At 42.6% G+C, this 134,767-nt stretch overlaps 5 protein-coding genes across 6 annotated transcripts; 3 read left to right on the top strand and 2 right to left on the bottom strand.

The window, feature by feature from the left end:
• Positions 1-2,331: 2,331 nt before the first annotated feature.
• On the bottom strand, positions 2,332-10,805 carry LOC142955969 (uncharacterized). The gene is made up of 2 exons (XM_076097236.1): positions 9,036-10,805; positions 2,332-4,849 (listed from the first exon to the last, which is right to left on the bottom strand). The coding sequence occupies exons 1-2, from the start codon at positions 10,701-10,703 to the stop codon at positions 3,065-3,067; spliced, it is 3,453 nt and encodes a 1,150-aa protein (XP_075953351.1). The 5' UTR covers positions 10,704-10,805; the 3' UTR covers positions 2,332-3,064.
• A 3,277-nt stretch (positions 10,806-14,082) lies between these two features.
• LOC142956687 (tripartite motif-containing protein 16-like) lies at positions 14,083-16,928 on the bottom strand. The gene has a single exon (XM_076098403.1). The coding sequence runs from the start codon at positions 16,496-16,498 to the stop codon at positions 14,816-14,818; it is 1,683 nt and encodes a 560-aa protein (XP_075954518.1). The 5' UTR covers positions 16,499-16,928; the 3' UTR covers positions 14,083-14,815.
• An 11,254-nt stretch (positions 16,929-28,182) lies between these two features.
• Positions 28,183-32,916, top strand: pold3 (polymerase (DNA-directed), delta 3, accessory subunit). Of its 2 annotated transcripts, none has more exons than XM_076098346.1 (12): positions 28,183-28,317; positions 28,785-28,840; positions 29,319-29,418; positions 29,513-29,552; positions 29,712-29,844; positions 30,028-30,283; positions 30,392-30,464; positions 30,764-30,920; positions 31,136-31,239; positions 31,577-31,662; positions 31,748-31,826; positions 32,465-32,916. In XM_076098346.1, the coding sequence occupies exons 1-12, from the start codon at positions 28,261-28,263 to the stop codon at positions 32,668-32,670; spliced, it is 1,347 nt and encodes a 448-aa protein (XP_075954461.1). In that variant the 5' UTR covers positions 28,183-28,260; the 3' UTR covers positions 32,671-32,916. The 2 variants fall into 2 exon arrangements, with proteins under 2 accessions (XP_075954461.1, XP_075954460.1); XM_076098345.1 differs by having other exon boundaries at positions 31,745-31,826.
• Positions 32,917-35,748: 2,832 nt separating this feature from the next.
• On the top strand, positions 35,749-51,889 carry LOC142956213 (kinesin-1 heavy chain). Its single transcript, XM_076097662.1, has 26 exons — positions 35,749-36,092; positions 39,781-39,868; positions 39,944-40,017; positions 40,118-40,222; positions 40,817-40,865; positions 41,153-41,208; positions 41,297-41,384; positions 41,474-41,598; positions 41,729-41,833; positions 43,177-43,322; positions 43,488-43,636; positions 43,880-44,070; positions 44,195-44,263; positions 45,544-45,750; positions 46,225-46,368; positions 46,458-46,646; positions 46,765-46,882; positions 47,175-47,230; positions 47,368-47,477; positions 47,712-47,813; positions 47,966-48,026; positions 48,231-48,302; positions 48,433-48,537; positions 48,685-48,901; positions 49,014-49,182; positions 49,285-51,889. Exons 1-26 carry the CDS (start codon positions 35,967-35,969, stop codon positions 49,286-49,288), a joined length of 2,925 nt encoding a protein of 974 aa, XP_075953777.1. The 5' UTR covers positions 35,749-35,966; the 3' UTR covers positions 49,289-51,889.
• Positions 51,890-52,951: 1,062 nt separating this feature from the next.
• Positions 52,952-95,457, top strand: LOC142956746 (rho GTPase-activating protein 12-like). Its single transcript, XM_076098481.1, has 18 exons — positions 52,952-53,734; positions 58,273-59,039; positions 84,330-84,599; positions 85,760-85,966; positions 86,357-86,437; positions 86,827-86,955; positions 87,657-87,731; positions 88,392-88,453; positions 88,650-88,731; positions 89,878-89,979; positions 90,164-90,262; positions 90,831-90,933; positions 91,221-91,340; positions 91,954-92,052; positions 92,226-92,303; positions 92,519-92,653; positions 93,134-93,239; positions 93,978-95,457. Exons 2-18 carry the CDS (start codon positions 58,338-58,340, stop codon positions 94,150-94,152), a joined length of 2,625 nt encoding a protein of 874 aa, XP_075954596.1. The 5' UTR covers positions 52,952-53,734; positions 58,273-58,337; the 3' UTR covers positions 94,153-95,457.
• Positions 95,458-134,767: the final 39,310 nt, after the last annotated feature.

Genomic DNA, 134,767 nt, shown 5'->3' with positions numbered 1-134,767 from the left:
TGCTCGTCCTCTCGCCTGTGTGCACGACACGTCTCATAACGCGCAGCTAGGGGGGCCAAATCGTTTTGGCCCAAAAGAGGCGGGTCTATGAAGCAGTTTAGCCAATTGCTGATTAAAGATATAAATGAGTGACATACAATTTAGCCAATCAGCGCCCTCAAATAGATTCAGCGTGGGGCCAAAACGATTTGGCCCCCCTAGCTGCGCGTTCTCGTCAGGAGAAGTCTCTACAGGCGAGCGCAGCGCCAGCGCTGCTCCTCCAAGACCCGTTTGAGAGGAGAACTTTGGCGGAGATTCTGCAGCCAAACAGCTGATATCAGATCAGCCTGACCTCACAATCAGACAGCAGACTAGCGGGAAAGGGAAGCAGTACATGCGAAGCTTCTGTACTAGCTGAACACCAGACAGGTTTGGCTAGCTGGATGACGTCATGCTAATAACTTATTTAGCTTTTTAAAACAACGGGGACAGATCCAGCACGGACAGTTAGGGAGTGAGGGATGAGGAGGTAAGGAAACATGAGAACACCAGGACACACATGGAGAACTCTGTCAAGCTACATATCAGGCAAAGTGAACATCTTTTCTTCTACATAGTTCTCCTCAGTCTCATCCGCATAACTTGGCCATGGAGGCATCAACATGTAATTGAGATGGTAAATTAACAGTGAAAACTCATCATAGCTTAATTTAACATCAGTATTCATAATTACACTTCATGTTTACTTCTCCTGATCTTTACCTTCTATAACAAGGTCCATAGGGGCATCTCAATAAATACACATGTTATATTATATAAGTGTTATTTACTGCTTTTTTTCGTGTTGGAATAAATGTTAAATATTTAACTGCAAAGTAGTAATGCGTGTTTGATACTTTAAATTTTTTGCATTAAATCATTCTGGGATGTTTGCTGAAATTGATAGGATGGCCCTACCTAGAAAACTTTCCACCAGCCGCCACTGTTTACTACAAAACTAAGCTAGCTGTTGTAACGTTAGCTGTTGTAACGTTAGCTGTTGTAACGTTAGCTAAAGTAGTATTTTTTCTATCAAACACTGTTTTAAAGTGTAAAGAAAACTCTATTTTAGAACAAATACAACACACATATGGTTATAAAAATCCCCGCCTTCAGAATTTGAATTTCTAGCAGTCTGCCCATGCGCAGACAGGAAAGCGTGTGGAAATTAAATTGTACATATGTTTTTCTCATTACTTTTACCTGAATGGAATTAACTCATTTTAAACGAGCGCAGTACATTTTAAGATTAATTTAAAAAGATACGTAGGATTCAATTACACATTAAAATCAATGAAATAAACTGGATTAAGGGGTGCCGAATCATTTTTTTCAGTGTAGAAAGTTGTTGAACACTTTTGGTGAAGCAAACTTTGAAACTTGCCAACGATGTTGATTTAGATGTTTTATTGAAAACAAACAGAATATGACTCTTCAAGCTCAGTTTCATCAATCAGGACTCAAAGGAAACCTGTGGATGAGACCTGTGGCTAATTCACTTATTCACTAAAGAGTTTCAGCAAATGTGATTTTTTGACATTGAGAGATGTTTTTTTAATTGGAACCATTTTGTAAATTGGTTTGATTAACAGAGTCAAATACTAAATATTCATAAAGCATATTGTTTGTTTTTTAAAGCAACAATTTTGAAGCACAGACGATTATGTCAAACCTTTTTTTTCAGAATCCACACTGCTGGTAATACAGGAAGTTCCACTCCTGCATTTTATTGTAAACCAACTTTACCAAATTCTTTGAGAAACATGGAGGGACAGAAAGAGGGAGGTAGTTGTTGAATGGACTTCACATTTACCCACAGGTGCTACTTTCTGCTCATTTGGTAATATTCCAGTTTCTAGAGATTTGGTAAATACTGTAGAGGTAAATGTCCTGATTATAAAGGAACTCATGTTGACAATCAGACATAACCTGAGCTCATCATGAGCAGCTGCTGAATCTCTCCTCCTTTCCTTAGATGTCCATGTCTCTTCTGTCTCACTGGCTCTTTGTCTTGCAGGATGCGGGTCCCAAGCTTCATGAGCAAAAGGCCCCGTGTGGTTCCTGCTATCAAAGCTCACCTTCACATGGAGTCGCTCTCTTCCTTTGCTGGTGCGACTGTTTTGTTTTGTTTTGACACATAACATGCTCGAATAATTGATTATGTCGAAATAAGTCGTAAAAAGTGATGAACATGAACTCTGTACTTTGTGGTGTTTCAGGAGGAAAACTGACTCAGTTATTCTCTCATATTAGTTTCACATTTTCTCCATCAGCTTTGTATGAAACCCTGTAAATAAGACAAGAAGAAAATACTTTGTTCATTCTTGAATCAAGAAATACTTTATTCATCATGTAAACTTTCAGTTTGTTCACATCCCATCAGTAAAGTCTGTTCAATGACTCTTGTTCAATGATTTCATCAACACATTCACTTCATCCTCATCATCTATTTGTTTGACCAGAATCTCAGTTATGTAAAGAGAATAATGAATGATTTACTTATTGATTATGATGATAATAATTAGTTATATAATACATCATAGTACCTCTTTTGTACAACGATTAATAAAACAACAAGAACAACATTTAATCTGATATAGAAAATAAACATAATTTCATTAAAGAAATCTTTACAAAGAGTGCTGAGAACTAAATCTCTTTGATAAAAGAAGCTCTGGTGATTTCTCTCTTTAAGAGCCATGCAGTGGAAGAGAAACAACAACTAACAAATACATCAATACTAATATTTATCAAACATTTAAACCTCAGAGCAGTTTACATTTTCATGAAGAGAAATATCAGTTCAGGTCAACAAAGATCATCATGAGCAGTGATAGCCTCCATGGCTAAACAGACACAGAAAGGAGCTCCACCTAAAGACACTCAAACATTTACACAACAATAATGAGAAGATGTCAAAGCACCGCCCACCATGTTTGATTGACAGGTGAAGAAACATCAGCAATTAAGCGACAATGATGGAGACAAAATGAGTTTCAGGATTAAGACACAAAAATTAATTTGCTGTTCCTTAAATCACTTCTGACTATTTTAGTTTACAGAACTCAGCAGTGTGTCCATCAGAATAAATCGCAAGTCCAGCATAGAGAGGCTGAGTGAATGTGGTCTGGACTCTGTGGAGGAGAGTCATGGTTTCAGAGACGCTGTAGAAAGACAGAATACCTGCTCTGTGATCCAGGTACACTCCTACTCTGGAGGACTGAGGACCAGAGACGGGAGTTTGGATTTTGTTGTAGAAAAATGTAAAACTGTTTTTGTTACAATCTAACGCCCAAGATTTGTCATTCCATCCAAACACACATTCATTCCAGCTCTCTGTTCTGCTGATATTCTTGTATGCGACTGCTACAAAAACTCCTGCTCCTCTCCACTCCACCTCCCAGTAACAACGTCCAGTCAGACTCTCTCTACTCAGGACCTGAAAACATGAAGTGAATCTGTCTGGGTGACTAGAATAAGACTGTTGTTCTCTCATTAATGTTGCTTTTCTGTTCCCCTCAGATAATAACAGCTGTGTCTGTGCTGTGTTTGGATCCAGTGTGATGTCACTTGAATATCTTAAGAACTCAGCTCTGGTCTTGGGCTCTGCTTGTGGATGTGACAGTAAAACGTCCACTTCAGTCACTGCCAGTGAGACGTTTGTCCACTTCTCTCTCAGAACGTCCTGTAGTTTATCTCTGACTTCTGACACAGCCGCCGTCACGTCCTCAAAGTAGCTCAGAGGACGGATATCGATGCCGGACGAGTCTGTAGGTTCTCTGAGTGGTGACAGTGAGGGGTAGTTGTGTAGAAACTGGTTGTGATCCTCTGTGTGTGAGAGCAGCTTCAGCTCAGCGTCTTTCCTCTTCAGCTCAGAGATCTCCTGCTCCAGCTTCTCCTGAAGCTCTTTGACTCGACTCACTTCACTTTTCTGCTGGGATCTGACCTGCTGCTTCACATCGGAGCTTCTTTTCTCCATGAGACGGATCAGCTCAGTGAAGATCTTCTCGCTGTCCTTCACCGCTTCGTCGGCAGAGCGATTGACGGCCTCCACCTCCTGTTGAAGCAGCTTCACGTCTTTCTCTCTGTCCTGGATTCTCTGCTGGATGTTTAGTCGACTCACCTCCAGCTCTCTCTGCCTCTCAGTCCTTTCTGCTGCAGCTGAGACTGTGTCGTGGCCTTTGTGTTCATCCACAGAGCAGAGGTAACAGATACACTGCTGATCAGTACGGCAGAACATCTTCATCACCTCATCGTGACGAGAGCAGATGTTCTCCTGGAGCTTCTTGGAGGGGTCCACCAGCTTGTGTTTTGTTAATGGAGTCGCGTCATAATGAGGCTGGAGGTGTTTCTCACAATAAGAGGCCAGACAGACGAGACAGGACTTGAAGGCTTTCAGTTTCCTCCCAGTGCAGACATCACAGGACACATCTTCAGGTCCAGCATAGCAGTGGTCAGCAGGAGCAGCTTGGAGTCCAGTCTTCTTCAGCTCCTCCACTAAAACTGCTAACATGGTGTTTTTCAGCAGGAGAGGCCTCGGTGTGAAGGTCTGCCTACACTGAGGGCAGCTGTGGAGTTTCTTCACATCCTCTTCATCCCAGAAGCTTTTAATACAGTTCATGCAGTAGCTGTGTCCACAGGGAGTAGTCACCGGATCCTTCAGTAGATCCAGACAGATGGAACAAGAGAAGGTTTCCCGATCCAGCTGAACTCCTTTCTGCGCCATTTCACCTCTCAGTAACAACGACTGTCTGAGTTTCACTTCACTAGAAGCGACTCTGCTTTGACTTCTGATCTGAACAACATGTGTTTGTTCAGTGAATGGAGGCTGTCAGCTCTATCGCTTCACCACCATGTTGGTTACACCCATCTTTAAAACTGTAGATCTGAAGGGGAGGGAACAAGGAGATATGTGGACAGAGTGGAGCCGGCTGTGTTTGAGAGCAGGAGGAAGAAGGAGGGGTTATCAAGCTGTGCTTCATTCCAGGAAGAGGAGCAGCGCTGTGAATGTGAACTTTGTTTCCTCATTTACAAACAGAGCCTCGGTTAAAACCTGCTCCACGTTTGAAAACATTTCATTTCTTTAGTTGTTAAATATTTCTTGTCTCCTCAGAGGAAGAGTTATAGACAAACATGAAGCCATCAAAAGACTAATTCTGTTCAGTTTTATTTCACTGCTTAAAAACAGCTGGCTGACAAAAGAGTTATCAAATTAAACTAATATGAAACATTTAAATTGACGTATAATACCTTTCTCTCATATTTAATGATCAACTTTTAAACATTTGTCTCAAAAGCAGTGGCGGGCTGTGCATTTTATACCTGGGCCTTCACTGCTGTCCTGCAGCTGAAATACCACCTTATAACCTCATGATGACGCCACAGCTATACGGTTATTATTCGTTTCTAGGGCTGTAACTATATACGTATTCGTATTAAACCGTTCGGTACGAGGCTTACAAACCGAACAATACGTTTGAATAATACTCGTGCATTTGGAAAATGCAGAAGCTTAAATTGTAGGAAATATAATGTGTTCTGCGCTCATGTAGGAGACAACGGTCTGTGTGACCTCTGAACCGGAACAAAAACAACGACAACAAAAAACAGCTCCGCAAGTGTTCTGGGAGGCTACGCTAACTAGCTTAACGGGAAAACAACAGCAGCAACACGCATTCTGCTACACACTGAAGGGCACGGGCCATTCAGATATTAGATGTAAAAAAAACAAACGCAGTTGATTTACCAAATGCTGTAAAGACAAACTCCATGCTCCTTTCTTTGTTGACAAAGAGTTTCATCCCAGTTAAATCCCAACTCACAAATCCGTTTCTCCTCCTTATTCAGCCATTGATTTAAAAAAAAAACAAAGCTAGGTAAAACATAATAATAATCTACACCAAGCAAAATGCAAAAAATGTCATAATTTCTTCCATATCTTTCAATTTGAACTCTTACTACTCCGACTAAGCCTCTGCTTAGGTTTCGTTTTCCAATAGTCACGTGCTCGCCCACTGACCAATCACAGCACACGCTACACCTCACTGCAGCGCTGCACCTGGAAACTGAGCTGTGTGTTAATGCTGACGTAGTTGTAGGCCAGCTAGCAGGCTCTGGCACGTCAAAGAATACGCCCAACATGTCAAACTAAAGATCTGATTGGTTGAAGACGATGACAATCAACAATATCGTCCCCATTCACTTGAACTGCAAAGGGATTCACTTGTGAGTCTGCAGGCCTCTGGCCTCTGTTCTTACCTGGAGACACAGGGCTGAAATCTGATTGGATAAAAGCTCTACTAAAAACAAGCTGCACTGGAAGCAGAGCAACTGAGGAAGACAGTAGCTGTGCAATGAGAAAATAAGATAATGGAAAAAATATTTTTATAAATTAAAATACATGTAGTGTATTGAAGAAAAAATATTAAATGATAAAATAGCTGTAACTTTGTGATTCTGTTTAGGCCAGCAGAGAAGGCATTGCAGGCCCTGACGGCCCACCACTGATATATAACGTTAACGTTACCGGCAGCTTGCTGCTGCAATATAACGTTAACGTTACCATGTCAGGGCTGCAACAGTAACATTAACCCCTTGCTGTCTGAGAGCATCTTCAACACCATTTACTAACGTGATTTCAGTTAGCTTTGTCTAGTTTTGTCTAATTCTACCATACTGAAAAGATTTAAAAACATACTTGCAACCAGTCAGGAATATACAGTTGGCAATCAGCATGGCCAGTCTACAACTTATTAAATAGTCCATTAACATTTGCATGCATGTTTGTGAAGTCCACAAGCTACTAAAACAGTCTAAAAGCTACTAAAATTGAATTTACCTAGCATTACACTTGAGAGCAAAATCATGTTAGCTTAATGTTAACATACATATCACCTTCACATTATGTTACTACACAACTAAGCTAGCTGTTGTAACGTTAGCTGTTGTGACGTTAGCTAAAGTAGTATTTTTTCTATCAAACACTGTTTTAAAGTGTAAAGAAAACTCTGTTTTAGAACAAATACAACACACATATGGTTATAAAAATCCCCGCCTCCAGAATTTGAATTTCTAGCAGTCTGCCCATGCGCAGACAGGAAAGCGTGTGGAAATTAAATTGTACATATTTCTTTCTCATTACTTTTACCTGAATGGAATTAACTCATTTTAAACGAGCGCAGTACATTTTAAGATTAATTTAAAAAGATACGTAGGATTCAATTACACATTAAAATCAATGAAATAAACTAGATTAACACATGTAACATTTACAGGGGTGCCAAATCATTTTTTTCAGTGTAGAAAGTTGTTGAACACTTTTGGTGAAGCAAACTTTGAAACTTGCCAACGATGTTGATTTAGATGTTTTATTGAAAACAAACAGAATATGACTCTTCAAGCTCAGTTTCATCAATCAGGACTCAAAGGAAACCTGTGGATGAGACCTGTGGCTAATTCACTTATTCACTAAAGAGTTTCAGCAAATGTGATTTTTTGACATTGAGAGATGTTTTTTTAATTGGAACCATTTTGTAAATTGGTTTGATTAACAGAGTCAAATACTAAATATTCATAAAGCATATTGTTTGTTTTTTAAAGCAACAATTTTGAAGCACAGACGATTATGTCAAACCTTTTTTTTCAGAATCCACACTGCTGGTAATACAGGAAGTTCCACTCCTGCATTTTATTGTAAACCAACTTTACCAAATTCTTTGAGAAACATGGAGGGACAGAAAGAGGGAGGTAGTTGTTGAATGGACTTCACATTTACCCACAGGTGCTACTTTCTGCTCATTTGGTAATATTCCAGTTTCTAGAGATTTGGTAAATACTGTAGAGGTAAATGTCCTGATTATAAAGGAACTCATGTTGACAATCAGACATAACCTGAGCTCATCATGAGCAGCTGCTGAATCTCTCCTCCTTTCCTTAGATGTCCATGTCTCTTCTGTCTCACTGGCTCTTTGTCTTGCAGGATGCGGGTCCCAAGCTTCATGAGCAAAAGGCCCCGTGTGGTTCCTGCTATCAAAGCTCACCTTCACATGGAGTCGCTCTCTTCCTTTGCTGGTGCGACTGTTTTGTTTTGTTTTCACACATAACATGCTCGAATAATTGATTATGTCGAAATAAGTCATAAAAAGTGATAAACATGAACTCTGTACTTTGCGGTGTTTCAGGAGGAAAACTGACTCAGTTATTCTCTCATATTAGTTTCACATTTTCTCCATCAGCTTTGTATGAAACCCTGTAAATAAGACAAGAAGAAAAGACTTTGTTCATTCTTGAATCAAGAAATACTTTATTCATCATGTAAACCTTCAGTTTGTTCACATCCCATCAGTAAAGTCTGTTCAATGACTCTTGTTCAATGATTTCATGAACACATTCACTTCATCCTCATAATCTATTTGTTTGACCAGAATCTCAGTTATGTAAAGAGAATAATGAATGATTTACTTATTGATTATGATTATAATAATTAGTTATATAATACATCATAGTACCTCTTTTGTACAACAATTAATAAAACAAGAACAACATTTAATCTGTTATAGAAAATAAACATAATTTCACTCAAAGAAATCTTTACAAAGAGTGCTGAGAACTAAATCTCTTTGATAAAAGAAGCTCTGGTGATTTCTCTCTTTAAGAGCCATGCAGTGGAAGAGAAACAACAACTAACAAATACATCAATACTAATATTTATCAAACATTTAAACCTCAGAGCAGTTTACATTTTCATGAAGAGAAATATCAGTTCAGGTCAACAAAGATCATCATGAGCAGTGATAGCCTCCATGACTAAACAGACACAGGAAGGAGCTCCACCTAAAGACACTCAAACATTTACACAACAATAATGAGAAGATGTCAAAGCACCGCCCACCATGTTTGATTGACAGCTGAAGAAAAATCAGCAATTAAGCGACAATGATGGAGACAAAATGAGTTTCAGGATTAAGACACAAAAATGAATTTGCTGTTCATTAAATCACTTCTGTCTATTTTAGTTTACAGAACTCAGCAGTGTCTCCATACATATTATAAAACCTGAGTCCAGCATAGAGAGGCTGAGTGAATGTGGTCTGGACTCTGTGGAGGAGAGTCATGGTTTCAGAGACGCTGTAGAAAGACAGAATACCTGCTCTGTGATCCAGGTACACTCCTACTCTGGAGGACTGAGGACCAGAGACGGGAGTTTGGATAAAGTTGTACCAAAATGTAAAACTGTTTTTGTCACAATGTAACACCCAAGATTTGTCATTGTATCCAAACACACATTCAATAGAGCTCCCTGTTCTGATGATATTCTTGTATGCGACTGCTACATGAACTCTTCCTCTCCTCTCCACCTCCCAGTAACAACGTCCAGTCAGACTCTCTCTACTCAGGACCTGACACCATGTAGTGAATCTGTCTGGGTGACTAGAATAAGACTGTTGTTCACTCATTAATGTTGCTTTTCTGTTCCCCTCAGATAATAACAGATCTGTGTTTGCTGTGTTTGGATCCAGTGTGATGTCACGTGAATATCTTAAGAACTCAGCTCTGGTCTTGGGCTCTGCTCGTGAAGGTGACAGTAAAACGTCCACTTCAGTCACTGCCAGTGAGACGTTTGTCCACTTCTCTCTCAGAACGTCCTGTAGTTTATCTCTGACTTCTGACACAGCCGCCGTCACGTCCTCAAAGTAGCTCAGAGGACGGATATCGATGCCGGACGAGTCTGTAGGTTCTCTGAGTGGTGACAGTGAGGGGTAGTTGTGTAGAAACTGGTTGTGATCCTCTGTGTGTGAGAGCAGCTTCAGCTCAGCGTCTTTCCTCTTCAGCTCAGAGATCTCCTGCTCCAGCTTCTCCTGAAGCTCTTTGACTCGACTCACTTCACTTTTCTGCTGGGATCTGACCTGCTGCTTCACATCGGAGCTTCTTTTCTCCATGAGACGGATCAGCTCGGTGAAGATCTTCTCGCTGTCCTTCACCGCTTCGTCGGCAGAGCGATTGACGGCCTCCACCTCCTGTTGAAGCAGCTTCACGTCTTTCTCTCTGTCCTGGATTCTCTGCTGGATGTTTAGTCGACTCACCTCCAGCTCTCTCTGCCTCTCAGTCCTTTCTGCTGCAGCTGAGACTGTGTCGTGGCCTTTGTGTTCATCCATTAAGCAGAGGTAACAGATACACTGCTGATCAGTACGGCAGAACATCTTCATCACCTCATCGTGACGAGAGCAGATGTTCTCCTGGAGCTTCTTGGAGGGGTCCACCAGCTTGTGTTTCTCAAAGGCAGGGAATTCATAATGAGGCTGGAGGTGTTTCTCACAATAAGAGATCACACATTGCAGACAGGACTTGATGGCTTTCCGTTTCCTCCCAGTGCAGACATCACAGGACACATCTTCAGGTCCAGCATAGCAGTGATCAGCAGGAGCAGCTTGGAGTCCAGTCTTCTTCAGCTCCTCCAGAACAAATGCTAACATGGTGTTTTTCAGCAGGACAGGCCTCGGTGTGAAGGTCTGCCTACACTGAGGGCAGCTGTGGAGTTTCTTCACATCCTCTTCATCCCAGTGTCTTTCAATACAGTTCATGCAGTAGCTGTGTCCACAGGGAGTAGTCACCGGATCCTTCAGTAGATCCAGACAGATGGAACAAGAGAAGGTTTCCCGATCCAGCTGAACTCCTTTCTGTGCCATTTCACCTCTCAGTAACAACGACTGTCTGAGTTTCACTTCACTAGAAGCGACTCTGCTTTGACTTCTGATCTGAACAACATGTGTTTGTTCAGTGAATGGAGGCTGTCAGCTCCATCGCTTCACCACCATGTTGGTTACACCCATCTTTAAAACTGTAGATCTGAAGGGGAGGGAACAAGGAGATATGTGGACAGAGTGGAGCCGGCTGTGTTTGAGAGCAGGAGGAAGAAGGAGGGGTTATCAAGCTGTTTCAAACAGAGCCTCGGTTAAAACCTGCTCCACGTTTGAAAACATTTCATTTCTTTAGTTGTTAAATATTTCTTGTCTCCTCAGAGGAAGAGTTATAGACAAACATGAAGCCATCAAAAGACTAATTCTGTTCAGTTTTCTTTCACTGCTTAAAAACAGCTGGCTGACAAAAGAGTTATCAAATTAAACTAATATGAAACATTTAAATTGACGTATAATACCTTTCTCTCATATTTAATGATCAACTTTTAAACATTTGTCTCAAAAGCAGTGGCGGGCTGTGCATTTTATACCTGGGCCTTCACTGCTGTCCTGCAGCTGAAATGCCACCTTATAACCTCATGATGACGCCACAGCTATACGGTTATTATTCGTTTCTAGGGCTGTAACTATATACGTATTCGTATTAAACCGTTCGGTACGAGGCTTACAAACCGAACAATACGTTTGAATAATACTAGTGCATTTGGAAAATGCAGAAGCTTAAATTGTAGGAAATATAATGTGTTCTGCGCTCATGTAGGAGACAACGGTCTGTGTGACCTCTGAACCGGAACAAAAACAACGACAACAAAAAACAGCTCCGCAAGTGTTCTGGGAGGCTACGCTAACTAGCTTAACGGGAAAACAACAGCAGCAACACGCATTCTGCTACACACTGAAGGGCACGGGCCATTCAGATATTAGATGTAAAAAAACAAACGCAGTTGACTTACCAAATGCTGTAAAGACAAACTCCATGCTCCTTTCTTTATTGACAAAGAATATTATATCTGCGCAAAATATATGCTTTTCCTGCTCGTCCTCTCGCCTGTGTGCACGACACGTCTCATAACGCGCAGCTAGGGGGGCCAAATCGTTTTGGCCCAAAAGAGGCGGGTCTATGAAGCAGTTTAGCCAATTGCTGATTAAAGATATAAATGAGTGACATACAATTTAGCCAATCAGCGCCCTCAAATAGATTCAGCGTGGGGCCAAAACGATTTGGCCCCCCTAGCTGCGCGTTCTCGTCAGGAGAAGTCTCTACAGGCGAGCGCAGCGCCAGCGCTGCTCCTCCAAGACCCGTTTGAGAGGAGAACTTTGGCGGAGATTCTGCAGCCAAACAGCTGATATCAGATCAGCCTGACCTCACAATCAGACAGCAGACTAGCGGGAAAGGGAAGCAGTACATGCGAAGCTTCTGTACTAGCTGAACACCAGACAGGTTTGGCTAGCTGGATGACGTCATGCTAATAACTTATTTAGCTTTTTAAAACAACGGGGACAGATCCAGCACGGACAGTTAGGGAGTGAGGGATGAGGAGGTAAGGGAACATGAGAACACCAGGACACACATGGAGAACTCTGTCAAGCTACATATCAGGCAAAGTGAACATCTTTTCTTCTACATAGTTCTCCTCAGTCTCATCCGCATAACTTGGTCATGGAGGCATCAACATGTAATTGAGATGGTAAATTAACAGTGAAAACTCATCATAGCTTAATTTAACATCAGTATTCATAATTACACTTCATGTTTACTTCTCCTGATCTTTACCTTCTATAACAAGGTCCATAGGGGCATCTCAATAAATACACATGTTATATTATATAAGTGTTATTTACTGCTTTTTTTCGTGTTGGAATAAATGTTAAATATTTAACTGCAAAGTAGTAATGCGTGTTTGATACTTTAAATTTTTTGCATTAAATCATTCTGGGATGTTTGCTGAAATTGATAGGATGGCCCTACCTAGAAAACTTTCCACCAGCCGCCACTGTTTACTACAAAACTAAGCTAGCTGTTGTAACGTTAGCTGTTGTAACGTTAGCTGTTGTAACGTTAGCTAAAGTAGTATTTTTTCTATCAAACACTGTTTTAAAGTGTAAAGAAAACTCTATTTTAGAACAAATACAACACACATATGGTTATAAAAATCCCCGCCTTCAGAATTTGAATTTCTAGCAGTCTGCCCATGCGCAGACAGGAAAGCGTGTGGAAATTAAATTGTACATATGTTTTTCTCATTACTTTTACCTGAATGGAATTAACTCATTTTAAACGAGCGCAGTACATTTTAAGATTAATTAAAAAAGATACGTAGGATTCAATTACACATTGAAATCAATGAAATAAACTGGATTAAGGGGTGCCGAATCATTTTTTTGAGTGTAGAAAGTTGTTGAACACTTTTGGTGAAGCAAACTTTGAAACTTGCCAACGATGTTGATTTAGATGTTTTATTGAAAACAAACAGAATATGACTCTTCAAACTCAGAGTTTCATCAATCAGGACTCAAAGGAAACCTGTGGATGAGACCTGTGGCTAATTCACTTATTCACTAAAGAGTTTCAGCAAATGTGATTTTTTGACATTGAGAGAAGTTATTTTTAATTGGAACCATTTTGTAAATTGGTTTGATTAACAGAGTCAAATAGGAAATATTCATAAAGCATATTGCTTGTTTATTAAAGGAATCATTTTGAAGCACTGACAATTATGTCAAACCTTTTTTTTCAGAATCCACACTGCTTGTAATACAGGAAGTTCCACTCCTGCATTTTATTGTAAACCAACTTTACCAAATTCTTTGAGAAACATGGAGGGACAGAAAGAGGGAGGTAGTTGTTGAATGGACTTCACATTTACCCACAGGTGCTACTTTCTGCTCATTTGGTAATATTCCAGTTTCTAGAGATTTGGTAAATACTGTAGAGGTAAATGTCCTGATTATAAAGGAACTCATGTTGACAATCAGACATAACCTGAGCTCATCATGAGCAGCTGCTGAATCTCTCCTCCTTTCCTTAGATGTCCATGTCTCTTCTGTCTCACTGGCTCTTTGTCTTGCAGGATGCGGGTCCCAAGCTTCATGAGCAAAAGGCCCCGTGTGGTTCCTGCTATCAAAGCTCACCTTCACATGGAGTCGCTCTCTTCCTTTGCTGGTGCGACTGTTTTGTTTTGTTTTGACACATAACATGCTCGAATAATTGATTATGTCGAAATAAGTCGTAAAAAGTGATGAACATGAACTCTGTACTTTGTGGTGTTTCAGGAGGAAAACTGACTCAGTTATTCTCTCATATTAGTTTCACATTTTCTCCATCAGCTTTGTATGAAACCCTGTAAATAAGACAAGAAGAAAAGACTTTGTTCATTCTTGAATCAAGAAATACTTTATTCATCATGTAAACCTTCAGTTTGTTCACATCCCATCAGTAAAGTCTGTTCAATGACTCTTGTTCAATGATTTCATGAACACATTCACTTCATCCTCATAATCTATTTGTTTGACCAGAATCTCAGTTATGTAAAGAGAATAATGAATGATTTACTTATTGATTATGATTATAATAATTAGTTATATAATACATCATAGTACCTCTTTTGTACAACGATTAAGAAAACAACAAGAACAACATTTAATCTGTTATAGAAAATAAACATAATTTCATTAAAGAAATCTTTACAAAGAGTGCTGAGAACTAAATCTCTTTGATAAAAGAAGCTCTGGTGATTTCTCTCTTTAAGAGCCATGCAGTGGAAGAGAAACAACAACTAACAAATACATCAATACTAATATTTATCAAACATTTAAACCTCAGAGCAGTTTACATTTTCATGAAGAGAAATATCAGTTCAGGTCAACAAAGATCATCATGAGCAGTGATAGCCTCCATGGCTAAACAGACACAGAAAGGAGCTCCACCTAAAGACACTCAAACATTTACACAACAATAATGAGAAGATGTCAAAGCACCGCCCACAATGTTTGATTGACAGCTGAAGAACAATCAGCAATTAAGCGACAATGATGGAGACAAAATGAGTTTCAGGATTAAGACACAAAAATTAATTTTCTGTTCCTTAAATCACTTCTGACTATTTTAGTTTACAGAACTCAGCAGTGTCTCCATAAGCTTGATACAACCAAAGTCCAGCATAGAGAGGCTGAGTGAATGTGGTCTGGACTCTGTGGAGGAGAGTCATGGTTTCAGAGACGCTGTAGAAAGACAGAATACCTGCTCTGTGATCCAGGTACACTCCTACTCTGGAGGACTGAGGACCAGAGACGCCAGTTTGGATTTTGTTGTACAAAAATGTAAAACTGTTTTTGTTACAACGTAACGCCCAAGATTTGTTATTGTACCCAAACACACATTCATTCAAGCTCCCTGTTCTGATGATATTCTTGTATGAAACTGCTACATAAACTCCTCCTCCTCTCCACTCCACCTCCCAGTAACAACGTCCAGTCAGACTCTCTCTACTCAGGACCTGTTGACATGTAGTGAATCTGTCTGGGTGACTAGAATAAGACTGTTGTTCTCTCATTAATGTTGCTTTTCTGTTCCCCTCAGATAATAACAGATATGTGTGTGCTGTGTTTGGATCCAGTGTGATTTCACTTGAATATCTTAAGAATCCAGCTCTGGTCTTGGGCTCTGCTTGTGAAGGTGACAGTAAAACGTCCACTTCAGTCACTGCCAGTGAGACGTTTGTCCACTTCTCTCTCAGAACGTCCTGTAGTTTATCTCTGACTTCTGACACAGCCGCCGTCACGTCCTCAAAGTAGCTCAGAGGACGGATATCGATGCCGGACGAGTCTGTAGGTTCTCTGAGTGGTGACAGTGAGGGGTAGTTGTGTAGAAACTGGTTGTGATCCTCTGTGTGTGAGAGCAGCTTCAGCTCAGCGTCTTTCCTCTTCAGCTCAGAGATCTCCTGCTCCAGCTTCTCCTGAAGCTCTTTGACTCGACTCACTTCACTTTTCTGCTGGGATCTGACCTGCTGCTTCACATCGGAGCTTCTTTTCTCCATGAGACGGATCAGCTCGGTGAAGATCTTCTCGCTGTCCTTCACCGCTTCGTCGGCAGAGCGATTGACGGCCTTCACCTCCTGTTGAAGCAGCTTCACGTCTTTCTCTCTGTCCTGGATTCTCTGCTGGATGTTTAGTCGACTCACCTCCAGCTCTCTCTGCCTCTCAGTCCTTTCTGCTGCAGCTGAGACTGTGTCGTGGCCTTTGTGTTCATCCACAGAGCAGAGGTAACAGATACACTGCTGATCAGTACGGCAGAACATCTTCATCACCTCATCGTGACGAGAGCAGATGTTCTCCTGGAGCTTCTTGGAGGGGTCCACCAGCTTGTGTTTCTTTAATGGAGCTACATCATAATGAGGCTGGAGGTGTTTCTCACAATAAGAGGCCAGACAGACGAGACAGGACTTGATGGCTTTCCGTTTCCTCCCAGTGCAGACATCACAGGACACATCTTCAGGTCCAGCATAGCAGTGATCAGCAGGAGCAGCTTGGAGTCCAGTCTTCTTCAGCTCCTCCAGAACAAATGCTAACATGGTGTTTTTCAGCAGGACAGGCCTCGGTGTGAAGGTCTGCCTACACTGAGGGCAGCTGTGGAGTTTCTTCACATCCTCCTTATCCCAGTGTGTTTTAATACAGTTCATGCAGTAGCTGTGTCCACAGGAAGTAGTCACCGGATCCTTCAGTAGATCCAGACAGATGGAACAAGAGAAGGTTTCCCGATCCAGCTGAACTCCTTTCTGCGCCATTTCACCTCTCAGTAACAACGACTGTCTGAGTTTCACTTCACTAGAAGCGACTCTGCTTTGACTTCTGATCTGAACAACATGTGTTTGTTCAGTGAATGGAGGCTGTCAGCTCTATCGCTTCACCACCATGTTGGTTACACCCATCTTTAAAACTGTAGATCTGAAGGGGAGGGAACAAGGAGATATGTGGACAGAGTGGAGCCGGCTGTGTTTGAGAGCAGGAGGAAGAAGGAGGGGTTATCAAGCTGTGCTTCATTCCAGGAAGAGGAGCAGCGCTGTGAATGTGAACTTTGTTTCCTCGTTTACAAACAGAGCCTCGGTTAAAACCTGCTCCACGTTTGAAAACATTTCATTTCTTTAGTTGTTAAATATTTCTTGTCTCCTCAGAGGAAGAGTTATAGACAAACATGAAGCCATCAAAAGACTAATTCTGTTCAGTTTTCTTTCACTGCTTAAAAACAGCTGACTGACAAAAGAGTTATCAAATTAAACTAATATGAAACATTTAAATTGCTGTATAATACCTTTCTCTCATATTTAATGATCAACTTTGAAACATTTGTCTCAAAACACTCATATTTTTAAGTCTGTATTCTTGTGAAGAGAGTGAATGTGGCAACACGTAATGAGAGGCAACTCCTCAGGCTACAGGTTCTAATGTCTGAGTATGTGTGTGAGTCAGGAGAGGGACGGACAGATGGTGTGATAGTGGATTAAGGCAGAGGGTTGGAAAGCATCAATTCAATCTGACATTGTGTCTCTAACTGAACAGAAAGAAGCCGAGGAAAAACAAAAACAACCAACACAAGAAATACATGAAAAATAATAAAATAAAATACAAATGTGTAGTACCGGTTTTTTTCAAGACACCTTTCTGAGATTAAAAATAAGAAGACATGACATCTACACCTTCAATTTGTTTGATTAAGATTTCAGTCTGCACATCGTCACAGCACACGTAGTACATGTACAATGATTAGTTCTTACGTCTAGTGGATTTAATTTCACCACTACTGGTACATTTTTACTTAAACATACTTTATTTAGAACAGGTAGTCTCATTGAGACACGGGGTCTCATTCTCAAGACAGACCTGGTTATGATAGACCACAACATACACTTCATGCCTCGAATGACAACAAAAAGAAAGTACGTACGTGTACCTGAACCCCAGTGAGCTCAACACTCGCTTTACTCGCTTTACCTGCAGCGTCGACTCACAGCCGGCTCCAGTCCTCTTCCCACGTCGCCAACGGTGCATTCAGCTGAACCAAAATAGAAAGAGTGTCACATCATTCATTGACCATCACATTGTTGGCAAAAAAGCTTCCGATAACATGCAAACAATAATGCGTTTGTATCAAATAGTTAAAAACTGCGACCATTATCCAGGAGAAAGCGTTTCCCTCAGAACGTAACTGAGAGTGCAGTTTAAATATAATTTCGTAGGAGACAGGGTTGGACAGGTTCGTTTTCGGTAAATTGACTTTTGGCAAATAATCAATTAGTCTAATGACAACCTCCTCTCACCTCCTTTTCCTCCTTCTCAAGTGCCCTGCAGCATCGCACCCAACCGCATGTTTTACTGAGGAAAGAATAGCCTCTCCATATAGGCATGATGATATTGCTGAAGAAGAACCTGTGGAAGGTAGATAAAGAGGAATAAATAACACAGTGAACTTTCTTTTTATCTCACTTTAAAATAAATTAGAGAGAAACATTGAGAACACTGAAGGTGAAGAGGTTAATGGAGATTTTCCTCTTACTTTGAACTGCTTTCCTGGAGGCAGAGCTACCAAGGACATTTAGGACTGTGTGGCTCTGTGACACACACACACACACACACACACACACAATGGAGATTCAGACTATGAATCAGAGGTCAGTGGATTTCACGGTGAAATAGGTTCACTTAGCAAAGACGGGGAAGTGGAGCTATGCTGAGCATTAAATTACCATTTATTAAGCAGTGAATTGAAACCATGAATTTAAAAGACTGGTTTCAAAACTCTCAGTTTAGTCACGGTCAATTTAGTCTTTATTAATCCATTCACAAAATAAATATTCAAATGGGCAAATTGGATTGAAGTTCTGTAATATCCAATTCCTTTAGGAAGGTAATCTGAAGCACTGAAGAGTCGAACCAGCCTGGCTTTACTGCAGAGGTGTTATGCTATTCTTTCATGACGTCCAATCAAAGTATTAGATTTTATAGATATTATTATTATTATCATCACACATCAAGGATCAATTGTTGAAACTTCAAACTGCTACTAGGAATTTTCATTTTGTGTTGATTTTGGCGGTCCCTGTGGACGACAGCAGAAGCGTTTCCCAGCACCAGATTCCCTCATTTCACAGCAGCAGTCCCACGCTGGAGTCTGAAATGGAGTTTCTGGTGAACCTGCGGATCTAAAATCATTTTGTCTGACTTTGCGGGTAATCAGACGGACGGATTGAAACAGCCTATTGTACCAACATCTCTTCATAATATAAATCAGGCTACAAGTAACGGAGAAACCTGGAAGGAAGAATATTTAATTTTAGAGCAGCAGAATAAAAAAATATTTTGAATCAAATTCTTAAAATGAAAAAAACATTGTAAAAATGTAATTCTATAAATAGCCTGTAACATTGAAATGTAAAGTTGACCCGCTTCTCAACTGTTAGATGCACAACATGAAACAAACTTCCTCAGCTAGACTTGAAGGGCCGTTATTGTCGCTACATAATACTGAAGAGTTTGAAAATCAAATAAACACGGATGCCTTATATTGTCTGTAGTCCTTCAATACGAACTACAACTCATTTAATGCAAATTCTGTAAATGCACACAACTTTACACTTGTGTAAACTGCTCATTCAGTCGTTATCAGTAAAACAGCAATCTCGAGTTGTCGGGTGGTCTGAACGTGTGAATTCATAATGCTGTGAACATAAGAGCTCCACACAGACGGAGCAGAGGACGAGGCAGAGTGATGCCGAGTGTGGCTCGGTGCTTTGTCCCAGCAGCATGGAGCCGTCGTGGCCACACTGGGCTTTGTGCAGGCAGATCTAAGAGTCAGATTCTCCCTTCTTCATTTGATGAGGCTTCTGGTTGAGTGGGCCGCGTGTGGACATGCAGCTCACTGTGGGGAGAGAAATCATCATGCAGGTTCTGTAGCAGCAGTCAGCAGAGGAGCCTGTCGGCCTGTAAGTGTGTGTTTTAGTGATTAAAGAGAGTATGATTACCATGCAGGACTGGTAGAAAGAGTCAGAGCAGAGGGAAAGTGTGTGTGTGTGTGTGTGTGGTTGTGTGTGTGTGTGTGTGTGTGTGTGTGTGTGGTTGTGTGAGGAAACAGACACATGGCTTGAAAAGTGTGTGTGTATGTGTGTCTACTGTCCACCATTATGGTTATATGTGTTGTTATAAGTCGCTCTCGTCACTCTGAGGACTGTTTACACTCAGCCAGCTTTATTAAATGTTGAGATCAACTTCAAGGAAAAAATAAACTATTAGCTTCCATGAAGAAATGATGTTAATAAGGACTTTGTGTGACTCTGTGAAGCTTGAGAACGAACCTTCATGGTTGGAGGCACGAGAAGCAATGACATGAGGAGAATATCTGAAAGAGCCTCTGAAGCACCAAAACCAATCATCGGTCATTTCACACAAATATGAAAATCTAATCAAGTGTGCTTAAGGGTTTTTCAAAGGTAATTTTTCTTCTTTCATTTAAAATCACCAACAACTGATGAGGTAATAGTAAGAACTAGTTTCTAATGCAGTTTTCTATATGCAGAACAGTAATGTGGAGTTGTATAAGAACACACCAATGGCCCTGACTGACTGCAGTGTTGCCCTTTTTTTTACTCGTACACTCTGCCGATCAATAAAACAGATTTGCTGTTAGAGAAGTACTCAATGGCGCACTTCATTTGATACCCTTCATGTGAATGGAAGCTGTGTGTGTGTGTGTGTGTGTGTGTCCCACTGACTAGCTAATCGATGCCGCACCGCACACAGCTCGTACAGAGGTTAACTTTGACAACGCCCTCCCCCAACCCACGATGGTGGGACTGCGTTGTCGCAGAAGCTACAGTTCCTCCCCACATCGACCATTGTCAGCGCTGTTAACACCGTTAGCTGCTAGCTGCCCGCTCACGCATCTCTGTGTCCAGAGCAGGCAGGCAATCCCGGCTCTATGGGTTGCAGTTGCCGCAGTAGTGGGCCAATCACACCTCACATTTAATTGAAGAGCACTTGCAGTGATTGGCTGAAAAGCAAAACCATACAAATACCGAAACCCAGCCCTAATGAAGCATAATAACTGTGCAAAGCACTTGGATCACAGGTGATATTGGTTCTATTTGATTTTCAGCGTCTGCTATCCAGAGTTACTTTTATTGGATGGCAACAGTTTCCTTATCTTTCTCAAGGACATGTTAGCAGTCTGGATACAGAAAGGCAGCAAGGGTGGAAACCGTGACTTGTTTTATGGCACAGCCATTGTAACCACTTACTCAACCTGTCACCCTTTCACTGTCTTGCGTATTGTTTTAAGCACACGGCCATGATTTCGGCTGCACATACACTATTCTCTATTGTAGAATAACAAAAGCCCGGTGGCTAGATTCCAGCTCCCATTGTCCTGATGGAGTGGACATCGGCTCAGCCTGTGTTTATCATTCCCCGTGCAGCCAGTGACTGAGCAGATATTAGTTTGTTCTTATCAACAAGAGCCACAAAGGGCTGAGGGTGAAGTGGAGCAGATGCTGAGGGGGGGGACCGGCTCCTTGGTGAGGCAGCCAATGATCGTCCCCGCTGAAGGAGTGTGACACTGGGCCTGGGGCGACGCCGTGAGAGCCTCTCTGTGGAGGACCAACAGCAGCAGCAACAGCTACCGTGTGATTTGAATTTAACATAAGATTCTTCTCATCACGTAAAGCTCGTGGACACAGAGTCTCTGACGTCAAACTCTGATTGTAATTCAAAAGTGGAACGGAAGCAGTCGGGTGATTGGAAAAACGAGGCTGATGGTGGAAAGGTCACTGGATTGAGTGGGAAAGATCAGTGTGGCCGACATGAATGACATGAATCCCTCCACAGACACAAAGACTCCAGCTACTGAAACTATTGAAATTATTTCAACTTTTTTTCAAATGTATTATTGATCAGGTAAAGCCATTACATCATGGAAGGGTGAGATTGGATCCCAATGGAAACACAATTAGCTCCATCACTTTCCAAGCAAATGGTTGATGTTATGAAATGGACATTGGTTTGAATGCAAAGGGCCAGGACCTTAGAAACAACTCTCTTTACTTTGTATTTGTTTTATGTGCGTTCCTCATCATCTGCTTTCTTACAGAAGTGTGCCCTTTGATGTACAGATTTATCTACCAAGACTTAACTTGTACTGAACTCAGGAGAGTTGAGCTTCAGAGTGAGAGGTTTATTTAAGGCTACGTTCACCGAGTTCACTGCATGCAGATAGCTTTTTGTTTCATGTGCCCAGATTTTGAGGTATCCGCTTCCAAGGTTTCTGCTTCCTCGCCGCCGACAACAACAGCAGCACCCTGTCAGCACACCCATTGTCGTTGGAACTACTTTCCACAAAGGAAATAGTCCCTATAGTTGTCTGAAATGTTGTGAGTGAGTACCACGAACAAAATTCATCTATATTTCAAAACCTCAATGAATCAAACCAAAACTATCTGCACCACACAGAAAATATGCTTTTGTGATTTGGGGCGAACCACTTAAAGTGAATTGTTTGTTTCCAAAGAGGAATGTTTTTAAGGCTGCTTCCTCCAAAGATGACTGTTGCAGTTCACAGCCTTCTGTCGCTCCGCAGTAGCGTGCTGAGATAATGTATTCAAAATGGTTTGAGGATCAATTTTCGACGCTCCCACAGTGACGGTACAGCTCCTCCTGCAGCGAAGACAATTGCAATTCAGATCGAACGCTGTCTAATGACAACAATCGCCTCAGCTGGTGTTTGTGAGGAAAACATCTCATCTGTCTTCGTCTCAGGAACCCTGCTTCAGCCTGAGCTGCTGAACCAGAGGCTGCACTGCATGCGGTTTGTTGGCTGTTTCCGTATGGATCTGTCTGATCTCTACATGTTATTTCACACACGTCTGCCTCCCCGAGTGCTGTCATGGGAGGTGTGACTGCTGTCGAACAGTTACAAAAAGTCAGCAGCTCTGGGTTTAAGCAGATAACTTCCCCGCAGAGATTTTGCCTTTTGGAGATTTGAAATCATAAAACCAATCACAATTCTCTGTTGAGGGAATCCTGAAACCTGCTGGAGAACAAAAGCCTCTGAAAAGTCTTTGCAGGCCGCAGGAGAGAAATCGAATACATTCTTATGCATTCCTCTAAGAGCAGATATCTTTCCTGTGGATGCGATGCACCGGAGCAGTCAAATGCGTTATCAGATTTCAGAGAACAGCAGGTGGGAAAGTCAAAATGTTGCCAGTTTCTTCCACACAGAATACATTTCCACAGCAGAATAAACGAAAGCCTTTTTACCTCTGCCAAACGCTTTGCATTCGCCTTCTTACTCCATGATATCGCTCATAAAAGAATCCATCTGCAAGGTTTAACCCAAACCAGCCATCAAAGATCTCCTCAGATTAATATCTAAGAGGAATACTGCTGCCTTTGTGAGCAGAATGTGTGGTTTTATTATGGAAGTAAATGTTGTTTGATGTTTGTCTGCAGCTTTTTTTGTGTTTGACTGCAATGAGCTCTTGATCTTAGATTGGTGGGTTGAATCTCACAGGCCAGATAATCATGCTGTGAGTTCAAACACACACAGAAGTCTAACATTTCCCCCAGTGAGCTTCAGTGTGTGTGTGTGTGTGTGTGTGATTGATTGATGGATTGTGTTTCCAGCTCTGGAGAGCACAGCAGAAGCTCTCTATCAGTAGAATATGTTGCTATCAGAGGGCTGTGGTGCTGACTCATTTCCTCTCTGCTTCACTGTGCTAACAACACCTGAAGCTGTAGTACGTCCATTGCAATAGAACAACATCAAACATATACAGCCTTAAACATGAAATCAAGGAGAATTGAACAAAGTCGTACCACAAAACAATCGTAAACTGCTTTTCAGATCAGACTTGATGCAATCATGTGGGGCTGCTGCCAAGCAATGTTTTCATTATTAATTCATCTTTTGATTATTTAATCTATAAATGACTTAAGCCTTTGAGCAACTTTCCTTCTGATCTTGCACCCACACTACACTCGTTTGAATGCAACCTCAAGATATTTTAATTCAGTTTCATACTTTAAATCATTTTTATTTTTATGCTGTTTTTATGCGTTTGTTTCTGTTTTTAATACCCTGCTCTTCTCTTTATTGTCCTTCTGTTAATGTGTGCCTCACTTTTATTGTGTGAAGCACTTTGAACTCCATTTGTAGTAAATGCAACAGTTGTTTTGGCATTTTGCTTGGGGAATGCTTGCTGATTCAATAAAACAGTATCTGACAGTATCAAAGTCCAGATATCGGGTGATTCAAGAGTTTTTCTACATGTCATGATAATAATAATAAACTTTCATATCTGTAACGTGAAAACTTGATCTGTTCCTGCTGTGGCCACTAAAGTGTCTGAATATATCCATGTGTGGAACCGCTGACTCATCAACACACAAACAGACTGGTTGGTCAGACAGTGATTTGTTAACAGTGCACAGAAATGCTCAACACACAATGCTAAGAATGACGTTCTTCACAGATGGCAGACACTTACAGAGCAAAAGGAACACTAAAGGTACCAAAAACAGTCTCTTTGTTTCCTCAGAAGTAGTGGTGAGCACTACTCTGGAGGGAATGTGGCATCTCTTCTAAGTGCAGGGTTGAGTTACAGTCAAGGTTTACTTTCCCCCCGTTAGTCAGACCAGAGAGGCACTGTAGCTAACCAGAGGGCCGTTGAGCTGCTCAGATTACACTCTGTGTGATATTAGTGGTGTCGGGGTGAGATAGCAGTTCACTGGATCTTCTTACAGTAAATCAGATCTCCTTATTGAATTCCATGACAACACTGAACTTCAACTTACATTCATTCCTGAATGTATTTCAAACTTTTACTGGACAGATTTATTACGTGTTATGTATGTTACTATCTTCACGCTGATCTTGTACTGACCTACAATGAGCTGAGAAAACAGAGGTGACAAAGTCAAGTCTGACTGCTATACAAGAGAACACAGGAAGAAAGACAACGAAGATCACACTGGTGTTGTTCCTTCTTCCTAACCAACTCTGATCCATCTGAGGGTTTTAGTTTTCCTCTTCGTGGTAAGACAATGATTCCCGTCACCATTCGGGGAATGTTTTTCCCGTCTCTGCTGCACGTCGCTGCCCTTCTGTTTGACATTTCTATTAGAAGTTGGCAGGCCGATCAGCTTCTCAGCAGCTTCTCAGTGAAGTGAAGAATCAGAGCTGCTTCTCTCTAAATATTAGATCAGATCATCTGAGAGCAAAAACAGGGAGGACACACCTGAATTAATCATCACATATGCAGCGTGTGAGTATGAACTTTGGAAATAAGTAGCCACAGTGTCTTACCTGCTGAAATATTAATAATATTGAGCCTCTACATGTGTTGAGATTTGTTTTGGACTGAGGCGGCTCAGGACTGACGGCAGTTAACAGGCTTCATTACAGACTTTTACCTTCTATTGTTTGTGCTTTATCTTTTGTTTGCTTGCAGATTTAATTAATATTGTACACTCTTAGAAATGAAGATTCTGACTAGAATCGTAAAAGGTTCTTCGGCTTGTCCTCATCGGAGAACTCTTTTTGGTTCTTGGTAGAACCTTTTTTAAAAGGTTCCACCCACAACCCTTTCACAGGGTTGTACCTGGAACCCTACATAAAGGGCCATTCCTAGAACCATCTGTGAAAGGTTCCACCTATGAGAAGTTCCAATAAACATGAGAGGTTACAGAGAATCCTGCTATGGTGTAATGGTTCCACCCAGAACCCTCTCTAGAGGTTCTATCCAGAAGCTCTCCACCTACTTACGGTGCTAACAAGGACCCACCCAGAGGGTTCTATCGAGAACCCTTTCATATTCCAAGGGTTTCATCTCGAACCTGCACAGGGTGTTCTACCAAGAACCCTCTTGCTTTCAACAATCCTTGAAGAACTCTTTTTTCCAAAAAGGGTTCTTTGGATGAAAAGGGTCCTTGGAACCCTGAGTCTTAAGAACAACCCTTGAAAATCCCTTTTTCCAAAAAAGGGTTCTTCAAAAGCAAATGGTTCTGTAGAACCTCAGCCCTTCAGGAAGAACCCGTTTGGAACCCTTGTTTGTAAGAGTGGGGTAAATCTACCGCTGAGCCATCAATGCTAAGGACAGACCTTTTCATTCTGCTTTGATTTAACACAGGTCGTATTATTGCTTTGGCCAGGAATGGCCTGCAGACCCCCCACATGGAAGGTGTGGACTTCACTGAGCGATCAATGATATGTTGCGATTGAAAGGGCAGTTGTTATTGTTCTCGCCTGATATGATTTAGGTTGAAAAGGTTACTGCATTTTCCAGGAATCAAACCTTGGCCTCCTGCATGGAAGCCGAGGTATACTGAAACACTGCTATTGTTATTACAATAACGGGTGGAGTTAATGGGGGCCCCTGGAGACCTGTAACCATTATTATTTTGGATAATAATGGATCATCACAATAAACCCCATTCTGACCTTCACAGCATCATTTGTTTGTCTTTTAGGTTGTCAGACATTCTGGTTTGTCACAGACAATCGCGTACACCATCAATATTTATGCCCCCGCTCATCCTCTTATTCATATCTCTAAACTCGGCTGAAGAATATTCATCCCAATAAGTGATGTACGAGCAGTTTCACGAGTCTAATTTCCCGTCATAATGAGCTTCACCTGCAGACAAATGATGGCAGTGGAGCTGGGAGGAAGTAGCCCTCATGTTGACCAGTGATTTGTTTTGAAAAACTTACAATTGATGATGAGATCGCCGAAGGTTTCATATATCAACATTGTCCTCTCTGAATATTTCTGTCACAGCAGCTCATTAAAATTCTAAACTCATATTTACTGTGTTGTGAGGCAATAATAACTGTTATTGCTTCCCCGCTGCCTGCAGAGCTGGAGCCTCTTTTTTCTTTATTTTATAACAAACTTCTGCTGCTGCGGCACCACGTATTCCTATTCCCTGCCCAGTTGGTTCCTCTATTCAAAACTAATTAAAAGCAGTGGTTGTTACTCATAAATCTCTTCATGATCTTTCAACCAGCATCATCAGCTATTTGTTTTCCTCAAAAGAGCCAGTTTGCATTTGAAATGCATTACAATTCAGATACCACACATATCAAGCTTTAAATACCATTTCTTGGGTCTTCTTTAGTAAGGTAAAGTAAATGTTGTACCACCCAACTGAAAGTCGTGGGACATGATTTGAGTATTTTTGGAGAAGTTAATTGCTTTTATAAGGAAGCCGACAGAAGTAATGAAAGGGAGTGAGGAGAGGGAGAGATTGGGAATGACATGATGATTCCAACTGGGGACTTTGTGATTGATGGTCACACTGAAACTCTTTGGAACTTCAAATATTTGATAAATCAACTGGCTGAAAGCATTGGACAGAAATACTGGAGGAAAATATATCCTATTAGATATGAAGCTATGAAAGATTTACAAATGTACAAGTCTTTGAATGAGCAGGCCTGTTGAATGAGGACAGTTGTGGACTTGACACTTGATTTTGTTCACAGTTTCTGTTCAATCACTGCTTCTTTCATCTCCTGTTCCAAACCATCAGCTGCTGTCTTGTGAATGACAAACAGCAAATATTTGGGGCAAATGTGACATGCGGAGCTGTGGCTTCACAACATTGCAGGCTGAGAAGAAAACCAAAGGGTGTACGTGGGTGAGAAAGCTGAGATGTCACAGGAAAAACACAGGAAACGTTCCTTACACCTCGGGGAAATAGGTGTTTTCATCAAATCAAGAAAAGAGCAGTCTGTTAAATAACAAAATAATATGTTTTTTATCCACAGAAAACACCATTTCTTGCTTTGCTGGCATTTTTTAAAAACAACATACAGTATAACTCATTGACTAAAAATTGTCATGCAGGTAATGTGATGAAAAGTGCCCAGAGATTTACTCAAGTGCAGTGAGTGAACGAGAGCATTTACTGAAGTGAGAACCTCTTTTATATTCATTATTTTTCTTGTATTCACATTGATGGGTCTTCAGTTTGAGTAAAATGTTATACAAGCAGGTTTCTTTTTACCCGCAGTAACATTTTATCAGCTTTTCTGCAATATTTATCTGCAAGAGAGTAAAAGGCACAATATTTACACAAGAAAAAGTAGAAATTCTGCCAAGATAGTCAAGTAAAAGTCCTTAATAGTATACCTAACTAAGCAAATTAGCAAAAGGGATGATTATTCTCGCCTGTATTTGTCTTATTGTCAACAACTCCAACAAATGGGTTATGAATATATAATGAATTAAAAAAGGTTCTGTAACTTTGTTAAACAGGTGGGTGATGTAGTTTTTTTATCAAACATCACTCAAACAGAAGTAATTAGTGGCAACAAGAGATAATATGTCCGTCACCAGTTCATTATCAGTGTGTGGCCCGTGTCGGCCTGTAGAGGGCGCCCTGCAGCCTCTCATCCCACCGGAAGGAAGAAAAGGCACATGTGACATTTAACAGGAAGTAAATAAACTGCCTTCCCGCGCAGTTGAATCGGCGCAACAAGACGTCCGCATTCATCAAAATGGACGAGCTTTATTTGGATAACATCGACGAATATGTCAACGACCAAGACAAGATAGTGAGTGCACTCTCGATGTGTGATCAGTTCTCGTTTGTTGTCTTTATTCCGGGTGAGATACGTTAACCCCGGTGAGATGAGCCGTTAAACTACCTGTTTACGGTTTGCTTCCTTTTGGCTGCTGTATTTATTTCTCATGGCTGACAACTGTCTGCTGGCTTGGTTTGGGTTCGTGGTTAATTCGGCGTATGAATGATTGAAACGGTTGATTCAACGTTACGTCAACCTGGTTTCAGCTCGTGCGGTTGTGTTTTTGAAATGATCGCAATAAACTCAGATTTAGCGCCACGTTTAACGGTCATTCTGACAAATTAAAAGCTAATTAGCTGCCATAGTTTGTTTGGCAGTTGTGAATAAACTATGATAGCTAGCAAAGTCATTGTTGTTTTGTTTTTCTTCTCCCAGATGATTCACGTGGTATTTAAAAATGTAAACACCGATGTTTTCATGTGTTTTCTGTCCAACAGGTGACTTATAAATGGCTGAGTCTCACTCTGGGAGTCCATGTCAACACAGCCAAACAGTGAGTGTTACTCCTCTTATAACTATGCATTAATGGTGATTCTGATCGATAAACATCCATTTGTGTATCAGCTAACTGGAACCACAATCACTGCATCACCCTCTAACTAGTTCATTTATCTGGGCTTCATGTTTTATTCACAGTAATGTTCTTAGTAAAGATACACAACAGTGAGGACTTATTTCCTGTAAAACCCTTTTTTACAAAGTATTTAACAAACCAGGGCAACCTTCTTCAGCGCTTCAGTTGAGCTTAGAAAAGATCTTCTTTGTTTCCTCTATGTTTTAGTCTAACATTATCAAGAAAATAAATAGTAAAAGATAAAGTAAACACGGCTAGAATGGATCAGTTACTCAGTGATTACATACTGTTACAGATTGAGATGCATCTTGGTCAATATTAAAGAACAAGGCCGTGCTTCTACATCCATTAGTCAGAGTTACTGGATAAAACAATGAACACGTGTGTCTTGTGTCAGAATGCTCTTCCATTATTTGGATCACAAGAGGAAGGAAAGCTCAGCTCAGCTCCACGCCACGTATCTCGTGTCGGGCAAGTTCGTGGACAACGGCCAGACGGTGAGAAATACACTAAATGAAGAAGACTTGTTCTGGCTTGATTTGCATATTTCTCTGCATGATTTTGTGTTGCTGATGTTGTGCTTGCTTTTAGAGTCACAAGGTGTCAGTTATCAAAGAGGACCAGTTGGAAGGTTGGTGAACATGTTTCCCAGTATTGTGCAGAATGTTTGGGCTGCAAACTAACACTATTTTTGGAAATTGCTTCAGTGTTTATTTAAGGTTTATTTAAGGTGATATCTGTTGTAGCAGAGGCAGAGCTATCTGACCTCTGGTGTTTTTGTCTTTTGCAGATTTCAAATCCAAGATGAGCTTGATCGTCAGTGTCCATGTCTACAGTGTGCAGAAAGCTTTGCTGAAGGACAGCGGTCCTCTCTACAGCGTCGACTATGACGCTGTGAAAGACAACCTGAAGAACTGCAGCAGGTATGATGCTCTTATCTTTGTGTGCGATGATTTGATGACAACAGTTCCCAAAAATATAGTCAAAATGTTCAGATATGCCCACGAACCTAGCTCAGGGAACTAGAGGGCGAGAATAATCTGTTGAATTGTAGAACTGTCATTCTTCAGGAAAGTGTCGAGTCGATCCGTCTTCTCTGTTTGCAGGTACAGTGCGATCCGCTGTGCCAGTGCAGTGCCCATGTCTCCTGTGGAGCTGGAGCAGACGAGAGAGATCCAGCGAGCTCCGACACCAGAGCCTGAAAACAGAAAACCTGGCGTGAATGGAGAGGCCAGTCGGGCTTCTAAGCCTTCCACCAAGCCGCAGAAAGGCATCATGGGAATGTTTGCCAATAAGTCTGCTCCTAAGAACCAGGATAGCGGCAAAGACATTAAGGCGGAGCAGAAGGAGGAGGAGCCTGTGGTACGGCTTTGTAGTCTTTTGTGTGATTACCTGCTATTTATAAAGTAATAAACTACGGTATCGGAGTAAACGCTGTAGCTTTTCTTTACGACTGTTTGGTATTTTTAGGTCGATGCCCCCAAAAGTAAACCAGACGCAAAAGCCAATCCTATGATGAACTTCTTCGGGAGTCAAGCAGCAAGTGAGTAATATTGTCTTGTGAAAGACTTTAGATTCTGGTTGCAAAACACATGAAGATATAAATGAATGCTCCTGTTTTGATTTGGTGATTGAAGCGGGATAATGCCCTTCGAGGTGTCCGTTATCAGGAATTTATAAACATGTACAAGAACCGTACAAGGTGCTATGGACACATCATTGGGCATTATCTCTTACCTACACCCCAAGATGAGCCCCATTCCTTTATATATTTGTGTATGTGTAGTTCTGCTGTTCTCCGTTTAATCACGTTTCTACATAAACACTCCTGACTTTCTCTAGAGAAAGCAGAAAAAACTGTGACGCAGGAGGAAGCAGCTCAGTCATCAACCTCAGCAGAGCAACGACGTCAGACTTCAAAGCCTGAAGAAAATCGTGCTGCTGCTGTTGCTGCTGTTGCTGTGGAGCTGCCTAAAGACTCCAAGAAAGACTCCAGGAGGTGTGTGTTTCATTATAACACTTATGTGGGGAGAAAATGACATCATTCAAACTAAATTAATGATTTTTACTCAAAACTTTAGATAGAAACACAGACGAGAACAAGATTCTTCTTGAGTTTTAAAAGCTTTTGAATTGAAAGGCTGTGCATTGAGTGATGATGGACTTAAATAAAGCTATAAATGTATTTAAACAAACGTCTTTCTCTTGTTGAAGCAAAACCAAGCGACTCGTGGATTCTGACAGCGAAGAGGAGAAAATGGACAAGAAAAAGAGACGGAGGATTAAGAAGCCTGAACCAGACAGCAGCGATGAAGACGGTGAGTTGTTTACTAAACTGTTTTTTAAAGTCATTTTCTATTTTTAAATCTTGAAAGAGAAGAACTTAAGTTGAAAGGCCTAAAAAGAACATCGTAAATGACTTTGATAGTTGGTCACAAGGAAGGAATACGTAACTGTTTTTTGTTAGTTCACATTTAATGTAGTTGTACTGTCTTTCATAAAGTTATATACTGTTATAAGAATATCCCTGGTTAAAGTTTGGAGAATTACGGCCTAGTTTATCTTTATTGTAAAGCCAGAATCCTGATAAAGGGTGAGTTTCAGAAGCCCTTTAAAGAGTAATGCTAGAAGAATAATACTTGTTCACGTCTTCAGTCATTCCAGATTCTCCTCAGCAGATGGAAACGAGAGAACCGTCACCAAGTCCTAAGAAGAAGGTCCAGTCTGTTTCTCATTCACATGTAAGGGATTCAACCTGGTGATCAGACATAGATGAAATGTTCTTTATGTATTTAACACTGAATAACGTTTTTATTTCTTCAGCAGGGGAACTCTGAAATGAAGACGAGGAAGAGGAGACGGGTCCTGAAATCTCGGACGTTTTTAGATGATGAAGGATGCATCGGTATGAAATGCTGTCAGAGGATGAGTTTTTAATCATCAGTCTTGTGAATATTTACTGAATGCAATTCATTTTCCAAACCAGTAAAACAATGTGTCGTAATACTGACACTTATTCTATGACCGATGTGTCCTCAGAAAAATGATACTAAGCCTTCTAATATTAAGGTTTTGTTGACATTGTGTAAGAAAGACGTTTATGAAATGTTGTGCTGCAACTAATGATTCTCCATCAACTAACAATTCTTTATTATCATTTAATCTGCCAAATGTTTTCTTGAGTAATCTGCTGTAAAACATAAGGAAAGTTGTGACCAAAACCCAAAGACATTCAGTTTATTATTATTATTATTATTATGGAGGACTTAAAAAACAGCAAATATTTATTTTATTTTTTGCATAAAAATCTCAACTATTTCTCAATTATCAAAAGAGTCAATTAATTGAGAAAAAATGAAGTTTTTTTGTCAGCTCCATGTTCCATAATCCTAGTTTCCCTCTGATCTAGTTTTTACTTGTATATACATGAGAATTGACAAACTACTTTAATATAATGGAGTTTAATACACCACCACTTAATATGGTCCTATTTACACACAAGTCAAGACCATAATCCCTCTGGTTCATCTTCTTTCCCCTCAGTGACCGAGAAAGGCTACGAGAGTGAATCGTACTCTGAAGCAGAAGACGACGTCCATGCCGCTAAACAAGCTCCAAAAGATCCCGTCCCCGCTAAACTACCGTCGAGTACCAAACAGGACGAGAAGAGAAGTCAGAAGAAAACGTCTGCAAATGCAAATAAAGGAACTAAACAAGCGTCCATCATGGGATTCTTCCAGAAGAAGTGATGGAGGACAGCGTCAGGCCCTTTTTTTGTTGGGACAGGGGAACAAAAAGCACTGCTGCAGACTTTCTGTGAAGATCTTTTGGTAAAAGTCAAAGCTGAAACACTCCACATGGACGATCGAGGACTGCAAATCCTCAAAAGGACTTCAACTACATGGACATGTCCAAATCAGGATGATAACTATTTTACTTTTCACCTTCCTGTTACCAGATGTCCCACTCAATAAACTATGAATACTGAAACAAAACGTGTGTTTTTTCTCTCAAAATATACACAAAGAAATGTTTAAAATGATACACGTAGGAGGTCGACAGGATCCAATTAGCTGTTACAAAAATGATGTTGCATTTTAGTTTTAGTTTTGTTGCATAACAGGTGCAACTAAATAGCATCTAAAATCAGTGAATATTTGCACTTAATACTAACTCCAATGAAATTTGTCTAAACTTTGACAAAGTAAGATATTTCAGGTGTGTAAATATGCATTAACCTAGACCAGTGTAATCTCATCCAACACTGTTCAGCAGCATGTAAAAAAATTAGTAAAATGTTTAATCTCTTAAACTTCAGTGCCGATCTGATCCTCTCAACAATCGTAAGAGCTAAGGATGTAATAAAACACAAGATTTAATTATTTAAAATAAAACAAACTTCAAATCATGCTCAGAGAGTTTGGCATCTTTGCTGGATAAATGGGTTAAATGATCAATATTTGTTATATTTTTTTATTGGCCACCTACTCTGAAGCCTCCTGTAGCCAGGCTCTCCACAGTAACCTCAAATACTTCAATAATTAGCCGGATCAATGTTAAAGTACATCAACGGTTCAAAACAGTTGTTGACCCCCAATGGGCAATGTCGATTAATGTAATGTTATTCCCCAAACACGTCTATGCCTGCAGTCTAACAAACTCATCACAATGAAAGTAAAGCTTGCCGCTGCATTAACCATGACATGGACAGCTGTTAACTAATAGGCTTAGTTGGACGCTGAGCCCTTTGGTACACAGTTAGGGTGGGGTGGAGGGTTTCCGATAAATATGTAACTCAGTATTATAAAGTAACACCTGAGCCTGCTTTCTCTTTCAAAAGTACCAGAATGTGTAAAGAAAAGCAGCTCATATTACTGAATAACTCCCGTTTATTCTTCCTCTGTCGTCGATGATGAACAGTACATTGTGGTCCGTGGGGACTTGTTGCTCGGGGACAGCCAGACTACCCTGTAGGCTCACACAGAAGCACCACACCCTTTCGCTGCAGTAGAAGGCCAGTAGAACTGGTATTTGGATGAGCTAAGGACTCCATCATGAAAAAGGATATCCCTCACTGTTTCAGGGAGCGGCCAGAAAATGTGTTTGTGGCTTTTGCCCCATTATGGCATCTGTTGAGTGAGGTCAGACATCATGCATTTTTATTTAGGAGGAGGCCTCACAGCTGCAGCGCCCTCTCTTAAAGACAGCTGAGTCACAGGCTACAGGAATATCCTCTTTTGGGTTTAACAATAGCACCAGTGTTCATACTCCCCTTGCATTTTCCTTAAAGCAGCTTTCATGAAACGTGTCTTCCACCCTGTGTGACATCATAGTCCGTGTAAGTGGTTCATTGAAGCTTTATCACACTTATGTGAACTTATGTGAAACATTCAAATGTAAGAGGCAGTTTTTTTATGGCTGCATTTAAAATGGAAAATCTTGTTTCATTTCACACACATTCCCTATAATACAGTGTAACATATATAGTAATCTGGAAAACCCAGGGATCTTGAGTAGAACTTAGTTTTATGGGTTAGTCTGTATAGCTTGTCCACAGATTATGCCTCATGTGTTGATGGACTTCCAAAAGGGTCTATGAGGTTTTACAGTTTAAAAATTGCATTTTGCAAGATTACAAGGTGTCTTTTATTGTCATTGTACAACACAGGGTTTTGAAACAAAATACAGTTTGCAGTCCCATTTTGCTGCATGAGAAAAACATACAAAGCAAAACTATATTAGAGTGGAGGGTGGGTGTGGCTAGGGTGGGTATTGTCCAATAATATTCTTTGAGCTCTTTGCAGGCACCTCTTGTCACCAATATCACTGATGCTCTGTAAAAAATGGGTACCGATATGTTCTGGGCAGTTTTAATCACCCACTGTAGAGCCGTCCTGTCCTAGGCCGAGCACATGTAAGTTTGTAATTTTTCCAGTTAGGATTCTTTCTATTGCTCCTCTGTAAAAGTTTGGCATAAGAATTTTGCCATCTTAAGTTTCCTGAAGATCTGGTTTTGAGCTTTTTTTTACCAGGAGAAAGGATGACTACTACCGGTTGTTTGGGATGTTAATTCTCAGGAACTTAAAACTGTTCACTTGCTCCACCTCAACTCCGTTGATGTAGGCAGGTCTAAAATCAACAATCAGCTCCTTGGTTTTACTAACGTTAAACAGTAAGTCAATCTCGGAGCACCACTCTGCAAGATTGTTGATTTCCTCTCTGTATGAAGTCTCATTAGTGACATCTGCAAACTTCACAACAGAGTTCTCCTCATGTTTTAGGTAGCAGTCGTGAGTGTACAGCGTGAACATGAGGGTGCTGAGCACACAGCCCTGTGGGGCTCCGGTGTTCAACACGAGAGTGAAGGAGGTTTGGCTGCCAATCCAAATTGCCTGGAGTCTGTTTGTGAGGAAGACAAATAACCAGTTGTAGAGTGTGATACGGTCAGAGTGCTAAGTTTGACAATCAGTTTCATGGGGGGAGATTGTGTTGAATGCACAGATGAAATTTAAAAAAAACATTCTGATGTAGGTGTTTTTATTTTCACATTTTCCACATTTCTTTCTTAAATTAAACCACCTTTTTCTATTATATTTTACTCTCATTGTTAGTCGTTTTGGACAAAAATATACCCCTGGTTCTTTTGTTATTGCTCTATTTGTATACAATCCCCTGTATACTGAATCTTTATGTCCTCTTGTCATGTATATATATATTATGAATAAAATCTTTTTACAAACATCATTAAGTCATTTTTTTATTTATTTTTTACAACAGCCGGACAGCGCGAGGAAGGGGAGCGCCGAGGTGACGTCATTGTGATCCACATCCACAGCAGTAGGAGCTGATCCACACCGGTACATCATGGCTTCCTAACAGGCAACGGGAAGTGACCGAGAGGAGGAAAAACAAGGATTTCTTGTTGAATGAGCGACAGATTATCGCCCTTTCCCCAAGAACCACCCTAGATCCCTATAGGGATCCAGGATACACTTAAATTTTTGTATTGGTGAATTATTTCCATTCGTATAAACCGTGTGGAAAGATGGCCGACCCGGCGGAGTGCACCATCAAAGTGATGTGTCGCTTTAGGCCCCTGAACAGCTCCGAGGTGGTCCGAGGCGACAGATACATTCCCAAGTTTCAAGGGGAGGAGGACGTTATTATCGCGGTGAGTCATTTTATGTTTAACTATACATAGTTGACAGAGACTTCTAGAAACAGTTCAGCCATTTTTTATTGTCTTGCAAGCTACGGTAGTTAGCTCATTTAGCTTGTTAGCTAACTTTAGCTATAGAGCTGACCTGTTAACCGCTGCGTTATGGCGCCACCAAAACAGTCAGTTACATTACACTTATGACTTATTTGGTGCCCCAGATAAATGGATAGTCGGCAGCAGAACTTAAATAAACATTTCAACATGCCAGTCGACTTGGTGCTCACGTAAAATGTAACTTTTCTGTGACATTTCACGCGAGCTGTCAGTCAACAAAAGCCACAAACAGACATGTTTAAAATGTCGTGAGCGTTATATCCTGCTACATGCTGCACGCTATCTACACACCGCACTACTAGTCACGACATTAATTGATAAGCAGCCCGTGCATCTGTAACGATTAAAGCTATTATTGATGTAGGGTTCAGCATAAAGCGTGTAACGTTAAGCCTGCTTTGATTTAAGCTAGTCGTGGCTAACACTAGGCCAGCTGGTAGGTGACAGATTAGCCGGCCTTGTGCTAGCTGGCTAGTTTTAATGCTGTTGCTTAATTAAAGCTAACATTAGCTAGCTGACCAGCTGATACCACAACACAACCCATTTGGTAGACCAAGTTAAAATCACCTTTTAGACAATGACAACGTCATAATAGTGTCATTGGCAGTGGAATTGTTGAATTCTAATCAGTCGAGTGGTATTATTTTTCTGTTGGACTTCATTGACTGGACACTTAAGAGTTAATAGACTAACCAGTTCAACTACATATTCAAGTAAATCCTTAATCTGTTTTCTTTACATGAGGACGTTCAGGTTTGGGATCAAACCAGAGGTTTAATTAGTGGTACAGATCAAGCTCTTGATGGTAGGAAATGCCCCTTTCTAATGCAGTGTTGCCTCCATTTTACTGATTCAACAAAGAATCAGTAAATCAGACGTCAATTTGCAAATGATGTGCACTTGATGCTTTGTCATCATAGGCCCATATACAGTCGCTTATGTCTTGACAAGACGCTGTTTACTTAACACAACCTGGCTCATGCCACATGCCTCTACACACTATAGCTGTATGGCAGCATGCAAAATGTCTTATGATTTTTGCCTTATGACTGTAGTAATTAGGGAGCATAACAGCATAAATGCCAGGCTGACATCTCAAGTTTGTACATGCTGATCATGCAAAAGCCAATGCTGTATCATTTTAAAAAAATAATTGTGGTTAAACATTAGTTTTTGTGACATTATCTTTTTTCTTTGTGGACTTTGTATCTTCACTCACCCAAGCTTTAAAAGAGTTTTACTAGGCAATTGAAACTGATCTTGAATAGCATTCACAACGTAGCAGGTTTCGGCTGAGTGGACATGAATCACTTCCTCTTTGTATTTAAACTACTAATTTAGGTGGCGAGTACAACAAGACTATTCATTTTCTGTCATGCAAAACGGAGGAGGATGTTGTCGCTGTGTGGTGACTTCTCGAATAGTTTTGCTGACACTATTTTGAGGTCTTTAACTAATGGCGAGTGTACTGCCTGTGCCCCTCAGGCACGATGTGGCCCAGCCCAGTTCAGAGTGCCAGTCATAGTGTCAAAATACCAGTGCACATTGTGAAGGATGCAAGTGTTGCAGGCTAGAGCTTTGTAGGCTCTGCTGGTGCATCTACGCTGAGAAGTACAATACTAACAGTGCCCATAAGCAGCATCACAGGCCTCCTGGGTAATCCCTCCCTGTGTTTTCTCTCCTGGTAACCAGCTGTTTGACCAATTGGAGAAGGCAGTTGGCCAGACACTGGGCAATCGCTCCGGGTGGGGAGGGCAATTATTATGGTGATGTACTTTGTTTTGCAGACGCTCTTATCCAGGACGACTGACTCACTTAGCTCACATTTGTATCCGTTTTCCAAACAATTGAGGGCGTGGACCCTGTTTTAGGGCTGAAGTCTCAACAGCAGTGCTGAGTGCAGAGACGTCCAACAAGCAGCTTCACCATGGCAGGCTTTGGTGATGGTGCATGCAGATATGCTTGGAGATATTCCCTACACCAGAGATTTTGTTCTCCTAGAGCAGTACGCCCTTACTCAGCTGTGCCTTTTGCCGGAAAGGGAGGGAGACAAAGTTACCAAATGAGGTGGTATAGGTGTCGTGAGCAGCTTGATTTGCCAGCGTAGTGCGAGTGTGCAGCAGGTGAATTATTTATACTTCCCTGTCAGTTTTGCACATAATATATCAGGTCAGTTTTGCTACGTACGTCTCCCCCAATGACACAACGCAGATACTTTTAGTGTAATGGTAGATTTGCGTGAGACATAATAGGAAAAAAAAGGATTAGAGAGATAAGTAAAAGTGCTCCTAATGCATTAAAACAAGTACATAACAGATGTGCATTGCAACAGCAATTGACACCTGTTCCTTTCCTGCCAGCTGTGTACCAGGAAGCAAGGAAGGAGGAAGCAAGGTTGCCAAAAAATCCCAACTTGATAAAACATGGAATATTGACTTACTTTGCATAACGGCACACAAATCCAATTCGATTTCATGCACTGTACAATATGAATAACCTTGGACTGTGTGTCACGGTCTCTCCTGAATGTATAGCCTGGACAAGTATCCTAACAAAGCCATCAGGAAGCAGAGACGTAGCACTTATTAATACTTTAATAATGCTTTTCACTGTAATTACACTCTCGGCAAGTAATCCCATCAGGCTGAGTTATCAATGTCTTAAGGTGCTGCTGCTCTGCGTCGCACCGAGCTGTAATTTGGATGTGACCGTCTGTCAGGCGGGTTTATGAGCCAAGAGTGCAAATTGAGGACGTCTCAGCTGTAGTAGTCTGAAAGGTGCCTGTAGCTTCTAATGCTAGGCAGGGACATATTTGTGGTGTCAACTTGAGTTATGAATGTGTTTACATGTCTTGAACAAGGTGACACCGGCTGCGTGTCAACATTGTCAGCCTTCTACTGCACTTAAAGGTGTTAACACTGAATCAATATCTAATCTTGCAATCCGGGCTGTCACATGTGAAGGGGGCTGTCTTGCTCTTAAACTCTTAATGCAATACAGCTAGATACCTCAGGCTGGAGACGAGATGAGTCCACTGGGACTTCAAACCTCTAAAGACGGCGTGGCATCTCGGTTGAACCTCCGGATTGCTTGTAGCATCACTTTTTTATTAGCCTGCGGTTGCCCCATTAAATCCAGCTATTGATCGCTGTCTCACTGGAGTTGTGCTTTGACGTTTTGACTCACCCATAAGAAAATCACAAATGGCTGCACTTGTGCTTGTGTGAAGTCTCTTTAGCCAGTGGTGAAAGCTCAGACTCTAGTGCAGTTCATCAAGATTGTTGTAGCGGAGTTGAAATGGGACGGGAGAAGTTGTTTTCAGGACAGCTAACTTTCAGAGGTGAACTAAAATGCAGTCATCAGAGGATAAATTAGTGTGAGAGCGTCCTGGTGGCCAGACTGACCATCTAACGCAACACCCACTGCGTGCGTCTGGCATGGGATCTTTGATGCATGTCACCCATCCTATTAAGCTGAATTTCCTGTCGCCTCTCTATTGTCAATATCAAAAAAAGGCAGACATGTCTGATTTGAATGACACGATAATGCTTTTTGTTTATTCACTCACTTTTCCTCTTCGTTTTAGGGCAAACCGTACATGTACGACAGAGTGTTTCAGTCAAACACAACACAGGAACAAGTGTACAACGCCTGCGCCCAGAGGATCGTAAAAGGTGAGGTCTCTCTTTTGATTTAATCAGTACGCTACACTTATTATTCAGTCTTTTTTAACAAAAACCGTCTTGTAGATGTTCTGGATGGATACAATGGGACAATTTTTGCATACGGGCAGACGTCATCTGGCAAAACACACACCATGGAGGTAAGGATGACTTCTAAGAACTTGTGTGCATCTTGTTTTTGAATAAAAAGTTTCGCTTCACACCGTTAACGTTTATATTTGTTTGCTCTCTTGTTTGCAGGGGAATCTCCATGACACAGATGCAATGGGCATCATCCCCAGGATAGTTCAAGATATCTTCAACTACATCTATTCCATGGATGAAAACTTGGAGTTTCATATCAAAGTGAGTAGTTGGAAGAGGCCAGCTGTTGAGCTGTCCCACACCCAATTAAGAAGCAGAGTGCTGCACTGGTTAAAGCGACACTGCCCTCTAAATAGAGAGAATTCCAGGTTCAGACAGTGTGTTTAAAGTCTGATATTTATGTCTGACTTCCACTATTTCAAACTGGGTGCAAGCAACACGTTACACACTTCTTGTTTTGCAGTTTGCTATTACTCAGCTTTTATTTTAGAGACGATATAAGTGATGTGTAACATGTCATGTATTTCCTGGCTGACTCGTCACTGTGTTTGTTGAACTCTACTCATGCACTACAACGCATGGTGATACGTACGTGTTGTGTAGGGAAGAAGGAACATTTAAAATGGTGAGACGTTAACTTGATTTATTAATTATATCTTCAGAATATATCTAACTCGTGTTAACTGTGAAAATATCAGACCTGAGCTGCTTCAACATGAGAAACATGTTTATGAACTGTATGTTACTCTGCTGCTGTTTTATCATCAAGACAGCCCGCTGTGTGTGTGTTTTTAATTCACTGGTCTGATCTCGCAGGTGGATTGCCCAATAATGAGGTTCTTTCTCTGTTCACAGGTTTCATATTTTGAAATTTACTTAGACAAGATCCGGGATCTTTTGGACGGTAAGTGGCTCTCATCTGGCCAGAACCAGCTGCTAAAAGCCTGAACATAATGGAGGGGGATGTTACCTGTCTACACACCGACTTTGTTGTTAATGTGTATATTCTATATGTATATGTCACTTATTTCAAGGTGTATAAACCTGCTGAGTGGAAGTTTTCTAGTTCGTACACTGTAAATCAGCCAATTGGGAAACATTTTAGAAGTAATGAGATGAAATTAAAAGCATAAACCGAATATATATACTGTACATGTCTATATAAAAGTTTATATTTCCTCTCCTCTCCAGTGTCGAAGACCAATCTGTCCGTGCATGAAGACAAAAACAGAGTACCATATGTCAAGGTGAGACTTCCTGTCACACGTCAAATATCCAGTAAAACCTGTTTGTGACGGTCAACAGCCGAGCCTCATGTTGTGCTTCTCTTTGCAGGGCTGCACTGAGAGGTTTGTCTGCAGCCCAGATGAGGTCATGGATACAATCGATGAAGGCAAATCGAACAGACATGTAGCCGTTACAAGTAAGATGCCGTCGTGTAGTCACAAAGTCCATTGACTGTAGCTTGAGGCTGATGCGTTTCTGACCACGCGGGTGTCCTTTCTCCTTCAGACATGAACGAGCACAGCTCCAGGAGTCACAGTATCTTCCTGATAAACGTCAAACAGGAGAACACTCAGACGGAGCAGAAGCTCAGCGGAAAACTCTACCTGGTGGATCTGGCTGGCAGTGAAAAGGTACAGAGAACCAGCTGTCATACATGTAGATACCTTACACTGTGCACATTGGATGACTCATTGGCCTGGGTTCAGATTAGTGTCCCTGACTTCAACACCTTGCTGAGGTTTTTGTCTTTGTGACTTTCAGGTCAGTAAAACGGGAGCAGAGGGAGCTTTGCTGGATGAAGCCAAGAACATCAACAAGTCTCTGTCGTCTTTGGGAAACGTCATCTCTGCTCTGGCTGAAGGAACGGTCGGTACCTCCTCTCCAACTCTCTTTGGTGTTTGTTCTCAAGTCTCACATTAAACCTGTTGAATGTACAGCGGTGGTGTCGGTCTTTTAATTTGCACTCTATTCAGTGTTTCCAAAGGAGCGGTGTACACCAAAGCATTTTTCCCAGAGTATTTTTTAAATGATTTGCATTGGGAGCGGCATGTATGAAAGCTGTGCTGCAAAATGCCAGCAGCATTACTGTGGACTCACCGGTGCCCTCGTGTCTGCTGCACTGGACCAAACGCATCGTTTAGGATAATAAAGTTGACTTGAATCTGAACAACTCGATGAAACTCGGCGAGATGCTTCCTGGCACATCAAATGTCATCAGCCACATAGACCGGGAGGTTCGTCCTCTCTCCCTACGTGTTCATCCAGAGTTACTTCCTTGTGCCGGCATTTTTACCTCTGCAGATATTCCATATCATAGGGAAAGTGCTCTCAAGCGCTCCCAGAAGAGAGCCTGCTGTTTTCAGGGAAAAAATGCTTTAATGGATAACTGAGGTTTATGTCTTGTCAGTAAAGCTTTAATCTTTACTTCAGATCATAATGAGACTAAATTAGTTTGTAGCTTTTTCAGCGCAACACATATTAGATCTGTTCGAGCCTCAGGTGATGATTTGTTTCCCCCCCAAATGTTTTATGGTATTATGAAATTACAGACTTCACCGTCGATGTAACAGACAGAAGGGGAATGTGCTGTTTACCAGCTGCACAGCCCAGAGCTCAGTGTTTTTATTGGTCATCTTCCTGTGAAAGTGCTGTTTCCAGTCATCTACAGGCTCTTTGTGTCGCAGGAATAACTTCAGCGGATAACAACTTTCCTCCGAGCGATGTTTTTCTTTCCCTGCGTCACAGTGATTTCACACTTTTCACTTTAATCAACAATTGGTTTGTTCTTGGGCCCCTTCGCTCTGTAAACAACCTGGGGGGGGGGCCTCAGATGTATAAGTGATGGTCTGAAAACAAATGAGCTCTTGTGCAGAGATGTCTCACTCCTGACTCATTGTGGAGTCTAAAGAGTTATTGCAGACTGCTTCAGCTCAGCTCTTTGTATCACTACTAATAAAGTATCAAGTTAGCATTTAGCTGCCATCTAGTAACTGAAGCCATCGCATCCTGTTGGTTCTGTGCGTTGTTTTACATCATTCACATTAACTCGAGGGTGTGTTTCTCCCCGTGTCCTGATGCTAAAACAGACTATTAATCCACTTTTTAAAGCTGATATTTAGAAGGAAAACAAACTCCCATGAGGGTTTCCCTCCCGTGATGAGTTTGCATAGATTAAATGTTCCTGCGTTTGTTTTGTTTGCGTGTCCCAGGCCTACATCCCCTACAGAGACAGCAAGATGACCCGTATCCTGCAGGACTCGCTGGGTGGTAACTGTCGAACCACCATTGTCATCTGCTGCTCGCCTTCCTCCTACAATGAGTCCGAAACCAAATCCACCCTCATGTTCGGACAAAGGTTGGTAGGCCACTGCTGTCAGCTATGGGCAGCCATACATGTTTTAATAATCATTATCACCGTGTGTTCACGCCTGGTTGCGTGTACATTTAGGTATCTTTTTATTTTAAGGAAGACTGTTCTTATTGGAGTCCTTTCAGTTGAATGAAACCTGTTTGTTTTCAGAGCAAAGACCATCAAGAACACTGTCACGGTGAACGTGGAGCTGACGGCAGAGCAGTGGAAGCAAAAATATGAGCGGGAGAAGGTGAAGAACACAACTCTGAGGAGCACCGTCACCTGGCTGGAGAACGAGCTCAACCGCTGGAGGAACGGTGAGGAACTAGACTGCGTCTTATTCCATTGTTGCATGATTGATTCCTATAGCAAACATCAGTACTCTTCTTTGTGTCGGGGGCAATGCATTAACACAGAGGAGTGATCATCGGGGATCATTTTCTGGTTCTGGTCTACGGTGCATCAAGGACAACTTACTTTAATACTTGTTTATTTGATGGTACAAATAAAGCTCCTTACACACTCATACTTAACACGTGTGTGTGTGCGCGGTACCTCAGGAGAAAGTGTGCCAGTGGACGAGCAGTTTGACAAGGAGAAGGCCCACGCCGAGGTGCAGGCCCTGGACAACATCATCAACGAGAAGCAGGCCTCCACGCCCAACGTGCCGCCGGGTGTTCGCCTCACCGACGTGGAGAAGGACAAGTGTGAGGCTGAGGTGGCCAAACTTTACAAACAGCTGGATGATAAGGTGAGCGAGAGGACGGGAGGTTTGTAACAGAGCTGTGGGTTTTGTAGATTTGGTGCATTATCCAGTGATGCTTGTGGTGCCTGGTGTGAATGTTAATGTCGCTTTGTGTTTCTGCACTTTACAGGACGAGGAAATCAACCAGCAGAGCCAGCTGGCTGAGAAGCTGAAGCAACAGATGCTGGACCAGGATGAGGTGAGTACCGGATGTTCTGCAGGTGTCGAGTGAACTCTTAGGGCCCCGTGTAAACATCATAGTGTAATTAGGTCGTGTCGAACTCCACTTTTGCTTGTTAAGCAGCACTTGGTGCAAAGTAAGGCAGAAGGTTTGTTTTGTGCGCAGCGTGAATTAAACAAATCAGCGTCTCTCTTTCCCTTTTAACTGCGAGCTGCACCTCGACCTGTTGCATTGCTATTTAAATGGCAGATTCGTCACTTTGGAGAAGCAAACATTTAATCTTTGAAAGGCTAAACGCCAACAAAATTGGGTTGAAGCAGAATAGTCTGTTTGATTAAAAACATGTTGTGAATTTTGAAACTTTTTTCAATACAATTTGACTTTAAGACTTAACAACGCTCCTAAGTTATTAGAAACGTTTGGATCACACTAGTTGGAAACACACAGCCACCACTGCAATCTAATTATACAGATGGTGTAATACTAATGATACTAGTGTAGCCTCAACATCTGGGTTCAAACAGAATGAATACGCGGAAGGAAAAAACATCCTGCACGGCATTCAAATTTAGAATTCAAATGTCAAAATTATGAATAAAGCTTCCAATTGCTCACTACAGCCCTAGAATAGTCTTCTATTGATGAGTTTCATATTGTGTTTACTGATAAGGAGGGCACTTCATTTACTACTTGTCTCTGTCTATTGACTGTTGGTGCTGAATGAATGTAGCGGTGGCTTATTGTAAAGGAAGAGAAGGGATCAGGTGTTATTAATTAATCGTATTATAAGGAGGAGCGCTGAGGCTGCATTGCAGGTTGAGCAACACAGAATGCCTCAGACAAAAGAGCCGTACTTCGTTTCACACGGTCGTCATCTGCTGACTCTGTATTTACCTAAGGAGGAGAGAGAGCGCGTGTGTGTGTGTGTGTGTGTGTGTGTGTGTGTGTGTGTGTGTGTGTGTGTGTGTGTGTGTGTGTGTGTGTGTGTGTGTGTGAGTGTGAGAGAGAGTGTGAACCCACCTATGTCAGCGCATCTTACTATTTCAATAATGACCCCTTTGAATAGCAGGAAATACTATTACATTTGCTTCTTGCACAGCGTGGGAGCTGGGCACTGTGCGCCACTCATATACTGTTTAGAATGTGGCCGGAGCCTCCTTGAAAATGCAAACAAAAGTAATTAAGGAGGAAAGCTTGTGTGTTTTGTTAACCGATCAAAAATCAAACTGAACATTGTAATGAATACTGAATAAGCCCTCATGTGTTTTAAAGCAAACACTTCTCTCCTCTGCTCGCAGCTTCTAACGTCCTCCCGCCGCGATCACGAGAACCTCCAGGCGGAGCTGAACCGCCTGCAGGCGGAGAACGAGGCCTCCAAAGACGAGGTGAAGGAGGTGCTGCAGGCTCTGGAGGAGCTCGCCGTCAACTACGACCAGAAGAGCCAGGAGGTGGAGGACAAGACCAAGGAGTTTGAGACCATCAGCGAGGAGCTCTGCCAGAAATCGGTGAGTCGGATAGCTGCAGGCCCAAAGTCACCGTGGTGCCTTCATTTAGTTTAATACGCCTTTTAGTTCTCCTTCAATTTGGTTATATTAATATACAACAGACAGAGACTCTACACTATGATTAAACATGTACACAGACACACACACACACTTGTTGCTGCCACAGCTTCTTTCTCTCAACTTTAAGGACTTGGTTGCTGACTTCAATCCATTAAATGTAGAACACGTTAGACTCATACATCATGCCCACTTATGTGGCCGTTCTATTGATTGTAACTAACTGATTGCAAGCTGCTTTATTATCACAAGCTGTACGATTCTGCAGTTTGTCTTGTATAGACTATATTGAGTCATATGTTTTACTGAAATCAGTAAACGTCCTTCACACTAATCACATAATTCTCATATGTGAAAAACAATAGAAGAACACACCGAGTCAAAGAATGATCTCTCTCGCTCTCTCCCCCCCCGCAGTCCATCCTGTCGTCTCTGGACTCTGAGCTCCAGAAGCTGAAGGAGATGTCCAACCACCAGAAGAAGAGAGTGACCGAGATGATGTCCTCGCTGCTCAAAGACCTCGCTGAGATCGGCATCGCCGTGGGCAGCAATGACATCAAGGTACCGGTGTGCCTTGTGCGTCGTGGTGTTTTTAAAAATCTTCTTCCATGTGGTTGTGTCTCTTCAACTTTCTTCTTCTGCCGTTCCAGCAACACGAGGGCAGTGGCCTGATAGATGAGGAGTTCACGGTGGCCCGCCTCTACATCAGCAAGATGAAGTCAGAGGTGAAGACCATGGCGAAGCGCTGCAAGCAGCTGGAGGGAACCCAGTCGGAGAGCAACAAGAAGATGGACGAGAACGAGAAGGAGCTGGCTACCTGCCAGCTGCGCATCTCCCAGGTACATAGAAACAAACCGCAAACAACGTGTGTGTGTGTGTGTGTGTGTGTGAGAGAGTGAGTGATATCCTCATTAAGCTCATGTGCATAAACATCTGTATCGTTTCCTCCGTCTCCAGCATGAGGCTAAAATCAAGTCGCTGACTGAGTACCTGCAGAACGTGGAGCAGAAGAAGAGGCAGCTGGAGGAGAACGTGGACTCTCTCAACGAGGAGCTAGTCAAGCTCAGCGCTCAGGGTGTGTTGGTGTTCACGGAGAGAGCAAGAGATAAAGCACGGACTCTCACTTCAAGTCCACTTAAATGCTGTTGGAGGCAATTAATCCTAACGGGAGCTTTAAATAGCCTCTTTAACCTAAACATACTGGCTAGGGTTGGATTTCAGAAACTGGTTCTGAAGCGGAAACAATAAGCGAAATAAGAATTATTTTTAAGCGGAAACAAAACCCAGCTAATGTTAAGTGTTTAGTGGATACTAACATCCCTGTATTCCTGACTCATGATAATGAATCCTGTGTTCATGTTTTACAGAGAAAGTCCATGCGATGGAGAAAGAGAGTGAGATGCAGACGGCCAATGAAGTCAAGGTACGTTCCTCGGCCCCATAAAACAGTAAACACGAGTGAACACCACGGTTCTGCAGGAAGGAGAACTGTGGGTTTAACGTAAATACTTCACGGCTTGTGGTGGTTTGAAACTGTGTTTCTGTATTCTGCGTGTTCAGGAAGCGGTGGACAAGCAGATCCACTCCCACCGTGATGCTCATCAGAAGCAGATCAGCAGCCTGAGAGACGAGCTGGACAACAAGGAGAAGCTCATCACTGAGCTGCAGGAGTAAGGCGTCCGTTTCTAAAGAAAGAGATGAAAGCACAGCGACAGGGGTTACTGTTCAAGCACAGAGACCAAACTACGTTTAATATCATCAGGAAAACCCTGTTTCAGACATGTAGAGCTAGCTAACGATAGTAGTGAGGTGTTTTTACGGTAAAATAAAGCTCGCTGTTCACGCAGATGTACAGATTGAGTCAGTAGGTTCATATGAACACGGTGCTCTGTCGTCTCTTCCAGTCTGAACCAGAAGATCATGCTGGAGCAGGAGAGGCTCAGAGTGGAGCACGAGAAACTCAAATCCACCGACCAGGAGAAGAGCCGCAAGCTGCACGAGCTCACGTACGACACACACACACACACACACACACACACAGCTGTGCACTCAATATGTTTCAGTTTAAGGACACGTGCAACACATGTGCATCCCTTCATCAGCAGCATTGTGGCGAGTGTCTTTCTTCAGGTGTTTACTGTTGTTGTTGATCGTTCAGGGTGATGCAGGACAGACGGGAGCAGGCCAGGCAGGACCTGAAGGGTCTGGAGGAGACAGTGGTGAGTTCATCGCAACCAACTCATGATTTAAAAGCACTTCTTGTGAGTCTTTGTCGTAGTTTGATGTAGTCGTTGAGGTGTCGTACTGACGCGTAGGAACAGATCTTTACATCTTCTGTTGCTGTGAGTGTGTTTGATATACCTGCAGTGTTCTTTCAGTCGGTTCCAATCATCTCAATCGATCTGTTTTGTCTTTCATTCAAGGCCAAGGAGCTGCAGACTCTGCACAATTTGAGGAAGCTCTTTGTCCAGGACTTGGCTACCAGAGTGAAAAAGGTGAACCTAACTTTTTTTTTTTTTTTTTAAAGTGCATATTGATAACAAAATGACAGAGTAGTTCTGCCACAAACGGCACTAATGTGCATATTATCGAAGTTGTAATGCTCGTGTTTTATTGGCCGTGCAGAGCGCTGAGATGGACTCTGACGACACAGGCGGCAGCGCAGCACAGAAACAGAAAATCTCCTTTCTTGAGAACAATCTTGAGCAGCTCACCAAGGTTCACAAACAGGTAGGAAGTTAATAACCACACCCAGAAACAAGATGGAGTAACGCTGTCCTTGTCCTGTTCTTTCTCTGCCTTTTACTTCACTTTGTTCGACCATCTTCTCCTCTCCATCACAATCTTTGATTTAACTCGATGCACATTTCCCCACAGCTGGTACGTGATAACGCAGACCTGCGCTGTGAGCTTCCTAAACTGGAGAAACGTCTTCGTGCTACGGCTGAGCGGGTCAAGGCCCTTGAGTCTGCTCTGAAGGAGGCCAAGGAGAACGCAGCACGCGACCGCAAGCGCTACCAGCAGGAGGTGGACCGCATCAAGGAGGCCGTCAGGGCCAAGAACATGGCCAGGAGGGGACATTCGGCCCAGATCGGTAAGACGGGGATGAGAAGCACCTTCTAGTCTGTGCAGAATACACAGAATATACAATTTAACATGATCTGAAACGGCCAACCCTCAATCTCCTCTTCCTCCTCTTCCCCCAGCCAAGCCTATCCGGCCCGGGCAGCAGCCAGTGGCGTCTCCCACCCACCCCAACATCAACCGCAGCGGGGGAGGCTTCTACCAGAACAGCCAGACGGTGTCCATCAGGGGGGGGAGCGTCAGCAGCAGCAGCGGCGGCGGCGGCAGCAGCATCAGCAAACCCGACAAGAAGTAAGAACACGGCATGTTGGGACACGTGCTGCGAGCGGTTGTATTTGCAGAAACGTGTCCGACGTCCACTAACGACCTCCTTCTCTTTCTGAATGTCTTCAGCTGAAGAGCGGTGGGACAGAAGGACGACACCACTGAAGAAGCCAATATCACCCCCCCGCCCAGCCCGACAACACGTCATTCCATAACAGCGAACAGGCTCCTCGTCGCTGCTTTGGAGCCACGAAGGAGTTTCTGAATTATAAATATATATATATAAATATTCCTGGCCTGTACAGCTCCAGCCCCCCCCCCCACACACACACACCGCCACCCACTCCCCCCACTTCTCATCATGACTTATCTCTTTTTCTCGTACTGGATATATTAATATTAATAATAAAAAAAAAAAGGACAACACATTTAATTTACAAAAGGCGAGATAGGATTCGTATCCACCGAACCAAACGCAGTCGTGAGCGAGCGGAACCAGCCAACACCTTTTAAATGTGGTCGCTCCGGTTTCCTTTTTGTCTTTGCACATTCTGTCGTCATCCGTCGAGCACTTCTTTACTGTGCCATGCTGAATATAAGCGTAGCAAGATCCGACAAATGCAAGATAAAAACAAACACAAGAATAGGAGACCCGACCACCTTCGCCCTGTCGGCTAACCTCTGTACGTTTCATCGTTGCTATTATTGGTTAACAACACTTTCCTCTCAAAAGATTTTACAAAACAACTGTGTGGTTTTGAATGGACTAGATGGCGTCGAGCACTACTGTTCTGTCCGCTCTTGTACAGATGTAAAATTGGCACTACTGCACACGGTTCCCCAAAGAGAGAGAGAGAGAGAGCTGTAAGGAAACGGCAGGGGGAGGATGAAAAGATATAAAACCCACAACGTGCGACGGTGTACTGTAGATGTATTTAACTAAATACCCGTGGAGGAGAATTGTTTTTATCATTAAGTTAAAATAAAACCTTTACTCGTTATTGGTGACTTCATGAGGAAGATGTTAAAGAATGTAGGAAGGAGGATGATCCGGTGAACACGACACACTTCCACCTGTTAGCATAGCCTATGCCACGTAGCTAAATGTACTGTTTTTACTTCTCTCAGTGGTTCATGACGCTGTGTTGACGGGCGCTGTTTATACCTCTCTGCACATAGTCTGCAGGCATATAGACTGAGGTAGCTCACTCGATGCTCGTCCTGTCACTCATCCCCAAAAACTGTCAGTTTCCTCTCGTATCAGGATTTCTGTTCACGGGTGCCTCGCCCCCGTTATCTCTTCTGTCTTCGCTCCTCCCACCTGTGTGTGTTGTTTCTAATAGATTTAGGACCTTTAACTGTACGAGCCCCCTTTTTGGTTGTGAGTTAGCAGAAAGTGTTCTGCTGGGTTTTATTGTATTGTTTATCTCTTTCATTGTTCCAGAGCTGGTGTAGATGCTTGTTTGAGGGGGGGGGGGGGGGGGGGGATCAGTCGTTGGGTCGGACCTTTGCTGCTGATCAGCCAGTCAGAGCAGGGTCTAAAATTGCACAATAATCTCCTGTCATCATCTGGAGGAGGGTTTCTCATTTATTTAGTGTTTTATTGTCTTTGTCGTGTTTTTAATTCCCACCACAGCGTGTTGTTTTTTAACCCCGTGAAGCCCCTCAGCATCGGCAAAGAGCTCGATGTGATTGTAACCCCCGGCGTGACGACACTAACATCTTGTGCAATACACTGTAAAAACTACACTGTATACCAGTGGACTGGCGGGTGTGATCAGGGTGTGCTTGCAGCCACGTAGATTCAAAAGTCCGACCCCCCCCCCCCCCCCCTTCCCTTCCCTTGTTAGCGTCTGATCCGCTTACTTTTGGCCCTCAGTGTGTTTTCTCAGCGAGGACTTCTTTCATTGACGTTTCTAAAAAGCTGAAACAGGACTTCATCTGGACCGTATTCTAACGGAGCGACTCCTGTAACACAGTGAGCTCCCAGTAGAGGAGACGGTCGCATTAGGAGATAAAGACGAAAGCTTTTTAGGAACACACGTTAAAGAAACTATCAAACGACTACAGTTTTGGCTTAGATCAGTGGAACAAATCTAGCTTTATAAAAGGGGGGGGGGGGGGGTAGGAAGGATTTTAGCTTTGTCTCCTAAGATGTCACACTAAAGTCGGGTTTCACAGCACTTCTTCTCAACACCTGCACTCAGAGAAACACTCCACATGTGGCGGTCTTTGACTGGAGAACACAGAAGCTCCTGTAAATGGGTCCGTTAATAATTTAAAGTGGTAATAATGACTTTCTACAAGCTGCATCTATGACAGGACAGTGTTTGGTGTCTATTGAGATGGTTTACTCCCTCTGTGTAATCTTCAAGGTTAGTTAAGACTTTGCAGCATGGACCTCAAAAATGTTCATCCTTTGACCTTCCACCCAAAACTGGATGTGAATTCAACCAAACGGCAAAGAATAGTTGAGGCGTTAACCTAAATTGCATTAATTCTAAATTTGAAAACGAAGTGTAGCCACTTTTTTATTACTGTGTAATAGTTGGTCATTTATTTTAGAGGACAGCTTTGAGGATCCATCGGTGGACGAAGGTTCTGGATCATTCCTGGAGAACTGGGGCACAAACGGCTCTGATAAGGACGGAGATGGGAGGCTCATGAGATCACAGTTTTTGGATTGATTGCATGATGTAAATGTATGTGTGATTAAATAATTATGAGAAAAGTACTGAGTCTCTGTTTCTGTTTGTGGAAGGCTCGGTTAATGTTGACGTGGTGTCACGCTGACTAATGGGTTTCATGAAATCTGACAGTTGATTTTGAAGAAAGGTGAATATATGTAGTGTGTTGTTCAAGCTTTCTAAATCCAACTAAATTTGCTATAATGACTTTGTGATAACTTATTTTATTTAAGCTCAACCTCAGCTTGTATAATAAGTCTAAAATAACTTGTCGACTAATTACTGTATTCAGACACACACACAAATGTCTCTATTGAAACTCATTAAAACCACATATTTGATCCCACTGCCGTTAAAACATGAAATAAAGCTTTCAATCTAGAACACCTGCCTTCAAAAATGTAATTTTAAATATTCCATGTTTGCCTCATGGTGTTAATACATGTGATGTCCACTAGGGGCATAGCTGCTGTATTATGGAGCACTGCAGTGTTTAAATCAATGTTGCTAATCAGAATCAGAATCAGAACCGTTTATTGCCATGTATGTTGAATCATTAACATCCCAGACTGGGAAAAAATTAAAGTATGTAGAAAATAATCTTTTTATAAACGACAGGGGAAACGCACTGACGTTTAAAGGGTTAAAAATCTCAAACTAAATATTTTGGTAGTTATGATCAAGAATGAAGCAGGTTAAATTGACTGGTTATTTATCTTGGTGAAAGTGGAAAATAATATTAATATATAATTCTATTTCTAATTTTACTCCCTCATTTGATAATTATTATTTCTTACTTATTACTTATTTTTGGACAGAACCAGGATAACTGTATTCCGTATTTCTGCTAAGCTAAATTATCCGGCCGATGGCGCGTAGCTTCATATTTAGTGTGCAGACAGATGATTACGAAAAAGTATTTCGTAAAACAAAAATATTTAATATTTAAGTGATGGCGTTTACAGTCTATCACATTTGAGACAAACTGTGACGCAAACATTTTGTAAGTTATATTTATTTAAATAGTTTCGGTGTACAACCACCAGGTGGCGCTGATTCTCTTGTTTGCGTCCCGTAACACTAAAGAGTACAAATTAAACAGGACGTCTCATTCTGCATATATTCTCAGTCCGAATATGGAGACGAGTTTGATGAATTAATGAAAATGCTAATTTTATCGATAGTGTACAAACAGACAAACGGTCATTTTAATTTATTTTTTTTCTTAAAATATTGGGAGAGAGAAAGAGAGGGAGAACACAGAAAGAGAGAGAGCGAGGGAGAGAAAGAGAGAGACAGAAAGAGAGAGATAAAGAGAGGGAGAGAGAAAGAGAGAGATAAAGAAAGAGAGAGAGTGAGAGAGAGAGAGAGAGGGAGAGAAAGAGAGAGAGAGACAGCAAGAGAGGGAGAGAGAAAGAGAGAAAGCGGGAGAGAGCAAGAGAGCGAGAGAGAAAGACAGAAAGAGACAGAAAGAGAGGAATAGGGAGAGAGAGAGACAGACAGAAAGAGAGGGAGAGAGAGAACGAAAGAGAGAGAGAGAGAGAGAGAGAACGAGAGAAAGAGAGAGAGAGACGTCTCTTATCTGGGATTGAGCCGTTGTGAGTATCTGTGAATCAGATTGTCTCCTGGAAAACATATCAGAGTGATACGTCTTTTCTAAATACACGATCTTTACTTAAAGGTAGTTGCCAAAGTTGTTGAGTCCACGGGAGCGAGCACCGCTGTGGATTACACCGGGAAGAGACAGGAGACACGGGAGCGAGCACTATCTGACCAACCTGACAAGTAGTTTTCACACGGTGGTCGGTCCACCGGAGAAGTTTACGGGATTCTAACCCTCAACTCGGGATCTTTTGGAGTGTGTTTGTTTGTGTCCCGCGCCAGTAGAGGAGGTACGTTAAGGTGCGGACGTTGTGTTTGGGACACCGAGGAATGTTTTAGCAGGAAAGCTAATTAGCTAGCTAACGTTAGCGTCCAGATTAGCTCCTGTAAATCAAATTAAGACTACAGAACGTGAGTATAACTAACTGCTAAGACTTTTAAATGAGTACTGAGAGTGAACACAAGTACTTCTATCGCAAATTAAGTTTAGAGGAATGCTGTACAAATACCAGGAACTGTAAAATCCCTGTAGGAATACTACCAAATACTAACGGTTTATATCCTCTAGGGAGTTTGTCTAGTACCATAAAGTTACCCTCATGCAGCTAGATAACATACATGCTACTGTATGTTTGGTGGTTGTTCAGTAACGCCACACCTGTCAAGGTGTGCAGCACGAGGCACATGTGACAGGTCATTTCACCTTCTTTTGGAATGTGTTCAATAACAACACGTGCGTGGGAAATATCTTAATATCAGAGATTAAGTTTTAAGATAAAATGAATCTTGTGTTTTTGTAAATTAAAGTGTAAATCACAGTGGCGCTGGTTGGTATTAATTTAAGTCACATATCAGGACATTTGATTGGGTAATTTGAGGATTTATCTGCTTTTTGTTGTTGTGAATTAAATATATTAATAAGCAACAGGAAGATGACACCATGTGCTTTGGAAAACTGTGATGGGCAAAATCAAAATATTGTCATTTGCATCTCTAAATGAATCTAGATTATCAAAATCACAATGAATGTATTCTCTATTAAATAGTCTGTGATGCAACCTGTTTGTTTACAGGGAGGCGATGTCATGTTCAGTAAGATTTGTGTCTACCTGCTCAGGTGACCTACCTGGCTCTAAACACCTCTATTGTCTTTGTTCACGACGCCCACACTCAGTGAGCTGCAGCTGTGGTTTGTTGAAGTGTGACAGATTGTGCTCGCTGACCTCGGGGAGAGTCGTCTCTAACTGGGACAGCCTGTGCCGGATCCGGGCTTATTTTGGGTGAACGTGGATCTATATTTGGTTTAGACTTGGTGTGAAGGTCACTGTGCACTTCTTGACGGGCGCTGCTCATTACAAACTGTGACTCCAGATGACGCAGAATCACAGGAAACACTTTCTCTCTCTTAAACTGATGGGTTTGTGTTCGACGTCTGTCTCTAAAATGTGTGAGATGAAGCAGGTTTTTGCTGCTTAAAGGCAGCATGTCTTTACATAAACAAGTTTTTTTTAACTGATTAGCTGTTGATGTTATTGAATCCTAGCTTTGTTTCTGAACCGTTGACCTTTTTGGCTGTTCTGTATTCGACACCGTGTGAACGTTTAACACGAGCTGACTGAGCCTGATTGCACTCATCTGTAAATAACTCCCTGATGTGAGAGGAACCTGCTCTCTGATGAGAATGCCTCCCTCAGAGTAACCACTGAAACACAAAGCGTCTCTGACTCGGCTGACTCGAGTCACACAGCAGTGACTCCGCTGCCTCGCTGTTTTCGGTGGAAACATTTCCTGCGTTTTACGTTGGAAAAACTCTTTCCAGGGTACCGCTTTCTGTTCTGCTGAGGCGGGACAAAAGAAACAGGAGGGTACGTTTCCTACATGTGCTGACAACGGCAGATTTTTCCACCTCCATGACAGTTGAAATGGTCCCACACACACACACATTTCTTCTTCTACCTTCCCGACTCTTCAGCCTCGTCGCTCTGGATGATTTAATCCTGCTGTAAGGCTCATTACCATCACATTGAATTAAGGTGCTTCCTCTGAATTTCTGCTGATTGGACTCTAAAGAAGATTTGTGCTTTTCACTAAATAGCCACGGCTGATGCTGGAGCTTAATCTAGACAGACCTCCAGGCACTGATCCTTCTAAATACCTTTCAATATGAGGAAGAGGAGCCACCACAAAGTCTTCATCACTACGTGTGTGGTACGGGAGCATTGTTGTTTACATATGAGCTGTAACGTCATGGAAAAATGCCGTAAAAAGTTCTAAAATCTTCAATTTAATTGTTGTTTTTTTAGGTATTATACGTTGCGAGAGTTGAGTTAGACTTTTTGAATCATCAGCTGTCAGACTGGTTTGTGATTTCCCTTAAAAACGCTGGCAGGATATTGACGAGGAGTAAAGAACCAGAGGAAATGTGGCACAAAGAAGACCGGGAATGAACTTTGGTCTCATCTGCTGCAGAGACTTAGTCCCAAAAGTTCCCATTCTCTTTAGTGACGAGCAGTACTTCTAGAACAGAGCCTCTGAAGGTCTTTGCTGTTGAGTAGGTGGACACGGTCCGGCCCACTGTTTGCTCTTAGTTATTACTCCCACAATGTGTCAGGATCGACCAAAGTGACTCTGAGGAAAACCACAGACTTCTTATATGAAGCGTGACAGATTGTGTAATAGAGCATTCAGCACAGAAAACATCTCATAACTCTATTATTAGTTATTCTTTTGTAAATAAAGCAGCCACAGCTCCTCAACCTCTGAGCACATGTCTTCAACACAAGGATGAGTTTCCTCCAGCCAGCTGAATGATCACATCACAGGTCAATGATGAAGCTGCCAGTTGTTGTCATGATATGCCAGACATCCCCCAGTCTGATGCTTCACTAGTCCTTCTCTGTGTGTTGATACCGTGAGCTGTGAATTGGCGTCGGTGTTCATTTGGCTAATGGACGTTGTGTACGGCCAATAGATTTGTGCCGGTAATCCGTGATGCTATTATCCCTGCGGTGACAGTAATCCAGGCGCTGTGACCACACCTAATCACAGATCTTTATGAAGCTACAGCTAGTGACGATGTGCTTGTTAATCACTGTTACACTCATCCCTCTCTTGCAGCAGTGTATCTTCTAGTCAGGCCATAAAAGTGAGTATCACTGTTACACAATGTTTAACCATGACTAGTTACTTCAGTTATTTCTGCTCTCGTCCAAAACCTGAATTAGTTATCGTGGCAGAGATACACGAAACAGAGAAACACAGACGAGATACAAATCTTTGAACTCTGAAGCGTGTTAGAGCGTGGAATGTTTGTGGAACATCTCTTTCTATGAAAATAGCCCACGCATAGAGGTATAGCCTGAGGCTGTGCATGCCCCTCGGGGTATTTATTATTAAACTCAGGTTTGCCCCTGAAGTTCACCACCGCTGAGACTTTATCTTTTTAAACTAACGTTTGGCTCCAATACGTTCTCCTTGTTGTCACCGTCGGTTGAGTTATGAGCATTTTTTATAACTTTTAGAGATATAAACACTTCAAAGCTCAGTTTGCTCAAGGTGTGCTGGAGCCCCACCTCGTGTTGTAAGTGTGTGTGTGTGTGTGTGTGTGTGTGTGTGTGTGTGTGTGTGTGTGTGTGTGTGTGTGTGTGTGTGTGTGTGTGTGTGTGTGTGTGTGTGTGTGTGTGTGTGTGTGTGTGTGTGTGTGTGTGTGTGTGTGTGTGTGTGTGTGTGTGTGTGTGTGTGTGTGTGTGTGTACATATATGACAGGAAACTGTGTGATTTGACTAGTCCGTCTGCTCAGAAGGCCTCAGTGGCTGCTGGACTCTCTGTCATGATCAGAGTTCGACAGAATAACGGATCCTTTGAGTGGTGGAAGACCATGTGAGTCACATTACTGTCTCTGCTCCTCATGTCTGACTCCAAGAGGATTAAAGCTCCTCACTTTGTATTTTAATCATTCGCTCTGATAAGTTCATTAGACTTTAAGAGGCTTTAAGTCATCTTTCTCTGATTTATGAATACATTACCTCTGGTTGATAAACCTTAAAGATTGTTATTTCACTTTTTGTACTATTTTTACTTTGTTAAATTCTTTCTGTGAGGTTTCATCACAACTTGAACACATTTCCACTTCGTGTCTTTGTCCTTAAGTTTGAGTTTCCTTTAGGTGACACTAATCTCCTCGACTGTAGATGATCACTAACACTGCTGATGTTTACTTCCTCGTTACTGATTATAAACTAACTGCTGCTGTCGGTGCTAGAGACTCATTCAGAAGTAAAGCAAGTTTAATAAATGGGAATTAAACTTAATGTTCAGCCTGTCAACATCGATGTACAATAAACTTTCATTCCTCTCAGCATTCAGACATACTTGCTCTGTCTCTGAAGTACCTTCCAGGATATATATTGGATGTTTCAGGTACCAAATATTCAAGGAATGGAGTCCATATATAATATATAATATACCAATTTTACCTCTAGATCAGTTTTTAAGATATTCAACCAGTTAAAGGTCTTAACATATGCCAATGTAGGACTGTTGGTGGCTTATTTCAGATCTGTTTTAGCAGAATATTTTAAGACATTCAGCATTTTTTATCTTTCAAGGGAACAAATGTATATAGCATATAATTGGGGAAATGTGGGAGAGAAGGAGGTTAATGACGCGTAATAAATGGCCTTTAAGGACTTTGTGGTATATGGTTACCCTCTGTTACACCCAAGAAACACTTTTAAGGCCCCGAGTATTGATTAAATCATGACTGGGACATAAAATGTCAAATCTAAATGTATTGGATTCTTACTTTGGTTCTTTGTTTTCCCTCCAGCTCTGCTCACCATGCTAATAATCTTCCTCTTGCGGTGAGCTGCCTGGTGGACAGTCGGAGGCATCATGGCGGAGCTGCCTATCGCCCCGGGCGAGGTCTACATCGAGGTGGAGTACGACTACGAATACAAGGCCAAGGACCGCGACATCACCATCCACCAGGGGGAGTGCTACATGCTGGTCAAGAAGACCAACGAGGACTGGTGGCAGGTGAGGAAGGAGGAAGGGACTAAAGCGTTCTACGTACCTGCTCAGTACGTCCGCGAAGTGCGCAAAGCCCTCATGCCGCCTCCGAAACCTCTCCAGCATCCTCCCGCAGCCACTGGCAGCTCGCCTCCTCACAGTGGGGGTGGTGCACTCTGGGTAAAGCCCACAAGCCTGGATCTGGGACTCCACGGCCCGTCCACGGAGAACCTCCACAGACACGAGTCCAGCAATCGGCGCTCACCCTCCGCACAAACCGCCTCCTCGGGCCATTTCAGTCCGCCCAGTCAGCGCCGGGACAGCAGCCACCAGTACCCCCCCAGCAGTCCCACCGACCACGACCGAGCTCTGGCGGACGTCCTCTTCCACGCCGGAGCCCTCCAACCCCCTCAGAGAAGAAGGTCCGGCACTCTCCCCAACACCCGAGCTCGATCCCCAGACCTGGAGCGAGCCCCGCTGGACGTGGACAACGCCCACCACTCTGACTCTGCAGGGGAAGACAGACGCACCAACGACTCTGAGTCGGGAGACGAGCTGAGCAGCAGCTCCACTGAACATCCCCAGGTAAGAACGCAGTCAAAGAAGTGTTTGTGCAAGAACTGGGCCATATGGAAAATATCAAATATCACAATATCCATATTGTTGGGACCATTGGCGCGCTCACAAGATATTAACGCAATATTTCTGATAGATAATCATCAGTAATGGGGATACACATAGAAACAGTCTGGTATGTTCAGAAAATATCATCCTGTTACTGTGATGCAGCTTTTAAAACCAGGAAATATTTACGAGATCTAAGACGATATCTAGTCTCATATCACGATGTCTATATAATATTAATATATTTCCCAGCCCTAGTTTGTGGTGTTGAATGATTAAATACATGTGAAGCTCTGCATTCATTTTGGATCCAGGATGTCTGCTGGTTTAGTTTTAACACAACAAACATGAGAGGAAGTCGTCTATCAATGCCAACTTCAGACCATTGTTAATAATTGTAAACCGCTGTTTTATGATTGTACTGTACTTTAAACAAACAATGATGACGTTTTTAAAATGACGCCCCCTTTCACGCTGTGGTGTTTATTCCCAGTTTACCAGATGAGGTGTAATGAACCTGTACTAACGGTGATCGTTACCTTCGGCCTGTTCCTATTAGAGCTACAGATGTCTGTACAAGCGTTTGCTTCAGTTGTGTTGGTGTAAGACGCTGAACGTGGTTTTGTGCAGTTGGCTAAAAACTGTTTGACGTGTTTAGCTGTTCTGACCTCTTGACCTGTTGATCCGTCAGTCCGGGCCTAAAGCTACTGAGGTTCAGACGCGTGCAGCCTCAGTGAGACGAGGCAGCTGATTGGTTGTGAGCCCGGTCAGTCGGTGGTGTTTGTTCCTGAAATCGTTCGCTCAGTCTGCTGCTGAACAAAAGCCAGAGAGAGAGAATAGAAACTGGGTCTGTGTGGTGCTGCCACTGGGTGTAGACCTCCTCTTTCTGTGTGTAGAAAGGAGTGGATTGCACATTAATATAATAGTGCTTTTTACAGTTTGTGCAACATTGACCTGAATCATCAGGCACAGCTATTGCTTTGCAGAGCTAAGTGCCTTACTTGATTGTTGAGTTGGACAGATTTATAGCTGCTTTTGCACAAGTTTTTCAGAGTATTTTTTACTCCTTTTTCTGTTGTTCAACCTTGTTAGGCAGCCTGAACCCTGCCTGCTGTAGTCCACTATGAAAGAGGCAGTGTGCAGCTCATTCTTATCCATTATCCTTTTATTAAAGTGCTGTGACTGCAGTTTAACAATAATATATGAGATTAGGCAAAGTCACACCTTTCTCTAGCACCATTCATACAATTTACTAAACATTCCCACGCTGTTTTAGCATAAAATACACAATATTAGACCCACAAATTCTTGGAAAATGGACTTCTGGTCAAAGTATTAAGTAATAAACATATTGCATTGAGTCTTCCACAGTGCTGTCAAACTGAAAATGTAGGTTCACTTGTCATTGACTAAAGATATTTAGCTTAACTTCCAGTAAATGACTCTTGAGCCTCTCCTGTATGTGGTTAATTTGTCACAGTTTTGTTCCCACCAACACTCTCTGTACTCTCTGAAGGACTGATTTCAGAGCGATACATCACACAATGACGTAAACCGCTGACTCGGTATGAATTGTTGTTAAAGGTTACCAAAAAAAGTGAGTGTATACAAGTTCAAAGTGTGTATGTGAAAGCAGCTCAAGTTCACAATGGAGTTCCTTCCTTCCTTCCCTCGGCCGCTGGGTGCCATTTAAATGGCAGGAGAAGAAGGTCAAAGTAGTCCAGCTTGTTTTGGTAATCTAAAAACAACCCAGCTTTGTCCCAAAGTAAACACTTTGTCTTTTATTTATTTTCTCATTCTGTGAGTCATTTGATCGGCAAGTGCAAATATTACAACAAATACAAAAATCTCTTTTCTGTTTTTTCATCTTTCTCCGTCAGACACTTTTAGACACTGTTCTCTATCAATGTCATGGCAGTGTCATCAGTGCTAATGTCTTATGCTGTGTTGATTTACAGCTAGATTGCGGGTCTTTTACGTATAAATGAACGTCTGTTGCCACCAGGGAAAGCTCTTTGTGTATCTCAGTGTACCGGCGCCTGTGGAGTCGTAGTGTCTGTGGAAACATTCCTGCGCCGAGAACACCAGCAGAATGACGATTACTCTCAGAATGAAAGGTTTATTAACTCCACAACAACGCTGTTACATGAGCAGTACAGGAAGTATCGTCAACCAACCTATAGCTGCTTATTCAAGCTCTCTGATTGGCTACATGGTGATTGAAGGATGTTTGATCAGGTGTCCACATTGACCTGAAAAGCTCAGGTGAGTCATGAGTGGTGATGTGAAGGTGTCCCAGTTTCAGTGGTTTGCTTGTTTGTTTTTCCTCCGTCCTCGCAGCATGCTGCTGGTGACAACAGCTCAGTGAGTCACTTCCTAAAATATGCCAAACCCCACCCCTGTCCTCTCTGCTCCTATGTCTCTCCTTCACTGCAACGTGATATCTTCAAGGGAATAGGAAGTAAGAGGGATAAGCAAGAGAGAGATGACATTAAGGATGGGTATCGTTTATCGACACTAGTACTCTTATCAATGCTGCTTACCGGTTCTTTATCGATGCTCTTATGGGTTCTTTTTGATTAGAGATCTCTACTGAACATAAAACCAAAGCAGCGGTAGTGTAAATGCAGAAAGTAGAGCTGTGAGTCTTGTTCCTTATTGCCAGCTCATCCGGCTCCCTGTGATGAACCTCTTGCTTTCAGGGAGTAATGAGCGTGACGGTCTGGAGAGCAGCTTTGCCAGGCTCTTATCTCTCTCTATCTCTATCTCTATCTCTATCTCTATCTCTATTTCTATCTATTATATTATATGCCACACTGTTCCTGACATCGGGGCCCACTTTGTCACTACTTTAGTGGCTCTAGTCATCTATCATCATCTATCCTCTGTCATCATCCAGGTGTTATTCTTTGGCACTTTTCTTTTCTTTCCGGCGGTTAGATTGTGGGGGATGTGATTACATCATCCATTTTTCAGCATCGCAGACAGCTGAGTTCGAGAATGTTAAATGTCCTGTTTTGTTGCCAACATATTACCAATGTGCCAAAATGCATTCATCCAAATATTTCAGACACTGCTGATTTGATTTTGATGATATCTGATTAAGCAGACAGACTTTTATTGAGTTATTTTCACTGCATTTATTTCACCTCAAACTAGCCCGGGTTGCACTAAAATTTTAAATTGTGAACTTTCAGGTCAGTGAGGATTATCTCACTGGGGCAAAGTAGGCTTCAATCCGTGTGAATCTTTTACATTGAGTTGGAACTAGCATGTTATCAGCTAGCTCGCCATTGGCTCGCTAGCTTCAGTAGTTGACCAGCTCGTCTTGTGAGTAGGCCGTATTTCAGAAAGACACGTGGAGGAACTTTAGGTTTCTTGTGTTTCTTTTTACTTTACTTACTTTGACGCGACGGCAACCTTTTCAGGAGAGATAATTGAAAGTTTTATTGCAAAGTAGCTTCAGGAAGTGTCGAGTTGGGGTCTTTATTGGATGCTAGAAGTTGGTTTAAATTTGCATTTAGGCATTTCTAGCAGATCAGTATTCAAGGGCATTTCATTCCTTTTTTGGGGGGGGTACCACTCCTTGCATCCAAAGCAGAGGGCTCATAGTTTAGCTATAAAGTAATAAAAGAAACTGTAGAGGCGTGTTTGCGCAATCACAACATTATTATTGAGTTTCTTCTGAGCCCAACAGCCATTGATCCTCAGTTAGAAGATGTTGGCGTTACCAGCTGAGAGATCACTCGATGCTTTCGTGCGTACATCTCGTCTTGAAGCCGCCGGCCGCGATGGATTGGACGTCGCATCCGGCGAAGCAGACGCTTCCCTCCAGCCGATGAATATAAAGGCTGTCAAGGTCTCAGTGTGTTTTAATTTGCTGCTTCACTGCACCGCCTCATCCGCTCTGCTTTTTTCATCTCTCCTCTTCCTCCAGGATCAAAGCAATCCAACAGCACAACCCTGAACATGCTAAATACACTGTGCTCTGTATGTAGGAAGCTCGCATGTTTAGTTTTGGACTTTCTTTTCCTCCTGTCACGTGATAACACGTCTTCATGTTTGGTGTTCTAGCTGTTAAAGTGGATGAGGAGACATTTAAGATATCTGGAGCTATTAAATAATGACAGCTGGAGTAATTAACTCTGTAAGTGGGTAATAATGACAAGCCTCATATTCTGTGTCGTGTTACAGACTTAATTGTCTTCATGAAAGATGTTATGATTCCTTATTTGTCATGAACGCCCACTTGACTGACTTTAACAGCAGTGGGTTATTGTTAAATGTTCATGCATGAACAAAACTTGACAATATAAGTTTGGCTTTACAAGATTAAATGACAAAACAGGTGATGCACCAGAATACATTTAACCTTTCAGGATTAACAAAAACGTTGAGCTTTTGGTACCTTGACTGTCCATATTAGTGTCCTAGATGAGCCCTAGTTTACCCACAACTCCCTTCATTATTAACCTTAGACTGTAATGTTGCAGCCTCTGCAAGTTAACTTGAACCTCTGCCTGTCGGGTTAAAGTCTTTAATTTAGAAACTCGTGTTAAAGCCCTCAAAAAGTCTGCCATCCAAAAATGGGGATCATTTGGCGTCACTGTTTTTTGTGAGGAAGCACTTCCTAATTTCTTTGATCACCTGGTGTTTGGCAGGAAGTTCAAGTTGGCAACTTTTTACGCTGTCACACCTTTTGTGTGCGTTAGTGTACGTCCATAGCGCATACAATAAGTCATCTATTAGTTTAGTCAATCATTACACACACACACACACACACAGTCTGAGGGATCTGTTAACGGAAGCCCGCCGACCATCTGCACTTCTGTTTCTTCCTTATTAAAAAAGGCTTATTATAGGACATGTTGTCGGAGAGAATCTGAGCTCACTGCAGGTTATTTAGATAATAAATCATCCTCTCTTTCAGGGGGGCCCCACATGTTTTCATGCTGAGGCCCCCCAGATGGAAACAATACAAACAATTGGCCACAATTAGGAAAGAATCTGTTTGGTTACAGATAAAGCTTGCACTTTAGCCTCGTAGTCGCCAACTGAAAAGCTTCCGTGCTGCAACTAAATACCTCTGATGCTCGCTGTTGACAGAAGGGGAGCAACTTAAACAAGCAATCCACACTTTCTCCCCACAAGTCGTGTGTTTGTATTCGTTCTTTTCTCGTCTTATCTCGCTCCGGCATGTTTCCTGACAGATTGTTTGTGGATTACAACCAGCGACCTTCTGTCACAAAGCCACTTCTCTCACATCTGGGTCACCGTTGAGCCGACCAGATGACCGACGACATGCTGCACAGAGTTTTTCTTGATGAATAGATTATTGTTTGGTTCATGACGTGTCAGAAAAGAGTGGAAAATGTTTCCCAGAGCCTATAGGGTGACATCTTCAATCGTCATGTTGTTGGTGGAAGGACAGGCCAAAGAAAGCACATTTGTTATTTTAGAGGGAAAAGTAGATTTGCAGTAGATTGATCCGTTTCATCAGCTCTAATATTTGGGCTGTCTTTAATACATTAGTGTGGATAAATTATTAAATACATTTGAGCCTCAAGAGGACTTCACAGATGTCTCCTTTCAGGAACATCACCACGAGCAAACAGCCGTTACTTTGGGAATAAGATGGAACGTCTCAGTGGAGTGTTGAGAATGTTTTGTGTGCTCATTACCAACGTTGTGAAGCAGCCCAGAGGAGTTTATAGCTATGTTCTACAACACACACACACACACACACACACACACACACACACACACACACACACACACACACACACACACAGCTTCAGGCGGGCTGGCAGCTGACCTGCTCCTTTGCAGTGTGTTTGGTGCTTGTGTAACAGAACAGTGATGAGGCCAGGTTTAAAAACCTGACTGTATATCTCTCTCTGTATCTCTTTCTGTCTCACTCTCGCTGACAATCTCTCTCTCTCTCTTTCTCTCTCTTTATTTTCTTGAAATTCAGTTGAGAAACTATTTATGGATCAAATTAAAGGGTGTTTATTTATCTGTTTTTGGCTAATCCAGGGAGATGAAACACCTGCATAACTACAGTGATTACCTCATCATGCTGTAAATCTGATATTACCTTTAAGCCATTCTGTTGTGTGAGATAGTTTGCTATAAATTATGTAGTAAGATCTCTTAACAACGACATTACTGTCTCCTGGCAGCCCTTGTACATGATGTATTGTAACATCCAAACAACATCACAGATTTATACCGTCTAGGCATCAACAGATACAACACCGATTGTGATACAGAGAACCAATCCAACATCAGTGCTCTTTGTTTTACAAAAACTCTGCATACCTCATTATGTGGAAGTAATATCATTTGTATGAACGATATCATGCTGTCAGATTGTCACAATATGACAGCTGTTTGATATACATGAAGAACCCAGAAGTTTGACTTGTGAACAGGATTGTGGGAGTTTCATCCTTCACACTAAAGCAGGACGAAAGACTTTTTATCAGATTAAGGAGATCCAGAACTGAAGGCTCTGCTTGTAGATATTGATTTGTGCCACATTATAATAGATCCATACCTTCCAGAGGTTCAGGACTGATGATGAACCACAACTGTCAGAAGTATAATACATATCCTGCGTAGTGATGATAGAGGATCATCCAGTGTAGAGCGTGAGTCTGTCATGTATGACTTCTTTGATTAGAGAAACAGAAGAGATGTGTGTGTGTGTGTGTGTGTGGGCAGTGTTCCTCACTTTATAGAGCTTTTCTTAATCCCTTTGGGAGCTTCAATTGGATATCTGTGTGTGTGTGTGATTTCAGCTGGGGCATTGTGTGTGGTGGCATGGTGGAGCAGATCATGTATCGAGCATCACTGAGCCCCCTCTCTCTCGCTCTCTCTCTCTGTCTCTCGCTCTGTTTATGTAAGAACCTGTGAGTGAATAAGAGTCAGTGTGTGTGTGTGTGTGTCGGACCTCAGAGTGACATTATCTGGCTTGCCACAGTGACATGTCCGTCAGAGAGAGAGTTTGCGAGTAGTCGGAGGCTGCTGTGTTTTGTCTGCGTCGTCAGTGTCCTCGTCAGTGTCCTCGTCAGCACCGCTGCAGAGGCGACTCAGCCACAGGACAGGACAGTATGTACCCAGATGAGAATGAGACGGTAAGACGCCTTCTTTATCCCTGTACGTGTACTGCTCAAGAATACTGAAACGGTCAACTTCAGATGCCTACATCTCGATATGCTACGTGCACATTTTTTGCCAAGTCGGCACATCCCTCTGAATATTGAATTCTATCAGAGTAACGCGCTGCACAGTGACTAACGCTCATCATAGAGCTTTCAGGGTTTGTCGGATTCACACGAGCCAGCTGGCATTTTTCAGCATTTACTGTGTTCGTCTCACTCTTGAGAGAATCATCTATAAATGAAGTGCTGCTGGTTTTCACATTTCTACTGTCATGCTACTGCGCTCATGTTTTGATCCCTAAAGTTATACACACGCTCTGGATTATGTGACTTTTTCATTCTCAGCTTTGTGTTTCTGTCATCTCTTCCATTGATGTTCACAACATTGTGTTTATTCCCCTTCTGATCAATAACACTGATTATTTGAGCCACAGCTGCTCTCATAGCCAGAAGGGAGCAGATGAGGAGGGCCGTCGTACTCTCTGAGACGTTTGAACTGATGATGACATGCAACAGGATAGCTAAGAGGATGCTAAGCACTTGCCATGCTTCATTACATAAGCGCCAGCTACGTAACATTTGTTTGGACAGCTGGCTGCTGTGACGAGCTCGGGGCAGCGGCGATGACGATGATGATGGGTGAGAGGAAGAGGAGGAGGCAGACGGGACAGAATATTCGGTGGTGTTTATTAGGATATTGTGGCATGGGTTAGAAAGACTGATATTTGACATATCGAGTGCACCGAACAGAATATATTTCACAGAACAGTGCTTTGCCTTTTCAGAATCATTGTTAACTGAATGTAAACTTTACTCTGTAGTGTCTTAACATGTGACTTTACTTGAGGCATCGATCCATAAAGTGCTCAATTTAAAGGTAAAGGTCCTTATTTTTAAACACCTTTTGTAGATTTTGTTTGTAATCTTGCATGACGTTGTATTCAAACGGACATAAACCGTTTTTTATAAAACAAGGAAAGCATATATTGCCTCTTATAAGATTATGTTTTTCTGTAAACATGACCCTGTTTTTAATATGTGAAGATGAAGATATAGCTTGTGTCTTCTTCTCAAACGCCGTGTGTGTCTGAGCAGCCTCTAAATGACAGAGGGCAGTTTGCAGCGTATAATCCCTCGGTCCAATACAAATAAAGGTTTGCTCGTGTGTACTCTGCTCTGGCCGATGACAGCGTGCGCTATCATTTCTCACTTTCAAAGCACCGTCTTTGTGTGCACTTTGCCCGCCGGTGAAGTTCACCGTCACAGATTATTAACTTGGCCACGTGGTCACAAGATGTCTTATGTTTAGCCGAGTTCAGGTGTGAATATAATGCATTATAGAAGAAGAAACATGGCGATAAGAAGGGAAGAATCACAAGAACTTGCAGCCGTCTCAGATTGTATTCTGGGAAAGTCCAGGAACTTCAAAGTTTCCAAAACACATATGAAACTGGCCCATTACTGGTTCAGACTGTGCCAGAGCTTCAGGTCCTCAAAGAAAAGACTCAGCCGTTTAAATGCTAAAGCTGAAACTAAAGGTTCTCGTGCGTTCGCTGTTGTTGCTACAAGATTCAGCAAATTCCCTCTGGAAATGAACAATATTCAGTTTAGATTTGATTTGAGTAGTCTGTAAGTGTATAGTTAATTATTGTCATTTTTAAAGCCAAAATACCAGAACTGTTGTGGTTCCATCTTGTCTGTTTTATTTTGTAAAGTCACACTTGTTGACATATTGTAGGCTGATGATTAGGATGGAGATAAACATCAGTTCACACCTGTTTGTTTGTTATTGGAGGAAAATAAATGGCGTCCGTTGTTTTGCCATGGAAAATAGAAATGTATTCTTCACAGACACAATACATTTACATGCATTGTAGTGTCTATAAGGCTTCGTGCTGCCTCAAAGTAACTTCTGCTGTTATTTATTTTCGATGTACCTCCACGACCTGCAGGAAGTTAACAGAGTAAAGATGATTTCAAGGGTGTGTCATGTACCCGCAGATACATGACGCACCCGCAGATAGACCTCGGCAGCACCCAGCTAAACGCAACTGGCGTCGCCATCTTTCTTTTTAGGATCGGTCGCTGTTCATATGCTTTAAAAGAAAAACAACGTACAGAAAGGCTTGTTGGGTAGTCGGGCAGCACCTCCTTTCTCCTCAGAGCTGAATGTGTGTTTCTTATGAATGTCTCTAGTTACAGGTCTCAGATCAGCGGGTAACGGATTCAAGAAAACCTTTCAACGTACATGTTGCTCAATAATATCGCCCGGGCTGGTTCTTAGAGTGTAGATGAGGAAACCAGTGTGTATGTGGTAATGTGAACTGGTTGAGGATCAATGACGGGATGATCTCAGCTTGAGCTTTGTTCTACTTCTGCTGTGTGTGAGATGTACTGTGTGGGCTTGTAAAGGCTTCTCTCTCTGTTTTTATTGTTGTGAATGTATGATATACATCATGACATATTTTATGTCTACAGTCCTGCTCACTGAGTGGAGCTCGGCGTTAACACTCATGTTTAGTAATGTGAAAGTGACACGCCTCTAGTGGAAGTACAACATACACGATACAACGCATTTCTCAAAGAAATGTCTCATTATTTATGTTTTTAGAGACATCTTTTAGACAAAAACAACAAAACAGTGTATCGTTTCTACAAGCACACGATTCTCCATGTCAACAAGAAAGCGCAGCGTTGTAACGTCTTTGTGGTCCTCTGTAAATCTAGAGTTTCACACTAAAAGTTAGTTCTTCCATCTTTGTTAATTGACAGAGAGAATAAAGGAAGTGTGAGGAATGAGCTGCAGACATGTCTAAGCATTGGATGACGAGTTCAGGCTGTCGGGGACTGTTTGGATAACGGTTCCCACTAAACTAGAGATTCTTAGATGTGGGAACCGGGTTGCCGGTAAAAGATCCTCACAAAACTTACACAATAATCTGCTTCACTGTAGATAACATTCATATTTAGATGTCTCTATACTAAACCTAAATGAAACAAGTTCGTCATAAACTCACTCTACTGGTTGAAACAAACTGGTCTCGTCTGAGGCTTTTCTCTGTTTCTTCATACCTCACGGCCTCCTTATTTGGAGTTCAATCATAAACTATCTCCGACATGTTTAGGCCGGTAGTAGAAGCGTTTGCTGAGATCTTCGCTCCTCGGCGTAGCTTCCAGCGTGGCGTAGTAGCCGATTGGTTGAACCTTTGACTACGAGTTCAAACAGAGCTCTCCGGCTTTTGTGTTTATTTGTGTTATTGTCGTGAAACAGCTGTGCAGCCACGAAGGTCTGCCTCTGTGTGAAACTCAGTGTCTGAAACGCTGCGATTTTGAATTGTTCTGATTCAACAAAGATTACAGCATCAGTCGACGGACCTGCAGAGTCATGCTGGGAAATTAGCTGCACCCTGTCAGCTCTGCTTGGTCTCCTGCAGGATAAAAGCTCCTTAACTTCCTGTTTGGACTGTTCCCCTGGGATAATTCCATTTCACATTAGATTAGTAGATTATTCTAGGAGCCTGCTGGTTCCTCTTCTTTCCTCCTCCTGCCTCATTTAAAACACCTAATGTTAACATTCCACATTACATGTGTGATGTTGTGCTTCGTGCAGTTAGCAGAAAGCGATCCCCCTTTGTCTGGTGGAACTGGTTTGACTTGAGCAGGTTTTTGTACCTCGGTCAGGTTTTCTGTCTGAGAAGCCAGAGACATGATGCTCACTTTTGTTCATTAGCATTCAAGACCAGAAGTACAGGTTCAGCTCCAGTGAACGGCTGATATCCTGTATAGAGAAACGTTTTTTTTTTTCTCCTATGACAGTTGGATTTCAGTCTGCCTTCTGTTCACTGTGTTCACTGTGTTCACTGTGTTCTGGTAACTTGTAATTATTTAAGTGCAAGCTGAATCTGATCCGTCTCCTTGCTGCTGTGCGTCTCACTGTAATAGAGTAAATGTATCAGTGACGTGTTGAGGATGAGCCTTTAAATCTTACAAATATGGAAACATCTGCAGCTGTGGCTTTGTGTTTTATCAGCGTTTGTGGTTCATCCTGACTCAGAGCATGTGGCTTCTTTTATTTGCCCCCCCCCCCCACAGTAAAGAAGGAAAAACTCCCAAAATCAACTTTCAAACACAAAAACTGACATCAAGAGACTATCGGCTTACAATTTGAGTCTGTAGTTTTGGCCACCATATACCTAGCCGTATAAAATTATATTTGCTGAAATTCTGCTGTTTGACGTCGCTTTGTTGTTCCCCTTCAGCCTTGTTCTTCTTCTTCACTTATCTGATTGTTTTTGCTATTTGTCTCACTGGACGCTTGTTGTGGAGAGCACTGGATCTCTGTCACAGTTCAACTTCAGCGAGTGTCACCAAATGTTAACATCTGTGGTTCCAGAGATGAATGAACCTCTGCTGGAGCTGCATCACCCACATCTGGATTGATTCACAGACTTTGGTAGTTTTGAGTCTCCTTCACTAATGCCATATTTGTTACTGCTCCATCACTTACACCTGAGAGCTCCCGAGGGCTTCGTGGGCAGATTCTCCCCGTTTCTGGTTCAGGTTGGAACACGTCTGTCTGGTGCAGTGTTTCCTCGGAGCTCCCTGTTGAATTGTTGTCACTGCTGCATCATTTCCCTGCTATCTGTCTGCTTCCCTGCGTGCCTATCACAGCGACCTTGCATGTGTAGTGAAAAGCCCGTTGATGGAAAACTGCCAGAAGTCATTTTGAAGACGAGCAGCTGACGACGCATGAATTCTCCCGCTTTTTGTACCTCGTCGTCCCTGTGCTCCTCAGATTTGTGCTTTCTTTTAGTGTTTGTCACAATAGCTGCTCAGAACTACCTCCTACAGATGGGACAAGGTGCTTGACCACCATGACGGGCTTCTTATTCTCATGCCAACCTCCGTATCCTGCAAATGATCTTGTCTGAATATGAACTATTGAAAGGTTTACGGACTCTCTGCAGAGTTTTTAGATATCTACCCCATCGAGTTACCAGCTTAGAGGCAAGATTTATAAAACCATGCATGCTGCATAATGTTGCATTTGGAATATGTCGTATAGCTTTTTGATAACAAACCAACATAAAGAAATGTTATGTTTATATTGAGTATTACTCACCCAAACACCTTGAGGTTTAACGAGCACGTTGAATGCTTTTCCTTCCCCATAAAACATGTTTTAAGTATTTTAAATCCAGCTTTGTTTAAATCATGTCTTTGTTTTTTGCTGAGGCATTGCTCAGTTATTTGGCGCCTTGCAGCAGCATTTACATTATTGCTGTTCTATGCATTACGGACTGAGACATTACCTCATCACCACAGGTATGATAAATATATAAGGTGGTTATAGTGGGACATGAGGTAGCTGATGGTTTAATAGTGTTTTAGGGTGGATGACCCCCTTAAATATCAAACTTTAGAGCCGGTTAAATAGTACTTAAATCCTCATCTGACGTGATAAAACTGAGTCTTATAGCAGGACTGTGCGTGTCAGTTTTGCACACTAGCTTCTCAACCTGAGCCCATGAAGTGTTTTTAAAAGGAGGAGTCGTGACATGCTACAGGCAGGATGAAGGATCATCCTTAGCCGGGGGGATCAGTCTTCCTCATACCTGCCCTCTTTACTCTCCTCCTCCTCCTCCTCCTCCATAAAGAGGTGTGCTGTCGAGGCATGTGGACACGTGGCCTCCTCTCTGGATCTGGAGGAGGTGAAACATTCTCTCTCTCTCTCTCTCTCTCTTCACCACATTCTTCAAGGTGTGCAGAGACGAGTCGATACTTGATTCCCAGGTGAACAAAAAGAGCTGTGAAAGATTTTGAGGAAAAGATGCACAAAAAAAGGAAGAAAGTGAACAATGGGGGGGAATAAAAAGGCACAGAAGTATCTGCCTGCTGTGGTTCCTCCAGCTCTCTGGTTACCTACAGGGACGGAAAGAGATGCAGATTTTCTCCACATTAAAACAACAATGACACTAAATAGTTTTCATTATGTCTAGTGTTCCTCAGTTGGAGGGCTCTTCTGTATCTTTGCACTGATTGTCTCTCGTCGTATGTTATTTCCTCCTCATTACTCACCGACAATTACTTTGCACCGTTGTTGACATTGTGTTAAGACTATAAGACTAGTGGGAATATTTGGGCACATTGTCAAGCTTAATTACACTCCCAGCCTTTTCTAATTGCTCTGTCATTTTGTCGTTTGCATGCTGCTGCTCACCTTCCCCGCGTCGCAATTATTGTCCTCTTCACTCGCTGTGTAACAGTTTGTTTAACTGGCGGTCTGAAACTGAAAACGGCTTGTCGTCTTCTCCTGCTGTGTGTTTATAAATCTGTTGAACAGCAGAAAGATCACTGTGACCTCACAAAACACCAAGAATTCATCTGCTAATTTAGACCATTTCACACGAATGTCTAACAGGATGGCATGATGAAGTGATGGTATTTCAGACAGACATGGTGCTGAACTGCTACTTGACGGGCTGGTGGAGGCAAACAACTGTGAATCTAGTTTTAATCATGTTTTAATGGATTCAAACCAAGTCTGTGAGTGAGAAACAAGAAGCGTTTAACCCAGAAGGCCATCAGCGTTGGTGCTATTCAGACACATAATCATCTCGCAGTGGTCCCTTGATTTTCTGGGTTCTGCTGTGTTTGGTGCCGTCAGTAAAAAAGGCCTCTTGTGTCATTTCTCAGGCGTGACTCACTGTTTTCCATCGCCCACTCATGTACGACGTCCACTGCTACGTCTACGCGTGACGTTATCTTTCCATTATTTGTACCACCATATAAAGCTTGTGTCGGGTCACATTCTGTGTCATGGTGTCGGGGCTTTGACTGTCTATCACACACTTCTATTCACAGAATAATAGAAGAAAAAGTAAAAGGCTGAAGGTATGAAGAGCTCAGGTGAGACTGGAAGATTGCTGCTGCTTCACTTAGCAGAATGGATGTTGTTTGTAGAGTTTTGATTGGATGTTTGTCACTATTTTGTATGTACAGCCCCTTTCTACAGTATACATTATTACATAATAGCTCAGCATTTAAATAACCTGTATAACCCACAGTATGTGTGAATAATAGGGGAGTGAGGTCTTGTTACTATTTGAAGAAGACCAGTCCCAGAAACAGTGTTGATACATTTGGGTTTAAACACTTACCTCCTGTTATCGTGGTCGGTTTCACTGATCTGAGCTCAGTGTACTGGATGTGTTGAGTCACTGTCTGCTGGGTTCATGAGCATATAGCCTCATTCAATGTCCATGAATGGACACCCGGCACAGTCGACCCGACGGCCTTTAAAGGACCCGCGTCTGTGTTTGAAGGAATAATACTCAGTTCTGTTCTTAACCCATTCAGTGTCGTCCAGCTGCTCCACACTGAAGCTGTGTGTGTGGTAGTGACATCTGACGGGAAGAGAAGGGTTCAGCTCAATACTCGGTACACTGTTCGGTGGTTTGTCACAGTCGGTGGTGAGTTGTTTCCTGTTGAATGGAAGGATTGCTCTCAGTACATTTGATTATTTTTGTTCTGGACATTAATCTGATTCATTCATTTCAGTGTGCAGTTTGATGAACTCAGCAAGGATGCCATTGACATACATTGGTGTTTATAGACTTTAAACAGTTTTGGTAGAAGAAGACTCAACTAGATGAAGTAATCAAAAGACCTCAAGTGATGGAAAACGTGATAAAAATATTTTATTTGTTTTTTTTTCTTGTATCGGTTTGAGGAAGGTTCTCCTCGCTGCACACAGATCTGATGTTTTCAGGTCGTTATCTCTTTGAGTGACAACTAATTAACATGATACACATACTTCACTTTGTAACACATAGATTGCACCAATGTCACTAGAATTAAGATGTTGGAATCACAAATGAATTGAATATGTCCGTATAAAATCAGCTGAATATTATCTGACTGTTACTTGAGATGAACAGTGTGCTGTATGGAAGAGAAACGCTACGGTTCTAGTTTTAACAATATAAATCAGGCTGTTGTCAGCAGACTCCAGGCTGTTTGTTCCAGCTCGTGTTCCCGAATGTGCTGCTGGATGGGAAGTGGACTACGTGTGTGTGTGTGCCCTGTCTGCCACAGAGGGATTACAACACACACACACACACACACACACGCACACACACATATATGCAGCCATCTGCCTCACCACTTTCAAATCAAGTCACAGGTTTGGTTCATCAAATTAGGCCCACAAGGGTTAAACGATGTCTGACAGGAAGTGAATGCGTTCGGCTTAAAGCTCAGATGTGAGCTTCAGACTGCAGAGCTTCATAGTTCAGTGGGTGATGTACTGAGATCCAGAGAAGATCTCTCTCTCCCTCCCTCCCTCCCTCACCGTCTCCTCTGCCCTTTAACCCACATTATTCCATCTCCTCTTCATTGGGAAATGTTTGGCATGATGTGGTGTTCTGATGAAATTCACTGCTGCTGACGATGAGGAGTCTTCAGGAGGATGTTGCTACTGATTCAAGGCATTAACGGAGTAGCAGGAGTTCATATCTTCATGCTCCTCAGCTCAGGAGCTGGATTGAGATACGAGGCGTCAGGATGTGAACCTCCATCAGCAGTGATTCAGATACCGTCTGAAAGCCTGTTGTGATGTTGTACTCTAGTTCTGAAAGATGGAACCCAAACAACAGCAGATCGGCTCATCTCAGCCGAGTCTCGAAAAAACCTTACCTTTCTAATTTAGATTATTCTGTTGTTTTAACTTGCACAGAAGGACTTTGATCTCTCATTTTGGGCCTTTTGAGAACTTTTTCTTTCATCAATTTCATTTTTGAAGATGCACTTTCTACCTAGCAACAGAGCTCAATGTTAGATAGAAACATTGAATCCTCCACTGAGCTCGGATTGGAGCGTAAAAGCTACACACAGCACGCCTCTTTTCTAAGTCACATCCGTCTCATTGCATTATGTGTCCTGAGCAGTGATCACACCTGTCCCAATGCTACCCTCTTATATAATCTCTCACACACACACACACACACACACACACACACACACACACGCCGGCTGTCCTCAGTGGACCCCCCGCACTAGAATTAGCGTCATTAGCTGCGACCAGTCAGGTAGATGGAGTTAGAGGATTAATCATTGGGTGGAGGCTGTCAGCTGCTCTGTGTCGAGCTGGTTCTGCTGTGTGGCCTCGGGCAAAACCCCGCACATAGCTGATCGTAAAGTCAACTCTGAAAATGTTGCACGGACATTTTTTTAGACTATTTAAAAAAAGAAAAAAAGAAAGTGTATCGCGATGGAAAAAGCTTCAAGCCTCGGGGGAATATGTCAGCGAGCAACACTGAACCCCTTCCCACTCACTTGTTTTAACTTTCTATGGTTTTAAAATGTCAGCGAGGCGTTTGGAAAGTAAGAGTCATTCTGTAAAATGTGATTCTCTGTTTTTAAACAAACGGTGATTGTGACTTCAAGCGTCGTGTCTCAGCCTTCAGGGAAAACCCCCGAGTCCCCTGTGGAGAGAGCAGAGCAGCGTCAGACAGCTGGGTCTCCACACACACACACACACACACACACACATGCTCACACACTTTATTCAATAAGCAACACATCTGGAAACGTTCATCTGCTCCTACACTTGGGCAGTGCCAACACTATTCACCTATGTGTCACTTTTACTCGTGCACTTTTGTACATTTAGTCATGCAATCCAGTCGACTGTGTCCAGTCCCTACTGAAGGTGTGACGTATTGCTTTGAAATCATGGAGATGGACAAGATGTTGTTATTTAGTTTTGGATGTTTTTTGTTCCATTATTAAGGACCAACTTTAGCCCCCCATACCCCCCTCATTCATTTGAATGAATTCCAACCACAGACTGTATATAAGAAGTGGACGCAGTCGTCGGTTTGTGGACTGCCGCTTTGAAGCCTCAAGTTTGTCATTTTTGCCGTCGCCATCTTGTTTTTTTTGCACCCAATGAACGAAGGTGACTATATTTGGACTGTGGAGGAGTGACGCTGTATACGTCTCTGGTAGAGACCTGTCAATCACTGTGTAGCCCCGCCCCTAAAGCATCCCCTGCTTTATGGTCTATTTGACTCTAAATAGACCATAATTTCATAATTTTAGTCATTTTCTCATTGACTTCTATACAACCAGAGGAGTCGCCCCCTGCTGGACAGTAGAGAGAATGCACGTTTTAGGACACTTCCCCATTGCCTGCACTTTTCATAACCGGAGGCTCCCGCCTGGTTCCGAAGCAGAGGGCTCCGACTAAAAAGTTCAACTCTTGTCAAAGTGCCAATGCAACATCATCTGGCAACGTGCGACGTTGGCCAACGCCCATAGATCAGAGTACTTTGTAACATGAACGCCACATTCTTTAATAATTAACCTCCCTGTTGCAATGAAAGATGAAATAATTGTGTGTGCACTATGACGAACCCTCCGCACACGCCTAAAACACACAGAACTCAGTGGATTCATGAGGCAATGTGGTCGGTCAATTGTTTGACAATAAGTCTCAATGACCCATCAGCAAATCTTTAATATACAGTACATACCCTTACATAATGAACTGTATTCATGTACTAAACTAAACCCATGACCCAAACTTTTACACTTCACTGTGTTGAATTCAGAGGTTGAGTTATGATAACCACGCGTCGTGTAGCATAGATGGTCTTTCCCTTTAGGAACGTCTTCGTGCAGCGCCCTTCCTTCCTTCATCACTTTCTGAGTTCCTTCCTCTCCCTCCTGCTGTCTCTTACATTTGACCCATTTGCAAAGCGTGTAGAGACACGAGTGGATCAGAGAGACTCGGAACAAGACCAGGATTCCTCTGTGGACCCTCGTCTCTGACAGACTGCACTCAGGCGGGATTATGTAAAAGAGGGCACCGTACAGCCCTTCTCTCTGCCCTGTAACTGTGTAGACCCTCAAAGAACAACTAAACTGTAATATACTACAAATAGATACAAGTTATCTATGCGGTGGTGGTGTTTATAGGATGTAGGTCGCTCTTAACACAATGGAATTGAAGCTTATGGAGACTTTCCTGAATCAGAATTGAATTGAATTGAATGTGGAGATCAGCACCAATATCCAGCCTATCCAGCCCTAGTCCGAACCCTCAATCAGTTGTATCTGATACTAGTTCACTCCCTATTCAAAATAACAACATAATATGTATACATAACATCGTAGTGTGGAGTTTGCATGTTCTCCTTGTGTCAGCGTAGGTTTCTCCGCCTTCTTCCCACAGTAAAGACTTGCAGGTTAGGTGAACTGTTGACTCTAATTAAAAAATGCCCAAATCTAGGTTAATGTACAATGTTACAGATATTATGTTAAACTCAAACACCTGAACCTCTTCTTTTGTTCTTTTATACAATACTTTACTCCTTTCTTGCCTGATTCCAAAGCGTTTTTTTATATTAGAAGTAATGTGTAAACGAATGACTGCCGTCCTGTAACAGACACATGGGAGTGTGACGCATGTTGGTCCTTTTTTTTTTAGCCCTAAATATGTCCGTCGCTACCGGCCAAGTGTCCCGTGGTCACTGCTTCCTGCCTCTGAGCTCTAACTCGCCTCAGGAGATTCGCCGTGTTCCTCCTGCAGCGCACCGTCTCCCCTCTTTGCTCCCGTTGAATGTAATTGCTCTGGAGTGGTATAATTGCCTTTGGGTGGTGCCAGCGTTTCGAGGCCTTTTTGTGTTGACTTGCCGTGTGTTTGTCTGCGGTTTTCTTTTTTTCTTTCTGCCCTATTATTATTTATTGTGAGATTACCTCAGACTGGACGAGACACCGGGGTCTCTTGAGGATGGCATGTTTGAACTTTTTGTGCTCCTGGTTAATTGTTTGCATGCTTTCCTCCTCTTTCTTACATCAGTGCTTCCTACACCATGGGTATGAATAAGACTTACTGACCTGAAGTTAGAAAATACATGTCGAGAGACTTCACAAATAGCATTCAAACAGCTTTTTGAATTATATCTGTGATGCAATTTTACCCGGAAAGACAGCCTGGCCATTTTCCTTGCACACAAGTGTTCTCTCATAAAACTCTTTCTTCCTGTTTCTCTCTCCTGACTGGTTTCACTGGTCGTTTGTCCCACATTAAATCATTTAAATGTAGCACCCAGCGCTATTATACCAGGAACTACTTCCTCCCAAACGGATATCTGATATGGGAATGAAATTACACTGATTTACACAAAGAAATGAGCTTTAATCAGCTCAGATAGAAGGAACTCTTAATCAAATTCATTTATCATGACTTTGAAAGCATGTTTGTTGTAGCATGAGTCTCATATAGACTCATGAGTCTGTGGTAAATATTGGTGTTTCTTTTTTTGTCCACCATGCTAAAAGTAGCTCTGCAAAGCTGCCAGAATTATGAACTCTTTCCTTGGCAGTCTTGTGTCTTATGGGAATGTGGTCCAGATCCTAAATTAATTAAGGGAAAAAGGCCGCTATAGTGGGGGAAATATTAAGAAACATTTTCTGCAGATGTTATGGAAATATATGCCAAACATGTTAATCACTTTTCACCTGTGAAACGCGAACCTGAATGGAGGCGGAAGTAGACACGAGGTAGGTGTTCTCTTTGCGTGTTCTTGTGGAAACGTTTGTACATGTGTGGACTTGCACATTTTTAGTACATCAGTCGCACAAAGTTGGCATCAAAGTGTGCGTTTTGTGTTTGCGTGGCTCAGCTCCCTGCAGGTATGCAGCAGAGCAGGTTCCTCTGTGTCAAACAGTAAAGGGGAGGAGAGAGGAGGTGAACATGAGGAGCTCCTCCTCCTCTTCCTCAGTCACTGGCCAATCCCTTTTTAAGATTTCACAAACTTAGTGTTCAGCCTGCCACCTAAAGGACACTGATGCCTACACTGCTGGTGATCTGCTGCCGTCTCTCTGATGTTTCTAGAACACAGAGAAGCTTTTTAAAGATATATATTTTTGGGGATTCTGAGTGATTCCATTAGTTTGGTATCAGCTGAAGACGTCTGTACACCTTGAACAACGTTGCCTGTGGAATAAATACACAACTGAAGTTCTTAATGTTATCATATAGTTATTTAGAAGTTATGATGTTCCCCATTGTACATCCAACTCATCAGCCTTTAGTGGTGAACATGATAATACTAAAAGATGTATTCACTCTTTCCAGGCTTAATAACAACTACGACACATAGCTGCTCCAGATAAAGAGCTTTGCTGCTTTAATCATTGCAATTTTGAGTAACTTTTTTTGTTTTAAAGCTGGGCAAGGTAGCTTCTTAACATTTGAGCATATTCTAATTCAATGGTCTGAGAGAGAACTCGACTTCTCCGTCTCTCCTGAGCTGTTTTCAGACTTTAGGAAATGTAGCCCGTGACGGGAGACTTTGGCCAATCACAAGTCATTTCAGAGAGGGGGCGCTATTCTATCCTATGCAGATGCATGTGCATGTCCCTTTTTATAGATGATGAAATCCTGCTTCAACGTCGAGAAATCCTGCAGAAAAAGTTGCTAATTCAGCATTGGCAATAACTGCCGACATTGCAAAGTAACCAAAAAATGGAAGACGGGCTTATCAAAAACACAGTTTCGTCTGTAGTTTCAGTCACCACAGCTTTCCTCTGCTTTCAGAAAGCAACCCAGCAGTTCTACTTTGTGAATCAGGACAACAGCGTTGCATTAAAATGAGCGTTCAGAATCTCACACCAGACTCGTCTAAATATAAACTATGTGATGCTAAAGCATCTGCAGCCATTTGCATCTCATATTAGCTGTGATGCAGTCGGTGCCCGAAGCTGCAGTCTCCTCTCTCTCTGCGTGTCTCTGACGTGGTTTTTATCTCCGGCTGGAGAAACACTGGACCAGTTGGTTATTATTCTGCTGCAGAGCTGCAGGCGGCACAGATAAGACTCTGCAGGTCCATCTATCTGGAGCCGGCAGCTTCGCTCTCCGCTCATTAACTGCTGCTCCGGCTTCAGACGGGACATTAGCAGCGCGCTGAGCCGCAATCACAAATGTTGATTTGCTGCTGCAGTTCAGACCCGCTGCTCCTCATTGCTGACTGCTGTAGGTGTTGTGGTTGAGATTGACTGGTCAGTACTGTAATCAATGCAATTCTAGTTTTTCCACAACTTAATCAAATTGTCGACTCCGCACAATGCCAGAAAACCGTGAGAGATGCCTCGGACAATTCCCCAAAGTGATTTATTTTAAATGAGTTGTTCGGCTCGTAATAGTGGAACCAGAGAATGTATAACCTCTTTGCTTGATAAATGACGTATAAAATGTACCAATACTATAGGTTTACGTGCCAGCCATCAGTTTTAATCATTTGAACAGTCGTGAATGAAGCAATCCAGCAAATTCAAAATGCTTTGTCGTCAAAAAGCCTCACCATGGTTGTTTAGTTTATTTAACTTTGAGCAGTGAACAGATTTAAAATGCTGAATGTGTCGATGAAGAGTAATCTAAAGCTTTCACTCAACGTTAACAGCCCACGCGACATCATTTTAAGCTCAGTGACGTGTCTCTTTACATTTTATTACCTCATATTTTCTAATTCCGTTGCTCGTCTTTGACAATGCTGCTTACGTATGTTCATCGGACCAATGTAACCCACACAGAGAGAGACTTTTACTTCTGAAAGCCCAGATGATGCTCCGCTCTAGTGTACACAACACCACTTGCACACCTCGAGTACTCTGAAAGAGAGCAGCTCCGCCTCGCCGTTAGAGGTCAACCTCTTAATGTCTGCGGTTCAGTGCTTGTAGAGCTCAGTATTGATCAGCTAGTCGACCCGTTCACGCCAGATGTCCAGCACCAGCTGCTCAGCAACACACCGCCGCTGTAATGGAGTCAAGGAGACACCCGGAGCATTTTTAATGAGCCGACGTGGCGGTGCAGCCTCCGGTTACTTAATGAGTGCTGTTATTTGACGATTGCTGCTGCCACTGGAAGACCGAGCTGCAGTTTTAGTGTTTGTGCTCCGGCTCTACATGGCCTTCAGACTGAGAGGTTTTCACAACCGTGTGGCCTGTAAAACCAGTTCAAAACCAATTATATCAACATTTCCCCAGTCTGACATTACGGCTCTGTCTTGATATTGCTGTTAAGTTGCCATTTGAGGATGTAAGACGTTTGTTCGACTGCAGAAAGAACATAATATTGAGGTGCACCCAGCTGTATCTCCACTTTAAATCGCTCTTAAACCTGACACTTATTCCATCAGGTGCTTTATAATCTAGAACATTTAAAAACAAGTTAAATAGGTATAATATATTCCTCTGCAGCGCTCCACTACACAGCTGAAGAGGAGGGGGACTCATCGTAAACATCATTGTGTAAAGTTTATTGAGCTTCACACCACTTGAGTGAAGTTTATTTTCAGAAGAGCTTTGGGAGGAGAATGTGGTTTTGTGGGATGCTACATAACTGCTGGCTCTTGTTTTTAACGGTCCTTTGGCCACCAGGACTTCCCCTTCGACTGATCGATGCACTTAATCACATGTTGGCTCAGGATTACACAGGAAGACCACAGAGCAGTGCCACCAGTCAGCACCACAGTCAGAATCTGACGCCGGGACGATGGCAGCGATCCGGTTCAGGAGAAGCTTTTGTCGAGCATTCTCAATACACAAAGAGGACGATGTGTTTACTAGTTGTTCACCGCCAGAGGTAGTATTTTATATATTTTCATATATTGAGCACAACTTAACGATACATATCGTGATACAGGGGCTATGATTCAATGTATTGTGATTTTTTTTTTTTTTGTTGTTTTACGAAATCTATCATAGTATAAACACTCTGCTATATGCATGAAATCTGAGTAGAAAACGGTTACTTTTTTTATGCAACCAGAACAGTGGGATCTGCATTTGCATTTATCACGGCCCCCGTATCATCCATCCATGACCAGCAGGGGGCGACTCCTCTGGTTGTATAGAAGTCTATGAGAACATGACTCTACTTCTCTCTTGATTTATTACCTCAGTAAACATTGTAAACATGAGTTTATGGTCTCAATCTCTAGTTTCAAGTCTTTTTCAATACAGCATGATGCTCATTTAGTATATTATGGTCCATTTAGAGTCAAACAGACCATAAAGCAGGGGATGCTTTAGGGCGGGGCTTACTGTGATTGACAGGTCGTTGCTGCTAGCAGTCCAAATCTGGTAACTTCCGTTCATTGTTTGCGAAAAAGACTTGGCGACGGCCTTAATCCAAAATGGCAACGGCGAAATTGTCGAACTCGAGGCTTCATAACAGCAGTCCCCAAACCAATGGGTGACGTCACGATGACTACGTCCATTTCTTATATACAGTTATTATCTTTGCATGTAAACTATGAATTCAAAATCTTTTCACAAAACATATCGCGATACTGAAGTGTATCAAGATTTTCTTTCAGCCCTAAGAGCAGTCTTTTATTCTGAAAGTCTAGTGCTTTGCTTAATGGCTCAACAGTAGAACTTGCTTCCTAAGTCTTTTCAGGTCGAAGAAACTGAGCCTGATTATGTATAAAGCGTATAATATAAGCACTCTCCGCCTTTACTTTGTCGTGCTGCGATACTGTTGTGAACAGCACGCGTCTTAGTCTTCATCAAGTCCATTGAACAGTCGATCCTCTCGGGTTCCTCCAGCTGTTTGCTGGGCTCCTGAATATTTCATCCCTATTGATCCGTGTGCAATAAACACATCACGGAGCCGGTGTTGGGAGGCCTCGGGGCACCGCCATTATTTATGGCTCTCTCTCTGCCCCGCTGCTCTGCAGTAATGCCGGCATGAAAGAATCATGACAAGCAGCCCGTTGACTGGATCAGTCTCGCGTGTGATCAGCAGCACGCTGGCTGCACTACAGCGGCGGAAATGTTGGAGTTCAACTCGATACAGGAGCTCACTTTTAAATCCATGCTGCTGTAATTCAAAACCATCGTCCACCATCTGTCTTTGTTAAGATACAGTATTTAAAATAAGAACTGGTCTCCCTGTCAAAGTCACAGCTACAGTGCACGCTCCAATCTTACCAGGAATAGCATAAAAACATTTTGGGGTGTTTCTAATCCTGTCTGCAGAGACTCATCAGCGACATGTAGTTAAATAACAAGTAGTTATCATTTGCTATCATTCTATTCTACTAATTGACTGAAAGTAAATTTGTAACTGTTGATTCTTTTTCAGGCTAAATTACCAAAACATTTGATGGTTACATCCTCTTAAATATGATGATGTGCTGCTTTGTCTTGTCTACTATTATAGGAAACAATTTGAAGACATCAGAAAATTGTGATTAGCTCTTGTGATTAATTGAATAAATGATCAATTATTCGGCAAATAATTTATCAATGAAAATAATCATTTCTTACAGACCTTCCTGTGGTTGGTGTCCAGAGAGCTGTGTGGATTATTTTCTCTATTCATGTATGAACTCTGTTTTGAGTTGATGTTCATGATGACCAGCAGGTATCGCTACCATTTCAATACCACAGAATACTGGTAATACAGCCAGGCCTTTTCCAAATCAACACACAAATTAGAGGATACAGATTTAACCACATAGCGATATATTTGTACTAAAAAACAGCTTATTGTTCGTAGCTGGACAGAAAGCACCAATGTGTCGTGATAGTCAGTTTCACTTCCTTATTTCTACCTGAATCTGGTCACTGCCACTGTCAGTTATACAACAACACTTCCTCCTCCTCCCCCCCCCCCCTTCATTCAAAGCTCTGCTCCTCTGCGGTCAACACTGGCCATGTCAGCTTTAACTACAGATCGTTTTTTTTTGATATTTCAGTCACTTCCTCTCGGCTCCGATGCCACTCGGGAAACAATGTAGGCCTAAAGATGAAGTGATTGACTTCTTGTGGAGCTCAGTAGGAACCCGGCATTAACAGTGCGGGGGTGAGGTGATTGATGTGTGCTCAGGTGCTGTTTTTAAAGTGTTTCTGGATGAAACAGTTCGCCAGCTTGCCTGTGCAGCTGTTGATTTGCACTCTGAAAGCTGTGAATTTCTCTGTCGAGGAACTTTTCCCTGATTATGTAACTGACTTAAATGCACTCACAGATGACTCACACCTCTCTCTGTGTTTCTTCTCTCCCCATCAGACGGTATCTTCCTCGGGCCACGGCCGCTCCGAGTCGCCCGTCTACACCAACCTCCAGGAGCTGAAGATCACCCAGACCAACCTGCCCCCTTCCCCCTCCGGCTCCTGCCTCCACGTGATGGGCGACTGGGAGACCTACAAGGACCAGAACGGTCGGCACTTCTACTACAACCGGTCCACCCAGGAGAGGACCTGGAAGCCGCCGCGAGCCAAGGACTCCAGCACCGGCAGCTCCAGAGGAGAGCGCCAAAGCATAGGAGAGAGCTCCGAGGTACGGATCGAGTACAGAGGGTTCCATGAAACGCACACACGCACACACACATGTGGGCGTTACACATTACTCTTATCTATCTGTATGAGGAACTTCAAGAGTCTACACTGGTAACTGAGTAATACTTACAATCAAAGCAAGACAACGGCTCTTTATTAACACGTGGCTGCCTGGATTGTCAGCAAGCTTCTCATTAGTCAAATCTGACTTTACATGAGGCGACACATGTAAAGTCGTGCGGGGGGGTTCTCCATGTTTGCGTGACTGCAAACACAGATGCAATCAGTGCGTTGAGAAATGTGGAGAGAAGAGTTTGTGAATCTCCTTCACACGTGAACACCCGGTGAATCACCACAGGAAGCAGGTGTGACTCTGAGTCAAACGTAAACAGCGGCTCTGAACAGCTTCTCTGACAAAGCTTAATTATTAAACTTAATTAATTAAAACTCGACTCTCAAGTCAAACTTAATTCTTAGATTTAGTTGATGCAGAATCATAACTTCCACCGTAAAGTATTAAACTAAACCAGTGACGGATGAAGGACGGACAAAATGAGCTGACTTTGCAAAGATGTTGTCACTCTAAACTCGATCTGCTTCTCACAAGCGTAGAATTACAGTAACTTACACTCAGAATATTAAATATTAAATGGATAACAAATGCAGCGTGTCAGTACTTTCTTGTGATTAACAACGCTGTACATGCAGTCAGGGGGAGGCATCTGCAAACTTATTCTTTCAGCACTGACAAAAGATCAAACATCTCAGAGAAAAGGAAAGTTCTGTCTTTGAGAAACAAAACACATGCAGCTTTTTTTTTGCATGGTGGAAATGACGACTTTTGAGGAACAGGGAATAATGTGTTTTGTGATCAACGCTCATAATAGATGAGTCATTTGGGAGTCATCTCTGAACATGAAATGTCTGTACCACACTGCCCCCTACAGGAGACAGGCAGTCACTGTTACTTAATCATTCTGTGTCAGGCTGCAGCAGCCAGCTCCAGACTTTCTCCCAAATCAAGCATGGACATGAGTGGTTTCTGTTGGGTCTCCTGGTTCTCTGTTGAAGATGGTGGTTTGGTGTTTCTCCTCTGAGACTCTGTGGTGAAAGATATCCCTATCTCTCTTTCTCTCCTCTCTCCTCTCTCACCGACGGTAGACCACTCCTCTCTCGCTCTCGCCGTCTTTCTTTCCCTTCCTCTCGCTCTCCATCGGCCGCCTCCAGCCTCTGTCGTCGGAGGACACCTGCTTCAGTACCTACTCTAGCCAGTCAGACAGTCAGTATGGGTCGCCGCCGCGCGGCTGGTCGGAGGAGATGGACGAGCACGGCCACACGCTGTACGTCAGCGACCATACCAACGAGAAGGTACCGGCTGACCTGCTGTCTCTCCACTGTGGTGCTTTCTGGGAATGCATGTGGGAGCGGCTCTTTGGGTTGATTTCACGGTTAAATTCCTCCTAAAGGGCACAACTCAAATGTTTCCTCCACGCAGATGAAGCACGAGAATGAATACAACCTCATTATCATGAAAGACTTTTAATCACTCATGCAGATAAGAAAACTTTAGATTTATTGTACAGATATAAAGAAAAGTGAGGACTTACAGGACTTAAACTCACCACAGCATTGTGATCTATTTGCAACATTTTAACGTTAAAGTCTGTCTGTTGGTCAGTAGTTGTGATGTTCTTGCTCATATATTTGGGTGATGTGAGGACTCGCACTAACGCGTGTTGTCCGTGTGTTCGCCTCCAGTGGTTAAAACACGTGGATGAGCAGGGCAGACCGTATTACTACAGCGCAGATGGTTCCAGGTCAGAATGGGAGCTGCCGAAGGTAAGACTCCGTAGCAATCCGTCCAATCCATCAAACTATCAAAATAACAGGTGTGATAATGTGTTGGGACTTTAGTAAAATGATTGTTTGCATTATCGAGTCACTTTTTTAGTATACACAATTTGAAGATTCAGGTCCACTACAAGTTACTTTCTCTGTCCAACAATCAGTCCAAAACCAAAAAGAGACAACGGAGAATGCTGTGAATCTTTATTGCAGCTCCTCTTTGTGACTTACAACATCATGGTAGCTTTCTGCAGAATCAGGCACACGCATTCCATTAGAAGGACTTGTTATTGTAGTTCCAAAAGTCCTCTGTGTTTACATTTGTAGGAGGTAGAATTAAAAGTACATCTATGCAGAATGACTCCCTGTCTCCTCCCATCCAGTACAACCACTCCCCCCCCCAGCTGTCTAGAGACGCTCTGAAGAGCTACAGTCTGGACAGGAAACACGTCGATCCCATCGTCCTCACCAAGTGGAGACACAGCGCCTTCATCCAAGACGCCAACGACAAGGTCTGACACGCAAATCATCTGCAAACACACTTTTTGCCAAAAAGTTAGTTGGATAACTCGTTTCTTAAACACCTGCCAGTTGCGTTATGTGTATGGCCTGTACAGAACGAGTGTGTTCCAGATGGAGCTGGTGTGAGATGTGTTCACTGTTTATCACACGAGTCCACAGTTTCAGTTGTAGACTGGTTTTGCTTCGCAGCGGCTGTCAAAAACCAGGCGTTTCCGCGCGGGCTCGGCCCGCCGACACCCGTACAAACACCAAGTCAGTGGCCCGTCGGACCGACCAATCAGCGGCTTGTCCCTTAATCCGAGCAGACAAATCAACTCGCATGATAACAATCACGCAGCCGGAGAGATAATCACATCCCCGTCTTCATGATTACGTCAGTCTGTTCATTTCAATCACAAACTTGATGAGGCTTTTAACCACAATGATACACAAATGAAGTAGTTTGTAGTAGCAGCATGAGCACTGTGATAAATACCTGCCTCCACATCTAATTAATAATCCATCTGCACCTCCCGGACATCACACAGGTACTCGACACACTTTTTCCAGTTGTAATCTCACTGCTAATTGCCATCGCACTCCTTGAACTGTCTGTGTGCTCTTAACCTCTCATCATCTTCTCATTAACCTTCTGCTGTTAGTGACGGTGTGTGTTTGTTTTTGTTTTCCTCCATCCCTGTCTCCTCACTAGGACGCTCCTCTGGGCCCCAAGCCCTCCTCCCCCGACTCAGACTCCTGCCCTTCATCTCCCAAGCCCCCCGACTCTGTTAGTACTCACCCCTTCGCCTCCCCCCCCCCACCCACCAGGCTCCGTCCTGCAGGGGGGTTAACTTGGGCCCTGGTTGTCGGCAGCTCATTGCAGGGTTTCTACACAGGCACAGAAGATGTGGAAATCAATAGAGAGAAGAGGACTGTGTCCCAGTTTACGATTACCTTTGTCATCTCACATCACACAAAAATAACAGTTACAGTCAGAGAATACATTTTAGCTTGAGCCTGTGTAGAATCCATGTTAATAAGCAGAACTGAACTTGGACAAATTGTTCCTGGGTGCGTTGATCGTCTGTGTTTCCCCAAAGATCGACCTGTGTGTTTATAATCTGAAACAAAAGATCTGCTCAAGGCTTATCTTTTTCTAATTTGATTTAATCTGATGTCTCTGAGCACTTTCCAGAGTTTCGTCGCTTGTCTTTCTTCAGTGGAAATAATGGTTTTCCTTCCAGCTGAAGGCTGCGATTGTTCTGGTGGAGGGCTGTTGTTTTTGTGGTGGTGGTGGTGTTTTTTTCCGACGGAGTGACACACTTATTGTTTACCGATATTTACTTTTTGACAGCACCTTTCTCTCCCGTCATCCTGCTGTGGTTCTGAATCAGTGATGGATGTGTATGTCACCCTTTCTTCAGTGTGTCCTTTTGTTTCTCTCCAGCCGTCTGAAAAGTGCGGCGTTCTGAACGTGACAAAGATCACCGAGCACGGCAAGAAAGTACGGTGAGTGGCACGGACTCAGAATCGACCGACGTTGACATTATTCTGACGTCTGCAGAGTTACTTTTAAAGGTTTCCTGCGAAGGTTTGATGACCTTTAGTAACGCTACAGAGCCAATTTATGATTGGATTCTTGTTTTGTCACGTTCTCAAGGTTACCTTCAGTATTTTTACAGTGTTCGTGAACCATCTGTTGCAGGAAGAACTGGACGTCTTCCTGGACCGTGCTGCAAGGGTCCACGCTGCTATTCGCCAAAGGCCAAGGAGGCGGGACTAGCTGGGTGAGTGACAGGAAGCTTGTACTTTTCTTATATCATCACAGAAAGACACTAGTTCACTACTTCACTGTTCATTCACATGACGAGATGTGCAGTTGTGCCTTTTTCCAGATGCAGGGTTCACTTTCGATGCCCCCTTTTGATTTGATAGTAAAAGTTTATTTCGAGGTTTGTCAGGTCACCAGGTGGGCGTTGGGGTTGAATTAAATCTCCGAGATGTTTCCTTTTCCTTCTCTCTCCATACCTCCATGCCCCATCCTCCCTTCCATGCAGCCATACTACCTCAGTGAGTCCTTCCCTGCGTTTCTGCTCTCACTGTTGAGTAACTGGAGGCCGTCCGCTAAGAAACGCCCGGCCGTCTCCTACGGCTGCTCCGGGCTCGACAGAGCCTCCTCTGTATGTGCTTCCTCCTTCCTCCTGTGTGCTTCTGTCTCCTCTTCCTCTGCATGCCACCTCCCTCCTGTCTGTCATGACCCCGACCCCTTCTGCGTGTTATGAGTCACCGGCATCGGGGAAAAGATTAGAGACGATAATACTGCGTCAGTAATTGTTCTACTCTGACTGAAAGTAGACGTATTTATTTTAGACTATTAGACAAGATGAAGTTCATGGGTCACTAGATTTAATCAGAGAGTTGTTTTCTTTGAAATGTAGAAGTTAAAGAGTTCATGGAGGTTTTTGTTGGTGCGTCGTGCTTTCTGATTACACGGGAAGGATTAGCTTCAGTGTGTAGGTTGATGGCGCAAAACTCAACGGACTCCTTTGCCTTTGAAACTGAAGTTCCTGCAAAGTTTTCTCTGCAGTTAATTAGCTCTCTAGATGAAGAAATGCTGATCAAGTTTTGTGTCGTTTATCTTAATCTTGAGAATTTAAATCCGACATGTAAACCCATCAAATGACTCAACAAGTCTTCTAGTACGTTATGGAAAGTCCTGAAAGTAACTGTCATATATCATATAACTATCATATCACTCTAACGGAGCTAAAGAGCTCTCCTGGAAGGTGTAGCTCCAGTTGAAGGTGAATCCAAACTTTGAATCTTAATCTCTACGTGTTGTTCATTATCAAAGCAGCATATTTTCTCTCCTCTAAACCATCTGCTGCTTTGGTTGAACAGTCGAGGCTGATCCGTCTCCTCTCTCTGTCCAGTTCGGAGGCGTTCAGTCCAAACCAGAGTTCACTGTGGACCTGAGGGGCGGCTCGGTGGAATGGGCTTCCAAGGACAAATCCAGCAAGAAGCACGTTATAGAGGTGAGCAGATCTCCTCCAGATCGTTCTTGTTTTTAATCTGTATTCGTGTTTTTTGTATAATTAAAGAAATGTCTGAAATATAAATGAACTAACAGATCTACAGAGAACACAGGAGAAAATAAACAATAAATCAGGACATAGCTGATGATCGGAATCAATAATTGATTATCTCTCCGGGTTGCAGGTGAAGACTCGTCAGGGCACGGAGCTGCTGATCCAGTCGGATAACGACGGCTTGGTCAACGACTGGTACCGGACGCTGCAGGACACCATCAGCACCCATGTGAGGACCAGATGGGACATACAGTATACATACTGTATATTATCTATCATTAGTTATTACACGATAACGATTGTAATAAAAACAGGGGAGATTGTGCCAGGTTGTTCAGAGGAGAAACAGAGTGGACTTTGTCACAGCTGACATAACGTCCGCATGTTTACTTTGTAATGATAAAATAAAATACACATTTAAAAACGGAAGTTTTTTTAACTCTGCTGCATCTCCAGCTGAACACCAGCTGCTCATTTTAAACAATTAAACTGAGAAGATCAACAGAAGTGTGATGAATACTGTACAGATATTTATGCATCAATTGTATATTTGGTTGTTTTCCTAGTTGTTGTTATTAAAACACTTGTCAAAAAAAAAAAGCCACTTAACTAACTATGGAACAGAAATATAATTTGAACAACTGAATAAAACTTGAGAATAGTTTGAAAGTTAGTCATTTGTTTTCAGGTTAACTCGCTTGTCAACAGAGCAAGTGTGTAGTTGTACAGTCCTGAGAGTCTAAAGGTGCAGCAGGTAGAGGTTTACTACCTGTATCTGATCTCTGTGTGTGTCTTAGGCCTGGGAGTCTGACGAGGCCATTGAAGAGGACATGCCGGAGTCACCTGGTGCTGAGAAAAACGACAAGGAGAAAGAGCAGAGAGACTCAAAGAAAGGCCGAGGTCTGTGAGCCGTTTCATGGTGTTGAGCAGATGTTTGAACACATGCCACGTTTGCTGTATTTAAATCATCAAAAGTCAAAGATTGCCAAGTATGACGGCAGAGTGAATGAACAGGGTACACACGTAATTACACAAGAGTGAAAATGAAAGCGTAGAGCGTCCCTCATGCCCTATAAAACCACCGCGTATCAGTTTCATTCCCTCAAAACATCGAGCGGCCATCATGGCGATCCGTGTGTTGAGACGAGTGGTGGACAACACTGTGCTGTCCCATCTGTCCTCTGCAGCCATGAAGACCTCCACCAGCATGGACGCCACCGACAACAAGAAGACCAGACACAAGCTGAAGAAGTTCCTGACCCGCCGCCCCACCCTGCAGTCCGTCAGAGACAAGGGATACATCAAAGGTACGGAGAAGCGCAAACTTGTGACAAGACTCATTATTCACTATGATAACAGGCAGCAAACACTTTGATTTATTCTTTGAGGAAATCAATAAATGTCAAGTTCATTTTACCAGAAAATAGAAAGCAGTGTTTTAGGTCGGTGCATTTGTGGTTTAAGCTGCTGGCGTTCTCTGCTGTAGCAGAAACAAACTTTGCATATTTTCATTTATATTTGCACATTTTCTGTCATCTGTGGTTTGTATATATCAACAGTGTCTTGACATTTATCGTGCGCTAAACATACCAAAGAGTACGAGCCGTGTGTTCTAACCTTAATTATGTCCTATTTTGATTTAATTCATACTCCAACGAGCCAGTTTGCCCACAGCAATAAGAAGAAGTGAATGTTTTATAGTTCTATAATAATTAACCAGACATGTCATAATGTAGAGATGTTCCATGACGATTCTTGGCCTTAAAGAGCCCACAGAAAGAAAACCGTCCTTTGTTTTACATCTAATAGAAAGTATCACGTGTCAGGGAGGGTCAATAACACACGGACAGTATTGCAACAAAACAAAGAGCTTCATTGGACTGTTTTTACGACGGTGCTTCTGTCTCTCCGTGTCTTCAGACCAGGTGTTCGGCTGCAGTCTGTCCAGCTTGTGTCACAGGGAGAGCGACACGGTGCCGATCTTTGTGAAGATGTGCATCGACCACGTGGAGAGCAGCGGTGGGTTCAGTAGGACAGTACCGTGTGTCGCGGTAGAAGGAAGTGATTCTGGGTCGTTGAAATGTAACCTGCAGTAAAAGAAGGGTGGGGTTTACTGCTGCTCATGAGAACACAGGTAGTGGCACATAGAATGTGGACAGTGACGAATGTTTTCCTCCCATGATCCCTTGCAGGTCTGTGTATAGACGGGCTGTACAGAGTTAGTGGGAACCTGGCCATCATACAGAAACTACGCTTTGTTGTCAACCACGGTAAGTTGCTGCTCTCTGGAACAACGTATATTAAAGGTTGGAATGTCTTTTGAGAGGATCTTTTCTATCGCTCTTTTAACCTCCTCCCAAAAAAGGTTTAACTTTACTACATTGCATAACACAAAGTAGTGTCTCCTTTACCTCAGTGCCTTTTGTGCATATTCTGGGATATTGCCATTATATCTACGGGTTTGTGTGTGTGTGTGTGTGTCCAGATGAGACGGTGAACCTGACGGATGAGAAATGGGAGGACATCCATGTGACCACGGGAGCTTTAAAGATGTACTTCAGAGAGCTGCCGGAGCCTCTCTTCACCTACGCTCTCTTCCATGACTTTATCAGCGCCATCAGTACGAGTTACACACAGCTGCACCGCACTCTGTCACACGTTAACTCTCACTCTGGAGTTAGTGCACTAGTCGTGTTGTCGGCCTCTTTAATTTACTGCTGCAAAACCCTAAAAACCATCATTTTAACAACATTCTTCTCAGCTCAATAAGCATTGTTTTTCCTTTTGGAGACTTTTTTTTCATATTGCAGGTTGACTTGTAGAATGTTAAACTGAATGCACGGAGACGTTCAACAGTGAAACGTTTGATTTTAGCTTTTATACCGTTTTATTATCCAAAGAATTAAAAATACTGTGCTTGAAAACCTCATTAGACCCTCTTAGAAAACCACTAAATGAGTGATTTAGTAGCAGTAACTTACATAGACCACTAGCATCACAGACACTTCATCCAACATCGCATCAGTGAAACAACAGAAGCAACTGTTTGATGAATGCAGGTTGTTCCGTCACACTTTGATAAATGTTTCCTGTTCTGCAGAGATTTCAGACTACAGGCAGCGAGTTCAGTCCATCAAGGATCTGGTCCGACAGCTTCCCAAACCCAACCACGACACCATGCAGGCGCTCTTCAAACACCTCAGGAAGTAAGAAACGCTCTTTATCGATTCATCTTTCCCCTCAGAGCGCAACGCTTTAATGCAGAAATTACAATAAATAGGCACCATTCTCACAAGAAACATGAACACGGTGTTTATCACACTGACACCAGATTATTTTAATTGTTCATTAATCTGTTATTTTCTGTTCATTTCTGATGCCAGATCCATTAATTGGCTCCTCATTTGACACCGACAGAGATTAAAATGCAGTTTATTTAGAGAAGCAGACGTCGTGTAAATGATCACTTCACACATTTTAGTGATGATTAACCAGGGAACTAAATGACAGCCTGTCAGGGGCCAAACACTGATTATTATTATTATTAACTTCAGCACATGAATTTAAGGGGCATCAACCAGACCAGCAAGCAGTGGTGGGAAGTAACCGAGTACATTTACTCAAGTACTGTACTTGGGTACTATTCTGAGGTACTTTACTTGAGTACTTCTATTTCCATTTTCTGTTACTTTTACTCCACTACAAGTCAGAGAGAATCCTTTAGTTCCTTTGAATATTCTGATTATTAATACAAAATATAAAACAAACAAATCATGATAAGATAATACAAGACAAAGACTGTATTGATCCTTTCAAATTAGCTCCAACTTGAAACATGAAAACATTCATGCATCAATCATTAAAATTCAATAATACGAAATTCTGCATAATTAGTACTTTGTAAATATTCGACGCTGTGTCTTAACTGTCCGTCGCTCCTCCAGGGTGATCGAACACGGCGATGAAAACCGCATGAACACCCAGAGCGTGGCCATCGTGTTCGGCCCCACGCTGCTGCGGCCCGAAACGGAGACCTGGAACATCGCGGTCCACATGGTCTACCAGAACCAGATAGTGGAGCTAATACTGCTGGAGTACGAGAACTTTTTCGGCAGGTAGAAAGAGACGCCGGGAGATGAGCCTCTTGGTTTTTTTTTCCTCTCTCTCTTGCTCTCTTTCTCTCTACCAACGCAGAGCCCGGATTGGCTCGGCCTGGCTCGGCTCGGTCCAGCTTCTCTTCATCTCAAACCAACCTGCGACCACTGGCTCCTCCAATCGTACAACCTCCGGACCAATGCCACGCCAATACGTCACGAAAACCAAACCATAGCTGTAACTAACTAGCGACCCAAAAAAAAAAAAAAAGGTTTAGACTCTTTGCACTTTCCAGTGTCTCATTTTCTGTCCTGCAGCTACATTTGTGCCACTTTACTGCAAAAGGGTGACGTCCTCCTGTCGTGACACTGGATTCCTAAAAGTAGTGAACAAGCCTCTACTACTGCTGCTGCTGCACGGACCGACTGAGACCAAAGCAGAAGGATGGAGGAGCCTCTTATTACAGAGGAGGCCTCACTAGTGGAGGTTGGAGAATGTACTGTACTGTATTACCTGATCCATGTATCATCACTCTTGTATGAACCACACTGGGGAACCAAAAGAGGAAACTAAACTGCTGTGCTTGGCTTTAGACGTTTAGACACTAAGAGAAGAAACAGGAAAAGGAGAAGAAGGGATGATATGGAGGTCCTTTTTTTATTGTTAGGATTAATATGAACATTTTCTGCCATTGCCGGACTGCTCTTCCTTTCACAATGTCTTTATTTAAAAGTATTTTGTTTCCTTCTGCCTCTTTCCATCGCTCTGGATTTTCCTCTCCTTCCTTTTCTTCCTGTAATCCTGAACACACTGGACCCTCTGAACACATAAGAGGTTATCACTCTGTAATATATCTGCAGGCCACCTGCTCTATTTAGCTTTAAGAACAAATCTTCAAGCAGCCAGAAGTTAAAGAATATAAATAAAACAAAGGTACTCGGCGGTGTCTTTCCTGGACTCTTGGATATTAAACGTGAAGGCGTACGGCCTTTTGAACACGACTCCGTTGATAAATGTGTACAGTGTTTTATGTGTGCATGAGGATGAGGGTGGGGCGGACGGATGAATGGAAATCAATGTCAGTATATTGTACAAATAGTAAATATAAGTATGTATGCCTGGAATGTTGAAAATATGACACGAGGGAGAAATCACTATTTTGTGATCATTGTGTGACCAACAGATGTGAGGGATGAAGTGATGAACTGGGGATGTGGAGGTTTACCTGCGCGTCGCGTAAACGGAAGTTGTTGAATGTAAATCTTGAGAGTAACTGTTGGCTTTAACGAACTGGAATAAAGAGCTCTAATAAGAGGTTTTTCCAAAGGAGATATTCTTTGTTTTTTTATATTTGTTCATACATTTCGACTTGTGCTACAGTAAGTAGTTATTTCAGTGTGAAGGTCGAGGAGGGGACACTGCCGGAATTTGAGGTTTGATCATCTGATTCTACACTAAAGCCAATAAAAACAAATAAAAAAGGTTCAAGTCAAAACATACAAATGAAATCAAACATTTGAGGCAATAAGCTAAGATTTTATGTCAATATTGGTCAGAACTTAGTGCCTAAAGTAAATCTCTTTATTTTTCCATCGCCATTGATATAGAAAGACAAAATTGAATGCATTTGTTTTAGTACCTCATAACTGACGTACTAGATTATAATCTGCACTTGTAAATGAAGTTGATATAGTTTTTAACAATGTCCACTAACAGATTTCTGCATTTTCCAATTTCAAACATGTGGAAACATATTTTTTGTTACAAAGATGTACTGTCATTTTTTGGTTTTAAGCTTTCTGGTCATTTTTAGTTTGCAATGCTGCTGAGTTTTATTGCATGTTACTAAGCACGTTTATTTTTTCCAGCCCATATATCAAACCTTAAGGTGAAGTAAGTGTTAGCCAAATGGTAAGAGGCACAAAATAAAGATGACATGCACCAAACTATTAATTTTGTTTACTCGAATAAATAAAATGCGATATTCTCCACAGAAGATGGTAAACGCAGCCCTACATTGATGATGAAACTATAACGTTACAAATCAAAAGCTGAAGAGAGACGAGACAAATGAGACATTCAGATTGTTTTGTGTTTTTAAATGTCTAAATAATGACTGAAGTAAGTGATTCAATTAGACTTGCAACACTAGGCCTACTCTTCTGTGACAGTCTTAACCTGCATGGCACTAAAATACATATCAGAGAGCAAACTGTTAGTTTGTAAAGCTATTTTTAAAAACCGATTCAATTACAGAACACTTTTCAAGGGCCAATTCCAATCAAAAATCACAGCAAAAATCACATGCAGATGCTCAAAAAGGCGGTGCGATCGATTACGATGAGATCTCTGACGTCTGGTCCGGGTTAAACCTTGATAATGGATTCTTTTATCAGAGGTTTTCTGGTGCAAGAAGGGGAATGCAAAGCGTTCAACAGGGGGAAAAGGTTTTCTTTCACTCTGCCGTGAACATATCTTCTATTTTAAGAGAAGTTACCAACATTGTCACATTCCGACCTGCTGGTTTCTGGCTCGTGATTTAACATCTGATCGCTCCGGTGCGTCACATCCACGGAAAAATAGATATCTGCCCTTCAAGAAATGCACATCAGATCTATTAGTTATTTCAGTGTTTGCTCTCCAGCAGGCTTTAAGATTGTCTCAACGTGCCGATACGTTTTAACAAAGCAGACCCTCGAAAGAAAATTAGCCCCGAGGGGACGTTATCTGCTAAAATTCAAAGCTGCTGACTTCTTCAAGTGTGCGGTACAATCGGGGGGAAGCACACACGTGTGAAATAACATGTAGAGATCAGACGGATGCATGCGGCTCAGATACTGCGATGCTGCTGATGTGCCGTGCTGTGCCGGCTCCTACAGATGTCAAGTTCAAAAACCCCAGAAAGCTTTTCATGTCAGGAACCCTGCTTCACACTATCAACATTTTATACGATGCTTCAGAAACACCGGCTGAAAAGATGTTTCTTGTTGGATGCAACTTTATAGGCAGCAGGACGTATCATCAAGCTGCTCTTTTTCTGCAGTCTCTCAGCATGCTATCCACTCGGGGTAAAAAAACAAGTCGTTCTCATGATCATAACAGTGATTGTTGTTGGCACCCCCCTCTGATCTCGGTTACATATTCGTCGTTTGTTCACACTGAATGCCTAATCAGTGAGAAAACCGACAAACAACCAGAGAAACACAGGCACAGAGTTTGAAATTAGGGATCAGACAAAACTCCCAGCCCGTCCTGGTTCGTTAAAATGTCTAATAGATACAAAATAACAAAGCAGGCAATACAAGGAGGCAATTTGTGTAAAAGTGACCACATTTACATAGCTTTGAATTGGAGTCCAATTATGTCCAAATTCCATCATGTGTGGAGTCTCTAGATGAATACAATTGCAAATCAGGTCACAGTTTATTATGTACTTATGTCTAGTGGTATCCAGTCATTCCTTCATAGTTTTGGTGTAATTTGTTCACATTTTGAGAACAATGCTGTGGCCGTTAATGGGATTCGTTTTTGGACTGAGATCTGTGGATAATCTTGAGCTCAGTGGATCAGCCTGCATTCTGCAGCTTCTTCTTGTTGTGGATCTTTTATAAAACGTTGTGCACAAAGTGTTGACGCTGTCCAAGGTGCTGATCCTGGGACCCCCGATTGTCTAGAGACACTGACCATCAGCATGCGTTATAAAGAGGTGAAATGTGCCTCAAAGAAGACATCTGATATATTGTTTTCACATTGTCTCCTAATATGATCGGACGTAGCGGCCCCAAACCTAGTGTATGTTTTTATACTATTACAAATGATTGAAATGAGCTTAATCGTAGTGACCCACATAATGATACATAATTATAATCACCTGACACTGTGGGTACTCAGACCAGGATACAACACAAAAGGTGCGGCCGCTTAAAAACTCCTTTTGGCAAAGTGTGTTGAGAGTATTTAAACTTTTTTGCTCGTCTAAAACCTGCTAGAAAAACACGACGCACCATTGTGCCATGAACAATGACTTTGCAGGCAGCTCGTTTCCAGCGACGTGTCTCGGTGTGATCTGGGCGTTTGGGAGGGTTTTGCAGACGTTCCTCTCCACATCAACGCTATCCAGCTCTTCTTGGGGGGGGGGGGGGGGGACCCCCCGAGACCTCCCCAGGCTAGACGAGATATAAAACTCCTCCAGTGTTTTCTGGGTCTACCCCGGGGCCTCCCTCTTCACCACAACCGGTACAATGCCACACCAAACCGCCTGTCCACAATTAAGCGTTACCCTCACTCAGGAACTCCCCTGCTTGGGGCAGTGACTCACTCCTAACCCAGAGGGTGCAAGCCACCATTTATATATATATTGATTTTTAGCAAACCAAAGATAACTGCTGTTATGTCATGGGTCTGCATGGTCTCACAACATTGCACCCTCAATTATCCAGAAAAACATTTTTTGCTGAGCTTGCATGCTCTTTTTTAGGACTGTCCTACTTTAAATTGCTCCCGTTACACCTGATGGATGAGCTCAGGACGAGCACTGTTCCTCTGGTCGTCACGTTCTAATGACTTTAACCTGAAGAAAGTCGCTTTCAAAATAAACTTAATCCAGTTAAGAAATATATATATATATATAATATGCTATATTGATTTTCTACACGTTAGTCAAACTATGACAGGTTACCAAACATGCATTGTTGGACACTGGGGCTGGGCTGTAGGAGTGGACATCTAATGTTGTTGTTAATGAGTCTGCAAAGTATTACGATTTAAGATTACTTTATTGTAATCAATTAAAAAAATCATATAAATGCCCATCAAGAGATGCCAAAGCAGACATTGTTATGTTGCTTGTGTCCCAAACACAGGATATTAAATGTACAATTACTTCAAACAGAGAAAGAAATCAATGCTGCAGCTTCATAATGTTGCAGCTCGTGTTTAGAGTCTTAAATGGAAAAAGTTGATGGTTCAGACTTCAGGCACCGATGAGGGAACTTTATGCAGCCGGTCTTGACCTTGCAGTCTGAATTATAATTAACTTAAATTTGAAAGTTAATATCGATGCTCTGTGAACTCTGTACAGAACGAGGAGATCCCTCCTGTCGAAATTAAAATGACACGCTGGCTGTCGCTGCCGCAGTCGGTCCTCCACAGAGAGGTTGTCGCGGCGTCGCCCCCGGGCCCCTGTCAAGGCTCCGACAATCGTTAGCTGCCTCTCCAAGGAGCCAGTCCCCCCCCCCCCCTCAGCATTCGCTCCACTTCACCCTCAGCCCTTTGTGGCTCCTGCTGATAAGGCCGAGCTGATATCCGCCCAGTCGCTGGCTGCATGGGGAATGATAAACACAGGCTGAGCCGCTGTCCACTCCACCACGACAAAGGGAACCGCAGTCTAACTCCAGAAATGCAATTTGATTTAATCTGTAACACAACTCAAAATGCTTTTTGAAGTTATGTTTTTTTCTGAATTCATATGACACTGTAATTAACAGCGCTTATCGTACATATTTGTTCATATGCATCATTAATGAGGTTACGTTTCCTGTTTGAATAATAAACATTGTAACTTGAGGTGATTATAAACTGTGGCAGCAGCCATGTTGTTTTATTTAGAACATTGGTTACGTACTTCGGGCATAATTTGAATGTTTGGAATGAACACCCCTAAGAAGGGTTAGGGCCACTTGCCCTTTAATAAAGTGTGTGTGATTCTTATTATTGATATGAATTATTATAAATAACATGTAGTTTCTTGTTGTACAACTACTCTTGACTTAAACCAAGAGTGTCAAACAAAACCCATTTTACCAAACCTCAAGTTTGTTTCATTTAATGGCTCTGTGTTTTCTTAACAAGATGGCCGACTGTCTGTTACATTAATCAATATTCGTTTTCCACATTAATTTAGGGTTTCATTAAACAACCGAGTGACAACATGGCCTCAGAGGATGAGGAGACGTGAGGAGCGTCAACAATGGTGGACAGTGACAGGTCAACACACACACACACACACACACGGCCTTTTATCTCTTGTTTGAGTGTTTAAGTGTGTGTGTGTGTGTGTGTGTGTGTGTGTGTGTGTGTGTGTGTGTGTGTGTGTGTGTGTGTGTGTGTGTGTGTGTGTGTGTGTGAGACCACCTCTTAGGAGCTGCCTTCCCATCTACACACATGTAAATCCAGACCTCCTCTGCGTCTCTTCTCACCGGCTCTGCATGGCAATCACATCCTCCTCCGTCATTGGAACACAAACACGGTCACTTAAGAGGCTGACGGGGTTCCCGTCTGCCTCCTGCCTGCAGCTCTGCATGATGATGGGGTTTTCTCGCAGTCATTTCATGTGACCAACACCGGGCGCACCTCTCTGCTCTTAACCCAGACTCGACGCTCGCAGCCGGGTGGGCGGAGTGTGTCGACATGCACTTCCCTTTGCTTCGAGGCTCCGGTGAATTCTAACCAGATTGAGAGAGAGAGACAGACTTTGCATGCAGCGCATCTCTTCTCTAGCTTTGGTAAATTGAGCTTCACTTCAGGAGTGTTTTTAAGTTCAGTCAGGAAGATATCATCAAAAGATGTTTGCTCACAGATGATCATGGGTATAAATACTGAAAGGGATCGCTGTGGTGTAGATGGCCGAGAACGGTACGAAACTATCAGATTGTAGGTTAGTTTGGTGAGTGGATGCATTATGAGAACTGGTTGACATCTCAGACGGAGAAAGTTTGACAAATATCAAACTTTTACAGTTTTAAATTTTACAGTTTAATAGATCTCTCCTCTTTAAGTCTATGGGGGAAATGCAACAAGCTCTCTCAGTACATCCATGCTTTGGAGTTCTGGGGTCACGTTTGGTCAACTTTTTCTATCCAAAAGCTCTTATTCATGTCATCTTTCCCAGGTGTGTTCTGTAGTCATATGTCTGGAAGATATGTGTTTCAAGTCATTCATCACTGATTCAACTTTGGCAAAATTTGACATTTGGATTGGACCGTTGAACCAAACCTGGAGGAAGCGATCAAGTTAACTCTGAGTGAGAATATTTCCCTCCCAGATTATTTTTGGACACTGGCTCTAGTTGCCTAAACATAACTATGCTATTACTCAATTGTCATTTTAACAGTCTAGTGTGTTTTTCTGGACAAACGAGTCCCTTTGCTGTTGAAGCATGAGGACATGTTTACTGTGTGAAATCCACTGATTGAGTAGCTGGAGCTGAACTGCGTTTGCTTTTGTCTCCACGTGGCTTTGAGCTTCAATGGTTCCTGCAGGCTGTGAGAGAGATCTCTATTAAGATTGACCTGAATGACGAGCGCTCCAGCTAGCTAGAAACACATCTGTGTAAGTCAGCCACTACAGCTAACCAGCAGGATAACATCAGCCAGCTCGCTCTCTCAGAACGCTGCAGAACTATTTCAAAAAAAATAAAAATCACAGACAGGACTGTGGAGTCGCTTCTTATCTGTCCGAATGAGCTAAAAACTCATACTGTCAGAACTATATTTCGCTAAATATCGCGATACTTTGCTGTACCCAGAATCTACGGTACCTGAGATGTTATCCCCAATACTGGTCGCCGTGCACTCCAATACATCACAGCCTCACAGAGAGCAGAGCGTCTGTATAGGACCGGAAACTGGATTTTTAAAAATACCCTGGTCCACCGTACTACCGCCCAATCCTAACCACGAGATTCAAAACTATGTGATCATGATGATATGAAACATGCCTGCATGCTCTGTCTGTATCAATCCCACCTCCACAAGCTCTATATGTGTGTGTGTGTGTGTGTGTGTGTGTGTGTGTGCGTGTGTGTGTGTGCTCCGTTGTGTCGTGCCGAGTAGAAAGCGGAGAGTCTTCATTGTTTCACAAATTAGCAAAAATAATTGATGAGAAAACACAGTAAGAACAGCATTCATTGCTCAGACAGGAGACATTCTCATTAGACGGGCTGCTCCGCAAGACACCGCTTTGAATATTAACAGCCTGCTGCACACTGCGTGGGGCTAAATTGCAAACGAAGCCTAATTCTCCTTTACAATAATGTTCTACATGTTAACAGTGGGGGAGGCAGACTCATTACAATATGCAATATTAAGATCAGTGTATAGAGTGATGGCATTAGAATGTGCCACTAAATGTGGGCTTTTATGGAATCATTTTTTTGGCTGCTTCATATCCTCGTGAGAAGCCCTGAGTTAAAACATACCCCCCCCCCCCCCCCCCCCCCCCCAGCAAACTAAACTCCCCCCTCTGTGGATGTTCGACCCCGCTCACTCATCAGTCATTTTCTAATGTGTTTGAAGCAATAGTAAGCCTCGCTGAGCAGATGGCTCGACTCATTTGGCTCTAACCAACTCCAACGTGAGAGATCTTCTCTTTAGGGTGAAGTGACACCTACTTCACAAGTTGATTGATGGTCTGAAGCCTCCGATTTGGACGGGATTTAGTTCTTAAGGAGGGCAGGTCGAGTGATTTTCATTTTGCTTACGTTGAACAGATAAACGTGTGATCCTCCTTTTACCCCAGTATTACTGAGACGCCATTAAGCTGCTGACAAGGGTTCAAGAAAACATGGAAACAATAAGTTCAAGAAAACAGAAACAATAAGTTCAAGAAAACAGAAACAATAAGTTCAAGAAAACATAGAAACAATAAGTTCAAGAAAACATAGAAACAATAAGTTGCTGCATCCTAAACGCCGTCAATGCCTTGTTTGAATTCCCTCTCCCCTCGTCTCAAAGGTGACGGTTTCCTCCTGACATTTGTGTTTGATGGCTGACAGCAAAATGGCAGAAAGTTACCGAGTTAATGTGATTTATCCCGAAAAGGCCAATCTGCTAATCCACAGCGACGCGGTGACATTTCTCTTGCTGCAGATTGATCGATAAGTGTCCGGACCTTCTCCTCCGGCTAAACGTTAAAACAAAAGCACAAAAAGAAAGAAAAGACTTTAAATGAAACTGCTGACTGGAATGAACCAAAACATTTTTTTAAATGCAGAGCACCCATTAACAAATGGCTCTGACATCGGTAAAAGAAATGTGCTTCAAACAATATGCAATCACAAACCAGAGACACTCAAAGTAGCTGTAAAAAAACCGACAGAAATTGACATTCAATATGCCAAAAATCATTTTATCTGTGCAGCAACAGAAACAGAGCTGGCTGCTCGTTCACAGTCAGCTGCATTTCTGTCCTTCAACATTCTCTACAGCCAACTTCACAGATAAAACATATTTAAAATGGTTTCCAGGTGTAATTTAGAGGGTCTATAAACACGTGTGTCCTTAAATACGAAGGCTGACATTAGCCCCCATAGATTGATGGGTGGCTCATCGTACACACTAACAATGCAGACATCTTGTTTGCATTAACATCTGTTTCTCTCTGGTTTACATCTTACATATCTTTGTCATATCACCTCCAATTTGTGTTCTTTAACTTTGACACTGAGCAGCTGTTCTTGTTTGTTCCCAACTCACTCACCTGGTCCCCTGCGTACATACAGTACATAAATAAGGCTCCGGCAAGGCTGCCTGTCCTTTTGTAGTTTACAGTCGTGTAGCGCTTTTTATTCAAAGAACCCAACAGAAAACACGATCTCATGACCATCTGATCTCCTCAGCTCTGTAATTTAAACACCAACAGATCGAGCTGCTCTGTTGTCTTTCGTGAAAGTCACAGAGTCAGATCTACGCCATAGTCTTGTGTGTTTATATGTGTGTGTGTGTGTGTGTGTCTGACAGGCCTTAATCCAAAACCCATTTCTCTAACTCGCTTGAGGGTGCAGCTGTCTCCATCAAGGGCGAATGGAAGCAAATAATAGAGCAGATTAGCATAAAGTGTCAAGAAACAGCTCAGGGATTTGTCGGCACCCTTCTGCTGCACACACCGTCTCCTGTAAATGTATTCAGAGCATAAAATCACACCAGGACAAACGCGTCTTCCTGAACTCGGGCCGTCAAGGCTGAACAGTTGTTTTTGTTTTTTCCAAAGACAACTGGAAGCAGCTCAAGCTCCGTCTGAAGTCGTTAAATGAATCCTGCCGATGGCCGCAGCATCTGCTAACACAGCATGCTCGGTTAGATCTGTGAGCTTCCTGCTCCGCGGGGAGACCGTCGAACAAAAGCAGGAGGAACGACGCGTTTGTGATTTCACATGCTCGGTTAGGTTTGACCAGCGTGTCGGCTTCGGGCTCCGCTTGCCTCGCCTGATTACTCCCAACAAGTTCCACCTCTCCAGTCATTTGCTGTCAACACGTTTCCAGTAGAAAACATCTCACACTTTGATGTCTGAAGTCATTTGCATAATAGCTGCTCTCTCTGGCACGATGAGCCTCTTGAGGAAAATGCTCCTTCATCCAGGATCTCAGAGGATCTGCTGTGGGAAAGAAATTGTAATTTTTCTCTCCACATAATTTCCCCTATAATATCAAAAAAAAAAACCACTGTTGCCTGAGGAGGCGTGTTGGCAGGAAGTGGAGATGTTTGTGTTTTCTCCACGTTTCCATCACTAATCGCCGTTTTGCTGAAACCTGCCAGAGCAACACAACAGTCCAGGAAATCACAGCAGCGTGAATTAAAGAATCCTTTCGCTGTGTGTAATGCAAGCTAACAGGTTTAACTGTGGAGCTGAGAATAACGCCGGGACGCTGCAGGACTGAAGAGAGAAGAATGAAAAGAGAAGCAGAGATGCTGAGAGAGAGAGACAGCCAGTCGTTCTGAGTTATGTACATTCCCAGAAGCTGTTTCCAGTCATCGTCTCCATTGTAGATTGTGGTGTAATTGTGCTGCTGTTTGCTGCTGATAAACCTTTGGAAGAGTCCGGTCTCCACTGGATTCTATCAGGAGGCCGTCAGACAGAAGGTTTTGGCTCAACCAGGCAGACAGGAGTTGTTTTTTTTAGTTTTTCTTCTTCTTTGTCTTTCTGCACCAACAAGATGACGCAGCGTGTGAAGAGAAGGCAGAAGCAGCAGACGGAGACAGATATCAACACCTCGGTGTCATCACATGTACATGCAGCTCTTATCTGCAGCAGCTCACAGTGCTGAGAGTGCATGGACTCTGAGTTCAGACGGTCCCAGTGGAAATAGAACCAGTGACTGTGGAGGAGACGCTCCACTCGGTGAGCTTCACAGGACTTCTGTGTCTGTCTCTCTGCTGTCTGCGGCGCCATCAAAACACTGTGCTGACAGTTTGCTCTCCAGTAACACTCTCCAGTTTTAACACTGAAGGTCTTGATGGAGACAAAGATTGACATTTTTGTCAGTTAGATACTAGTCGTAACCTGGTTTGTGTGAGTTTACTGAATAATAGTGTCACTAACAGAATCACCAGCTGTACTTATTATTATCCACAATATGTAAAGTCTTTGTTTGAAGTGCGCTGAAAGACCCTGGAGGCCACAGACACATCCATTGGTTTGTGGACTACAGTTGAGGCATCTACTGTTGTATGTGATGTTTCTGAATTAATATTAGGGCTGCATTAATGTGTATGTTGCATTTTACTGCTGTAGATGTTTAACTCTTTTTATGAGTTGTTGGGTAGTTTAATCTACTGCAATGCATCATACTCTATAAAACTATACGTTTGAAGGGAACATAACATTTGTTTACCTGAAAAGTATTTAAAGCTTTCAGATAAATGTAGTAAAATGTACAGTATTTGCCTCTGAGAAGTGGTTGAGTAGAAGTAGAAAGTTGCTTGAAATGGAAATACTCAAGTATTGTACAAGTACCTCAAACTGGTGGTTGTATCTTTAGGCTGCACGTTCAGCGGTAAAATCTGCCCTTCAAGTCCGTCTGAGCCAAAAAGATGATCAGGAAACCAGGAAACTGAGAGGTTGAATATGTCAATAGACCGTCTGGGAGATGAACCAACATTTTAAAGTCTAAAGTAACGAAACCACCTTTTAGGTCAACCAGTGTAACAGCAAAGCTCTGAGATACATGAGACACAACATAGTGAGCCTCTTCCCTCAGCTCCTCGTGCATTCATTCCATGTTAATCCAGTGCGCTTTAATCATCAGTTGATTGGTAAATCCTGTTCACTAAATAGCCTCCTTTCTGTTTGCTCGGGCGTAGTGTGGAGGACGGAGCCGTTTGATGACTTTAAGCCACTCAGAGTGAGGATTATAATTACTCCTCAGGACGGGGAAGTCTCTCACAGAAGCAGAAGCAAGGCTGCACAATGTCTCTTCACCTCAATGCTGCATTAACACTCTAGTTTACTGGCTGTAATATTAAAGACTTTCTTCTTTGTTGTGTTGATATGTAGACTTTCAGTAGCATATACTTACCTGTAGCTATAACGTGTGTCACAAGCTGAATGCTGAAGTTAAAGCTGCGACCGTTACATGAACAAAGTGATAAAAACCAGATGAAGCATTATTACTCACACCTGCCTCTCGCTACCTATTAACCCGATCACCGTCATTAGAGGGAATCATTGCCAGCTAATGAGACATCTGTGCGCTAAACTGTTCAAATAATAAGCAGCAGCTTTGCACAGGAAGAACAAAATAAGCCTCTCCAAAGCAACTTGTTGTGGATGTCTGGCTCTCTGAGGACTCTTTATCTGCTGCAGCGGCATGCTGATGGAAAACAACAACAACAACAAGAAAAATCCTCGCCAGCGTCAGCCGGCTTTGTTTCAAATTCTCCCAAACACAACAAGTCCAAGGTCACGTCTTCACAGCGACAACAACAGGACGTGTTTCTGTCCGACTTGTTCAGTGACTGGAGCTCGATGGAGGAGACGGGCGTCTAAGGGCTAAACTCCAGTTCCAGATGAGCAGCGACCTCTGATAAACTCTGACTAATGACACTTAACACTGATCAAAGATCACGTTCATCAATATTCAATGCATTCTGGGAACTTTACTTGTAGAGACGATACAGAGTCTGGAGCTCGGATCGGGTGCGTTAACAACATGCCAGAGCCATGTTGCTGTAGGGCAACACCTTTAACTCATTAATACATAATGTGTGTTGTGTAATCGGAGGCATTTTTACAACGCATGAAAAATGTAATCAGGACTAAATTGATGCACAAAATTGTGAATCCCAGATATGTGGCAGACGCTCGGTAACTGGACTCTTGGCAGACTTCTTCTAAGAGCTGCTAATTAGAGCCGATCCTTTAATCTAAATTGGGTCAAGCCCAAAAAATGTAGTTGTATGCGGGTAAATTTGGTGAAAAATCTTAAGCAATTAACCCGCGCTGTTTTTTTTTTTAGACGTCCATATTAATTATCCTGACAAGTCAGTAAGAATTGGGCATCTTCGCTCCAGAAATAAGTTACAGTTAAGGACCAGCGCTGAAAAGATTCTCAGTTATATCTCAACTAAACTTCTGCTCGTTAGTCGGAGTACATCTATTAACAACAGGTTCATCTTTTCCCAGAAGGAACTTGTATTCCGCCCTGTTCCCTGGAAGCGTTGTATCCTCATTTTAAACATTCACTGTGCGTCTCGTGGGTTGTTTTTGTGCCGAGGCAGCGCTGCGAGCCGACCCAGCTGAGCCTTCATGCTGTGTGGATCCCTGGCTGGTCTAACACCTCTGTGCAAAACATTTTAATGATGAGCCTTCTGCAGGTGGAGCGGTAATGTTGACTGCGTTTAAAAACAGAGGTTTCTGAGTGCAACACATCAGAGACAGAAGCTCTTAGTGATGTGTAGTTTTTCCTCGTAGCAGAGACAGTAATTGCTCGCTTTATTCTGGGCGATCCTTCCGTCTTTTTTTTATTCTATTGTTTGCTTCTGTGGAGCTCTTCTGCTCTGGTTGTGAGGATGCACATTGGCTTCAGCAGCAGCTTCCTTCTTTGCCGTTTGGTCAGAGGCAGTTTCCACCATATTTTCATCCCAGTTGTTATGTGAACACGTGTCAGCTGACGAGCCTTTACAGCCTCTACGAGCCCTTGAGTACGAGGAGCAACACCTGTTAGTGGGTACATCGTGTCATGTTCCAGTAGTTCCTGCTCTAAGGTACTGTAGATGTATGACTCCATCCCATAGTGTTTTTAATAGCTTCACCACAGAGACCCACGGCGACCCCGCATGGCTCTGTCTCCATGGTAACCATGTAAGGTCATGAGCCGGGTCCAGAGGAGGCGGGACCTCTTCTTCCTGTCGGTGGCGGAGGATTGGCTTCATCACACCATCAACACGTTGCATTGTGTGTGTGTGTGTGTGTGTGTGTGTGTGTGTGTCACAGATTTTCAGTAAACTCAGTGAACCACATGCTTTTGTACATTTCTATTTTGCTCATAAAGCAGCTTTATGTCCTTATTTAAGTGCTGTTGAAACAACTTCATAGTGATGAGGAGCTTATGTATTTATCTTATGTACAAATGTATGTCTTAGTTACTTCTATCATATAGTTTGAGAGTTTCACTTTTATAATTTGAATTCCCTTATTTAAATGTTGTCTATATGACATTCAGAACATTAAAAGTAAAACAGCAACAATTTCCAATTTATAGACTGATACACAATTAATTCCTCTCAATCATCACTTATGACCCACTAGAAGAGCATAACGTCGTCTATATCTGCAGAGAGCCCGTCCTCTGCTTGTATTTCCCTTCTCTTCTTATTTTGTTATTTATGGGACTCTTTTAGGCGTCGGCAAAATGCATTTGGGCAGCTGTGCACAGCGCTCATTTGGCGGTTACACGTCCAACCCACGGCGCTGTTGTGTAGCGCCTGCCGTGCAGTTCACCCTCAGGTAGACACTGTTGACTCTGTCAGCCCTGTTTACGTTTGTTAGCATCGTTAGCAGCCGCCCACTCAGCCGTCGCCATGTTAAGAGCTGTGTGGAAGCAATAGATATACTCAGAATATCCTATTGAGCACATTTAAATGACAGGTGATGTATTTGTAACACCCCAAAAAGAAAAACTGATTCATTGTAGAAAATCAATAATTGCTACTGGCTGCAAAGTGTGATCTTTAAAACATATGCTCTTCATTCTGTGAAGATTGTGTCACTTAAAAATATATGTTCATCAATATCAATAGAGTTAGAAGATCAAATAAAATGTATGAAACTTTCTGTCATGACTTCTAAGAGAGTAACTACTTAGAGAAAGAAGAATAAAGTAGTTGGTGAGACTTCCCCATCAACCACTGCGATGCCCTGAAGAACAGCCACACACACTCATGGTGTAGGCAGCTGGCTGTGGGGTTTCCTTCCTACTGGGAATCCATGTTCTACAAAATGCATTCACTCCCACTATGCAGAGAGATGTTGGATGAAAGCATCCACTAAACAGTGTTTTGTTAAAAAACAAAAATCTGTTCTTTAGTCTCTGTTGGCGCCGTTTCCGCACTCAATTTACCCCCTAAGGAGTCATGAAACATGAAAAAAAGTAATCAAAGTATAAAAGTGAGAGGAGGATACGGAGAGAATGGGATAATTAAGGGAATGAAGGCAGAAGACAGAAGGGCAGATTTAAGGGGAGGAGTGCACTGCAGGAGGTGAGGGAGAAGAAGAGGCATGTTGACTCCGGCCCTCTCATTATAAAGGTCATTAGTGGTTCCTCTCCTCTGACGGCTGATTAATTACATCATTTAGATCAAAAGGCCGCTTAACTCGAGACCTCTGAATTATAGTTTAGACAAAATAAGGTCATCAGAGAGAGCTGGAGCTATAAGCCAGCTCTCTCTCTGCGGCCAACACAAGCTTCTGCCTGAATAAAAATACTTTTACCTTCAAACGTTCAGATGTGTGAAAGTCTGCAGGGACGTGGTTTTAAAACGTGGGATGTGTTTCATCAATTGAAGCCTTCGTTAAACCTAAAACTTCAAAACTGAACATTGTTTGATTAGAAAGCAGCCGACTGCTCTTAACTGCTCTCAATATGGAGAGAAATAACAGACAGAAAGTGTTTTAATCTCTTTGAATCCATCTGAACTCGAACCAGCCACCGATGAAGAAACATCTAAAAGGATTCAGACTGAGTCTCACCTCACTTCAGCTTGATTTATTCAGTCCCACCAATAGAAATAGAAATAGAACAGCAGTAGAACGGACATTCCCATCCAAATCAACAGGATGGGCGGAGCGGCAGCCATTTTTATGTGTCGCGTTGCCATTGCGAGTGCAACCTTTGTTGCTGGTTAACTTCCATATAAATGAAACCCACTTACGGAACGTTGCGGACTCACTGAGGTTAGTTTTAGCATTAGTTGGTGGAAACAGCGAGATGGCTCGGTTGCTACTTCCCCACCGCTCCAGGGAAAGACGAGCTACTTAGCTATGACCAGCCGTCCGTCCGCTCTCTTCCCAGCGAGCTGCGACCGCGCTTTATGGCCCCACTGAAGTGCACTGTCACCATGAAGACTAACAACAATCAACTTAATCTTCTGTTCAAGTTCAATGACCACGGAACACAGTTCAATGTCCGTGCTACTCCCGGTGTGCCACCTTTTCCTCTCGTCCTTCTGTCTTAATTTCTTAAACATGGCGGCACATTTCTCTCACTCTCTCTCTCTCGTTCAGCAGCACACCGGGCTGAGTTTAGGTTTTAATCTGTCTCCTCGGCAGTTCTCATTATATGTGTAACTCTGCCTGCAGCGCGGAGCTGCATTCGGGTTTGTTAATAACAGTGAGTCTCCTGAACCTTCAGTCTGACTCTCTGCTGACAAACTGCTGTTAACTTCCTCATTCATGACATCAAACTGAGACAAAACGATGTTTTCACAGTGAGGGAAATATGTCCTATTATATGAAACCATCTCTCTTACTGAGAAAGTGATGAAAAAATAAATGATTGTCTTTGGACACCCAGAGCTCTACAATATTAAAACCATAGACTCTCTATGGTTTGAACAATAACGTTGCAGCCATATTTACGCCTATTGACCTTATCTTAAGTGTTGATGGAGCAGCTAAAATGTTAGCATAGCCTAGCACTGACCGAACCGAACTTCATTCAGAAATCAAGAATTTAAAAAGTTGTTTATTTTCAGTCAGACTTTTTCCAAATCGGCATCATTATTTTGTTATTTCAGCATCTTTTTTTATCCGTTTATTGCAATTAAATCAAAGCAAAATCTCTTTATTCTGGGCTCATACCGCTGTAGTAAACCAGCCGACGTGTGGCTTGCTAGATACGGTGGTTATGATGATGATGATGATGATGTTATAAACCCAGACATGACAGCGTTTGATTTTCTTGGACTTCCACAACATGTACAAAGAAGCAATAGTGGTTATTTTGGCCCTGGTTGATGGTTTCTCTATGGAGGCAAGCTCATCTTTAAACCCAAATAACCTCAACTGCCCTCAGAAACGAGTCTCCGACTAAAGTTTAAACCGAAACAAACTTTGAAAGTGGATCTGTTCCACTGAAATGACAAGGTTACTTTCTCTTTGAAGTTTGGCCCACAGATCGTTTCATTAACAGCCCGACTCAGTCCAGGTAAGACTCCACAGAGCTGCTGCTGCTCCGTAATGAAACGGCAACCGCAGAGCATCTGCAGGGACCAGAGCTCTCCACCACATTTACAATATCACCAGACAGCGTGCTGCCGGCGGCCTGCTGCGCCGATCTGAGCTGGAGATGGAGAGAGAGAGACAGAGAGACAGAGAGAGATGGAAGGAGTGAGAGAGAGAGAGAGAGAGAGAGAGAGAGAGAGAGGCTGATTCAGACAGGAGAGACAGACAGACAGACAGACAGACGGTGTGTTGCAGCAGGTGGAGAGAAACCACTCTCATTGTGTTAACACTGAGCTCTGCTTTCACTCCTCATCGGAGAGTCTTATTCTTTCCCCCGTGCTCCGTTTAACGCCTCAACAGTTACAAAATCATTAATTAAGCCTGCATCAAATCTACTCCCACAGAGCCTGGTGTGTGTGTGTGTGTGTGTGTGTGTGTGTGTGTGTGTGTGTGTGTGTGTGTGTGTGTGTGTGTGTGTGTGTGTGTGTGTGTGTGTGCGTGCGTGCGTGCGTGCGTGCGTGCGTGCGTGCGTGTGTGTGTGTGTGTGGAGAAGTCATCATGTTTTCTACAGTGTTAACTTCTCCACAGGGGAATGTCGTTACTAGATTAAACTGAAGAGGAATCCCACACTACAAAAAATGATTGATTAGAATTACCTTCAGAGAATGAAGGTGATGCTCTTGTGCTGTTGATGACAGTAGTCGTTATATCTTCATGAATACCTTCTCGGGGATTGAATGGGGGGGTGGGGGTGTAAACCTTTACTGCGGCCTTGTTTTTGTAGCGTTGGGTTTTTAACTCGGTCCATTAATTGTTCATTGGTAAGTTAGGAGACACTTAAAGTATTGTACATGCTGCTGTTGGTCCTCCTGCTGATCACTGATGCAGGTGACAAATCACAGTCATGATGACACAATGATGACTAAAAAACGTTGTTGCATCATCAACATTTTACACAGTTACGAGGGACATTGGATCACAGCAGTCTAAAGGGAAATTAAGGCTGTAAGCTGCTCGCATGTAAAGTGTAAAAATATATTAAGTCTTTAGATGCCTATAAATAATCAACGGCACATTAAGAGCAGCCTCAGCGCCGCTCCTCCTGCATGTTTACAGCTACTGTTATATCCATTTTATGAACACACATCAAAAGCATCAGACAACCTTTGCTTTTTCAAGCAAGATGCTCCAGCTTTTATCTTTTACTCTGGAAGAGAGACACGAAGCCTTGTTGATGTTTAACTAACTCAAATCCTGAGACATCCTGTGTTTTTATGTTGCTACAAAACAACCCGAACATCGTGGAGAATCATTTTCTACACAGAACTGTCAGACGCAACCAAAGATAAATGTTTCAAGTCTAAAACTGTCTGTCTGATGACTAACAGCGTCACAGCAGTGCCAGAATGTATCTATTGCTGAAGATATATCAAGATATTTGGTGCATACTACAGTTTTTGTTGTAGTTTTGTTGTTGTTGTTGTAAAGTTTTTTTGTTGCCTTTTTTGTTATTTTTTTAAAGGAAATGTTGTTATAGATTTTAATTTTTTTACCACGTGTAGTGCTATGGAGCCATGTTTTGAGTGGGTCCAAGTTTTGGTCGTATTCATGCGCTCCCTTTAGCGTGCTGACACACGCGTTCCTGTGATTGTCAAACTATTCCACAGATCTAAGGATACCGTACTGTTTTGTCAGCTCCTACCTTAAGGTGCTCACCAAGCGGCAGTTTCAAACACGAGAGCCAGAATGAAGTCGATTTAAAAAGACGACGAGGGTGAAATCTACTTTTTGTTTGTCACAGAAGTAAGAGTAGAGTCACGTAAAGTGAATATACTGTGGCTTCATTTAAGAGAGGGAGTGAAGTCGAGTGTTAAATCACTTGATATGGCAGAGAGAGAGAGCAGGGTAAAGTGTGACAGTGTTCGCTAAAGCATCATTACAATTCAGCACGGACCTGTGAGCCTGTTAACTTCCATTTGAAAGCCACATAATGGAGGGCTGCAGAGTGTGTGTGTGTGTGTGTGTGTGTGTGTTAATCTACCAGGAGGTGATGATGAGAGAGGAAATCTTCCCAATCAAAGACTCTTTTTGAAAAGAATCTCAAGCAGTTTCCTCTGAAAATCTTCTCAGTGAATTAGCCAAATTGCAGATTTTTGTTCCTGAAAAATGCAATCAAAGCTCTGATTGGCTGAGCATCTAAACTTCTCTGTCTGAAGACGGATGCTGAATGCTGAACTTTCCTCTAAGACACGCCAGCATCCAAGAAGAAAGGAGGAAATCATCTACAAGCAGGAAGAGATTCAAGGGACCGTCTGAAAGGGAGCAAGAGGACAGTTTACAAAGAATGAAAAGATAAACAGCAGCTGTGACTAAATGATTGTCTTTGATCTGTTAGTGCTTATAGTTAGTCAGGAAATGCACACAGATGCATCAAATGTATTGTTTTTCATCCCAGACAAGATGACCTTCCTGTCTGGAGCAACGTTACAATAAACCAACAACAATACAGATATGATGTTCAACAAGTAAGATAGAAAACTACAAAACAATAAAGAGAATATTAGTTACTTTCGAGGTTGTTGAATTTTGTATTTCATCTTAAATATAAAGCACAATAAAGAGCCATTACCTGATGCCTTGTGGAATGAAAATATGGAAATGCATTCCCTCTAAAAAAATATTTTAAGTTTTATAAATAATCTAATCTAATCACAGAAGTCCATGAGATTCAGTTACAATCGTTACAAAAGCTTGTAACTGAACCTTCTGAGCAACAACAAAACAACAACCACCACCATGGCTATTTTCAGGTCCTGCTAGTGGAGTGCAGTGTGCGTCCAGACCAGGGTCAGATCTCAAGTCCTTTCACACCGACACAATGGTCGCCTTGCTCATGGGCTCATTGGCAGCTCATCAGAGGATTGAATGACTCAGATTTGACTTTGATAAACGTGAGAGAGAGACATGTGTTTGTGAGACGTTCCCCGAGGAGCTCCATTCACCGTCTGACCACACAGCTCCAGTGTCCCTCCTTTTCTTTCATCCACACCTGGACGGATGACGTGTGGGACAAAAGCAGCCTTTCTTCCTCTCCTTCATGCTCTTTCACTCTGCCCATCCTGGAAGACGTTACGTGAAAGTTGGCTGAATGTTCCGAACATCTCGTTTCTCTTTGTTCCCTCTCGCCTTCCGTGTCCTCTTGTTACCTTGCTCCCTTTCCTCGATCACTTTGTCTGTCTCTGTTGCCTGTTCTCAGTTGAAATCCACCTGACAGCTGAATGTCTCTGTCGTCTCTTTGAAGTTCGTGATATCACAATTTGCCCTTCAATCCAATGACACAAAAGTGTAGAACGCTTATATACAGCATGTACCCCACAGTTCTGTTAATCAACAGGTACGGGTTCTATCAACACGTCTTTTCAGCCTTCAGTACCAAAACAGCCTCAGCAATTAACACGCTTTCCTTCAGTTACCTCAAAAGCGATTCGGTGTCTTTTGTCACATACCAGCCTTTAAAGGGAGCTGAAAAGAAAGGATTGGATTTAGTTCACAAGGATGTCTTTGTGTGTTTTGGATAAGCATATTTTAGGAAGGTCAAGGCTAAAGAGGACGTTTGAAAGGCTTTATTTCTACTTTGTTTTATCAAAGGTCAGTAAACAGGATGTGATGACAAACCGCCTGGACCTGACCTCGTGTATCAGGGAACAGGATTCCCACGAGATTAAGCATTAAAAACACACACACAGAAATCATTGAGCTCTTATTAGCTCCATCGCTAAAAGCTGTGCACGTCAATAGCAGGTCTGGGCTCTGTGCCATACAGCCTCTATAAACCTGCAACACACTGGCTGATATTTAGGATTTACAGCAGCAGTTCACCTCTGAAAGGAAGCAAATCACCAGCCTGAAGACGTGAGGAGGCAAAGCGGCCACGAACGAGATACTTGTTGTGTGTTAGCGAGGCTCAGAGAGGACGCTGATGGGAGTCGAGGCGTTGATAATTCTTTCAGGTACGAGGCTTTGGTTCGCCGTCATCTCGGTATTTTTTAATCTTCCTCATTCTTATTCTAGACGAGACGCTCAGACTGTGTCAAATGGGTGATGATTACACAGAGCTGAGAGAGTCGTACTTATACTGCCAATGTGTGATGGGACTGGTCCCAGTCCAGCTCTGCTGATGGGAAGAATGGTTGGACACCAACGACCCACAATCCTCTGCGCTGTGTCATTACAGGCGGCCACTAGCTGGTTTCAGATGAAGCGGTGAGCTAATCATCTCTGTGACTCTATGGGTGGTCTAGTGCCGCTAACATTAGCATAGCATTAGCTCACAGTAACCTAGCATCATTTCCAAGGCCAAGGAAAGCAGCTCATCATCTATTATAGCAACGTCATTTTGGGGGTTTTAACTTCGGTTATGTAGTCTTTATGATCAGTAGCTTATAGTGGCTAATGTTGGCTAGCTTGAAGTAGATATTGCTGTATAGCTGACTGAGTAACAAACGACTATCTGTGGTTTTAGCTTGTGTAAAACCACAACTCATTATTACTCGTTGGTTTTTGTGAGACATAAACTAACAAGATGCAACATGTGTTTTTTTTACCTCATTAGCGTTAGCGGTACTGTGGTATTGTGCTACCTTTGGACAGAGCTAGGCTAGCTGTTTCCCCCTGCTTTCAGGCTTTATGCTAAGCTAAGCCTTTCATACTGAATGGACAGATACGAGAATAAAAGCCTTTTTCTTCTTCTCTTGGAAATTATCATTGTTTCAAAATCTATTTTTTAGTTTTCTGAGTTGCAGCTCGAGAGGGAAACACTCTTTTGTGATGATTTTAAATTAATAATTAAGATAGTTACAAACTTAACAGTTTGTTACTTCACTCTGTTTCATTTAACTCAACACATCACTTATTTCCAAGAGGCCAGAGTTTATTTCAAAATCACTTAAATTGGTTCCTAATGACTGTATTCAGCGTTTCATTTAATCATAATTAAGATTCTGAACTGCTCAATGTCAACACAACAGTGTCAGTTTTCATTTCAATATTTATTGATCACCTAAAGAAAGGTATGAGGTAGTTTGAGATGTTTTTTCTTTTCTTCTCTTTTGTCGGGTCGAGTCGAGTCATTCATTAACGTGACAAAAAGGGAACATTAAGCATTTAATATGTCTTGGCAGAACATAAATGAGTGTAACTATGAATAAATGACCTGCTGAATCACGGCAGCTGGTTAACACCTTTGAGGAGAATTAAAATGAGTTTGCAGGTTGCAAAAGAAAGAGGGAAGAAGGCCAGTTACACACTTATTTTCCTCTCCTCTCCTCTCCTCTCCTCTCCTCTCCTCAGATCACCATATTACCACATTATTTGCCTTCCTGGCCCTAAAGGAGAAATAGTCCATTAACCCTTTGAACCTGCAGCCACTGAGGCACAAGCACTGTGATTCAGTAGAGTCATTAGCGTCGCCATTAATTCTCCACACTCAGCAGGTCGGCTCCGAGACAACAATCCAAACAGCCCGTGGACTAAACAAGCATGTCTTCAGTCACTGAGAAGAAGCTCATTACAGCAGAGCCAATCGGTTCAAAGTCACAATTCAAATAAAGCTGTGCAGGTCAAACACTACGAGACTGAACCAACAGAAGATTGGTGACATTTTGGACAGTCGTGAGCTCTGAGAAACGTTTCAGCTCACACATGAAAACGCTGAATTGTCGTATGATTGCTTGACCTTTCGTAGCAAAGTGCTGATGGGAAATGAGCTGCTTAACTTACTCTGTGTCGGTCTGAGCATTAGTGTCAGTGTAGATCGAGAGGGACTTAAAGGGACAGGAGGGTGTTAATGTTCGAAGAGCACCAAGTATGTTTTTCTATAAGGGTAGGAAGATGCTGAGCAAGGTTTCATTACATCTTGTTCACAAACAAGTTGATGCTGAGATAGCAGCTAAAGAGAGACTATTTTTATCTTCTGCTACAACATCAACTGGACTATAATCTCCATTACTGTCACTTGTGGGCCTGGCTGTAATAGAACAAATAAATACACCTGTGCCTTTACTTATGACAAGACAAAATATCTCCTCTGAAAAACGTGTATGAATCGTCCAACTCGTCCAAGAAAATACAGCCATGTATGCCGGTAGTCCAATATTAGGATTTTCCACACAAGGGTTTCGGTTCACGAACTGTCTGCCATGTTATTTTAGTGTCCTATAATAAGCTGTGTGCTACTTGCCCAAACAAGGCAGGTAGAATACCTTGTTGGTGAAGAAGGTGGAGCATCCAGTCGAGCCAGTTGGTGGGGACCAATCCGGAGCTAAAAGGGGGAAAAAAAATATTGGAATATCATTGATCAGGTGACCAAATACACTATGAGATGATCATGGTGCGTCTGCTGGACATGGAAATAGGCAACTGTTTGCCATGGCCTGATAAAGCAAATTATATGTCCAGCAGTGATTTTCTTTTCTGACTTGGATCATGATGAGGAGGCCGGTGCTGAATTTAATGTCACTATCCAGTCAATAAAGATGATTATACAGTTGTTGCATGTATGCATCATCTTTTTTTTTTTTTCCTGTTTGGAGGTGCTGTTGGCAGCAACTGAAGCGCAGAGTTTTTGTAGCTGCTGCATGGAAATGATCTCACCTGTTGTGGAATTGAGGTCGAATCTGTCACGAGGTTTATTTCGACGGCTGAATGCAACGACACCCAGAAGAATCTCACCACAGTGTCTGTGTCTCTCTGTCTCTCTCGGTGGTCGGTAATAGATGTTTACGTAGGAGGAGAAACAGTTTGCTGCTGTCAGCAGGAGATTGGCGGAGGGGTAACAAGTGTCGGCTGTGACGGGAAGGAGACCTGCAGAGAGAAATGAACGACACTGAGAGGAAAAGAAGCAGAGGAGGAAATTACATAAATGAAGGAGAAACTTAATCTAAATGGAGAATGTAGCCTGAGGCAGCACTAAATGCATTAAGAGGCAGCGAAGAGCAGGAAATTATGATATTACCAAGAAGTGTGAAGCAGGTTATTAGAAATGAATAATTGTCCAAATGTATATGTGGGCAATTTCCGTTTTTATAGGTTTGGGCCCCTGAAACCAGAACAGCAGTGCTGCAGTATTTTATAAAACGACTCCAACAAACCTGTGATACAAAACCCCTCAGACCGGTCAGCCCTCTTTAATCCCACATCTTACTTTTAAAGGGGCACTCGTCTGATCTCACAAGTCAAAGTGAGTTTACAGCCACGTAAGAGCTTTGTCCAGTCTGAGAAAACGACTCAAGAGTCTACAAACTCTGAACAGAACGCCTGTGATGCAGGAGTCACATATGAGGAGTGTAGGATCCAGTCGTCCCCGTACCAGGGGATGCAACACACGGCGGTTGCGTTGCAGAGTGTTGCATCAGCAGCCGTGTTCCCATCTGCATATTTTCGTGTACTTTCCCATTAGCATTAAAGTTGTCGAAAAAGAGTTGATGCGCTAAATAGGTTTTTTATTTGGCCTTTGCCAAATAAATTCTAACGTAGCGAACATTTAACTCGCATGACCGACCCGCTGTTTCTGCTGTCCGCGTCTTCTTGGGTGTTCCCTTAATGTGACAAAGCTTGTCTTCGTCTAGCCGACATGAAAGAACAATTATAACTTGCCCGACTGAAACAAATTCCTGAAGACCTTTGTCAATTCTTCTCTCGTAGATGCGTTCGATGCATGTATGTGTAAAGGTTAGATGACCAAGGCAGCTTGTTTTTTATCCAGTTCAAGTAGCTTCTTACCAAACTACTCAGAGCCGTTTGTATTCACTACACCTTTAATAAATACAGTATTGTCTTATCTCTGCATCTTAGTTTCTCCTCGTACACACTTCAGCTTCCCGTCTGCTGTTAACCGCTACTTGAATCAGTTAAATATGCAGAAATAGACCGGAAAACATCAATCTCTGCCTTTACAACAAGAAGATTCCCAACCGCTCCTCCATCCCGTCGGGCATCAGTGAGTCGCAGCCTTTTATTGGTCAAAATTCAGGCAAATGGAAGATTCAGTCTTTTGGTCTTTTCCGTACTCTGAACACTCAGACAGGGTTTTGGTGTCTTGCTCACGTCACTTTATAAACACTCAGTTATAACAGCAGTCAAGCTTGTGACTTATTCTCCTAACCCAGATTCTCTGTCTGAACCTGGACGTTCAGTTGTGTCTTCATGTTGTCCACTGATCTGTGGTCAGTTCTGCCTCCTATTAACAGGTTCACTTCTTGGTCTCGTCCAAACCCATCAGTGTTCTCAGAGCGTCCACTAATCTGCAGACAGTCATGCTGTGCTAATAGCAGGTTGAGTCCGCCGACCCTCTCTTCATCATTTCACACTATTGAGGCGGCTTCTCTCTTTTGGCAGCGTTTTGTTCCAGATGAGAGCAGCTGTCAGTCACAGCTGACGGGTCGGAGCCGCTCAGAGGTTGTTAGGACTCTGAAGCCTCCCGTTGTGGAGCTCAGGGTCTAATATCACGCTTCACAACACGCCTCAGGGATCCCAGCTGGACACAAAGCCCGAAAATCAGTCAGTCAAACAGTCAGTTGGTTTTACAAACAGGTGATTAGAACACGCTGTGAAGTCACTTCAGAGCCAGAAAGCAACAAAATAAACAGAACTGTGAACGATATAAAACATGATGTATAAAGAAACGCATGAAGGCAAAAAACAAACTGGGATGTGGTTAAGTTTGGGACTTGAAGTTCTTCCTCTTTCTGGAGCTTTCCGGTGCTTCATGTGGTTTCCTGAGTTTTGCCAAATCCGACCTCCACTCAGTGTGTTTCCAGACTGTGAGAAGAGTCTCAGCAGGAGGAGTTTGGTGCTTTTCCTGCCTTGATGTGATAATTCAATCACTGCCTGCCTCTGGCTTCTGTCCTTTGGCCTGTCCTCCTGTCTTTCTGCTCCAAGTGATTCTGACATTTTGGGTACAGCTTTTATTTTTTACGCTGTTCTTTGCTCTATGCAACCTATTCATTTCTTATTTACAGAATTCTGTGCAGTGAAAATAACGGCAGTTTCTCACAAATTAGAAAGCAATCAGTACTGCCAGTCCAGAAACTACGAAATTACTGTCTGGCTTAAATTGGAATGTAAATAAGTATAAGAACGTGTAAGTGTTCTATAACTTGTAAGTGTACTATAACTTAATTAACCCATTCAAAATTGGAGAACAAAACTTATAATTGCCCCATTTTTCATGGGGTTTTCACCATGGAAACTGGCCCGGGCAACTCTTGAGTGTGAATCTTAAACGGTAACGAGGCAAACGCACAACGCTGGGAATAACTCCGGCAGCATTTGCTGCAGATGAAGCTCAGTCGCAGCACAGTTTGTCACGTTCGACAGCTCAGACGACAGCTTCAGGATCTCATCTGCTCTTTCAGGGTCTCTCTCCTCAGAGAGACCGTCGGCATCTTTTTAGTTTACAAGAGCACCAAGAGGTTTCGATGGCACTTGGCAACGTGTTGCATTTCAGAGTGAAGATCAACATAAATAACATAAGTGACCCTCTGGGTTCTGCAGCGAAGGATCATAAGATAACTACTGTACCTGCAGGTGGCACCGCCTCTTCTGTAGAGACAGTACGGATGATTTAGAGTTGTTTGTGATGCAGAAAAAACAGCAAGCATGAGATATTTCTAGCGCAACTTTTGAGCTGATTGGAGTTTGGGTATGTAAACATTACTTATAACAATTTCTCATGAGCATATGTTTGTAATTTACCCTTGAATGCTTCAATTTTGTGTTGTGTTGGCTCATCAATGTAGAGTCTGACAAAAAGTAGCCATGGATTCAGTCACAAATGTCACAGTACTTGCACAGTACTTGAATCTCTTTCTGTTACACTTAATTTAATTACATTTCAATTTACAAGTAAAGTATTTATTTTGAAATATCTGTTTTTCAGTCTTCTAGCTCACACGTGTCTGAGAGCTCGAGCATATTTCTACACTGCTGTTTGTTTTTATACGTCTTCAAAACAAATGAAAAGTAAATCCACAGAAAGATGTACATACAGTATATCTCTGCAGAACTTACACACTATTACATGGGCCGTGTAGTGAGAATGAAATTCCACACATTCAGTTATATTTGCTTTTCTTTGTTTTCTAGTTTTATTATAAACTCAGTAGTTTTTAGTTTGTGACTATCGGTCGAAAACAAGCAATACGATGACTTCACTTTGGGCTTTAGCAAATTGTGATGGTAGATTTTTGACTGTTTTCTGATAATATATTTAATTATCAATAGTTTAATCAATCATGAAAATAACATTAGTTGCAACCTCACAGGAATGTGAGCGCTGTTAAAAAGTGTGTGTGACGAGTAGGACTGAACAGATCCAGAGATGGAGGTCTTCTGATGCTCGGTGACCGATGTAATGCCACCATGTTGACGTGACAAACCGCATCCTAGTTGATATTTTTCCACAATTTTCCTGATTCTCTGTCTGAACCTGGACGTTCAGTTGTGTCTTCATGTTGTCCACTGATCTGTGGTCAGTTCTGCCTCCTATTAACAGGTTCACTTCTTGGTCTCGTCCAAACCCATCAGTGTTCTCAGAGCGTCCATTGATCTGCAGACAGTCATTCTGTGCTAATAGCAGGTTGAGTCCGCCGACCCTTTCTTCATCATTTCACACTATTGAGGCGGCTTCTCTCTTTTGGCAGCGTTTTGTTCCAGATGAGAGCAGCTGTCAGTCACAGCTGACGGGTCGGAGCTGCTCAGAGGTTGTTAGGACTCTGAAGCCTCCCGTTGTGGAGCTCAGGGTCTAATATCACGCTTCACAACACGCCTCAGGGATCCCAGCTGGATACGAACCTCAAAACAGACAGACAGTAGGTTGTACTAACAGGTATTTAGAGCCAGAAAGTCTCAAAGCAACCAAATAAACACAAATGTAAATGGTGTGTTAATCTGTAAATAACAGAAGACCACTCAAACACAACGAACCAACTGTGTGATGAGCGAGTGCTGTCCTTAAGTCTTTCCTGCTTTTATCCAGTGATGAAGATCTGCAGCTGCTCGGGGATCAACAATTATCCTGGTGTGTCCAATCTTTTGTAACCAACCCAAACTAAACTTATAATCTCTGGAACAATTTAGAAACAGATCGGTAGGCAGAGTCGGACCGGAAACATAGATTAGACCGGGAGTCTAACGTCAACAATCGCCAATCCGTGATGACAGGCAGAGATTATGCCATCAGGTTAAAACAGGTGGTGGCTGACGGTCTACAGTTCAGAGTGACTCTATCAGCCTCCCGATGTTTTCACTCTGATTTACCCATTACACTTAGCATTTTCAAGGCAGGCTTGGCACTCCGGGCCAATCGGCATATCAAGCCATGGAGAATCCGGTGGCCAGCTAAACTTGCTTACAGTTGAAACAGTTCCAACAGTGCACGTAGTGCTAACAGCGCACGTAGTGCAAAAAACGGCAACATTGCTGAGTTAACTTGAAGGTTGCGGTAACTGTTGAGGTGCACAGTGCAGAGCGGCGGCGATTAGCTAGCCAGTGGGACACACGTGCCTCTATTCACGTGGTGGGTATGAAATGAAGTGCACAGAACAGTCAGTCACTCAGTCTGTCGCTCTTTGCCGAGAGAGAGAGTCAAGTGGACAATCACCTGTCAGTTGCTCCAGCAGGTTCAGGTTTCCCCACTAACTTTTGGCAGACATTCTTCCTTCAGTCCTCTACAAGCTTCAGGTTTTATCCTGGGGTTCCATCATCCTGTACGCCTTCTTGAAGTTCATTGCACCCCGCCGCTTCAGCAATCACACCGAGGATAACTGGAACACGGATATAATTACAGCGGTATATTCCACCCTGCTTCTATTAACCTCAGTCCATTTCTCTCCTGTCTCCATCAGATGTAACAGCAGGTAAACTCTCCTGTTATCTGTCTCGCTGTCCTCAGTGAAATTACTGCAGCGTCTTGTTCGCTGTTGAACATATCTGCGGGCAGAAGCCGCTTCACTGACTCCATCTCCCTATTTATGTCTCTGTGAATGTGCCACAATAAAGGAGATGATTGTTTGATCCTTTATTCACTTGACAAGATGGAGGCAATCTGCAGAAACAACATGACAGTTTCACAGCTTGTTCTCAGACCCACAGAGGTCAATTATAGCAGGCAGATAAAAACAAACTTCGTAGTTAAACTGAATAAGTGAGATCGTGGCCGTTAAAACTCAATTCAGGATCCTATTTCCTGAGAGATAAGCTTTTGGACAAAACACCACATTTCAATCAGAAGGTATTTACCCGACACTCTGTCACCACGTCTCTCTGCCTGATCTGAGATAAACAGTAATTGTTTATCCTTCATACATTTTAAAGAGCTTACGGAGCTCAGATGTCTCTTATCTTAAAAGAGACGTTTCCACTTGTGAGGCCGTTCGTGTGTCAGGTGAGAGAAACCAAACACAGCTTCACAGGTTTAAATGATTCACACTATTTTCATGTGTATTTTTGCTCCTGTCTGACATTGTGTGAATAAATCTCATCGGAGTAAAGATCTGAAGCACGACTTTGTACAAAGAAAGAACGTTTCCATTTCCGAGGCTGTTCAATTGAAGTCAGATACACTTCAAAAAGGTGCAGACATTTCATGCTTTATTCAGACATATTTCCACTAAAGAGAAAGCAGAGAGAGAAAAAAATCCACTTAAAAGTTAGATTTTCCACCAGTTATTTCCTATATGACCGTAGGAGCTTACTTAAAGAGGTAGAAGTACCTGAAATGATGTCAGCTAAATTCTTCTACTTGTAGTGGAGTTGTCCTTTTTCTATTTTTAAAGTATCTCAGTCGCCCAAGAACAAACTGGTGTGAGTGTGATTTCAGTTTCCTAAATCAAACCGTAACCCCTCAAATCAAAAGGGATTATCACAATAGTGGCACATTTTCACACCTGTTTACCAGCACAAGCCACGTTTTCTTTTGTTGCAGGAAATGATTAAGTTAAAATACAATTCACAGACATGCTCGTCTTTTTGTCAGGGCCATGTGAAGAATTGCTTGTCCTCCGTAAGGGTCCTGGTTAATCCTGCTGGTCCTGGTTAATCCTGCTGGTTTTGGTCTTGGGTTCATGCTGCATAAAGGTGAAGGTGAGATGTGTGAACGAGTTTGAGTTCCTCTGCGCGAGAGCAGAGACAGTAGGCCTCAACCGTGCTTTTTTCCGAGCCGTGTTTTAATGACTCTGCAATTCCTCATCTGTCCACCAGGTGCCCTCTGTGTGCCCCACCCCCACCTCTCCTGCACACCTGTAGCTCATCAGCCCTGATCAGCTAAACCCAACTGCCCTTCACCACCAATCAGAGTCTGAGTGCACATCAAGTTACCATGCTGCAGATTTCTTCATGTTACCTCCATAAAGCTGTTCTCCTGCTGACCTGGTAATCTCTTCTTTACTTCCCTCTTCAGATGGTGAGACTCTCCAGATGTCTACAGTCATGCCTTCTGCATGTACGTCTGTTTTTAAGTTAAACTACCTGCTGCCAGAAACTCTCACTTGTGACAGTCCGTCTGTGGACTCACAGGATTTTCAAGTGGTATTCACCAGGTTGTGAATATACCGAAGCACTTCATGTACTAGCAGAATGCTTTTAAAGAGCAGAGGGACTGTTTTTTTTTTTAAACTGAGGCTTGTTGAGTTACTCATAGAGCAGTTTCTTTGCTGTAGTTCCTGCCCAGTGCATCCCCAGAGCCTCATCCTGGAGCAGTTCATCAAAAAGCTCTCACCCCCTTCAGTTAGCCCTCCGGCCGTGTTCACACTGGGAAGCCACCTCTACCTCTACCACCTCTCCGTTAGCTCGCTTGCTTCCCTGTTGAGCGCTCTGCCGGTTCATTTCCTTCTATAACGATGGAGGTTTCATCTCCCATAGAGGTGGCACCAGCAGATATATATATATATATATATATATATATATATATATATATATATTACTGTAAGATGTTTAAGTCCATCAACTGTTGAATTTATTTTTAAACTAAATATAGTTTGCTATGGATTTGACATGGTGATCCTCAAGTTTCTTTCTTCTTCACTCTGCTTTTTCAAGATGGTTTTGTTGACAACAGAGACGTTGCTGTTTGTACTGTGTACTTGATTTCATTGCTGTTGTTTTTACTCATTGCTGTACTATTTAGTGACGACTCAAAACTGCCCCTGTGGTTACATTAAAACTCCTCCTTCCGGGTCCTCAGTCGAGGAGCCTCCCTGAGCACCAGCAAGTTTCATTTGTTGCCTCCTGGATTTTCATCTGATGGGGTTCAGGTTAACTTAAAGCCCTGGATTTGAGTGTGTTGCTGGTGATTTCCCGGCTCATTCTCCTGAGTCCCTGCTGCAGGCTGCTCCTGCAGATATCCAGGTGGTTAGATAGAACAGTTTTTTGTCGCTCTGCTCCCTCATTATCCAGCTGCTCTGCTCTCCCCTCAGTCTCTTGCTCCTCTTTAATTCAAGTATTTTAGAGGAGCTGGTGTCAACTGATGACATTTTGGAAAAAAATGAAACTGCATTTAAATGAATTCCTCCTGAATAATTTGATCTTCCCCTGACTCTGCTGGCTGACCAGCTGTCCATCCCCCAGTCTATCTGGCTTATTTTCTGTCTTCCTGCCTGTCTGTGCACCATGTTGGCCAGCCAATCATCTGGCGGCCATTTGGACACATTTTCATCCTCTTCGTCTTCTTCATTTGTCCTCACTGAGGAGGACAAACTGCACATTGGCAACAGTGACTTATTAGAGCAAACCAACCTCCATTACAACAAAAAACAGCCACAGGTAAATCCATATTAAACTCTTGTGCATAAGTAAATAACTTTACATTATTTATTTGCTCACCAAAATTGATCAGAGGATTTGGACTCTCAAAAACAGTTGTAGAAGTTTAAAATATGAGATTGGGAGCATTGGAAGCACTGTTAGCTCGTAGCTAACAGTGCAACCTGAGATAACAGCGCAAAAGTAATGAGGGGAATGGGAGGATGGGCGCAACACTTCCGCGACAACGTAAATCAGGACGGCGTTCCCGGCTGTAACCTGCTGTAACGACGGCCATGAGCTAGCCAGTGCTGCACGCTCACATGCACTAAAAGCATGCACGGTCGGCCCGGCTTTGTAAACAAAAGTGTGATTAAACACACACAGGGAGCGTGACTTCATTCTCTGCTCAGGTCGACGTTGCTCCACTCTTTCTTCACCCGGCAAATATCAAATTTAGAACCTTTTTAATGAAGGAGGTGAATTGAACTTCTGTTTTCAGGTTTAATGGAACCGCTTTTTCCCTCTTTTACTTTTAATGAGGCCATTAATGCACAAAGAGCTCTGGCGGATCCATTTGCACTCTGGTTATCTGCGCTCTGATTGACAAGCTGCTTAATTTCCTCTCGGCACTCTTCAGACATTAAAATGTGATATACTCATTTCAGAGTATCGTGCTTCCTGGTCTTTCATATTTAGATTGTTAACACCTACAGAGAGCCGAAGCAGATAAAGTGGTAAATAGTGTGTTTTCAGCCAAGGTAAAATCCATGTGTTCCTGCAGAGACTGCTGCACCGAGGGGGTCAATGGATGAGCGGGGGGGGGGGGGGGGGGGATGTCTGACGCACACAACAAATGGTTGTTGTGTGTCACTGAATGAGTTAAATACAGTATGCATTAGTAACTGTAAATACAGCCTGTTGGAAACATCGGACATAATTTATTTTCTGCAGAAAATGGACTTTCCACTTTTCATTATTGCATTCAGATAATAAAAAAAATGAGCTGTATACAGATGAAAACAGAATATTCCATTTACTACAGTTAATGTCAATACAATTATTTTCCCTTTGCAGATGTTGTTTTGATGTCTGCTGTGTGGACCTTTAGGAGAGTACAGTCAGTGGAGCAGAGCTGCTGCCTGTCGGTGTGTGAGCGTGGTAGTTCCTGGCAGAGACGAGCTGCGGTGCAGCGACCAACAGCTCGACTCTCTGAAGCTTCCAGGAGGCTGCAGCCGGTCTGATCAGCTTTGTTCAAAAAAACAACAAAAAAACCTCTGAGTTGCCCTGAAAGAGAAACCAATAAGATTGGTGAAGCTGCTGTCTGGAGTCTTCTAGCATCCGTGTTTCAAGGATAAAACAGAGGAAAAGTTATGCTGAGCTCACTTTTAATGCTGTTTGGCTCTGCCTTCTTGTCTGGCCTGGTTGCATAAACCCAGGATTATAAAACACCTTCAGGCTGTTTTCAACCGTTATTGAACCAGACGTGTTAAAAAATAAATCATATTTGTAGCACCCGACAGGAGGAGCTGCTAAAGGTGAGGGAAGGTCGGATAAGATAAGTCAGGTTCACCTCCATCCAGCAATCTGAGCCCGAGCAGAAGCAGCTCACTGCCTTGCTCAAAGGCCCAATCAACAATTTGTCTTTTTCTTTTCATTTAATTTGTGTACCATTAAACAAATAAGATAAAAATAAATTTTTATGTGGCGCCATATATTAACATTTACTGCTTCTATGTGACACTTTATGATGTAAGATGCAGAACAAAAGCTAAAATAATGTTGGATTGATGCAGTCATGAATGGTGTTAATCATTGTTGATAGCTGCAGGTGTTGTGCAGCGTGTTCATCTTCAGGACAACATGATATCCTCTTTCCATCTGTTGTTGTTTTAGCCATCCTTCCCTGTGATTAGCTCAGCCGTTTCAGAGCAATGAGACGAATGATGCGACTGTGAACTATAGTTATTGTCAGTTTAAATCTGATTGAGGGTTTATGTTAGCTGGGTTTTTGCTGGTAGCGCGTGTAGTGGTCCAGAGCGTCATCCTATAACCACAAGATGGGGGTTCGATCCCCGGCTCCTTCTGTCCACATGTCAGTGTCCTTGAGCAAGACTCCCCGAGCGCTTCACAGCAGCTCCACTGCTCCTAAATGCTTAGAATGGGTTAAATGCACAGGTCAACTGTCATGTGTATATATATACCTGTATGTATATCACCATTGTAATAAGGTTTATCACAGCGAAAATATCCAATTGGGAAATATGCAAAACAAATACATTCATTATTTAACAGCCAAATATTGACAAATCAGATCGTGTATCAACAATTTAAGGGATGATCAGCGATGTTTGACTTACTATCAGAAGATGTTACAAAAGTAATCTCTAGGATTTAGGCCTTCTGTGCATTCAGAGATGTTTCTGGTGGAGTGTCATGTCCGCCTGCAGAGCCCCGTTTTAACATATGGCCCATTATGTAACATGATTACTGAGCTTTAGAGGTGCTGGTGGGCGGCTTCCAGTATTTACGCTAAGCTAACCGCCCCCTGGATCAAGCTCCGTGCTCCAAATACAGACTTGACGGTAGCATCTTTCTCATCCAACACTCCCGAAGAAAGAACATCAGCCTTTTTGCAAAAAGGTTCTGCCTTCTCTTAAAGAGTTGGATAACAGTCTTTATTGAAGACATGTTCGGTGTACTCAAACTCTTTTATTGTAGTGTCGATACAAAAAAAAGGACAACTGGGCTTGACGTGCATCCGACAGCTGAACATTTTCTATCAAAGTACATAGGTGAAGAATGGATTGATGTGTTTTTATAGAAAACACGTTTATATGTTCCCTGTCAGACAAGATGAGACAGTGGACACGTACAAATTGATCTTAAACTAGGACACTCTGGGGACATAATTCTTACAGAACTGACCTCCAAATACGCAGGTTTTGTCTTTCGAGGGGCCAGCAGAGCAGCTGCAGACAGACGAGAAGCTGACAGCTAAACAAAAGCCTAACTCCTCCGCTCTGTAAGATGAAGAGCAGCTCACCTGTGGTCCACCCAGCAGAGCCAGGAAACCCGCTGCTGTCTTAATCATCTGACTGGCAGCCTGCAGGCATTTCACACCAGCTGTCAGGTGAGGATCTAACGACGCAGAACCGTCCGCACAAGAGGCTCTAACAACTCGAGCAATCTCCCTTTTCACACAAACAAAGAAGAAGAAGAAGACTGGATCTAGTTTGCAGGAGACTTTTTCTTCACTTTTCAGAGATTTTTTTTTCTTTCTTCTTTCCGTCATTAATTCTTAGAGAAGTTCATTAAACCCAGACAGCAGAGGTAATTACACCAGTCGTTAAAGCGCATGGGTGCGAGGTGTTTTTCGTCAATCCCTGATTAATATTACATATTCTTGGATTTAATCTCTTCAGACGGACGGATTAATCAGCGGTCGTCAGAGGATTGATGTCAGGAGGACGTGAAGATAATAAGAGTGCCATTCATTTTGTTTTCAACATATAATTCAATGCTTTTTGTCCCAAATGAGTTCTGTGTCTATTTCATCATATCGGTCCAATTACACCCTGCAGAGCATTCTGATCAGCTGCACAAGAATCCAGCAGGTTCAGTGGTCTTTGCCTCAGATTAACACACCTGTGACCTATTTTGAGGAACGTGAACTCTCTGGGGTCCAACCCCAGTTATGTTTTTGCAACAATGCACTGAAACTGGCACAGGTTTATAGTTTATCATCACTACGACCGCCTTAAAGGAGACCTGCTCATATTTAGGTTAATTCTTTCATTTCGGGTTTCTAATAGAATATGTTACTCGTTGATTTCTCTGCCTCTCTTCTGGCCTCCAGCAGCTTGATCTCTGCTCTCAAAGAAACTCCTGAGTGTCTTTTTCTGTTTCGGCCAACTGGCCGGCCGGTCGGGCAGCAGGCCTCCAGCAGCCTCCAGCAGCCTGCAGCTGCTGCAGCTGCTGCTGTGAATACAAAGCAGAGTCAGAGAGCATCCATCTCCATCTGGGTCTCAACAAAAGGTAAACACGAGGCAGCGGCTCAGGAACAACTCGCATCATGTCGGAGACACTTTGAGCCTGTAATGCCTCAGTTTACTCCAATATGTAGTAATGACTGTGCTGCTGACAGCTCACTGTGGCTCTGACCTGCTGCAGTACATGCTGATGGATGATTGTACTGTCACAGGATTTAGACTGAAGCCCTGGGGCCGTATTCAGGAAACTTTCTAGCACAGAGAGTTGCTCCTGCTGGTGAAATTCAAAGGAAATTCTTAGAATAATGACATTTTCTCAGAAATTCCGCTTTAGATTGCGACGAGATCCTGTTAAAGATAAGTTACTCGACAAAGCATCTGAGCCCTTAAGAGAGCGGCAAAGGTGGAAACACTGTTGGGAGTAGAGAGGAGGACTTTTAAGAGGCTTAACTTTCAGTCAGGAAGTTCATTAGCTTGGTTGCTAACGGGCCTGTCTGCTAACCGTTCCTCTTGTGGAGCATTTATACGCAGACAGAGGAGGTTTAAAACACAAGTGGATAGTTCAGCACAGCTATTAAGATGTAAAAGCTTCTTCCCGTTTGGACTCTGCGGCTCTCTGTTCCCTCACAGGTCCACAATGTCAAGATTGCTTCCTTGTGTCACCAAAATTAACTGATTGTGGTGATTCCATTGGAAGGAAAAATGTATTTTGCCATAAAAGTTCCGTTTTAGATCTTAGTGCGGCCTGACCTTTACTCTGCTGTCGAGAGGTGAATGTGTGAATAATTTATCGTAACATGTTTGCACAGTGAAAACACAAGAACCTCCCTTTGTGCTGTTTGTGTCAGAGGAAGCTCGTATCTTCATCTAACATCGTGACAGTTATCCAGAGAATCGCACGTAATTACTCACCGCAGTCAGCTTTTTGTCAAATATTCAGTTTGTTCATAAATATTCAGTTTTCCCCCAATTATGAATGAGAAAATGTTCCTGAATTTGCTGCGTGACAATAATAATTCAATACTACAAACTAAATGGAGACGCTCTAATTAGAGATTAAAGATGCAAACAGGATGAATTAATGATTTAAAAATCCTTCGACATCACTCGTATCACTCAGTTTCAGTTTAATTCACACTCAAACCTGTCTCTCTCTCTCTCTCTCTCTCTCTCTCTCTCTGTCTGTCTGTCTGTCTGTCTGTCTGTCTCTCTGTCTCTCTGTCTCTCTCTCTCTCTGTCTCTCTCTCTCTCTCTCTCTGTCTGTCTATCTCTCTGTCTCTCTCTCTCTCTCTCTGTCTGTCTATCTCTCTGTCTCTCTGTCTCTCTCTCTCTCTCTCTCTCTCTCTCTCTGTCTGTCTATCTCTCTGTCTCTCTCTCTCTCTCTCTCTCTCTCTCTCTGTCTGTCTATCTCTCTGTCTCTCTGTCTCTCTCTCTCTCTGTCTCTCTCTCTCTCTCTTAACTCATTCTCATGCTGCTCTCCTTTCTGTTTTCTAAAGTCCATTCATATGAAGTGAGAGCAGAGGGTCATACTTGTCCATTTCTTCTGCTTGCACCCAGCTGTTGTTTTCTAGGAAATATTCACAACACATCTCACATAAAACCACAGGTCGTCATTTTTACGTCTCTGTTTGTTGATTAAGGAAAGGTGATGTAATGTGTTGGTGAGTTTCAGAGGTGCTGGTGAATCACAGTGACTACAGGAAACAGGGATAGGAGCCAAGAGCAGAGGAGGCAGGCAGACACAATCGGTTCTGTGATTTATGAATAGAGGCTTGCTGGTGGGTAAAGGGGCGGAGCAACAGAAGCTCCAAAAGAAGAAGAAGAAAAGAGGCATAAAGCAGCTCGGGATGCGCTGATAACCACCTTTGCCAGACAAAGTACAAGTACTTACACTTCACCCTTATTCACCAGCCTGCGCTCTCAGGTCAGATATGTTACAGTTAAGATAAAGACCGGTGGTGATCGAGCTTTGGCGGCAGCAGCACCAACGTTATAGGATGCTCTGCTGAGTCATTCTTTTAAAAATCAGCTTTAACACATTCCTGTTTAGACGGGCGTTTGGGTAAGCTATATAATATATAATAATTAAATGTACAACATGATCCAGTTGCTGCCACTTTAGCATTCAACTTTATTTTTTGATACTAAGTATACTTTGGTGTATATGTTTATGATTAACCCTTCAACCGACAAGAATTGTGACCAATTAGTTAAACATTTAGAAAATAAAAAGCTGAACAACAGAGCAGTTTTTCTCTTAGAGGAGAAGGTAGCTGGTCCACCTTAAAGGAAACACCTCCATGGGAACTTAACTTGGGTCTCGAGGAGTTTATTCACTCACAAACACTGTAGACACATCTGGTGGGTGGGTGGTGAATGGTGAACAGGGAATGTGGCTGGAGAGGAGGGACACGGAGACAAACTGTGACAGGTTTGAACTTTGGGCTGCTAGTCTTACTATAACCCCCCTCCCTCTGCTTCCAGTCTTAACACTCAGCTAACCACATTCTGGCTCCCGCTCCATCCTTAAGTGGTGCAGGTCTTCTACTCTGATGAGGCAGATGATGACATTCTGACACCTGCTAGTTTCTTATTCCCTTGCTAATGGCTGAGCTACCCCCGTGCTCTCACTGTCAGCACATTTTTGTTTGACTTCCATCGGCTGCCAAAATCTCCAAGCTGACAAAGCGATGTTACACTTTCCAACAAATGAGCTCCATCCAGGTTTGATAGGTGAACGTCGGAGGTAAAAACCTTCTTCCGTCTGTGCTTGAGGAGGAGGGAGGCAGAGTGTTCACCAATGAGTTCATCAATCTCTCTCAGCTGCACAGGGTTCAGTAACACGGCCTGAATATTCACAAAGACTCTTCAGCTTGTGGGATAACAAAAAAGATCTGGTCCCATTTTACACACATGTATCTACGTCCTGTCGTCATCACCTATGTGAGCCATACACCTGACATTTATTGACTTGTAGTCACCGTCCTCTTTTCACAGAAGATATTTCATTACTAAAAATACAAAGCAACCAAAACTGAGATGGTGTTTAACCGGCATCAAACATTGTTCCTTTCCTCATGCTTTAAGATTTGGGAATATTAATTTCCCATTGAACTCTCCTGCTGTGTGTGTGTTTGACCCTCAGGATTTATTATTACGTTTCAAACCTCCCATGTGACCAGAAAGCCTGCTGTTTCCTCTCGGTGTGTTTCTGCGTATTTCAGGTTTGCTTAGTTTTGAAGTCTGTCGCCCGCCTGATTTGAACGTTAAACAGCCAGCTGGTTTCTCTGTGTGCGGTGTGTCTGCAGGCCACCGAGGTGTGTGTGTGTGTGTGTGTGTGTTAGTGCACGGTGTGATCCCTTGTTTCTCACAGACCTTGGCTTCAGTGTTATCTGATTCCCCCGCTGTGTTTGCTCTCAACAGGTTTTTTACCATCAGATTCCCCTGCTGTCTGTACTCGGTAGGTTTTCACTATCAGACTCCCCTGCTGACTCTCTCTGCACGTCTTCCCGTCTCCTGTCTGTTTCTTCTTGACCATCCAATGAATACGACCAAACAGCTTCTCCCTCACAAATGTATTCAGTTAATGTTCGGTGCTGGACCGGATCTGTGGAACATGATGTCATAACCTCGTCCCCAGGCGGTCCTGTATTGATTCCTTATTGCTTTGACCCACCTGTTGTGATTATAACCACATTCACGCTTGACTCACGAGGCCAGTAGCCAAGTTTCCATTCAAATGGCAGACAAGCAAATTTAGACGTGAATTTCCAGAAAAAAAAGACAAAATAAAATGTGAGAGTTGGGTGCCACGAGACATTACAGACGGTAATCTGGTTGTTTAGTATAACAGATCAGCCAACCAATCCACGAGAGACTCAAACCTAGCAGACTAGCTAACAGATAGCTTTACTCTCAGCTATTTGGGGCTCACACACAGGTTTGCTGCGGAGCAGTAATCAAGCTGAGATAAAACTAGTGCCTGTGTCACCAGCACTTTAGAGGCTGATTGTCCATGGAGCGTTTTTTTGTCTTTTTCTGAGCGACACTCCTACGAAAAGAGGAACATCTAAAGCGTGATATTCCTGTCTCCATTTCCTTCACAGTATTTCCAGTATCTTTCTCCCATGATAGCTGCCCATCTCTCCCAATTATCCTTATATGTTATTTGTTGTGTTTTTTTACTTGCTGTGATGCACTTTCTAACATTAAGAAAGGTGCCATACAAGTAAAGTTTATTATTATTATTTGTCGGTCATCTCTAACCATGCATTAGTTTTTCGCATGCTGCAAAACGAATCAGCCGCGCAGAGCAATGCATAAATTAGACACAGTGCAATTCTTATTTGATTACTAAAACATAAATTCTGTGTAAGAATAAAGGCCAAGAGGTATTTTGAATAATAAATGTGTGT

The sequence above is a fragment of the Anarhichas minor genome, unplaced genomic scaffold (assembly GCF_050575085.1).
Source record: "Anarhichas minor isolate MPS153535 unplaced genomic scaffold, ASM5057508v1 ptg000024l, whole genome shotgun sequence".
In the NCBI taxonomy this organism is placed as follows: domain Eukaryota; kingdom Metazoa; phylum Chordata; class Actinopteri; order Perciformes; family Anarhichadidae; genus Anarhichas; species Anarhichas minor.
Note: the sequence above shows the minus strand (reverse complement) of the source record. Positions and strands in the feature narration are given on the sequence as shown.

Coding starts and splice junctions, on each gene's coding strand:
- LOC142956746 (XM_076098481.1), top strand. CDS start 58,338: ATGGCGGAGCTGCCTATCGCCCCGGGCGAGGTCTACATCGAGGTGGAG. Junction 88,732..89,877: donor AAGGAGGCGGGACTAGCTGG/GTGAGTGACAGG, acceptor CTCTCTGTCCAG/TTCGGAGGCGTTCAGTCCAA. Junction 92,654..93,133: donor TGACTTTATCAGCGCCATCA/GTACGAGTTACA, acceptor CCTGTTCTGCAG/AGATTTCAGACTACAGGCAG.
- pold3 (XM_076098345.1), top strand. CDS start 28,261: ATGGACGAGCTTTATTTGGATAACATCGACGAATATGTCAACGACCAA. Junction 30,465..30,763: donor CTTCGGGAGTCAAGCAGCAA/GTGAGTAATATT, acceptor GACTTTCTCTAG/AGAAAGCAGAAAAAACTGTG. Junction 31,240..31,576: donor AGACAGCAGCGATGAAGACG/GTGAGTTGTTTA, acceptor TCACGTCTTCAG/TCATTCCAGATTCTCCTCAG.
- LOC142956687 (XM_076098403.1), bottom strand. CDS start 16,498: ATGGCGCAGAAAGGAGTTCAGCTGGATCGGGAAACCTTCTCTTGTTCC.
- LOC142956213 (XM_076097662.1), top strand. CDS start 35,967: ATGGCCGACCCGGCGGAGTGCACCATCAAAGTGATGTGTCGCTTTAGG. Junction 44,264..45,543: donor AGATGCTGGACCAGGATGAG/GTGAGTACCGGA, acceptor CTCTGCTCGCAG/CTTCTAACGTCCTCCCGCCG. Junction 48,538..48,684: donor TCACCAAGGTTCACAAACAG/GTAGGAAGTTAA, acceptor ATTTCCCCACAG/CTGGTACGTGATAACGCAGA.
- LOC142955969 (XM_076097236.1), bottom strand. CDS start 10,703: ATGGCACAGAAAGGAGTTCAGCTGGATCGGGAAACCTTCTCTTGTTCC. Junction 4,850..9,035: donor GAGACACTGCTGAGTTCTGT/AAACTAAAATAG, acceptor CGATAGAGCTGA/CAGCCTCCATTCACTGAACA.